Raw genomic sequence first — 116,743 nt, forward strand, 5'->3', positions numbered from 1 at the left:
ACTGTTAGTGTGGGTTCTCCTCAGGACTGAGTCACTGAGATTAAAAAACCAGGTGCTCAAAACCTTCTGCAACTCAATGAGGACACTGGGTTGAATCTGAGAATAACCTTGGCATTATGACAACATTATGGCTGTGGATTCCTTACAATGGGAATCATACCCGTTTTGCCCCACTGGCAACAATTGTTGCCGAAGTGTATCACTGTCATTTTCTACTCACAATTAAAAATCTCAAAGGTACTAAGGCAACTTTTTCCACTTATATGCTAGTAGACAACTTAGACACAGGTTTTGATTTATAAAAAAATTTATTTAAAAAAAGTGCTTCCTATCACATGACATCCTCTGCTTTCTGCTCCTTCTGGCGGAAGACATGACGGATGCAAATCCTCCTGGAAAGAGGTCATTTTCATAAATTTCTCATGATTTTCCCCCCAAACATATTAATTATTATTTAATCACTCAAGTCTTTCTGTGAGTGGCAACAATAGTTGCCCAGTGGGCACAAAGCTTGTCCCGAACTAAAGGAAAACACTGTCTGCAGGATTGCTCATAATTTACTTATTTCAAATTGTAGAATGATGTACAATGGCTCATTTTAGTCCAGGGTGTATTCACACCTGCAGTGTTAGTGCGCACTAAATCTGGTGCGCACTAAATTTGGTCCAGTTTGGGTTGGTGTGAAAGCACGCACTCTAATGCGCACCAAAACTAGTGCGGCCTGAGGAGGTGGTCTCGGTTCGGCTCCAGCCGAACTCTGGTGCGCACTAGTTTAGGTGTGAAAGCAACCGCACTCTGGTGCGACCCAACTGCCAGGCGAACTCAACACGTTTGAGCTAAAAGGGCTCCCGTAGTCGCTGACAACGGGTTAACGCAGCGGGGAGACCGCCCGGTGCTCCGGTGCTGCGGAGCTCTGTCCCCACAAACGAAGCAGCAGCAGCGGGGCAGCCGGTCGCTGCGTGTCCGCTGAGTCCGCTGCTCAGACACCGACAGGTCGGCGGCTCCGTCCCTTGTGTCCGCGGAGCAGCTGGTTACCGTGGTTACCGAGCAGCAGAGGTCCGCCCGTGTTTAACGTTTAACCGGGAACTAACGGGACCGAGCTGGGTGAACGCAACCGGAAACCAGCCAGAAGTACCAAACAGAGTTATACATGCAAACAATATAGAAATAAATGACAGAGCTACTAACAACTGGCCCTACTGGAGTCTCCATCATGAAAGTTTTATCAATCAGGCTTCCAGATTCCAACCGGTAGTCATGGAGACGTGACGTTCTACAAGTTTGGTCCCGAGTGACAAAAAGCAGGTGTGAAAGCAACCGCACTAACTGAAAAATGAAACAATGTATCATTTTAACATTTGGTGCGCACCAGGGTGCGCACTCTCCCTAGCTAAATAAATTCACAGACCTGTATTCAAAGCCTGTGTCTATAGGATTTTGATACCTAATTTTCTTGCTAGCTGCTAAGTGATCTTCTCTGTTAGCTAACATTAGCTTGTGTTTCACAGGCTCCATGCCTATGTTCCCACATTTGAGATTTATCACACGGCTCATGCTCTGCTGCGACGATACCTCCGTGTGAATACGTGGAAAGATGCCTAGTACGGAGGTGGAAACAGTTATCCTTGTAAAGGATGATAAAATCTAAAATCTAATCTAATAATAATAATATATTATCCACGGTGTTACTTATATAAGTATCCAGTGTCACCAAGTAGCTAATAAGTGTGGTGTGCGAAATAAATGAAATATGAAGTCTTTTATTGTTATGTAGGCTAGGCCTAAACGTATTTAGGAATTTGAGTTGGTGGGACAGTAGAGTGTAGTTTAGACAACAGGTGCAAAACAAGAAAAGACAGTGGATAAGGCATTGCGGTGAAGCATATCTGTCAATTTTTGGATTTGAAAATAAGGGAAATTATCCGGCACCCGCCACTAGTCATCCCACCGGGGTCATTCTTATGTTCCCACAGCCCTATGTTCCCACAGCCTTATGTTCCCACATTTCTAACTTTTGTTGTCACTGAAAATTAGGCCCTATGTTCCCACAGCCCTTTGGTCCCACCATTGGCTGGGTTTAGGCAATGAAGAAAAGAGTTGGTTAAGTTTAGTAAAAAGACCCGGTAGAGGCTAGACAGGCCAGATAGATAGAGTCCAGATAGGTAGAGAGAGTCCAGTGGGAACATAGGGCCTAATTTTGAGAAAAATCTTAGAACTGTGGGAACATAGGGCTGTGGGAACATAAGGCTGTGTGAACATAGGCATGGACCATCCCAACCACCCCCCCTACCAAGCTCCAGTATCCCTTACATTTCAAGACAGGTGTACAAGAAAGCTAAAATCACTAGGCCTACTTGTCAACCACTTACAAACTACAATTGGCTTTATGTTGATGTGATGCCCCCCCCCCCCCCCAAAAAAAAAAAAATAAAAAAAATAACATAGGTACAAAGGTTATTTATGAAGAAACCAGTTTAAATTGTTTGTTGTTTTTAATTTTATACAGGCGGAACCAAGGTTTGAGCCATGATCATTAGCTACCTTCCTGGGATGATAATATCCATTGGTATTCATGTACTGTTTTACTTTTTTTAATTTTCTTAGAGCTTTTTATACTGAGAGCAGTTCACTGTTGCTAACCCTAAAGTGATGCTAGTTGAATAACATCAAAATCCTCTGTTGATCCGAGGGGAATTACAGGTTTGGGTAATAATTCTCTGTGGGAGTAATTTTTGATTACACCGTGGCCAAGTGTTCATCTGGATTTCCCCAAACCTCGTCCATTCCTGTCTGCCCTTGAGAAAGATATTCAATCATTGATGCTCCTTTGGACTTTACTTTCATTTTCTGCAGTCGTCTCTAAATGCAGCTGCAATCTTTTAAATGGATCTAAAAGAAAAGGAAATATCATCCCATGTCTTGGAATCCCTCCAATTGCCTACCCTCAGAAAATGTTTAAAGAATTAATTCACTGTCTGGGAATACCTTGATTAACCCCAACTTACACTGCACATACTAACTCAGTAAAAAAAAAAAATTTGAGTAGATCCTGTACTCCGTCTGTCTCCGCTCTTCATCAAAATGTTTGTCTCATCTAACCGGCAGGATCAATAATATGGAGTACAGACCTGTTCTCTTTGCTGATAACCTTGTATTTTCTCACTTATTAGATATGAAGCTAAAGAAATAACTCGCCCTTTAGTTTAAATCACTTCATCCACTCAGATGAGCTTTGTGGGCTTTTATTCAGAGGAAAAGTTTCCCTCATCTCAAGGGGTTGCAGAGGTTTTACAATCAAAGGAGAATAGTATACTCGAGGTCGCAAAAGTTCAATATTTTCCTTAAAACGGATTCTATATCGGAAGAACCTTCAAATCCTGCACATAACGCAGGCTTTTCCCCAAACTGTGCTTTGTACAAAAGATGTTTCCAGTGAAAAGATAACAACCCCAGGCAAAAAATCAAGAGGAAAAAGTCAAGGACATATCACAGTCTTCATGACAAGAATTTTATTTTCTTTTTTTTTTTTTAATTACATTTTGCATTAAATTAAAGAGTTTTTTTTCCTTTACAACATACATTAAGCTGTGAATCAGATGTTAAGGAAGTGGAGAGAGTAGGGCAAAAAACTTTGTGACGTCACAATATCTTACAAGCTTACAAAGTTCAAAAGGTTGAGAAGAGAGTCGATTTGCATCTAATAGCAGTGTATTATAACAAGGGTGAAAGACAAAAAGGCACACACCAAAGAACCTCACTGTCCACAGCAGCCTTCACAGTCAAACCCAATCCAGTCTTAAAAACTTTACTCCCGCACCAAAATGCTAGATATTGCAGAATCTGAAATTCAGCCACAGCAAAATGTCCTCGTCTACTGTACGCAGGATGTGGACACTTAACCTTCCTGAACCCGGACAGATTTTCTTGTTCACATTCTGCGTAGACACGACTTTTCTCCGAGGTGAGAAGCTGACGCAACCAAACATTTAGAAACATTTAACTGGAGATCAGCGTTATTTTAGGCCTGGGAAAAGTTGCTGGCTCATGAACACCTGAATCCACTGGAGGGTGTAAACAGGGGGCCTCCTAGAGCCCATTACCAATCTACACTGCAGTGGTAATCTGGAAGTCTGAAGTAAACACACCCCTTCATCCTAATCTCGGGTCATTTTTGACTTTGAAGATCATCGCTTTAACTGATCACTGTCTCATCTGACCCCAAGACCATATTTCTGAAGGGGCAACTTCCCCTTGGCTCCCACTTTGACCTAATGTGTTGCCCATGACCCCGTCATTTGCAACCGAACCCTGCAAGCATCTACTGTTTGTATGTACACGTATGTTAGTCAGGTCACACATCCTACACGTCCTTCTCACGTTAGCTGTGGATTGAGACATAGTTGGCTTTCCTCCGTTGAGAAACAGAAAATTGCTTGATATCAAGAAAACTTTTACCTATCTACACATACAACACTAAGGGAGTGCTCTGTTGATTTAAGTGGTTGGGGGGGCGGGGGGGGTGTGATCAATAAAAAATCCTTCGGTAAAGGAAGTGAAAGAAGAAAAAAGGGGGTCAGATTAGTCAAACTCTCAGCCATTCTTAAGGCTTTGATCATGAGAGTTAGTGAAGCAAAAATAAAAAAAAATGTCCTTAAACTGTTTTCTCTTTTATTTATTTTTTCTTAAAAAAGGGGGGTTAAATAAGGTACTTTTTTAATATCACTGTTTTAAAATGTGAACTTTCTTCACAGGAACCAGCCTGTTTATGCAACTGCCTAACAAATAAGTGTGACGATGCACAGAAGAAGCCAACAACTGTGTTAGTACACCGGGGGCTCGTGTGTAATCCCATCCTGTACGTTTGCTATGGTGTTGTCGCATTATTATTGCAGTGCACCGGAAAGATACACGTACATTGGCCTTCTCAAGTAACAAATGCTAATTATTCAGTTAATCAGTCAATGAACCATCACTCCAAACAAAGAGACAGCAGAAAAAAAGTAAAAACAAATACCAGGACTTTTAAATTGTATAAAATACAAAATCAAAAACACTCACAACGTCTTCATCAACACTGCCAGCACAACATAAAGGGTTGCTTTAAGCGCATTAATGGCACAATCAGAAATGAACCACAAAGATGAGTGTGTGTGCGTGTGTGTGTGCGTATATCCGTGTGTGTGTGTGTTTGTGTATTTGCATGTGCATGTATTAATGTGTGTGAGAGAAAGAGTGAAAGAGGAAATAAGACTCCAGTTTCCTCTCTGCCCTCTGGACGGTAAGTGTGTTATGTCTAGGGACCAGAATTACAACAATAACACCTACATTCTTTAATTGCATTTTTATCAAACCAGGGAAATATCATGATGTAAGAAAAAAAATAAAAAATACTACAAGGAGACAAAGTTAACAGCTATGAAAGAAAACATTGTCACTACTTTAGGGTGTAAGGCACAAATTTACATGTGGAAAAAAGAAGCAGGCAATACAGATGTTTTTGTAGTTTTTTTTCGTTGTTGTTGTTGTTTTGTTTTTTTTCGCCTGCTCATCTGTGTGACGCCGGTAGAAAAGACGATAATCTTTCCGAGACGGAGGCGACGCTCCGCTCCGCTCTCCCTTTTTGCAGCGTCACTTACAGCTTCTTTTTGTACGTGCGTATGCAGTTTCCCGTACTGTTGCTGCAGCTGGTTTTTCTTATATTTGCAACATGCAACAGTGAGCTTCGATGGCACCGGTAAGCCAGCAACCAATCAGGACAAATGTTACCGACTCACACAAAAAACCACAGTGCTGATTGGAAGGGATGAAGGGGGAGGCGGGAGGGGGGGGCTGGGGGAGAAGGAGAGGGAGGGATGCTCATTGGAGGAGTGAAAGGATGAGATTCAGGAAGTCTTTTTTTTTTCTTATGATTGGTCTAAAACAATGGAAAGTCTGTTCCATGAAGGTAAAAGTCCCTGTCTGGCACAGTTTAAATAAATATCTCCTCCTCTTCACATATATCTCAAGCTGCAGGCCCCACTGAGCGCTCAGTAAGACCGAGTGGACCTTCAGTCATCAAGAAAGTTCTACTGGCTCCAGTTTAATGACTTTAAATAAGTTTTTTTTTCTCACACTTGATTAATTAATATTAAAAGATCTCTTCTCTGTCCCCTCTCTCTCTCCGAGCCTAGAAAGTCAGTCTGTTTTTTTTTTTCCAAAAGCACTTAATAAAAATAAATACAACAAGCTATTAGTATTAACAGTCATGTGTTATTCAATAACCAGTACAGTAGAGGATTCTTCTGGCCCAGGCTTTCAGTCTAACCCAGGCAGGACTTGATTGCTGTAACACTGAGAGGCTTTTCACAGTTTGCGACAGAACTCAGGCAGCCATCTGTCCGTTCAGTCTGAGCTCAGTCTCTCTGAGTGCCTGCTCACTCAGATTTCCCCGGTCCTCAAGGTACTGTACAACGATTACTCTCCACACTCCCCGGGCTGTCTTCTTATGTGCTTTTACCAGCATGATAAAGTATCGAGTCAAGTCCCGGTGGCCAAAGACACCACAAACAAGAGAGCCACCGTCTTGGATGCTACAGAATGCCGTTGGATGAAATATTCAGGACAAGCATCATCATCTTCTTCTGTTTCAGTAGCACATGTTCCCATGTGTGTTTACAAAGGAACTGGGAGCCAGACAGAGCCTGAGCTCTATGACGGCAACAAATGACGACAACCATTTGTATAATATTTACATATTTATATAAAAAGAAAGTGTTTGTTTTCTTTAAAAAAATGTGTTGCATTTTCCACTGTACACCAAAAACAAAACAAAAAAAAAACACTAAAAGGAGATGCAAGTTGTACAGTATTCCCTGTTTTTTTCTCTCTTTCAGAAAACACCTTTCACTACTGTCTGTTCACATTGGACTGACTGGCTAACAAGATGACTATGTGCAGGAGTCACTGGACTTGACTTTTGTTGAGAGTGAGACTACGGAGGGTTTGGGAGGGACATCAGGCTTGAGATGTTTGATGCCCGTTCGAGGCAGTGAACCATAGGAGCTCATTCCAGGCTGTCGTGACAGAGATATGCCCTGTGCTGTCATTTGTATGGAGTCCACCCTCTGTGGTGCAGGCGGTGGAGTCTCCACACGGTTGAAGCTGTGATGTCTTGCCAAATGGGAGGAGTTAGATGAGTTGGTGTTGTGCTTTTTGAGGCCGGAGGATCCACATGCGGCAGATGCCGATCCTTTCCGGAGCCCGTAGACCGACGAGTGGACCTCCAGGCGTTTGCCCATCTGTGGGACAGCAGGAGGGACGGTGAGCGAGGCCTCTCGCTGGGGCACACGAGGCGGCAGCATCCCATCTGGATCCACCATGGTGAGGTTGTGACACGGGCTTTTCACGGTCTTGTACTCCAGGGTGGCTCCCTGGTCGTCCATGACCCCGTGGCCCATGCTCAGGTCGCTGTGGTGCGGCTGCTCCACGTACTCGTGCTGGTAGGACTGGTGTTGCTGCAGATGCGGCTGGAGCTGGTGCTGATGCTGAGGCAGGGGCAGGACGACCACGCTGGGGATGTGCCCCGGCGACGCCCTCAGGGGGAGATCTGTAGAGATAACAGGGGAGCCCATGGGCGGCATGTCCTTGGTGCAGGCGTTGATGAGGTTCTGGTTCCTCTCCCACTCGCGGCTTCCCCGGCTGGGCTTGCGACGCGGCTGCATGGGGGTGGACTCGGGCGTCGGCAGAGCAGTGAGGTCCAGGTGGTGCTGGTCTGCTTTTATCAACATCTTCCCGTTCGGTGTCATTCTCCCGTTGTGCATCAAAGGGGTGAGAATCGCTTCGGGGCGACCGTCTTTGGCCTGTGTCTCAAATAGGCCCGTCAGCTTGGTCACGCTGTTCATGGATCCCCGGCGGGAGTGGAGGTGGTGGCTGTCCTTTTCCTTGCGGCCTGTCAGGTCCATGTCTCGCCGTCGGTGGTCACAGACGCAGTAGACGATGATGCCAGAGAAGATGGCGCCCATGGCAAACGCCAGGATGACAGCGATGGCCAACAAGGTCACGGGAACCAGCTGGTCACGACCCTTCTGGTAGCTCTCTCGGATCACACCTGCAGAGAAACGTTGAGATGACATTCAGACTGGCAGACTAAATAAAGGGGAAGATGACACTGCTGCTGGTGTGTTGTTGTTTCTAAGAAAAGCAGAGCTGGTGGGAAAGATGCTTATTATTAGACAAGCTAAATAAAAAAACAGGAAATTATATTGAATTACCATAATTAAAAATATTTTCTGGGTAAAAAGATTAGAGGTTTAAATAATTTCATGAAAAACATGCAAATGAAGATGGGTTTATCCCATCATGAGGAACACCTATTCAGAACGGGTACAAACGGGAGCTTGAAGTAGCAACATTCAGTATTTCCCGAAAATCCAATCTTAGACTGAAAATGTGTTTTGGAGGGGTGATTATGATTCACATTTTAAATCCCAGATAAAACCCTCTGCTGAAATGAAAAAAGATATGAGAGCAGATAAAGGAGCCTGAAATACCCAAACCCTTTCTTCTCATCGATGCAAATGGGAGACTTTTCATAAAGCTTGGATCCAATCTCATGAATCACAGAGAATACATTAAAAAGCCTCTGATTAGGCGCTAAATCCAATGAGCTGTGTCATCAGTGTCTTATGAAAGCGCCACTTTCAAAGACTGGCAAAGACGCTCTGCAATACGGCCAAATAAAAGATAATTCAATAAAAGCAGCTATGAAGTATTCTAGCGGTGGGGGGAGAGTGGGAGCAGCAGGTTGTGAGTGTAATAAAATGGGGTTGAAGTGATATGCACGCACGTACGCATGACTGTGGACACATGTACCTTCCTCCCACACACACACACACACACACACACACACACACACACACACACACACACACATGAGCACTGATGATAGCCTCCAGCCTGTTGATGAATGTAGACATCTAATGCAACACTTTGTTCCTCGGGTTAAACACACCAGTCCACAGCAGAGAGATTTATAATGCGTTCACACATGACCTGTGGCCAGCACAGATCAGTTACCACAGACAGAGGATTAGACAGGTGGGCTCTATCAAGTAAAAAGCTCCCACAGTGCACCGCTGGTCCTGATAACGTGACTCAGTTACACGTGCGTGCCGCGATCCAGGGCAATATATTATTCACTGTACAGTTTTTCCATGTGAAAGACTTTGCTGAAGTTCCTGCGGAGGTCAAAAAAGAAAAAAAGAAGAAGTGATAAATGTAAAATGCAAAAAAAAAAAGATGAAAGCTTTCAGACAGTCTGGATGATACCACTAAGGATAACAATAACCTGATATTCATATGTATGAATGGATTTCAACTTCTCATAATCCATTATGCCAGTGTGCATCTACTACAAAGGAGGTGTGTTTTACAGTGAGTCGATGTTCTAAAATAAGCACTGTGTGGGTGATAGGATTTCTATAGTCGATTTCAGAAATCAAAGACATTTTGTTACTCGGATCTTACGTAAAAAGTGCCAAGACTGGCTTAAAAAAAAGCGTATGATGCTATTGTCTTCTTTTAACTCGTTTCTATTGACTTTCTATTTTAAAACTTATTTTTTCACCACCCTCTTATCACTCTGCTTTGTCTGTATATCTTGTTGTTTTGTAGATTTTCACAAAAGAGTGGAAAATGTATTATTTTTAAAAGTGAAACACGGCACTGCATTAAATATTTGAGATGGGGAAACAGGAAATGAGCTGCGAACATCAAAAGTTTAACACAACACAGTAATCAAAACAATTTTCAGCAAGCGGATCGATGCAATTTCCTCTTTCCACAGTTTGCCGTTTCAACAAATCACTTCACACTTCTCTTGCAAATGATCATTAAAGTCTTTCGATTTGCTCTGTAATTTTCCAAAAGCGGGCGCGCCACAAAACGAAGCGTTAGTTGCAATAATTCCGTAAAATCCTGAAGGGGCCGCGTAATCGTGTTTAGGCTTTTCAGCTCGACTGTGTCACCGAGGACGCACTCGGAGGATATTTTCTTTCTCTGTCTCCTAAGCGAGACATAACACAGACAAAGAAACGGCATGGTAATCTGTTCTCATGGAACCGAAACCCAGACTCTCTCAACTAACATCCATAATCCTTGCTAGCTGCAGTCATACTTCATTAGCCCAAAAACACAACCTAAAAACTCGTTTTTTCCCCAGCTGAAATAAAGCATAAAGCAATATCTCAGTCGAGGCATCAACTTTAAAGCAGAGCGAGGATAAAACAAAAAAGAAAGGAGTTACTTTCCCTCTGATCGTTTCTCATTCATAGTAAAAACAAAACTTCACTCCCCTCTTTAACAGCTGACGACATGCAGCTCAGCTATACCTCATTTAGTGTTAAACAAAAGGTTTAAGAACTTATTTTCTGGCCAAAATCGCTTCTTATCAGGGATGTGTCCGTGCTGCGTAGATAGTGTGAGACGTGATGAGTGTTATCTGTAGATGGGCATTAGGGTTTGACAAGTGTTATGCTGCTCGTGTGACCAAATGGCTCGCCTGTCTGATGAAACCATCTGCTTTCCATCTCAAACAGTAACATCAGAGAACCGGAGAGATACTTTTCCTGCTTGCTGCTATCTTTCACTTTGTTGACTTTCTTCTGTCCTCACTTGGATCTTTTTTTCCCCTCTCCTCCCATCACTTTCTGCTACTTCTCCCCTTTGCATAGACAATGAATCACTTTTCTGACTTTCGTCCTGTTTGGGGGTGTTTTCTTTCACGCTGCTCGTCTTCCGTATGGTAAGTGCTCTATTCAGTGGAAGCTAGGAAGGCTGTAATTATAAACCTCATGCGCTTTGCGAGTTATCGTCCTTTGGCAGAAATGACAATGGCAATGGTTGAGCTGCTGGGTTCAACGTCTCTGCCTACAGTTGAGGAAAAGGAGAGGAATTCAGCGTCTGTTAAGGTGAGGGGACACTTAATATCACTACAAAAAAATAATTTGCTCAAAAAAAAAAAAAAAAAGGAAAGTGCAAGCATAAACATATACTTTGGCAAATCTCTCTTTTATCCATAATCCACGTTAAATGTAAATACAGCCATCCATCTCTGTCTGTGGTGCTTATATCTGGTGAAAAGTGTTATGAATTTTCATGACAGTCCATTTATTGCTGCTAAAGGTTAACTTCTTTTAACCAGGGCTTTGGGGTTCCCATTGAATAACAAAGCAGGAGGGCAGCGGAGACCGACTGGCTGTGTGAACTCCGGAGCTGTGTCTTTGTCATCTGTTCCAGGTGTGGGAATCGGGGTTAAAGCCATATTTGACCTGTGCTGCCTCTGTGTGTGTGTGTTTTTAAAGATCCTCTCATTCTTTTCTACTTTTTCTCTCCTTCCATCCATCTCTCATGTCTCTTGCAGTCACATACACTACCAGAGGGCACTTAGCCTACGGCTATGGGTAAAATACAAAAGAAAGAAAAAGAAGAAACTTTGAAGACTTCCATCTTTTCATGTGAGGAATTGTTTCTCATCCTAACATCAAAGAGAATGAAAGCGGCCACGGAGGACACCTGAGCTGTCTCTGTCGAATCACAGGGCTTCAGGGTTTTGAATCAAGGTGGCTGTGTGGCTCATTTCTTAGAGAGCCGTTTCAGATCTTGGCAAAACTTTTCAAAACTTTTCCAGCGTCACCTTGAAAAGTATCAAAGTGTTGCTAAAACTCACAGATTTTCTGCTCTGGTCTCATCTCGTTGGCTGTTCTGACTGTACAGTGACTTATAATCTTCTGGTATAAACTCTGGCCTCGCCCCCACAATGCATCGCAAGACGTCCTGCAGTTCAACACTTCTCTCAGTGGTTGAGTTGATTAGAATTTCACACCGCCCCGGGTCTCAACATTCAGATATTAAACACGTATCTCAGATACTCAGATATTTCTGACTGTCAAAACAGCCTGGGTCGGCAACACTTGTAAATCAGAAACGTTGTAATCTTCTGTGACTGGAACTTGTGAATGCTCTCTCTCTGTCTGTCTGACACACATAGACACTCTCGCACTCACTTCTTCACAGGCACTAGCTGAGTTAAGCCCACAGAGCTCGTCTTTGTGTTGGTGTTGGGAAAACTTCAAAGGCAGTTAAACATCACAGAGGGGTTACGGAGAGGGCCCTAACCTCTGACAACACGATGTAACACAAAGGCGTTGTCTGCAAAATGATAAAAATCTTAATCAGACTTCACTGCACTCACAGACTCGCCACTTGTTGAAAGAAAGAAAAGTGGACCTTGACAGCTGAAGAACTATCGGCACAGAGGAAAAGATGAAGAGGAGGAGCAGAAAATGTTTACTCTGCCTTCGCTGAGAGCTTTAGAAACTTCTTATTTGCTTTCAGGGACTTGTTTGATGTCATCTTTTACAAAGGACATAGCTTTTTAGACTATGACAGCAATTCATTACCTTCTATTGAATCCAGCCGTTAGGATATTATCCCATTAAGTCTTGTGTATGTTTGTGTTCGAGAGGCTCCTAATGGTGTTATTCAATATTAAAGCATCAGACAATCCTGCGCCAGTGCGCTGCATGCTAATGAGCCAGTTAAGGTATAATTAAACCTCTAATTATATCATTCGGCACCTCAGGTATTAACACCAATGTACTAGCTTATCCACCTCCCTGCATATAAACTGTAGCACCTAATACTCACAGGAAATCAGGCTAAATTAAATGTCCCAGGGAATGTTTTTCATCAGCTGTTTGATGCCTTAAATTGACACTATTGCTGTTTGTATTAATGAGCGATAGACTTGTAAGAAGACACTGCCCAGCACAAACAGCTCAGTTATAAATAATCCAATTATTCCTGTATTTTACTGCTTTCACATGTTGGCATAATGACGACAGCAGACTCCTGGAACAGCAGGCTAACCACATGTACTAGAATCGTTAATTTCAGTTTATTAAAATGTAGATTTTTCTATGGCTTTTTTCCCCTACAGTATTGACTCCAGTTCTGATGAGTCACTGTTATATAGAAGTAGATCCACTCATGTGTATTTCATCTCACTTTGACTGCTGAAAATATGTGGCAAACTTCTGACCTCCATGTACGACTGAAGTGCTGTGTGTGTATCGCTGATGACTCATCCACTTAAAAGCGCAGGCCTTGATAATCATTTAGGAATGTATTCATATGGACCAGGCCACTAAAGAACAAAGACTCGGCTCGTATCCACACGACGAGTGGCTCAGTCATGGACGTTGTGAACGTGACGCTTTAACTTCCGTTCAAAATGGGTTAAAAACAGTGACAGCTGCATGTGTGTTAGACAGGTTTCAGCACAAAAGGATGAGCTGCTGTGATGTGAAATTCAGCCTCACATGGCCCAAAAAACAAAGCAGAGCTATTTTACAAACCGGTGATGGTGAGACGCCTCGCTGAAAAGCAAAACCAAAACATAAAAATGGAAAAGTAAGCAGCAAATGTGTGCGGAAGACAAAAGCGGTCCGTGAGAACAATACGCTAATCAGTGGAGGAAATTATGGCTTATGGCTTGACGTCAGTCAGGGAAGTACGCAATGCCGGGAAACAGTCCACTGTTTCTATTATGATTTACAATGAGCTGCAAATAATTCATCCACCTCACAAATGCCTAACTTAGTCTTTGGCCAGTGAGAAGCTGTAAATCCTTGTTTAAAAAAAACAGTGAAGGTGTCTGAATGGCAACGATACGAGTTGTGGGGTCATTTGATTACAAAAACTTCTCAGGGTTGTTTTTTGTGCAGTCTTTCAGCATTTTAGATCAACCTAGATCCCATCATCCTTTTTTTTATAGGATTAATCTAAATCCCGTCATTCTGCTTCAAGGACATATGCAACTACTAACATTGAATGTGCTTGACCTCACAGGCTGCTGAAAAACCACCAGCAGCCAAATACAGCATCATCTGACAGTGTTAAACTAAAGCCTCTATTACCTCAGATCTTGTCAGCTCACCTCCAGGGGAGGGCAATTTGAGAGTCTCTCCATTATAATCAGACAACCAAGAAATTCCTCGTCTATCTTTTTTTGGCTCACTACTTGTGGTAGAGGAGCCGTAGCTGATAGGAAATATGTGACAATTAGACTGACCACATTCAAGAATAATGGACACTAAATGGCCTCTTGTTCCTAAGCAGTAGATGCTTAAAAGTATTAGCAGAGCTAATGTGGGATGAAAAACAAGCGGATAAGCCCATCCTTTCCTGCTGTATTAGTTGAGGTTTTTGTTTTTGTGGTTTTTAACGATACAAGCATAACTGTGTTATGAAAAGCCAAGATCAAAGCCACAATTCTGCTCTACTGAGGGCATCTAGCTGGACTCACTCAACGCAGTGGAGGTTGAATTCATTAAAATTTAAAATCAGAATTTGACTGTAAACAAAAATGTTTTTTTTTCTGCTAGTACTGCACATACTTCACTTAACTACATGCAGCATTCAAGATTGACATGTCATGCCCAGTAACAGCAGTGAAGTGTTCCCTCCACAGCCTTCTAGAAAGTGAAATGCTCAGGCTATCAAGACTTTTTGGCATGGAAAAATGAAAAATAAAAAATAAAAAACCAGTGCTGCACTTCAGTGTGAGCAGGGTCATACCCTTCCTCTATCATACCCGCCTCACCTTGGCACACAGGTGTCAGAGTGATGCCTGCAGCTCAAAATAACTCTTGCAGAGCAGCTGTCAGACAAGTTGGTATTACAGTGAAATCCTGACATGTAGGAAGGGGGGGGATCATATCCCTCAATAAATTACAGTAGCTCTCGTTCAGTGGTGAAAAATATCATCAAAGTGTCACAATGTTGTTCTGAAAACACAATGTTGAAAAAAACAAAACATTGTGGCACTTCAGATGAAAACTGCAAATCAAGTTTGTAGTTATCAAGCTGAAAATCGACAATACTGATTTGTAAATCATAATGAGCATGGCAAGAGAAAGCATCTCACCATGTCTCCTAGAAATGATGTTTATATTGCGCTAATTTGATTTCCCAATTACATTGCAGTAAGAAGTGTAATTGTTGCCTAGACTGTGTCTGTACATTTCTACAGTTACATTTGCAAGTTTATTGGGCACATCTAGCTAACGCTAATGCAGTTCAACTCAGCAGTCCTGCAATAAACCCTCCATCATAAAGATTATAATGCTCAGTTTGTGTTAAACTGATTTAGAGAGGTATTGATTCAACTCTATGATCATTTGCGGGGCTGTTACCGATATAAATGGGATAGACAAATGAATAGAGACACCTGTCAGCCGCGGCGCTGTCTGGTTACTGTTATGAAAGAAAAAAGAACCTGTCTCCTGCAAAAGATTTTGTGCTTTGAGTGTCTTAATATAACCTTTGAAAAGCAATGTTAATCATGCTCTTGCAACTGTGAGCAGATTCTGCAAGAAAAACAAATGAAACACCTTGTCAGGGAAAGTTTTGCTGATAACGTCAGTTACCAAAATGTAGCAACTTGCTTGTGACATTAATTTACAGTCTCATTATATTGATAAAACCTTCATCTGGGCTGCATCATATTTCCCTCAAAATTAATTTGCTATTAGTGATATATTAAAGTCATTTCTAGGAGACAGGGTTTCACCAGATGCACTGGTAGGTTTCTGATACTCAGCACATCACTCTGTCAGACAGGATTAGTTGAGTTAGCTGGGTAGACACAAAATACAGCATATAGACCGTTCAGGAGTAAAAACTACAGCCCAGTATGAAAACGGATAACTGCGAGGGATAGAGAGAAACGCTGTTGTTGACTCAGCTCAGCTACAATAGCTCACTATATCTTATATCCTCTCTTATTCCCCTTTCTTCCATCACGTTTGTTCAGTCCGTTTGTCTGCGTTCTACCTTTTAACTCTCTTCCTTATAACCTTCACTGCTATATTATGGTTTTGTTCTGTTTAATAAATCTTTATCGTGCCTGCTTCTCTTCTCTCTCGTGCTTTCTTCATTTCCCATGTCGCTTCCCTTGTTGTCTCTCTCCATCCCTCTTTCCTTCCACCTCTCCCCTTGCCCTCCCTCTCTCCCCCCTCGATAGCTGTTGTAATGAACCCATAAATTGGAGCAACACAGCGGTGGCTACAGGTCGGAGGTTGGGGAGGGGGATGGATGTAAGGTGGGACGGGGGGAGGGGAGAGTTGAGCTTGACAGAGAGAGGGAGACAGAGGAGAGAGAGAGAGCGGAAAAAAAGGGAGGGAGCAGGGCAAGGATTCATTCCTGCAGACAAGGGAAGAGATATGACTCCAGTTGGAGAAGAGACAGACTACAGGGGGAGAGACAGAGGGGATGGAGGAGGAAAAGAGACGGAGAGAGGCAAGGGGGAGGGGCGTTGGGGGAGGAGGAGGCTCCATAAATTGGTTCAGGAATTAATTTGCGCTAGCCAGGTTTAGGTATAGCCTTGGAACATGCCATCCCAGTCAGATGAGAGGTCCTGTGGAAGGGAGACTGATCACAATGGCAGCAGATGGTGGAAAGTGGCGGGGTTGCTGGTTTTTTCGGGGGGCAGGTCGAGCAATGGGAGGCGAAGGGTGAGGCTTATGGTGGAGCGACAGGAGTGGGAGAAAATAAAACAGAGACAGATGAGGTCCAGACAGACAGACAGACAGACAGACAGACAGATAGGCAGACAAACACCAGGCTCAAATGTACTGTGAAACACAAGCGGCCACCTGGCAACTGCGACGGCCCCACTGGAATGCCGGATAATGATGCTGTTGGGTGCTAAATATCATCAGTGTGTGAAACACTCGTCACTTTGCAGCATTTCTAATTACTCTGGTGGTGTTGGGCTAATACATATTGGCAGCACTGTAATATTCATTAGCAGATAAGATTCCGCAATGTCTTAACTGCAAATGGAAAAGTTGGGGAGTAATTGTAATTTTTAAAAAAATCACGAACAGGCATACAAATGACTTTGGATATGAGCTAATACATTGTCACTCAAGCATAAACTTTCTTCACTTAATTTGAGAGATTGATGGTGATGGTACAGTCGAATATTTATCCCTTATGTCTTCAGCAAAGTGGGTTGCATGAATCTATCTCTGTGGCATTAAAATGCAGATAAAACGACTCATTTACATAACTCCATAATCATCTCTCCTAGCCCGTACTGATTCCATTTTCACTTTCAACTTAACGCAGTTTGCAAAAGTTTTCACAGTACAGTTGACACCTGAAGCCAGTAATACTGTGGGCGACAGGAAGGAAGAGGAGGCAGGATGGGTGGAGCAGGAAATGAATACTGTTGACTGTGGTGCTCAATTTGCCATGCTGAAAAGCATTAAGCCGCATGGAGGCAAAACTGTGCTTAATACCATCAAAGCAATCAAGGCAAGAAAAAGGCAAATATATAAATAGCAAAAAAAAGAAAAAAAAAAGACATAATCTCACACCAAGCCATGCAAAATATCAAGAACTGCTCACAGGAAACCAACACAAGAAAATCAAAGAAATCTCATCAGAGCTGACTTTCAGAGAAAAGGAAAAACAAAAGACTGTAGAGCTGAAATTGAAATAGAACTGATAAATACCGAAACAAGCTGCAAAGGTGTCTTATAAAAATGATAATAATAACAATAACAACAATAATGATAATACAGAAAAAACAGCAGGAAGCATTGTTTTGAAATGTGAAACCCTGTTGCCGTTACCTGAGCGTGGAGCACCTATGTTCCCCCCCACCAAGAAAGAAATAATAAAAAAGTAGCTTTTTTATGATTTGCAAGACGGCTTTTAGCTTTTGTTGTGTGTGATTCTCAAAGTATAGCACCCTTCACCATTTCTTGTGAGGTTTGAGTAACGTAACGTTAAAGCTGCTCAGGTAAAGGCAACAAGGGGAGCGACAGCATGTTGTGATGCTGGCTGTAGGCATGCTGTCTGAAGTCTCTGCCACCATTGTGCTTGGATCTACCCAATCTGCCTTACTGCTTCCAGCTGACACGTCGCACTCGCTGCTGTGCCTCGGTTTATTCCATCGACAGGAGATGGTGATGCGTGTGTGCAGCGGTAGAGGCGAACTAACACAATTATCTTTTGTAATTATGACAGAAAGTATGTTTTTAGTATGTCACCGTTTGTGTCTTTCATGTGTGATCATAAAATCTGGGTGTAATATTGAAATATATACAGGTGGTGTTGATCTTACCTGTCAACACATCACTGTTCTGTAGGAGTTTCCAAAACCTTCAAAGACTCTCAACCAAGTGGATGGAAAAAAATCTGTCTCTTGCACAATATAACCCATTTATGAGGTTGCTGCTGTGCTTCCTATCCAAGTAGCCAAGTAGCAGAAAATGAGCGAAGTGATGTGTTGACATTTCCAGCGGCCATCTTGGTTTGAATTTTTTTTTAAACAAGGGGAAAAAAAGAAAAAGAAAGCAAGTGACAGAACTTTTTTTCTTCCAAGTGGTGGTTTTGAAGAGTCTTTGGGGATTTAAGTAATAACCTCAGAACAGCGGTAAGTGATGTCAAATAACCTTCAGGCTTTGTCAAAAGTTTTTTTGTGTATTTGCAATGTTGGATTCTTGGCCGTGAAACTTGAATGTAATGTTACTACATCTCAGGTGCACACTGAAGACATGTTTTTATAAGAGACTTGACAATATGTCTTCTTTATTGGTTAATTAGATGCTCTATATTTACCTGCTTTAAATAGAAAGTATGTATGACGATGAATCACGGTTATTAATAATCCATATCTCCTTTGATGCTGTCTCTAATAGCACACGCCACTGTATGTACAGTAATGCTGCTTGGATGTGTAGCATGTTGTGTTAATGGGATCTGTAATAGGTCTAGCTGCATTATTAAGGGATGAAACGTGGATCATCAGCACTGCAGTGACCTTTATTTCTTCCCACCCTTCCGATGTGTGTGTCGTCCCTCTCGTCTCTTTCCCTTCCCTCTGTCTCTCTCTCTCGCTCTCTCTCATTTATCCAGCGAGGCGTCCTTGAGCCGCTGCGGCATTAGGCAGGTTGTTAACACGGGAGAAAAGGGCGTTCAATGTCATGTCACTGTGTCGCAAAGCATGACAGAGCCAGGGGCCCGGGCCATCTTCTCCAGGAAATAAATACATTGCCATCTTCCTTTTCAGAGTGTAATGGTCTGGATATTACATCTCCTGCGGGACATTACAGTCCACGGATAATAAATCCATCCTACTGTGTGTGCGTGTGAGTTTGTGTGTGTGCGCGTGGACAGAGCGTGCGCGCAAACTGTTTGCATATGTATCTTGTGGGTGTGTTTGCGTACATTTCGGTGGGGGGTGTACCTGCGCAGTTTGAGGCAATTTGTCCCCCGGAGAGAAAGTGATCCAGTATCTCTACACCTTGTCAGCTGGAAGCAGCCAGGCAGCCGTAAATCTCAATTACGTGAAACCCCTCCCCCTCCCCCACCCCGTCCTCCCTCCCTCCCCACCCCTCCCTTGCCACAGGTGACAATGGACCAAATTGACTGCTCACTGTTGTGTTCCAAGGCTTACCATTGGCTTCGGGCTGAGTCTGAGAGGGAACGGCCACGTAGGGGTCCTCCCCTTTGTCTGAGCTCATGGGGGGGTCCTTCCGCTCCACCATGCGGCCCCGCCCCAGGGGGCCCTCGGCGGCCTCGGGTAGGGCCGAGGTGGGGAGTGAGAGGGTGTGGTGATGGTGGTGATGATGGTGGCCTGCCAGACACAACACAGGTTAACGGACGCCCAGGGCAGACAGGGACAGACTTTCACTAGTGCATGCGAGCACAGGCCAGCAAGGGGCTGCGCACACACACATACACATACACACACACACACACACACACACATACACATCTTTTCCTCCTTTGAAGCACAGACACAAATGCACTCACACTCCTACACACAAGGACAGCTGCTGGGCTGTGTGAAGCAACAAAGTGTCTCTCCCCCCACTGACCCAGGGCAACTCATTAGCAAATGTATGCGTGTGTGTGCGCGCGTGTGTTTGTGTGTGTGTGAGTTTTTCTCAGGATGGACATGTCCTTTCTTTTTTTCTGTCATTCTCTGCCTCTCTCCATCTTTCTCACTCTCTCCCCTCCTGTTCTGACTGACATGTCAAAGCTCTGCTGGGTCTGTCAGAGCGCAGCAGAGCACAATCGTATTTCTCCACGATCACCATGGGGTTTCTACCTTTGATACGAAGGACAAGAGACAAACTTTTCTTTCCATCGCTGCCTGTAACTTTTCTTCAACCATAAAAAGCACCTCCAAGTCTGCTCCCCGTTCTTCCCCTCTAGATTTCTCAAGATTTCTGTCACTTTCAACTTCACAGTTCAATCTTCTTTTTTTTGTAAGAATGCTCAATTCATGCCACATGTTCTCAGGTCCGCCATTTTTTTCCTTTGTGACATTTAACTGAAGATCTTTGTGGTTTGGACCGTTTGTCGCACAAAAGAAGCAACTCAGAGACGACACCTTTGTCTCTTCAGCTCCTCCTGCTCTTGTTGTCGTCTGCTCTTCTCTTCATCTCTTTCCAACTCTGTCCTCTATCCTCTCTGATTTCCCATATCTCCCCACTTTCCCCTCCTTTCTTAGTTTTAAACCCAAGATCTCCCAAATGTTTTGCATCTGCTCAGCTGGTGATCTTTATTTAGCAAGGCCCTCAGCAATGTGTCTAGATCAATCATCAGAAATTTGTCATTAAGAGTTAATGAATTTTCTCTAATCTGTAATTAAATTCCTAATGGCTAAATCAACTACTGGCCAACAGTTGAAGAGGGTGTCATAACAGAGGCAGGGAGCTGCGCTGATGATGATGATGAGAATATGACAGGAAAAACCCACGCTATCTGTCTGAAAATGTAAATAAACACACACCTGAATGTCTGACATTATCAAGCAAATGCAACATGCTCTCTCTATCACCTGTGGATGACATACAGTATCACACCTGCACCTCATCTCTGTCGATCGCTGCACGTCTCGCAGAAACAACCTCTGTACTTTTCCGCATCCGCCTGTCTCAGTTCTCTCATTTTTCTTTTATAACCAGAATTCGTGCCTAAGCTTTGTCTGAGTGTTTATTTTTGTACCGTGCTAATCACATTACCATCCCACATGCTTACAGTTAAGCCACCCTACACAAGATATATATTGTATTTAATATAATGTATTTAAGCCACACATTTAAGAAAAAAAAAATCTTCCCTTGATGAAGAGTGACAACACTTTTATCAACATCCTCTGTGGAGCTCAGCCCCCTATTCCCTATTTAACACGCTTTCTCTACAGAGGAGGTGACAGCAATGTATGTGTGTGTGTGTGTTTGTGCCTGTCTGTGTGTGCGTATTTGTGTGTTTGCAGATGTGCGCGTGCCTTTTCAATATGTGTTTATGGTTGGGTTTGAAGACGGGGAGACATTTTAGGAGGCTAACATTGACGCTGCTGGTAGACTATACGCACATCAGACACCCGCACACAACACCACCCAGAGCCGCCTCCTCCTCCTCTTCCTCCGTGTGGCGTGGCAATCATTAAAATGATTTATTTAACTATTGGCCCAAGGCTGAGAGATTAGTGTGACAGGCCTATTTTATAATTCATTCCCCCACCGCCAGGGGAAGTGCAATTCAGGCAGATGACACACATAGAGAGAGAACTCGGGGCCTCAGAGCTCCTCCACGGATTGAGGGGGGGGGGGGGGAGAAAAGCCCTAAACTGCCGACGGATGCACATCCCCTCTCTTTCTGCAGATTAAAAGAGAGGCAACAGTGTCTAGTCTGGAGTAGAGGAGAGCAGAATGGAGAAGGGGCATTTATTTATCTTCAAATCCATATCAACCACTGACAGATAGATGGAGAGGCTCTGGGGCAATGGCTGAGACTTTGTTTGGGGGGTTGTAAACTGGGTGTTATCTATGTGTGTGTGTGTGTGTGTGTGTGTGTGTGTGTATGTGTGTGTTTGTGCATCTAGAGACACACAGCCAAGCCTGTGGAAGCATATTCAGCACTACAGGGGTACACACCAACACAGATGCTTTTTCTGTGACCCTGGATCTCCAAAAGGAGGGAGAATCACAGTGGGGGTACAGCCACAGGGGGGTGGGAGAGAGAGAGAGAGAGCGCGAGCGCTGGGCTTTCTGGAACGACTTCAAAATGTCTATTCTTGTCTTTCTGTATGTATCTGACTGTTTTGATCTGGCAGCTGCAAGGTATGTGTCTATGTGTGTGCATGTGTGAGAGAAAGAGAGAGAGGGAGAGAGAGAGAGAGTGAGGGAGAGTCGGTGAAAACCAAACTAGCGCACCCTACGATTAGATAAAAATAAGGTGGATGTGCGCGTAGGTGTGGGTGCGATGGATAGGAGTGACTTTGCTGCAGGGTAATCACATCTGTTTATCGGTCCTGAGTAAAGAAATTGGTATCAATCATTCAGCAGCCAATTGCGATTGTGATATTGTGTGGTGTTTTTATTAAGAGAGGGAACATTATCTGCACAAAATAAACCAGGACTAAAAATGTCTGCGCATGTTTACATCAGCCTTTCTGAGTCAAGCATCTTTAACTGGGCGCGGAGTCTCTGCCAACTGCACATGCTCAGCCGCAGTTGGCAGAAACGTATCTGATCTATGCCGACTCCGAACAGGCCAATTTAATCTCTCTGTCTCTCTGTTGACACATGTCCCGTTTAATGTGCATGTTGAGGCAGTTCTTCACCGTCAAGGCCTTAAACCACCAACAACCAGATCCATCCAATTAGTCAAGCAAAGGTCAGGGCTAATCAATGTTACTGCACAGGGGATACAGGGGAAAGGGGCAAGGAGGGGGGTATCACGGGAGGGAAGGTGTAACAGAACTATTATAATAAGGATCCACATTAAAAGCTTTTAATTCTACCTTTCTGATTTCTAACTCTACATCCTTTATTCTAAACACCAAAGGGGCTGGATGAGGAAACACTACGAGAAGTGAAATTTACCGACCGTGCCTTAATGTTTCATTACCTTCGTAACTGGAAGGAACGTCTATCAAAAAGAAGGAATGAAATGAATTCAGTTAAAGCCTTGAGTCATTAATAAACCCTCTTTACACGTGTGGGAGGAGTTTTCATTTCCTTGAGAGGGAATGATTGATTGACTAGACGAAGAGGTGTGGCTGAATTTAAAGAGTCTGGGGAGATGAAATGCAGCTCCTGTCTTTTTTTTTTTTACTTTATTTATTTTATTTTTTTGATTGCCTATGCAGTTTATGTGGAATACTTACCGTTCAGCGCCACGAAGGTATCTGGAAGGAGAAGAGAGGGAAACGTGTTATTGCATGCAGCACAGAGATCTCACGCTTTAACATGAACAAAAGCCATGACTTTTAAAGTAATTCAGAATCGACTGGCTGTCCGATAGTCTCCTAACTTTTAATCACAGGTGATCTATATGGCCTCTACAGCTAATAAAGGTCCTACACTATGGTTTCCCTTGACTAAACATCCTGATGAAATTGAAGTGAAAATGCATAGCCTTCATTTACTCTGGGTAAACAGTCAACTTTGAGATGAAATGGACTATGATGAGTGATTTAATGTCAAATTGTTTTGAAGTTTCTTTTGCAAACTGAGCAGCTCAGTTGAATATCAACAGGGCATCACATTTTCAAACAGTAACTCTGGACATGAAAAGATCAAATATACATATGTGCCATTCCCTGTGTAGTAGATTAAACGAGACCGTTCAAAGCTCTGACTGGGTTGAGAGCCCCGTCTTGTTTAATGTTTCAAAACGAGCCCTGTGACTGCGCACAAGTTAAGATCCCTTCTCTGTGTGTCGCTGAATGTTTGGGTTGTGTTTTTGTAGTCATTTGCAAGAAGGAACCAGGTCTTGGCGCAATGGGACACAGCACTCTATTGACCGGGGGACCAGAGAAACGGCGGGAGAAGGACAGGGGAGGATGAGAGCCGAAAGGGACAGATGGATGGAAGAGGCTGAAAGAGAGGATTGTGAGGGCGGAACAGACGGGGGAGAAAGAGGTGACAGCAGCGAAGAAAGAAACGGAGGGCCGGAGAGAAGAGGGAGACCAAGTTAACAGAGAAGAGAGGAATGGTGGGGGTGTGGGGGTGTGGGGGGAGCGTGGGGGGTGGGGGGGGCGGGGGTATGGAGGAGAGGAGGAAAGATAAGAGTGAAGAGGGCCTGCTTACTTTGGCAGTCTCCCAGGCCATCTGTGTTACCATGCTCCACGTCCTGCTCAAAGGCTGATCTGCGGGGAACAGAGACATCATGGTCAGCAGTGGAAAACAGGCCAGGCCGAGCGCGGGCTCACCACACCTAACGAAAGTAACAAAGCTATAGGAAGGCTACTTCAAAAACAGCTCCAAACACAGCATACCCTATGCTTGCACAGTGTGTACTCTGCAGAGAGGCCTATACTGGAACAAAATCAAAGAACACCTATCGGGTACCCTGGAGGCCTAAAATCAGTGGTTATGAGGAAAACTGGCAGGCTAGTAAATCCATAGCTGGCACAGGCCTCGCTGCCAATAGTGTTGATACAAATAGATTTATGTTTTATTTGGCTCTAATAAAAACAGTTATTTTATGTTGTCTCTCTTTTTAAAAAATGACTTTTTGTTGCTTGTTTGCTCTCTTGCCAGGAGTTAGATGAGATTAACACAACTCTCATATCAATAAATGAAGCTACTGTACAGACAGCAGCTGGTTAGCTTAGCGTAGCACAGAGACTGAGAAGAGTGGGGAGTAACAGCTAGCTTGATAACTGATGAGCTAATAAAAACTAATGATTCATTTGTTGGATCGCCGATGTTGTTTGCATAGACAGAGCCAAGCTAGCTACTTCTCTGAGTTTCCAGTCTTGATGCTAAGATAGGCGAACAGAGATTTTCTCATCTTACTGTCTTGGCAAGACAGAAAATATTTCCCAGAATGTTGAACCACGAGGAAAAACTTTACAAAAGGAGATACTGTTTTTTTTTTTTTTTATCAGCACTTCACTTTGATTAATCCTCTCTCCCATTTCTCTGCAGCTGACATCATCTAGGTTCCAGTGGAGATATGAGGCAATAGCCCCATCACATGGGCCAAGACCAGGGAAGTGAGGGGTAACCATGCTTGAGGGCCATCATATGACACAGAGGGAGAGCGTTTCAGAGATGTTATTTTCTAATGCAATCTGCACAGAGACCTGTTTTCTTCCTGAAAGACCACCAAGCAGGCAGTAAGGAGATCTGTGAAACAGAGCGGACCAACTGTCAACCAGGATCACAGTCACGCATGACAGCTTTTCACAGTCCTCCTCAGCTACCCCCCTCGTTCCCTCCTCGCTGTTTCTCCTCCTCCTCCTCCTGCCTTTTCACCCGCCTCTCATCTTCCTCACCCTTCACTGGTCACAATTATAGCATGAAGACGAATGATTTTTCCAAAACAGCATCACCCATCCCTTATCCTCCCCGATCTGAGCTTAAAGCGTGAACCTGACAATGAGGAAAGGTGCGGGAGATTTTAAATATACAATTGGATTTTTGCTGTTACGCTCTCGAATCAGAAACAAAGTCAAAGTCTATACTTCATGTATATTTATTTTCATGGGGGTGATTGGAAAATTTCATCCATTTATTTTGTAGTCATCTTTTCCTCCAGTTTGACAGAACCTTAATTGGGATGGAGATGGTGAATTTTACCCTGTTGATAACCAATTTCCCTTCAAAAGCAGCCACACAAACAACTCAAGTGGCATCCGCTTTTCATTTCTGTGGGTACATTTAATCTGCTTATCTGATTTGCTTATCATACACAATCATAATCACAAAGCAGACGCAGAGTTGCACAATTAAACCTGTCTAAGCACAAATACCGTTCAGGCTCTCCCACTATCTGCTGGATTTTCCTCTCAGAGATGCCATGAAAATGTTTAGATGAATTAACAATGAGTAGTCACACTACAGATATGGCGTCTGGCCCTTACTTGGCACATGGGAAAGCGAATGAACTACAGTGTGAACCCTCGGTTACAGGGTTCATGTCCCATAGCAGCCGCGTAAGAAGTGCAGTGTGTTTTCAATTGTGACACTACAGACGGTTCAGCTCAGAGTTAAGATCCCACTGCAACCATATAATGCATATTTAAATCGTATTCAAACTGTACATAACTGGAGGCAGCCAAGAGCCACATTTTATATTAGATGTGATTATTATGTGAGATGTGTGGTTGCACAGAGGGGACTTGGTTGCTGAAATGCAGGTCAGCCATAATAACATTAATTATTCATATAAGAGATTGGCTACCAGGGATTTAATATACTGTACGTATAGCGTAAAGCAAGTCTGTATAATGTTTCCTCAAAGGCGCCCATTCATTTTGATTCATGGCTTTGATTTACCAAGGAATACCTGCAGTAAACTCCTACACTTTAATAATCAGAGGCCTGCAGATTTGATAAAACCCCACCTCTAATCCAGGAAGAAGTGAGGGTCAGTGACTTTGACAGTGGCATTAATAATTAACAAATGATTATGAATATGCTGATCTGTTGTCAGTGAAACACAGTCATGTGCCTGGTTTACATATTAACAACCATACAGATTCATATGCAATCATTTGCATGAACAGGGGGTGACTGGGGACCATATTGCAGGAGACCAGAGTGCAAGCTGTTTATAGGCAGTAGGTATAAGAGGCATAACTCCACAAGGGAAAGCTGGCACGCTAACACCGGGGCCAGATGGAAGAAGAAAGGAGGGGACGCATGCAAGAGAGAAATAATGTGTCAGAGGAAAGACAGAGATGGATAAAAATAGAAACACAGAAGGGATGGGGATAAGATGATAGGTAGCTGGTTAAGTTGGTGACAAGGAAACACAAGAAGAGGTATAGAGTTGGAAAAGGGTTTTTAAATTAATGAGTAAAAGAAAGACTGGTGATGAGAAAGAGAAGTCTCTTCTCTGCAGGGACCTGTTTGTCTGAGCAAACCTTTTTATTTAACACCAAAATGCCTCTGACTCTCCCCTCCCTCGTTTCATCCCTCCTTCTGTCCAGCCTGGCAAATGCTTTGAATAGCTCGCCACACACCAACAGATCCTACCGGGCCTAATCCTCCACCCCCACCCCTCTCACTTAAAAATATTGTACAGTAACAGAGCGAGGTCATCTGCCCCCTTTAATGCCACTGTGTCAGCTCCGGCTCCAAAGTGGAAACTCAATCAGAACAGTTCACTGCTTCAGCTTCTCAGAATAATAACAGGGCGGTGTTTTTGTTCTGCGTGTTTTGAGTATGTACGTGCGCCTTTTGGTTGATTGCCCTGTCGGACCGATCGTTTTGCAGCAGGGGGATCAAATTCAATCAAAGTCAAATAGCCATCAGAGCACTGGTCCTTTTGTTATGACTTCATCGGTAAAATGTTTTTTCCCACCACAAAACTCCATATGCTGTTTGTTCAGAAAGCATAATCTGGTGCTGTGTCATAACTACAGCCACAAATTATAGTTACCGTGACCATTGAGATTTCCCCAGCTCTGCGTACCCAACCCCAAGCCTGGGGCTAGCAACACTTTCCTTCCATTCATCCTTCCAATAGCCCTTTCAGCTGGAGGAAATTGCATTTACTCACCATAAAATTAGAAAGATCATAGACACGACAAATCGAGAGGGGAATGCCACCAGGCATGACCAAAAAAAGGTGGGATAATGTTTTATAAAACTTGCTTATAAACCACATGTTTCTCTGGCTTTTTCTGATCGTTCAGCATTATAATGGCTTCTCAGAGCTAAAAACATGAACCTGGACAATGGTTAATACATTTGCTGTATTGTACAGTAGCTGTGACGAAAGAGCATTCATTAATAATGCAGATTCCATGCAGGATGTTGCTAGGTGAGTACAATCAATTTCAAAATGTCTAAAGAGAGTTTAAGTTACCCCATGGGTTAAGGGTGTGGTCGACAGTTTGGAGCAATACCAATGGGATTGTGTTTTATTCAGTTTTGTACACAGGGTGGATTGACATACTACGATACCTACGATACGGTATGGTAGTCCGGACAGTCACTCACGCAGTAAACTCCAACACATTATAAAAAAAAGCAAAATCTAAAATTATAGGCACCCCCCTCCAATCACTTGACTCAATTTACCATAAACGCACAATAACAAGACCACATGAGATAATTTCTGATCCATCACGCCCAGCTAACCACCTGTTCCAACTGTTGCCCTCTGGCAGGCGCTACACTGAAGGTCCTTATCAACAAAGACAACCCAGTTTTTCCCACTGCCATCAGGTCACTAAATTCCACTCACCTCTAACCTTTGTCTATGTGTATAATGTATAATGTGTTTGTGTAATGTTTGATGTAACGTCTGTCTCTGCAAACACAGAACTATGTGCTGCTATGCTGTAACAAAAGCAAATTCTGCAGTCTTTAATAAATGAATCCTGAATCCTATGGGCCTCAGGAGATCTTGCCAAACAGCACTGTAACACGCTCACGTTCTGTCCTAGTGTAACTACGCATCTCAGGTGATTTGATCACAAAGGGACAACAATAGGTGCAGGTGTGTAATGTATGCATCCAGTGCATACTGAGGATTAATTTATTTGTTTGACCACAATGTATTTATTTTATATCTATCTATTTATTTTTTGTCCTATTTTTTCGTCTTATACTGTATTTCAAATGTGTAAAATCTTATTTCAATGTAGAGCTGAGTGCAGTGCATTGATCCACTGAGCTCCTCTGTGCTCTGCTCAATCCATCTGCCTCTTTCTCTCTCTCTTTCACTGGCTAAACTAACAACACATTTGATCTTTAATAGATGTGATGTACATGTTTATTTGCATATAGAGCAGGGAGGTGAGATCCAATCACAAGTAGTCACTGGAGACGCATGTGGAGATGCATTTTAATGCCAGGTGTCAGGGGGGTGTGCTTAAAGCTGCTCACTTGTGAGTGAATCACCTGAGATGCATATTGATGCCAGGTCTGGGCAGAGCCTTTGCAGCATTTGGGAACTTGAATGGTTGCTGAATTATTCTTAAATTCATGCAGAGTTCAAAAGTGAACAAATATTAACTTTTTTAAAAATCAATTTGCTGCAAAGTATAATATTTAGCTTACCAGCATATTGAGCAGTATTTTAAGATATGTAATTGACATGCTGGTACACAACAAAACACAAAATTTCGTTTCCATGCTGCACACCCATGGTTTGGAACTGTGCAAACTGCTACTCGCCAAACTTTGTCTATGCATAAAATGAGTTTTTACTTCCACAGCACTGGATGCCAAAATGTCTCCTCCCACTTTGCAACTCGTAGGTGTTTGTGTTTGCTCACTTTATGTTGCCAACCACTTGTCTACAGGCTCCTTCTGACACCCAACCACAATACGGGTCCCTGGAGGCTATACAGGACCTGGAAGACAAAAACATACACCATTAGCTCCTCGTTATATTGCACACTGAAATATTGTTTCACTCCCTGAAGGGGGGATTTGAGCATGTGAACATCGAACTCACTTCTTGCATCTTCCATGTTTCTCACAGCGAGACAGAGGCACTTTAACCACACAGGAGGTGAAAGCGACCCACAGAGCATGACTCTTGCTGTCGATCTGCATGCCGATGATGCGCTTGTCCTCCACACCGTCTATACTGCACCTATGGGAGGAAAAGAAAAAAAAGACGGAGAAGAGGGTGAACAAATCGATTGATTCTGTCTTTCCTTCAACTATTTTGGCACAAGGTCCAATAAAAAAAGTTGGCAAGGAGAGTTGGAAGAAGTTAGAAAATGAGATTTAACAGTTCACTTAAAGAGATAAAAAGAGAGAGAGATTAAGATGTGGCAGAAAGAGACTGCGAGGTCAGACAGGGAAGAGATACAGTAATGCCGGACTTGAGAACATGAGGTCAGGAACAGAGTGGGAGATAAAGAGAGATAAAAAGGGGTGATACAGATACAACAGATAAACAGACAGATGGGCACTGTGAGCAGTCAGCAATAACACCGCACTTAACTGTAAAACCCACTAACACCAACTCGCCCCCGCCCCTCCTCTCGCTCCACCATTCTTCCATTCCTCCATCCCCGCTAGTCTTCTTTGTCTCGTCAGCCCCATAGGAGCACACCCTAATCCCTCGGGGCGTGTCAAGCATCTTTCTATCCCTTCTCTCCATCCATTCCTCTCTACATCCCACCATCCTGCTCCTGGGATTTAATCTCCCCTTCGCAGAGCTCTGGTCCCGCATTAACGCTCTCAATTAGGGCTTAGAGTCCATCTACACTGGGTAATGCACGGCAGTCGGGCCTGCGCTGATCCTGCCAGCCAGCGAGAGAAGCAGGCAAAGTCACTTACTGTACACGACCGGAGCCAGATGGCCAGCAGCCGGCGAATGCTCGGCCTCAGCCACAGAGACAGAGAAGAAAACAAAGAGAGGAAAAACAGAGAGGAGGAAAGAAAGAGACACAACGAGGGGAGGGAAAACAGGGCAGAGCCTGCCCTTCATCCCCGCTCCATAAGGCTCGTCACATGGCCGCAGCATGTTGGATAACAAACAGCGGTAACCTTGAAAGCCCTCCTGTCAAGTCCTCACTCGCCTTCCCTTCTTCTTCTTGGTTGTCCAATACAATAAAGTATTTCACCCCTCTGCTTCTTTCCATCTCCCCTCTCCGAGTTTCACCTCAGTTCTCTTTCCCTCCTCTGTTTGTACTGCCATTCGTTCCCCCTCATCCATTACCCCTCAACTAAATATTTGCTTTGGCAGGGTCCTACTGTGGTTGATTTTTCCTTATTCGCTCCTATTCCAACTACACAACAATGCTCAACTCGCTTCACCTCACCGTACCCAGCTCACACACACACACACACACACACACACACACACACACACACACACACACACGAGCACACACTCACATCCATACATGTACCAACAGCCGTGTAATGTATTAGTGGGAGATCACAGGCTGCCTCTGAAGACAAACACAGACCTCGGTGTGTGAGCGTGTGTGAGCGTGTGTGTATGTGTGTGTTTCCTTTAATCAGCCAATGATTTTGGAGGAGCTGGACTACGGCTGTGGTCGGGAACCACAGCGCTACGCTATCCAGAGCCTTAGGGTCCATGTCTTTAATTTAGTAGCTGTGGTTGGACAGAGTGTAACCTGATAAAACTCTTTTAAATGATAGAGTAGCCATCTGGTTGGCTGGCTTCACTGTGTAGCTTGGGTCGGGGGAACTGACTGGTACTGATGGAGCTGGTGGGTCGGCGGGTTGGCTGAGTTGGGAGATGGTTGGAAACATGCAAAATGACATACACACACACATACTCTCTCTCTCTCTATAATACACACATATGCAAAAATTGACCTCCTTTCGTTTGTAGCAACTGTATCCATGTGTTTCTCTATTTCTATCCATCTCTTGTGCGCACACACACATATAATCCGACCAGAGCTACATACTTGTCCGGGTTGTAGACGTTGAGCTCCTCCAGGAACAGGCTGTCATTGAGGAAGCCACTGTTCATATTGGCCAGGAACTTGAGGATGATGCCTTTCTCAGACCCCAGATAGACCACTGTGTGGTTCTTATGAGGACCCGCCTCATTGTCCACCACGATACGTGTCAGACGATACCTGTAACAAGTAAAAAATAAATCAGTTAATCATTTGGTTAATGTTCATTTTGCCGGCCAACAGAGGAGCCAGTTTGCCACCTAACGGAGCAACAGATGGTTATGAAGGACACAGGCAAGGATTCAGTGTAAATCTTCCTGTCCACTACAGTACTCTTTCTCTCTTCTCTGGACTACATTCGTATGAGATTCAAACTGCATTGATAAAAAAAATACTAATTACAAGAAAAAGAAAGACATAAGAATAACGAAAACTGGGCGAATATAATTTCCCAAACATTATATAATCAATAAATCTGTTTGCCACCCATCAGTCATGTCAGATCTAAAAGCAAAGACGGAACAGCAGGGGCGATTACACTGTTTTATTTATCTCATTAACTGATTGTTATTTCATTAAACTCAATCAGATTGCCACAGGGCATGTCAGATGGCTGCTCAAAGAAAAACACGACAAAAGAAGTTGTTCATGCAACAGACAACAGTTGTGAAAGCTACACACACTTTTTCTAATTCACAGCTGCTGGTCACACAACTTGGCTCAGCACCAGGCGGAGGGGCATAAAACTCAATTTTCATTCCATTACTTGACGAGAAAAAAACATGCAGATAACAAGTAGATTCAAGTTGGCAAATGAGACACCTGCCTGTCAGTGTGTTTTGGACTGGTGCCCTTTTAAGCTTACTGGGGTTAGAAATAAAATTCAGATGGATCAAATAATAAGAACAGGTTTTAAGAAACAGCCTCTTCACTTGAGGCTATATACTTTTACCGTATGATTTCATCACATCACAGATGCCGTAATCTATCTCTCAATTAGTTCCAGGGCCAAGAAACTCCTCAAGTTTTCAAAAAGGTACATATTGACTCATCAGCCTGTATTATGCAAATGCTTGTTTTCATGACTTTTTATTGAAGCAGACTGAATTCAAAGATTAAAGACGAAGGCTTATCTTAAAATCTAGAAAGTCCACCTTCACCCTCATTAATGGTTTTCTTGTGTTTGCCAAACGATACACAGTGGTAAAATATTCATAATTCTGAAGGAGAACTTATTTTGGATGTGATTCATGTAAATTTAACCTCAATAACGGTTTACACGAAGAGCCCATTTAAAAAAGCACGCAAGGTCACATCCTTTTATCCCATCTCCCAAATATCTCTATGCTTTGTGTCAATGGCTTTATCCAATCAACAGCAACAGCAGTCTGAAGGTCTAATGTAGTTTGGATCTCTTCAAGCATAACAGCCGCTCTAAGGACCGTGTCAATGTGATTTGATCTCAGAGAAATAATACAATCTCAAGGACTGAGACATTCACTGTGTCTGCTATTCAGGCTAATACAAATCTCAAGAGGGGGATTCTTCAGTGTGTCTCCCTCCTCCATGTGGATCACCGTGTCCAGCCAGCTGAGGTCCCTGCCACAGCACGGCCAGGCTCAGGACAGGAAAAGCTTGTTCAAATTTGCAACAAAAGCTCTTGCTATATATTGGTGTGTCTATTGCTGATGTTTGTTTCCAGCTGATTTCATCTGAAGAATAATATATCACATCTATCAAGACTGTGATAATTATCACAGACCTCACTCTCACTTCCACCTCATATGCCTTCATGATGCTATTTGAGCTTACATAATGCTTTTAACTACTGCCTCTGACTTGCATGCAATGCGCTGCTCACTGTGGTGTCATTTCAAACCAAATAAAATTGTCTGATTGCTGATTATGTAAAGACAGAAACACTGTGTTATTCATTACATGGCTGCATGATATGGAGCACTAATGAACAGAGAGAGTTGTAGGGATTACCTTGATAAAAGCTCTTCATATTCAGACTAAGCCTGCACAGTATGTAGGTCAAACCTCAGCAAAGTAGCTGCAAGATGTGATACGACGCAAATAATTTGTAAAACCCAGGAAGAATTCTCTATGTATCTCATCTTTAAAATGATCTTACCACCACTGAGGCTTGTCAAGGGTCTGGCAAGCACTCCTGACCTTAAATCTCCAACAGCTGCAAATGGGAACCAGGTCCATATGAAAAACTAGATTTTTTTTTTTTTTTTAACTTTTCACCAAATGCTCTGTCAGCTAGTTTTGCACTGCCGATGGGGTGGCGGTATGCTGTCGTATTCCCCCCAGAGGCTGCCTGAAATGTCTGTGTGAAGTGTAGCTTAAAGTCAGGCAGACCTTTATGATCAAACAGTATCAGCACACAGTGCACTGGCTTTTGGGAAATGGGCTCAACTCTAAAAGAGTCGGGAGAGAAACCAACCACAGAAAAAAAAAAAAAAAAAACTTTTTACTCCAGTGTCCTCTCTTTGAAATATCGTCAGAGGATTTAAACAAGCAATTTGCAACAAAGACTAAACACTGCCAAAACCTCATGAAGGACACAAATCCAGACATCAAAGAGAATTAAAACTGTTTACTTGCACTGCTTCACAGTCAGGGAGGATGATAGTATAGTACAGTATAGTATAGGTCTGCAGTCTGGTATATGGTCTATATCAGTTTCCAGTGGAAATAGGTCAGTGGCTAGTTTGCGGTGGAGTACTACTGTGTTTTAATGAGACCGTCCGACTCTCAGCGCAGCACTACACATAATTATTGTCCTGAGTTGAAGAGGCTCATAAACCTCTGATGACAACGGCCTTTGGAGTGTGTAATACGTACCGGACCATGGTCTTGAGGAACCAGGGCCTGTTAGCGATGGAGGGCACGGCCTCGTCCATCAGAGGATGCATCTTGATGAAGTTGAGTGTGTCGTCGGGAAACTCATTGGATACTTTGTACCTCTCCATGGATGGAGTGCCGGCGCAGTTGCCAGGCCTGCAAATGGAGAACAGGAAAGAGGATGATGGTGATGAGGAGGAGGAGAACGGATGATGGGAGAGGAGAAGGAGGGAGAAGAACAGAAAGAAAAAAAAACACTAAATTGACCATGAAGTGGATGGGTGGGGGTGGGCGATTCTTCAAGGCAAGACAGCCAATACGAGTAAGTTCTACCTCCCTTAAATCAATGAGAGTGTAGCTCTAAATTACTAAACTCTCATTCCAAGAGGCTTTGGTCAGAGCAAAGGACATAGGATGTCTTCTTTTCTCTGAACCTGAGGTAAAGCACTGAGACATTCTATCTATCTGATCCTTTTACAGGGAGTTGGTGAGCTGCTTGTAAAAGAGAAGCTGCTTTTGATAGCATATCCCCTTTGCAGGCATCTCACCTCTGAGAGCTTGTAAAAAACCCTTTACTGCGTGGTCTTTGATACCCTGCCACACCACATAATCCACACCAGGCCATAGAAATATTAGCCCGCCGGCCACTGAATGTCAGACGCTGTCAAAATGTCAGAACCAAACCCCAAAATATACAGTATGTATATGTGTGTGTGTGTGTGTGTGTGTGTGTATTTGTGTGTAAATAAGAGAGTGGTATCTTCATGTTTCTGTGACATCTCTCCCTCTTATACGTACATCATCACTTTAAAAAAAAAAAAAGTAAGTATAGTATAGTATAGTATAATGGAAAACCCTGCATAAATGAAAATCTATACAAAGAACAAATTCAAGGGCAAATATAGTTTGCTCTGCCTTTCATACAGCATGTGCACAGAAAGGGTTATGGTAGAACCATGCAAAAGAAATTTTTAGCCATTCAAGCTCATCTGAAATAAAATGCCATGAAAAAACTCACAGATGATGTCAAGTCAGCTGCTGCTCATGTTAAATCAATCCACAAACTGATGATTAAACTGCAACATTTGCAGAACCATTTGTCACCAAAAAAAAAAAAAAAAAGTAACAGCCAGTGCTATAACATTTTCTTTGCCGTAGCAACATTTATGTCTGCAGACATATGGAGAGCAGAGCGGAAACAGACATCTCTTAAATACGAAAATCTGTAAATGATTCAGTATGAGAGTGTAACACATGGAGGAACAGTCTGCTGCAGGGCCGGACCTGGGTGGCATTGTTACAGCTCTCCGTCTGTTTGCTTGAAGATGAAAGGTCTGAACGCAGCAGAGGATGGAAATGAAATCAATCACATCAGAAACAACGGTGGCTATATCTGATCTTTGCAACGTCTGAACTTGTTGAACATAAGCAAGTAATTACACGCTAATTGACGGGAGCAGGCAAACTCGCACATATTCACACAATGAATGGAGATGAACGCACAATGAGTAAAAGTACAGGCTCTCTGCTGGGGAGGTGCCGCCTCCGCAGCCATATGGGAACACACACGCACACACCCGCACAGGGTACCAACAATTATCATGGCCCAGATCTTTGTAGTAAATCTGTTTTTTTTTTCCAGAGGATAAGAGAGCAGCTCTTGGCGCGCTAATTAGCAAGCAATAGATGGGAGATTGATCGGGCTGGTGCATTTGTGGAATTAGCCAGCCATCTGTAAAATGATCTCATGCTTCATTTGTTGATAGTGAGCCCTTCTTTAATGTAACTGCGTGAGGGGGGAGAGAGGTGAGGTAATGGGCCTGTGAAAAAAATGTGGCATCTGTGGGAGTGTGTCTGTGCAACCAGTGTGTGGATGTGACGCAATGTGACATAGGATGTGTAATCTCCCACGAAAAAAGGGAGGGATGTATAAAATAAATGACGCAACACGAGTTAAACTTGTGGTGCTATTAACACATTATAATTCAACAAGTCTTGTGCATTGACATTCGAGGCTGTATATGTTGTATGTGTGTGTGTGAGAGAGAAAGAGGATGTGACAGAATGTACTGTGTTAAATCTGTGTGCTAGTGTGTGAGAGCGTGTGAACATGTCTATGCCTGTGTGTGTGTGTGTGTGTGTGTGTGTGTGTGTGGTTAATTAACTGCTGCTGTACCTTGGCTTAGGAACCTTCTCTTCAGGAAACGGCGTCCAGGTGGAGTCTGGGGATTTCTGCTCTTTGAAACGCCCTGTGAATGTGTTGGCCACCTCCGCCATGTCATAGGCACACACAGCCGAGCCTGGGATACTGCCACAAGAAAAAAAAAAGAACACATAAACAATCCCCTTGACAGAGCACATCAAAGAAACACCTTTCCAAGTCTGGACTATCACCAGGAGACAGAGAAAAGGTTTTAGAGTCCCCCTTTTCAGAAGGGTTAAATCCCTTCAGGATGTCTCATTTTAGCTTTTCCATATTTACACCGGGTGACACAGCCAGGTTTGTAGCGCTGTCAAGCTTTTGCTAGAGGAGAAAAATAAGAGGTGTCGAGATCTTTATCCTTGCTACGCTCACCCGTACCAAAAAGACTTTATGTGGCTGAAAAAAGTGCAATTTCCACCACCTAATAGAATTATTTGAGCCTCATTTCTGAATCTATTGTAGTTTCAGTGCCATTATATCAGCTTAGACTGTGTGTGCTGAATACACTGTCATAGTCTATGAGTTATAGTGTCTGGCTGCTAAGCCTCGTGAGGACACACATTCTCTATCCATCCCCTTTAAGACTGGGTTTCCCCAAAACCCCTCGAGGCAACAGAGTTCATCACAAGTCCACTGTTAGGCGAGAAATATGGACAACAGATTATCTTATTGCGATTCACTTTAAGGGGGGGAAAAAACCCTCTTGTGATTGCTGTGGAGCCACTGGCCTCTGTCCGTCTGAGTGGAATCAATGCATAGCAGCGTGCTGACACACTTTTCTATTTTCCCTGCATCTGCTCTCTGAAACAAAAACTAAGAAGAGGTTATTCTTTATCAGACTTTCTGTACAAGAGGAATATCTTTGTCTCTCTCAGCTGGCTGGATTTTCTGGCTGTTGCATCATGGGACTCATCAACTGGACGTTGGCGAGACAGCATACACAAGGGCAGTATTATAAAGAGCAAGGTCAGAGAGCTGTTAATTCTCGGCTAAGCTTCTAAATTATGATAATTACCCGCTGTGTCGGTATGTACAGAAAGTTAGACAGTCGCACGTCTTTTCATACTGAGCTGCTAACAAGGCAGATAGATGGTGATGGGGAGCGAGTTGGCCGGTTAGCAGGGGAATGGGCCAGGCAGCAAACCAGACAGACAATTAAACGACACCCAACCCTGAGAGCTGCCTACAGTCTGGATGTGCTCCCTCTAATTTCACCCCCTGACTATGAAATGGAAAATTAATGCCAGGATCAAAACTGGCGCTTATAGAAATTTTCAGAGGCCCTGCTTCATTGGGTTTTAATGTCCATTAACCATGCTCAATTGCACTGTCACAAGCAATTGTCTTATCTGCTAAAAAGCAGCCATAAAATGGAAAATTACAATATGTGCAAGCTATCAGCCAAGCTTTATGGCTTTGTGGTAATTTTCAATTTAGATAAAAACTCCCTCTGCCTATGAATATGAAAGCAGCTCTGAATACGATTTGTAAAAGGGGAAAATAAAATTAAACACCTGCAAGTCGAAAGGGCAACATAACTGTTTTGACAGATGATGTAAATGTTGACCCAGTGGTCTCTGGAAGTGCACGAGGCACAGCAGAGGCGTTCGGCACCAACATTAACAAAGGTCAGTCTGTCATAACGTTGATGAATCGAGGGCGTTTTAAAAGTATTTCAAACTGAGAAGGATAATTGGTTTAATATGCGGAAAGTGCAGAAGTTGTTGGCACGCATGAACCCATCTGTGACAAGAGAAGGTAAACGGCTGAAGAAAAGTGACCTCAAGAGATTACTTCCATCAGCTGCTGACCTCAAACCTCATACGGTGTGATAGACCGGTTATTCTTTTCATCATCTTTGTTCAGTTTTTTTCTGCTGTGTACAGTACCTGTTGTAAGGTGTGGAGAACGTTGCCATCACCACGTCCCTCCCGTTGATGTGGATGACGTCTGTCACCGCCTGCAGGATGTTGAAGTAGAAGTGGGAGTCGCCAGGGATGGAGCAGTTCAGCCGAGACTTGAGGAAGGAGGTCCACTGCTTCTCCAGGACGCGGGGTGAGCCGCCTCGGTCGTTCTTACAAACCCTGGCCACCCGGGGAAACACCACCTGACACACAAGAGATGCACAGTGAAAGGTCAAATTTCAATCGCAGAGTTTTATATGTCATATCTGCAGTCTCAGTGTCTTGTACTGAATATTTAGCAGTCCATCAAAAAAAAAGAGCGTTTAGGGAAAGTCCAGATGGAGACGGAAAAATATCTTCAGTCTTTTCTATCTAATGCCTTGGTCTTTCATCTATCATCCAAAAACACTTAAATATGTGATAGAGGAGCAGTTAAAGTTGTAGTGAGATTATTTCCTCAAGAAATGACTTTGAACCTCACCAGTAACTTTTAAATGATATTCCCTGTTTGGGTCTCTGAATGACGGAAATCTCTGGGAGACACCACAGCGTCTTTATCCGCTGTTTCATCGCCTCATACGAGATTAAAGACACCAAAGAGTAAATTGGTGTGTTTGATACGCTATGTTAAACAGTCAGCAACTTGGCAACAGAGAATTTAGAGCATACAGCCTTAAAAAGGAGCCAGCGCCGTAATTACAACTGTGCCATAAGATCATGTAGCCAGTGTTGTAATTAGTTGTTGTCACACTATACTTAACAGCAATAAATCTAACCCTGACCTGAAATTGCAGCCTAGAGTAAACAGTGTGAATGGGAGCGAACATGCATATCAACCTGCTCCCTACACACACACACGCACACACAGAGAGACACACAGAGACACATACACAGATCCTCGCCTATGCATACACCACAACCCTCCACCTTCATATTAAACACATACACACACAAATGTGCATGAAGAAAAAACACGCAGCTCCTACTGAGAGATCTCTCACACACACACACGCGCGCCTGTTCGCTGTGAGATTACAGGGCGCTGAGATTACAGAAAAGGTAGTACACAGACCAGGTGAGACTGTCAAACTCAATGTGGAATTATGTCAGCTTTACATACAACAGTTCGGCGTGTCACATTTCTACTGCCTGCAGATAAACACCGGTTTATCTGTGTGTTACTCACACACACACACTCATACAGTATATAACATCAATGACTTAACAGTGAACAAATATCTTACTTGTTAATTCACTTGTGTAATGAAATATTTATCATTTTGCATTTTTCCACACAACAATGCAACAACTGTTAACGGCTCCACATTAAAACAAAAGCGAATACAAAGTTGCCACAGAGGATTTGTCAGCTCGCCATTAAGCAGAGCTGACTATTTACATTGTCAGGGAAGGCCATTCTACTGTATAACAATGAAGAGATATCATTCCCTAAATGTTAAATTACTCTCTGCACCATCAGCTCTACTGCCACATGAATAATTAGACTGACACTGCTTTCAAAACACCCAGCCGATTGAGAGGTCTGATCTGTATTCATGCCCTGTATAACACATGCCTGTCACTTCTGTCAGCGAATCCATTATTTCTGTGATTCTCGTTACATCTGCTCTGTTCCCATCTCGTGCTTTCTCTTCTCTTCTGACTCTCTCTTCAGTGTCGCCTTTCATTTATACAGGAAAATACATTTTGAGCGATTCATTTCCATAACACATTTTCTTCTACCTGGTGTCCAATTAAACTGTCTAAGGTCAGGGTCCAAAAATGAATTGTGAAGATTAATGGAAAAATGTCTGTTAATGTCCCCCTGGTGTAAAAACCTGAGGAAAGCCTGTTTCTACTTCAACCTCTCCTCTGCCACCCTTGTCTCGTTTCACAAAGCCACTTGGGTGGAATTCCTCTTGGGAAACATTGAGACGATAGGTCAACATGGACGTGCAATTCAAGCGATATATTTAGACTTCAAAATAGGATCTCCAGACATCCACAGATTTTGCTTTTTTGAATCTATTTTAGGCCCTGCATCCTGCCCAGTGTTTATCTGCTCCTGAAAAATGTCTTGGCCACATTACAACTCCTCAAAGCCTCCTTCCAGTTGTGTGATACACCCATATCCTGTTAGTTTCCTCTGGCACTTCCCTATTCTGTCTGTAAATAGGAAGTCACCTCTCATTAGGGTTCAAACAATAGCCGAAAAATAGGAGCCTCCGCTTACCTTTCCCATTGTGTTGTACTCCATAGCAATTTCCCGAAAGAAGAAGTAGATGAAGTCCCCATAGTCGACTGCCTGGACAAAGTAAGGCTCTGCAGGAGAAAAAAAAAAAAAATATATATATATATATATATTAGTTTTGTTTTTTTTAAGAAAAGGGGCGCTTTGCCGTGACAAAGCAGTTCTGACACCATATTTCACAGTAAACAGGCACAACGTCAGTCATATTATGCAGAAAGCAGCGACTGTGAGCCTTGAGTGCTTCAATCTATCATCCATCATATCAGTGAAATAATTTGCATGCAAGGAAAGAAGGATCTCTCTATTGAGTTTTGACAGGCTGGACTTGAGTTTGTTTCTCCCCAGGGCTCAGCAATTTCCTGGCTACATCAACTCTACCAGGACCGGTTGGCAAAATGACTGTGTCAAACAGAGCGTGTAGCATTAGCATAAGTGCTCCCACTCCTCATACCTAGATTCATATACAGAGGTGTAAAGACACATAAGGCATCTAATTTAGAAAAACACAAAATATGCATGTTCACGCCCTGGCCTTGTTTTCTAAACATTTCAGTCACATGGGTGCTTTTAAACTGCAGCGACTTTGTTTGCGTGTCCCATACTCACCTTTCAGCCATTTGGAGTCGTGTTTGACAGTGCGCAGAGTCGGGCTGTCGCCTAGGCTACGATAGATGACCGCATCGATCGCTAGAAAGTCTGTTACGGTGGCCGAGTACAGCTTGCCATCTGGAGAGGGAACACAGCGACAAAGGGAGCAATAAGGAGGAAAGATGGAGATGGAGGGGGGGGGGCCACAAAGAGGAGAAAAAAAAGTGAAGGGGAGAGAAGTTAAGTGAAGACGGAGAAACACATGAAGCCACTCAGAGATTCCTGCTGTCTGAGGCTAGATATACAAACATGTTTTTAGACAACTCAGACCTGGAAAAATGAATGAATCACACAAACCAAAGAGACTCTCTGATGGACAACAAACAGGACTGTACACACACTTGAACATGCTGCACATTTGTAATTGCTCACTCTCGCAAAACACTCTTCAAAAGCTCAAACAAACACCGAAGGCCTGCACGCACAGCGCCTCTCTAGGAGCACCACAGAAACCCACAGTCACACACTCGTATGCTCGTACGTACACACGCATGCTTCACGAATTCACAATCCACCGCCGGCATGACCTCAGCCCGCCTCGGCTTCAACCACAGTGGAAAGTCAAACTACATAATTGAAAGGATAGCAGTCAGAGGAACCCTCTTGATTACTCAGTGCTTCCAGCTCCTTCCAAGCAGCTCTGCTACGCATTAACTGGTCAAGCTACGTGTTTGCTCTCCTTCTCCGCTTTAAACAGGCAGGGACAGCTCATCAATAGTGCCATAAATCAGTTCACAGCAAATACGAATGGGGACTGGATGTCTTTAGCAGCCTGCGGGTCCCTCGCATGAGAAGAATCGCACCCCGCCAACGGAAAGCTGACTCATTCTGGTCCCGTCCGTTTGCGACTTGTCTTCAATGTTGTGCATTTTGAAATAACAGCGAGCAAGAGACAAAAGGGGATGACAGAAATCTACTATAAAAGCGAGAGACAGATGATTCTGCTTCTTCTGTTCCCACTTTACTACTGATGTGTTTCCACAGTGCTCTAATAAGCAGCGAGTTCCTGACACAGAGCAAATGTGGCCCAGAGTTCGATGATTTGCTCTAGTGCTTGTAACACAGATTGGCTCTCCTTCTTTGACATGTTGTCGGAGCACTGCCATTAGGATAAACCGCAGGGTATTAAGAACAATATTAAATACAACCGCAACTAATCCCCTCGCTCAAACAGATGCAACTTTCCCATCTAGCTCAAACATGTTCCAGTGTTTAATAAGTGCCCATAGGAGAGAATTAAGATTAATGTTTTTGCCTCCTGGCAGTCAATGAGTAGTGGTGGCACTATCACACACACAATCTATTTTCACCTCATGGCAACTTGTGAAGACTGTCACCAATGTTAAGCCACAGCACACAGACTGAAGTTTGGAAAGCACATGACAATAGTTGTCAGTTCAACATACACAGGTTTGATACCTACCAGCAAACAGGGCGACGTTGGCATGTTTGGCATCATACGGGCAGCGCGCCATCCCACTGATCTCCTCTCCCAGAGCCTCCAAGGTGTCCATCTAGGGTCACAGAGGAGGTGAAAGGTCAATACAGGGTCAAGACACCATAGTAGTGTTGTCAAAAAAAACAAACAATGCACTTGAAATACTGCTTAGACAGGAAATACTGGTTCCCAGTTGGAGGAAAAGATCTAGAGAAGGAAGTGGAGAAATGTGCTCAAATGTCAAAACAATGTAAATCTGATCTGAAAAAAAGACTACTGTTTTATAATGGAAAAATATTGGTGTGAGTCAAAACAGTCCTAAAAAGTTGTGGCACCCTGCCCAGGAGTGTGTCCATCTAGCTCCGACCTAAACGAACACCCTGTGGATGGAACTGCAGTGTCCTACCGAGAGCTGTCAAAGCAGCCCATCTGGGAGTATCTGGGAAACTGTCATGGAGAGAGATACTAAAAAAAAAAACCAGATAATTTTCCACAGAAACATGTTTCACAGTATGGGCGGATGCGGTTTACTTTCCCCCTGCCATCCTTTATCCTTCAACTGGTGCTGGTGTTAAAGAAGAGTTTTAACAACCCTCGAGACAGATCTTTAACCCATTTACTGTGGTGCTTTCCCCTGCCCTGATTTCTCAAGTCTGTGCTTTTGCCGTGAAGAGGAAATAAATGGGCAGAGGGAAAATGGGTGAGCACATGGCCCTGAGCAGGGAACACGAGGACTTTTTTACTAAAGCTCGGTAGTTTTTAAGTAGTAGATCATACAGTAGTCATTATTTTATATTTTGCATCCTTCACTTTGTCTTAAATGCTCGGAGCCTTTCCTTGGGCGAGACTCTCTGACTTTTAATTCTTCACCTCAACAATGTAGGAGTTGTCTTTTCTTTACAGTGGGAGTGCATTTTAACCCAAACTTTTTTCTTTTTTTTGTCATTCCATCACTCAGTAGTCCCATTTCCATGAGCTATTTTAAGGCTTCCTCCATTGTTTAAGAAGCGCTGCTGGTCTAGTTTAGGGCTTAGTGGGATGAGCTCTGTGAATTGGAACTTTAGTTTTTCTCGTTTTGTGCCCAGTTTGGTCGGAGAGCGATTGGCTGGGCATGGGCAGAGGATTAAATGTGGGTGAAAGGTCAGTATCATCCCACCATGGGTAGGCTTGTCTTCCCCAGCACGCCGTAGGATGCTCTCTTACCCTGGCTAATGACCAGGGCTCCACACAAACACAAGAGAGAAGAACAAGTCATAATGCACTGGCCAGAGGCTGAGGTCAGGGAAAATTACTGAACACACTGTTTTGCCTGCGGAGTTCACAATACATAGTCATTTTTCTTCGCTATCTCAGTTTTTATCTCTCGCATGCTTCCTCACTTTCTCGCTTTCTCTTCACAAAGAAGAGCGAAGCTCGCCAAGGCTGCAAACTGCTTACGCCGCCCTTTCTGGTCTCTAAACAGGTCATTTTGTTTTCTATTCCTGTCTCGGCGGAAACGGTTATCATCTGCCCACTAAAAAGGTCACACACACTCCGGCGCAATGCTGGAAAAGCCTGCCAGAGAAATTGTTGAGGCTGATTTGGCAGAGAAAATTACAAGTGACCTTTTACAACAAACACAGAACCACCAGCAGCAGCGGTGCATTTCTCGATTTCTCATTCTTTCTGTTTCTTCAAAAAAAAATTATAGGAGGATAATATATGGAGGGAGACTGGTTTGAAGATATATATTGTTATTAGACAGGGGAGACTGTAATTATAGATTAGGTTGAGTTAATCATAAGGGACGCGAGTCGCTGAAGGTCAGGTGCGTCCAGTGAATCACAGCGTCTGTGTGTACAGAGCGACGGAGCAACTCGGTTAAGCTTGAAACGTCAGCAGCTTCTGTGTCAGCTACCTTAACACAAACACTCCCGCCTCTGACACATCACAAACACACACTCGCATATCTCTCACGCCACAGCAGCTACCCCCGCCCTCGCCATCTCCTCAGTTGATTTCACCGCGGAAATGACCTCTGTCTACTGGGCCTGGCTGACTGTCACTGATCTATTCCTGCCGTTTGAACGGAGGAAGGCACTCCCAGCCCGGCCGCTGATATTAAGTACAGCTCCAGTCTCCTGTCAAGCAGACATGTGCGGAGAAACAACAGCCGAGTGCTCGCTTGCATGCTGTTAGCCTTGTCTGAACCAATATGCGGGATTTCTGAAAGGGGCAATAGCAATCCATAAAACTGCCACGATGAAACATAACATTTTGAAACATTACCATAAAGAAATGTGATGTTTAAACTCAGCTAGATGGATTTGTTTACCTTGTTTACCGGGCAAACCTTATTATGCTGTCACCTCCACTAGCTAGGAGAAGAGAAAGACGTGCCTCAGCTTTGTAGAAACACAATTCAAAGTAATGGGATAGGAACAGTTGTGCTGTCACACTTTGTCAGCATTGCATTAACAACCCACTGTTCAGTAGGGATCTATTGTAGCTTAGCAAGACGAATGTACAGTAACCTTGGCTCAGGGTGCAGTGCATCTAGATGAATTAATTACTTCAATAGCTCATTGGTGTTTTCCATAGGCTATATGCTAATTAATTAGACAAACACAATGTAGATCCAAAACATGCCCATCAGGAGTGTTTTAATTGGTTCAGCATCAGCTTCGCTACTCAGGGAGAGGGACACATTCTTCTTCTTTGTCTCTGTTGTCTTTATCAAGGGCCCTGATATGGGTTTTACTCGCCACTGCTGAGGGATTTGTGAAATCTTACTAAGGACAAATTTAGGGTAAACCGAGCGAGCAATCCCACTTATTATCCCTTTGCTTTAAACGGTTTCCTTGAAATATTATGGACATGTTCATGCCGTATTATAAGCACAGTAAAGGGCATCTTTGCTGGTGCATAACCTCCACTGGGTCCAAAACAATCTTGGAAATTATGACAGGAGGGGTAGCCACTAACAGACCAGAAAGGTCCCAGAGGGGGGAAAGAGAAAAAAAAATCTTCTACCAATTGCAGCTGAGTTGAGTCCCCTCACACTTCTTGATAGGCAGTCCATATTTCCACACTTGCACAACTTTTCTCCCTCTACAAAGGTCAAATGCACAAGTTCACACCTGGGCCAAAAAGCGGTTGTGTAAACCAAACAAGGACACATCGCCCTGGGAGATTAATAGTCGTGGCCCATTTCTCTGCAACCTGTTTCTGAGCCCTGGGAGGATGAACTCTTTTCCCCGACCACCTTTTACACCAGAGCAGGAAACTGGAGTCTCTGCAGCTGTTGAAAGAAATGGACAAAGGAGGAAGGAGCCCATTTATCTGAGGCCTCTGCTTTGTAAATGATTGATCTTTTGGAGCGAAATTGGTGAACAAACACCACACAAATATGACAAGAATCTGTGGTTGTGCAATGTCCAATCATTAATTACCCCTTACAATGTAAGCCTTTGTCTTTCTTTGTGATATCCAGTACTTTCAGCCTGTTTTTGAAGCAGCAGCAGAAAGATGTGGATCTGTTTTCACCTTGTTGATTGTGGTAAATCCCTGTGTGTGCATCCATCGTGTTTCAAATGCAAAGACTTGACACAGATGAAATTTCCCCAGTGCACCTCAGTCCACCGGTATCAAGTCGGGGACCCGTCACCCGGGACCCGCTGCCTCCAGGACTCCCCGCTGATTCCCCCCACTTCGCCCGGCAACAGGCGATGAAACTGACTCCAGTCATATATCAGCCCAGCTGGATGGGGTGTTTATTATTACAGCGCAGCAAGGGAGTGACAGAGGGAGAAAGCAACAGAGGGAAAGATGGCAGAGTGGTGGGAGCAACGGAGGGGGAGAGGAATTAAGGCTGGCAGGAGAGGAGGAGAGAGCGAGGAGGCCAGGAGGGAGGGAGGGGGAAGGGAGGATGAAGAGAAGAGAGAGGGAGCTAGAGCCTGCGCAGTGCCACTGCCAAGCGAGGAAAACTCTGACATGGCTGTCACAGGTGTCTGTCTGTGTTTTTTTTGTCTGCATGCAAGCATGTGTGTGTGTATTGTGTGTGTGTGTGTAACCAAGTGCTGACAACTCACAGGTGAAGGGAGGATAACGAGAAGAAGCTAATGAAGAGAGAGCATTGGTAGGTTTTGGGGGAAGGAAAGAGGTAAAAATAAATAGGTAGCCAGGCAGGGAAGGTGTTAGAGCAGACAACAACATGGGGTGTTGCTGGTTTGGGCAGGTGCCCTCCCTGCCCCCTCTATCTCCCCCTTTCCGTCTCCCTGCACCTCTGCTCCCCCCCTGTCCCTTCCCACTCGCCCTCGCAGCGTTGTTGATTAATGTGGGATGAGGCTGGCCCCGAAACAGAAGCTCTTTTCAGCGCTGTCACACTGGGGAGATGGAGAGGCAAACTGTGGCCAAGGTGGATTTAACCACAAGCATACACACACTCACACACAAACACACAAACACACACACACACACACGTTTGACCAAGCAAGAGTGGATGAGCCCAGCACGCCATCAAAGGCCTGGTATCTGCCCAGAGAGCCTGCCAGCCTGCCAGCAGTACAGTGTGTGTGCGTGTGTGTGTGTGTGTGTGTGTGTGTGTGTGTGTGTGTGTGTGTGTGTGTGTGTGTGTGTGTGATGATTTTGTAAAATGTGTGTGTTGTGTGTTTGTATGTTTGCACAGTTGTCAGTATTTGTATGGGGGGGGAGGTCTTCACACCCACACACAGTTGCCTGGGTATTTGTATGTACATTCGCATGTTTGTGTGCATGTGATTAGCGGGACTTTATACAACATTTTAAATGCGCTCAATATCTTACTTTTAATCAGATTCATGTTGATTAAATCATTTCCAGATTAAAATGGCAATTTCATTCAAGTAAAGTAATTACGATTAAATTATTATTATCAAAGGAGAAGATCAGTTGCGAGCATATTAAACTGACTCATATGTGTCATATGATATTCAAGTGTTAATTGGAGAGAAACATGGAAAAATACTGATTCTATGTGATCATATATTTGAGATTAGGTTTGCACTGCCTGTCGTGTGAAGCAATTTAGGTGCAGTATGATTGATTTTCATGTTTACATAGGCCAGCCTGTGTGTGTGTGTTTTGTATGGCCAATTTACCAAGTGTCTCTGTGTTTTACGCTTTGCCTCAGTTGCCCTTAACTCCACCAGACTAGCAGCAATATCAGTGCAAATAGCAGCTAGAACACAAACCTTGAAACCATAACTGGAGTAGCTATAAAAGCTAACCACGCCTGATAAATGCGGCGACATAAATTCCTCTCTCCCTGCAGGAAGAGTCGGTGATTTGAAAGACGTCCACTCTGTGTGCTTAGCATGCTGAACCACAAAGCCAACGGAGCGGAGATGTCTTGTTTTTCTGGTAAACAGATCTAGTGAACCAAAGCAAGGAGAGTTTTCCCCGCAGGCCCCCTAGATAACATCTCCGTGTGCTGTGACCATCACATCACATCCTAACAAACCAAACAATAACATCCTTCAGGACAGAAACCTCTGCTGAGTCGCTCTGTCTGCCCCCCTGTCATTCTCACTGTCTGCCTGTCTGTCTGATTGTTCCTCTGTCTTTGTGAGCTGCCTGTCCGATGTTGTTCACATCTGAAGTTCAGTATAGTTTCCCCGCTTGACACTTACACGGAATGATATTGATGTTAAATCCCCTTTTACTGCACTTTTCGTTTCAAACACAATGTGCCTCGGAGTTTTATAAAATATTCTTTCAGTAGTGAGTTTAGCTGTCCTAACAGTGGGTCAGCCAAGACGTTGCAGGAACATCAATATTGTTTTGTGAATGAGCAAAGATTTTGTCATTGTAATGGCAATCCAACTCATTTTTCACAGCATGAGGGATCAGAAAACATCACATTTATATCAGTGGGGAAGGAAGAAATTGGGACATTTTGAGCAGTTGGACGCCTGTCTGCTCCTCTTGTTTGCATTTCTGCGTGCTTGTATGCTTTAAAAATCTGTGGGGTTTTTGTGCACATTTATTCTTCAGAGTTGTCAATCTGCTTGTTTTCCTGACATCACAATTATAGCCCATGAAAAAGTCAGTCTAGTCTGCTCTCTTTCTTGACTTTCACTGAAATGCAGTTTCTAAAGGTGGTTTTGCTTTTCCCTACAGGAATCTTGAAACTATCCCAGACATGCCTGCATGCACACAGGCAGGCAGGCGTCTGTTTACAGGGGACGGCTGAATCGGATTTCAGGACTGTGCCTTCACTTGCGCTTTAGTGTGTGTGAATGTGTATGCAAGACGGGAGGTAGTTAGGTTTCTCTGCTTCTAAATCGAGCGTGTCAAAGTACACCTGGAGATAAAGACACAGGAGGGGGGTCTGCTGAGCTGTGAAAGCCATCCATCTATGTCCGTCATTCCATAGCTTGCACCCTCACTCTCCTACATGCTTAGGGTTGACAAATACCCCAGTGTGTGTGTGTGTGTGTGTGTGTGAGACAGAGAGAGTGACTGAGTGAGAGAAAGAATGTGTGTGTGTGACAAAGCAAAAGTGGAAAGGAGCTTTAACAAAACATGTGTGATGCATGACGGTCACTGAGGTCAAAATGCGCACCAAACAGTAGTGTTTATATGTGTGTACTGTATGTGTGTGCACATGAGTGTGTATTTGTGAGTGCAATCCAACCTTGTAGGTTCGACAGGAGGGGTTGAAAGCATTTGTTCCGCAAACAAACAAGGTGTCATCATTTTGCTGCAGGAGGACTTTGATGAAATTGTGACACTCATCCTTCAGGGAGCAGCAGCCGGGAGAGAGAAAAGGAGAGAAAAGAAGAAAGGAGGTCCATGGTGACATTTGTTTCTTTTATAATACACACTTTTACACTGAAAGCCACATGTGGTTTTTTCAACAGACTCTTTCTTTTCTTTCTTTTGAAGAGAAGCATGAAGCGCTCCACAGAGAAGTGAAGTGAGAAGCATGCATATCCAACATCAGAACACAATCATAGCATTTCCTCTCCTCGCACATTAAGACATGTTAACAGCAGATTTAATTTGCTGTTCAGTGACACATTAATAAAAAAAAAAATCAATATTCATTTTTCACAGTTTTGTTAGAACTGTGCAGAGAAAACACAATTACACTGAGAATGATACTGTAGCAGAAGGTATATGAGACGCAGGGCGTTTGTTATTGCATCTGCAGAGTCTCCTGTGTAAATGTGTGCATGTGAAGGAGAGAGACTGTGTTTAATTACATCTGTTACATCTTGTCTGTAATGTGTGATTCGCTAAAAAATGTTTTGTGAAAAATGCTGACATTTGTTCTATAATTGAACTGCAGGTGTAAGCAGAGAAGATGCAAGGTTAGTTTTCCTTTACCTTGTGTTTCCCTTTCATTCTGCAAGTGTCCACATCGGCCTGTTTGGACTTCCATGTCATTTTCTGGTGGATGGAAGCAGAGAAGAGGGTGAGAGACAGAGAGGGACGGGATCAGAAAGCAAACAAGATAAACATTGAGGTAGGGGGAAAGAGCTCAATAACCAATCAATACTGTGATCAATAATCATCATCTGAGATTCTCTCTCATTGATTCTCCTCATGAGGCACACGCTCTGAGGTGAACTTTATTCCAAGTGCTGATCGGGGATCAGTTTACCTCCTTGAACCTCTAAATCTCTGCCAGAGAGGTTGAAATACGATTCTGACCCTGGATCAGAACAGAGTCCGCCCAAGGACGGATCGCCTCAGTGCAGCGAGCTCGTTTGTGTGGATTGATGGGTTGGCCGGCCCTCACTACGTGCACGTGCACGCACATTGACACACACACACACACACACACACACACACACACTGACACAGACATGCGCACACACCCTTGGCCTGTGGGTCAGTGCTACCCAATACCTGTCAGTCAACTACAAAAACCCTCTTTCATTGTCACATACACTTATCAGTCAATGCTAAGTTATATCTAGTATCCAGCCATACACACACACACACACACACACACAGCCCTCTCTGTCTCTGCCCTGTGTGGCCTGAGGGTCATCCCTGAGCCGCTGGTTGAGACCACCGCGTACCCACACCGCTGTAGTACAACATGTTTGGAGCTTGGCCACTGATTAAAGACCTTCAGTCATCAATCAATCTGCGCGTCTCCCACCAGCCTTTCATCTGCAGCCTGCTCTCATTAAGACCCACTTGTCGGGCGATGACATTGAAGTGGATGAGGTGGAGGCACGGCGGGTTGTTGTATACACGAGAACGGCCTTGTTTGAATTCTGTTTGCATGCATTACGTTAAGGGGCAAGTGATGCCAGGGAGGAGTGGTTGGGATGGTGGTTGGAACGAAATGGAGAGTGGGTTATTACAGCTGAGGGTCTATGTAAATATGAGGCGCTGTTTGAATAATCTGAAAATATACAATGAGCTTTTCTTCCCTTCTGGATCCTATTTGTCTCTTTCTCTTTCTGCAGTTCATCTCATCTTACAATTCTCTCTTTTTTGTCACCGACTCCCTCTCTTTTTCCTCCTTATCTCCATCTCCTCCTACATCCCTCACTCACTTCCTCTACTGTCCTCTCAGTGACACCCATCAGATCCTCCACTGTCCCACTGATGAGCGTGGATGACGCAGGCGTTTTGCTAGCTATTGATTGGATAATCTTCTTAACAGGGTCATCATGGTGAACACGCCAAGCTCACACCGCTGAGCTTGTGAGTAAGACTGCTGGCAGGCACACATATATGCAGGCACGCATACACCCACGTGTACACGTAAACACACAGTGGCACTCGGAGCCGGGTTATTAGGGTTACGTTGTCAATCGCAGCACGCTGAGAACCACACGTCCTCAAGGAGACAGACGTCTCACTCACCTTACTGAAAAAGATCTCGTCACTGTTGGCAGTGTCTGTGTCCACCGTGTATATGTGATCCCTGCGAGCAATCCAGGGAGGGTGAGAGAGAGAGAGAGAGAAGGAGGGATAAAGGGGGGTAGAGAGAGATTGAGGGAAAGAGGAGAGAGAGAGATGAGAAGATAAGAGGTCAGACAGCAGCAGACAGTCAAAAATTCAACAAACAATAAACCCATTTCTTTTCCTCACTCTGCTTTACCCCTGAAGGCAACAAACAACGTCAGAAAATGGGGCTTTGTATAAACTTTGTTCAAACTTCAAGAAATGACAATAAACAAAAGGAGGCCAGAGCTATTTGCTCTGTCAGACAGAAACAGTCAACAAAGGTTTAGAGCGCGGTGGCGCAGGCCTGGGGACAAAAGCCTCTTTGTCCCAGAGAAAGGTCTTGAGGGGAGGGGGGTAAGGGAGGAGGGGAAGGTTGAGACGGGAGGTGCCAAGTCACTCAGAGCTGTTCAGGTCAATTAAGCCTAGTGTTTGAGCTACAGGAAATCTATACTAACACTCATTATAGCTCAGACAAGAAGACTTATGTGTGCTGGCCTGGAAATATATAGGCTTCTCTTTTATTACAAAATCTAGCCATATAGATCCAAGCAGGGCATATGGAAGACATAAAAACCCACAAGGGTTAACTACATCCCAGACAGGCTGGTTGACCAGGCATGTAGCTACACCTACTTACCGTGGAGAATTAGGGTGCAGACAGGCAGAGGGAGGGTGCAGTGATGAGGGGGGGGCAGAAGGTGTTGAGGTGGGGTGAGCGGAAGAGACAGAGAGAAAGAGGGATTTACCTCGTTCGAGGAGGGAACCAAAGGTGACCGTGCCAAACGATGTAACTGCTTTAATTTGTTGGAGATTAGCCGTTGAACGTGTTTTTAATCAAAGTGTGTAACAGTGGCATCGTCAGACTCATGGCTTAATTACGTTCCAGCTCCCTAACCTGCGCTCAGCCAGCCAGCCTGCCTTGCTCTCTCATTAACTAAATCTAATAAAGTCTTTGGAGGAACAGGCATCTTGAAATGAATCCACTTATATCGCTTTCCTGGGGGCCACCGCCATCTCCTCCAGGATAAAACCCAGTCTACTGTACATTATCAGCCACCATGCTTAAATTGAATAATTAATCTTTGAGAGCAGCTGAAATTAAGAAAACAGTGCTGCTCACAGCCCCGGTGAGCTCAAGAACAAAATCTGCCAGTGACATTTTTTTGATTTGTTTTTTCTGTCACTTCTCCCTTATTTCCGTATCGACACCGAGAGTCAAAAACTTAATTTAATTTACTAAATTAAATGTCAAAATTGTAACACATCACGTAACTCTACAGTGCACCATGTTTTAATTACCTCAACAAAAATTTCCGGCTGTCTCACCTTCATCAGGGCGGAGGGTGTTTGCAGTTTATTGCTACACATACTTACACACCATTTAAGACATATTTTCAAATGATTTACACAATATCACTTTCCCTTTGAGATGATAGAGATAAAGGTCACCATAAATACTGAATTCATAATATAAGAGTAATCCTCATGCTGTAAAAATAGTGTGAATACAAGGAAACGAGGAGCCACAATTCGAAAAACATCCAAGGTTGCAAAAGCATATGATTTAAATATCAGTACAACATAAATATATTCCATTATGACAGATACACTTAAATGTGATTAAACTCAATGTTACTCTATTCTCACCCACTTCAAATAACTCTGCCTTAAAACCACTTGTGTAAAAATTCATCAAACGTTATTATCCACCGGTTGGTGTATGAAATTCTGAATTATGTCAACATCATTTTCAAACTAAATTCAAATCTCTTTATCTTTATGGACATCATTTAATTTAATTGCAAAGTCAATCTGCAGTTGACCTTAACATGTTCAGTTCATTCCTCAGTGATGTTGTTGAAAAGAAAAAAAAGAAAAGAAAAAGGAAAATCCTTTTATATGAAACTGACTGAAATTAAAATTTTAATCAAAAATTCAGCCATGGACAGAGAAAAAGAAGTAACAAAGTCAACCTCAGGTCACTGAGATGCCTCCCTTGTCCTTTGTATTTTCAAGTTCACTTGCATTAGCGAATGCCAGATGCTGACTGTCACTGTGCAGTCTGCCATGACGAAAAAAATCAAGTCTTTTTTTCAGGCCAAACCCGCAAACTCCACTGTAAAACGTTTTTCATCAAGGCTCCCTAATCTCAGTACCACTGCACCGCTCCAGCTAACTGATCTGGATTCAATTGCCAGGGTTCCTGAACAGCCCCTCTGTCTACCAGTGCTTCTTTCACCTTGCTTCCAGTGTAACAGGATATGTATAGGTCAAGGAGCTACAGTAAACTTGATTATTAAAAATGGCAATTGTAATTTGTCACACATAAAAAAACCCATCCCATCCCATTAAAGATATAACAAAGAAAGAAAAGAAGAGCCATTTTAAAGGAAAAGGAAAATGACAGGCGATAATAGTGATGGATGATCTCACTATCGTGTTCAGCTCTGTTACCTAAAGTTCAGCAACTTGTTCACTGAACTTCATTTATATCTTTATATTAAACTTCTAACTTTATATTAAAAAGACAAAACTGAATCAAAAGCTATTAAATCAGAGGATTACTTGGTGGATTTAGTGTGATCCCGTGGGTTCTTTTTTTTTTTACTGCCTGCAATTTTAAAACAGCTCATGAGTAATGTGTAATTGACTTCTCCATAATTTTCGACAGTAACCTTCCCAGCTATATCCTCCCTGCCTTGTGCCTCTCCTGTCCTGGTGCTAACAGCGTCCTCAAGGGCCGAGGCTTTCCAGCCGCGGGGTTTTCGGTTCCAGCAGAGATTAGAGGGAGCCAAGCGATGAGGCGTCCCTCAAACATCCTGACTGGAGATGGAGGAGGACAATGGGGCGGCTGTGTCTGTGTCAACACCAGCTCTACAAACACACACATGTGCAACACACCACAGCCACCTCACCCCCTCCTTCACCCCGACATACTCACACAAACACACTCACACACACACACAGATGCGACCCCTTTCCACTCTTCACCACTGCACCTGAACTCATATTACAAAATATTCACTTCCCCCCGGTGCGTGAGTCACGTCTATGGAAGTTCATGGTGAAAGGGAGAGAATGAAAAGCAGCGGCAGGGTCTTCAAGGACAACACTGGTGGCATTGTGTGTTGTAGGCCATTAACTACAAATCGAACGCAGTTAACATTATTGCGCACCATTTTCCAAAGCAAACCTGAAGTTTTTAAATTGATGTCGCCGCTTCGAGGCAGCCAGTGGTTTCCTTTTATTTAATAACCTTTGAAAATCAACTTGCAGAGAGTTTAAACCTACTTGAAATACATGATCCATCACAGCCCAGATTTTATTGCTTTTATTTCCTGGCAATGTAACCTTATTGTCACAAGGTACAATTTGACTTTCAACATCCTTTCCCAACATACTGGATTGACTGGATAATGAAACTAGGACTGCAACTAACAATTGTTTTAATGATAGATTAATCTGCTTCTTCTTCTATCTTCCTGTTATGAAAAAGACAGATGCCCTGGTGTAGTCTACTGATCCACGAGCCTAGAGAAAGAATCTCACTGTACTAGCTGTATATGTGACAAATAAAGTACCTAACCTTAAAACTGAGGTCTGATTTCAGAGTTCTGGCCCAATGAGCAAATTTCAGACTAAACAACTGACCTGGGTAAAAGCTGCTGTGTGGCAGCAGTAGACAGGCGGCAAAGAGTAATTTCACAACCAAATTTTAATATGCAAAAGCCTATTCCCATTTGTACTGAACAGTTCACTGTGAATACAAAATACTATTGTTCCCTAGTATAGAATCCATTTACACTACATGTGTACACATTAACATTTTACTTGTAAAATTACTTATACAAATGAAAAATGATGCAGCAGTGTTCCTCCACTGGATTTGCATACTATATGGACTAAAGTTCCTTCAAATACAGTTTTGCAATGATATACAAAAATATTATCTATTCATAGTTATTTTGGATGGGGTTGGGTGGAGCTACACTTCAACTACAATCCACATATAGGCCCTATGCTACTACGACTTGAGCTCAGTTTATTCTATTTATCTATGAATTTGTTTTTGCCTATTTGTTTAAAGTACACCATAGCTGTTAGCAGGCCCTGTTTGAAATACATCCATGGATGAACAGACAACGATAGCATGGCTTGATACTGAAGAAATCAATCATCGGGCAAGTTTTTAGGGAGCTATAACAAATGTCTTTCTTAATTTCAGGGATGAATTTATGGGTGGTAATTTGCAATAAACATGGAGAAGCAATGGAGGCCACAGTGAAACTAAAAATACATGCTTCATTTCTGTGTGTTTAGAATTGGTTGAGTTATGACTCCAAGGAGCATCGTTTCTGATTTTAGCATTTGGGGTGCAAAGGGCTCCAAACTCAAACGTACAGTCCAGTCAGAATTGGTCCAGTGTCACTTGGCCTTTATTTTGATTCAAGTGTCTTAATTTACTGAAGTCTATCTGAGATGTTCTGATCTATGTCGGTCTCTGTCAAACATGCTCTAAAGATGACACAGTGCTAAGCAAAACATAAGGGTCCATAGGGGTCGCAGTGTTTACGATGAAATTCGAAACACCGCCAAGATTCTGAAGGAAACGAAATAACAGAAGCCTTTGATAACTGATGGATGCAGTCAATGTGAATCACTTGGCGTGGGCTTCGCATTTCCCGAAATTCGGCTGCAAAAATGTGTGAGTAGGACGGAAGGTATGCAAATATCCTCTTAGACACAAATATGGAGGCACTGTTAAAGGATGGGTACAGACAGACAGAAAGAAAGAGCTGAAAGATCAAGGCTAGACAGTCGACCAAGTGAGCGCAGGCGAGAGTGTGAGATTGAGTGCAGCAGAGTGACATAGAGGGTCTCCATCGGACATGTAGCCATGCGTGGCCATGAGAACACAGGGGCTTTGTGCGGAAGAATGTCGTTTTCATAACAGCGCATTTCTTTTGGGGTGACCACAAGCCAGCTTGGTCCATCTGCTGGGGCTTTGTCAAATTATCTCGCACTCCAGTAGCAGAAAAGAGGGGAATGTGATTAGCATGCACCCAGCACCTTGTGCCACCACCCCTCTTTCCGCAAACTAAATGCCGACACGTCCGCCCTCCTCTCCACCTCCCACCTCTTTTCTCTCTCATCGCCCCCTTCACCCATATTCCTCTCTCTTCATAACTGGATCATGGGTGGTAGAGGAGGGCCCATTGTACATTGTTTTGGCTTTCACTGGTTCAAATCCTCTTCACAAAGTGGGAGGGAGGGAACTGGGTAAGCCAGCAGGCACCTTTGGGCCGTGAAGGGAGTTGTCGAAGCTCTGAATGGGCTGAGGGCATCAAGAGGGCCTCAGTGATGTGGTGGCATGAAATACAACAAGCCAGAGTTCACTCACCCCGAAGCCGAGGCAGGTTGTTCTTTTCGAAGGTTGAGGTTCTCATTACGGTTCTCTACATTCTCTCCACATTTCCCTTTTGTGTGATTGTATACGAGTGTATGTGTGTTTTTTGTGCGCTGCTGGGTCAGTAGGGTGAGGGGTATGGTTTGAGTACACGCACAATTAGGCAGGCATGCATAATAATAACTGCATAAAAGTTGTTATTTTGTTATATTTACTGAATCAAATTCATCCAATCGTCCGTTTTTTATTGCCTGTGAGCTCAGTAAGTAGGAGAAATAGCAATTTGTGCCTCGTATTAATAATTCTTGCTTTCAAGTTGTTGTTTGAATTGCTTAATCTGTGTTCATGAATTAATTATTAGTGCACAACGACCAATAAAATATGACTATAATACGACTAACATTTCAACATAGCCACATAGATTGCCATGTATAATGGTTTACGTGTATCTGATGGTCAAAGCTGTCTAGTGCTGAAACACCATAATACGTAGCATATGAGGAAATTAAAGAAGTCTCCTCTCTGACCAATTAGAATAGCCACAACAACCAATAACTTAAGTTCAAGCTAATATGACACTAATGTAAGAGCATTAGTTAACTCGGCCAGGCTTTGTGATGTTGGATGAAAAGTTGGATTGAACTGCTAAAAATCTTCAGAGTAAGAAAGTATCTGACGTACTTGTGCGATTACATGTTAACTAGAAACTTGTTCCAACTTTTAATTCAGGTGATTATGATTACTGGAGCTGCAAGCTTTGTTTCAGAGTGTGGACGTGGCTGGATGTCGCTGGTGCTGCGAGGAGAGGGAGAGGAGGCAACCGTGTAATCCCCATCATTAGTGGGTTTTAACAGGATTTGGTGCAGCTACAATAATGGAGACTCTAGTGGCCTCCACTGCGAGACCCAAAGAGACCCGACAGGGAAGAACAGCAGCCACAGAGGCACAACAGTTCCAGAGGACTCAACCGAGAGAAGGTAATCGGGATTTTGACTCTAACTCTCTCTCTTTCCCTCTGTGTGTGTGTGTGTGTTTCTTTGTGGGAGCTAACGGTAACTACAAATTTTGGTCCCTCCACTCTCACACCGATGTCTCTCTATCTCCCTCCCTCTCTCCCTCCTTCCCACACACACACACATACACATACACATACACATACACACACACACATTCTCTCTCTGGTTCCCATGCTTCCCAGCCTCATAGAGGGGTGTAAACAGAGTGCGGTTGGTGTTACCATGGCAAACGCCGACAGAGGACCGGGAATGGCGACTATGCCCTGCATGTGGAGAGACCTGGGGCATGCTTGCAAGGCAGGGTATACAGTAACACATTCTCTCTCTCTCACTCAAACACACACACACACACACACACACACACACACACATATGCATGCACAATTATGTATGGACTGTCAGTCTCATTCTCTGCATGTGTCTTCTCCTCATGTTTTTAAACCTCACCCTAACCTCAAAGGGAAATCCCAGCCTGGGTGCATTTGCATATTTTTAGCCATCATTCCAGATCAGGCACAAAAAAAAAAAAAAACAGTAAGAAGATCATACAAATCCTGACCTTAAGCTAAACTTATTAGGAAAAGAAAAAAAGGACTGTTCCCAAACTGTCTGTTTCACACATCCACATTCAGACTTCCTGGTTCAACTTGGCACTCGCACTGAGCAACGACAGACTACCACTCACATTTTGGGCGGGTTATCTCATTTACAGTCTGTCTCATTGTCCTGTCAAATTTTCCCCAGATCTCAGCAATTACATCAGTACAGTTATGGAAATGACGCCAAACTCTGCTGCAGTTACAGCTGTACACACACATAAATATATTTTTTCATGCACACACCCTGGCACAGTGGCACACACACACACACACACACTCTGAAACCCATGCCACACATCAGATAATTTCTTCGCAGAGATCAAAATGATAAATTTCCCATTGCACTGTGATGAATTCCCTCTGAATGCTCTACATAGTGTACCCTGACCATGAAATATGGGCCTCTGGGACAGGAATCCTCCTCTGTCCATCTCTCACTGCATCAAGAACACTTTATTGCTTTTACGGAACGTGACTCTGGTGCTAAACGCCCTAAAAAACACACACGACAACAGACATACATAAACCACTGAGCTTGTACATGAAGAAGTTTTTATGCTCAGCACTTAAAAATACAGGGGCTCGTGTCTCAGTTGTCATGGTGAATGTATAGCTAATCTCTACGATAAAATGTGCAGAACTTTCTGCAGCTGGATAGATACAAGGTTGAATCTCATGTTCATCTCTCTGCTCCAACACACAATCGCCTCTCTGTGCTATGATTCACGAATAAAAACAACTTTCTCTGCATCTGTATTGGTCTGAACAGGCCCTTGTGTGCCGGACATCTGCTTTGTATCTCTCTTGTTAACAGCAGATATTCAAGGAAGAGTGAGAGAAATCAACACTATACTCTGTCTTGTTGAAACTGAACAAACAAGAGGCTTTTTGACAGCAGTCTGATATCTTATCAGGCTGCACTGTCATCTCAGATAAAGCATCTGATGGAAAGTGAGTGATGGAATATGATTCAGAATACGATGAAACTGAAACACTCATGTGGCGAATTCATAATCAACATAAAACATGTGAATCTGAGAGGCTTAATTATATTTTACATGTAAAAGCATCACAGCTTCGTCAACAGAGTCCGTTTTGTTAATGGATGGAGCAAAACTGCAGAAGGAGCATCTGATTCCAGCAAATCAATACATTTCATTCATTCAAGGCTCAAAACTGGGGATGAATTATCAATCACTGCATCTGTTGCTCTGAGTTCCTACGTTGCCAAAAGATTTGACTTCTCCCTCTATGGATTAGGCCACTTTTGTCTATTTACAATTTCATCAGTTGCTATGTTTGCATGCATCTCACAGTTTAAAAAATCTTGTGATGTCATTGCCAGTGCCAAAGCAGGAGCCAAAGGAGATTTAATACACTGAGCAGCCATTCAAAAAACAGCCTGAAACAGTGTTGGGCTTTGGACTACATTCATAGTGGCCATCTGCAAGCTGCTGCACACCAAGAACTGAGGCTCATTGGTGTAGAGGCATGATGGCAAAGCTGTGTGATGCTGGCCCCAGAATAAACAAGTCATTTGACTGGACAACCGTCATAAAAGCAACTATTGATGTTGCCTCGTTTTTTTTTCTTCTCCCCCCTTTTTCTTTTTTTTCTCTGCACCATTGTTCGTTGTTTTGCAGCTTATGTCTTGCTGGGCTGGCCTGCTTTCACATTGATTTCTGAAGTGGTGATTGTCTTCACTGTTTGCCTTAAACTGTATGTCATTCAACTTTTACATGTCTTTATCGATATCCTGTTAGTGGTAATGTATCTTTGTGCATGGGCCGTCATTTTGCATCCATGTTATTGACTCCAACAGTCTTCTCTGTGTCAGGAGGATCAATGGCGGTCATCCGGCTTGGTCTAATCTGAGGCAGCCATTCCAGTCATTCAGGGGTCACATACCCCGGCCATGTGTCAGGATTCCTGTCTGCTTTAAGCAAGAATGCAAGTTTGTGGGCCGACGCACCAGGTGACCTCGCACACGCAAACACATGCTGTAACCAACGCCTGCGCCCACAGGCCCACCAACACATGTTCACCATCCCCAACATATATATCTATACACACACATACATCACACTCAAGAAATCACTTTTAAATCCCTTTTGACAACTGGCCTGCATGCTAATCTGGGCAACACACACCGTCTCTGCAGCTCACATGCGCACACACTTACGTACACACCCCTCCAATAAAGCCTTTGTGTCTCCTGTCCCTCCCCTATCCCTCAGGCCGCTGCCACCCCATGTGGAGCAGGTGGGCGACAGGCAGACCAAAGCCTCTGGTGATCCACACACACATGCACACACACATATGCTCTCTCTTTCGCTCTGTTTCCTTTCTAACTCTCCCCACACCTCGCCTTAATGACCCAGTTATGTTAAAAAGCTCTGCCACTTAAAACAGCAGCCTCCCTCGGCCACTTAATTTGACATGCTTGGGAGGAAAGCAAAGAAAGACCCCTATTGTGGTTTTTTAACAGTATCCAATCAAGCCTGCCACTCAATTAGCCATGGATGGAAAAGAACAAACAGATAAGGATCTGTTCTATTACGTCCTTTTCACTGCTGATTTCGTTTTATACTGCACGTTCAAGCCCTCGTATGCAGGTAAGCCTGTCTGTTGATGCTCTGGTCACAGATCTGACTGATGTTACAGTGCCGCAAATGCCACATAGGGCAATGAGAACATATCCTGAAATACACATGAGCAAGAACAAATAATCAGTAGTGGTTTCCGCGTGGCTCCTGATGGTGTAATTGAGCCATCCTATCTCCGAAAGTTGAGTCACTCAAAACCAAACACACAGGTGAGAAACACATTGGCGGAAAGACAGAAAGCAATAAAGGAAGGTGACAGACAAGGGGGGGAAAAGCCAGACAAAGAAACAACGAGCTAGAAGAAAATCGATTTGTAAGGGGTATTGAGCTGCCAACAAATAAAAAATCTAAACTTCTGTGATGTTTTCCAATTGTTGCTTTATTATAATACACAAGGTTTGTATGTGGAGCATGTGCATTACAGCTGTTTGGAGTCTGCCTTTAGACCCGAAATGTGGTTTATTTCATGTAGATTTTACCAGAGAATTGGGAGCACTGATATGACTGAGATTAATGTTTAATTAATCTGTATTTTTAATCTTTCTGGGGGGGTGTTTGTGTGCATCCATACAGTATTGTATGTGTGCTTGAATGTTGTACAACAAAAAAACAACAACAACAACAGGGTAAGTCTTCAGGGACATGGTTCGAGGTTGAAGGGGTTTGGCAGATGGCAAAGCCAAAAATAGAAAACAACAAAGAGGTAATGAAAGAATAAGTCCAGACTGCTTTAAAGTCTCGGGATTTTCCTCTGAATTAGTCCCTGCGGATTCCCCAAACTTTAGAAGAAAACATCACAGCAGGGCTCCAGAGTTCAGTTCGATAGCTCTGACTGCCTCGGATCCCGCAGCCCCTCAGCCATTATCAAGTTAAAACAGGATCACATGTTGACATTCCCCAACCGGCAACAACTGATGAGACTCGTGCATGAGCTGAAAGTCAACTTCAGTCAGCTAATGTAATATGAGAAATATGATGATAAAAGAATTAACAATCCTAGTGGAACGACACATGCTCAGTTTGACTAATCTCACTCTGCTGTGGCCTGCACTCCGATTCCACAAAGCCATAAAACTTAGAGCAATTTGAAGTGTCTTCTTAAATTTATGTCCCTCTCTCTGAAATAGCAACTGTATTTGAGGATTTCCTGCATGTGGAGAAAACATGTTAAACAATAACAGTCTTTATCACTCACCTAGCAGCGATGTATAACGTCCTGTTCATGATCATGATGAGCTGGATGTCCAGTTTGTGCCGCTGCGTGTTGTTCCTGCCAGGTTTGTGGCCTACAAACGCTGGATACTGCTTTGTGTCTGCAAGGACAGGACAGAAAATGAATACCTGCATGTGTCAAACTTACATATACTGTATTAATAGCCTTGAGATTTTTTGAAATGTATGAATTTGACAGCATATATCAAATTTCTATTTGGTTTTAGGTCAAATATCAACCCATGTGTCTTTACTGGATGAGAAGAAGAAGCCAACGCCACAGCTGTTGGCTGGGCTCCTCCCGCGACCATAAATTGCAGGCTAAAAACGTGCTGTGCTGTACCATGCAATCGTTGTATTGTTGGTGGCTTTGGATGAAAGTGCTTGGTTTGAATAAACACTCTGATGGAGGAGTCTATGTGAAGCCTGGCTGGCTTATGTTTCAGCTCTCCTGGCCAGGACATACAGCGTCACGCCCAGAGAGAGCAGAACGGGACAGGACAGAGGGAGAAACAATGACCGTATCTTTATAGCCTGCCACAGTGCTAACACTATCACACACAGCATTAGGAGTCCAACAGAAAAATAGCGGATTATCCTTTGATGTGGGGTGGGCTCCGTTTCAAATGCTGCTGCTTTAAGTCCTTCGTTTTAGTGTGTGTAGAGGGCCTATCCTTGGGCGCCAAATTACGCTCCGTGCTTTCAGAATGCACTCAGTGTAGGAGGAGGTGGGGGTTGCAGAGGAAGCGAGGGGTTGAGAGGGATGTGGAGGAGCAAAAGGATAGAACAAGTGAGGGAGATACAGAGTGGGGGACTTGAGAAGTGGAAGATAAAGAGGAGAGGGCAGCCAGAGAGCGAGGAAGGACTTGTGATGAGAAGAGGAGAGTGCCCCCCCCCAAAAAAAAAAAGAAGAAACAAAAGAAAGCAAGAGGGATATACTTACAGTTGCCGTGTGAGATGCTAATAGGCTCACTGTCTTCGGGGAAGCCCGCCCCGGCTATTTGCAGTAGCGTGAAGTAGAGTAACAAGGCCTCTGACCTCATGGTCGCACCAACACTGCTGCTGCTGCTGCTGCTGCTGCTGCTGCTGCTGGTCCTCTGCTACAGTTTTCCTTCAGCCTGCACAAAGAAAGACAGAAGAGGTAGACAAGGAGGGGTGGGAGGCGATAGAGAGGGATGAAGGGAAGAAAATGGGAAAGGCAGGAGAGAAAAAAAAAGTTTGTCAAACAAATCTGTTTTCACCTGACTGCCTCCTCAATTATTTTCCCTCCTCGCTTTCTGCATTCTTTGTGTGAAACAAAGAAACGCAAAGTTGGGGAGGGAAGGGGGGAGATGCAAAAGAGGGGAGTTTGCCAAACTAATTCAAGTCCACCTGAATTAGCTGTTTGTGCATTTTGCACGGCCCGTTGCAATCTGTCAGAGATATATTTATATATGCATTTTCGATGACTCAAGTGAGCCGCGTTGCAAGCGAAACAGAATTAATTGGATTATGGTGGTAATATGCGTCATAGATCGATGTCAGGCAGAGAAGATCTCTGAGTTTCCCTCTCTCTCTCTCAATCTCTCTGGCACTCTCTCTCTCTCTCTCTGCCTGTGTGTGTGACAGGGTCTTAGTGAAGTGGGAGGGCTCTTGTTGAGATTAGCCTGCTGTAAAGTAAAAACGGTACCTGGAGATGGAGCAGGATGGCATGGCAAGTGCCTAATTTCCCACTTGTCAGTCAAATGTAAGGGGAGCAATCCCACATCGTAAATCCCTCAGGCCGCGGACTACAGCGGGTCGTATCTGTGCATCAACGCGGCGACTTAACCACAACAGACAGAGAACCACCTTTTTTCCCCTCTTCATCTCTTTTCTCGTCGCTCCACCTTAAATACCAACTGTTGACTCCCTCAGCTGGTGTACTGACCGTCAATGTGAACGCCGAAACCTTTGTGCTTTTCATCTTGATTATTTACTCATAAATCCAGCAAAAAAAAGTCCTCAAAAAGGTAATTTCCTTATATAATGTACGTATATGTGCCCACTGAGGTGGATTTTACAGCAGATGCCCTAAATTCTGTTGATCTAACGTTTTCATTGCACAAACGACGGCAACTGAGCTTTTCCTACTGCAGTTTGTGGCAACAAATTACACCCATAAATCATCCGAGACAATTATTGCGTCTGTAATCTAATCAAGAATAAAGCATTTAATTTGCATAAAGCACCTTCCTGTTTTTTTGTTTTTTTGTTTTGGTTCTGATTTGTCTGTGGCTGAAGCTGCAGGGGTGAGATGTTGCCGGGTAGATAAAGTAGGGGGATCCTTCAGGGATGAAGAATTGAATAAAAGTGGCGATTTCATTTGCTCCTGTCTGATAAAAGTTGTTTATCCCACGCTGTATTTTCATTCGCTATTGTATGTCCAAGGGGGAACGAACATGGGGGGGAGGGAAGGAGGGAGGATGAGAGAGAGAAGGGGAATTACTTTCTCTTCTCTTTGTCATGTCTCCCTCTCTCTCTCCCTCTCTCCCTCTCTCCATGCTCCCGTGAATCTCATTCAGGAGAGGAATGAAAACACTATTCACTTGGAGAATCACTTTAACACTGAGGAGAATACCAATACTAAAGCCTGGATACGACCTTGATCTCCCAGGCCGCTCTGCTCCTCTCCCTCGTTCCTCCCTCTTTGGCCTACTCCTCTTATCCTTACACTGCTTGGTTTTTTTCCTTCATACAGCACTCCACATGTTTTGAAAAGAAAAATACTGAAATGATTTTCCCTCACCCTCACCTTTCTCCTATACTGAAGGTTGACTGAGCTGCACTCAAACTGTGCCCAAATAGTAAATATAAACTGGCTTTGTCCATCTCTCCATACAGTACAGTATTCCTCTGTGGAGGGCTGAAATGTGTGTTTCTACTGAACCTTGACCCCGGAAGTCCTCTAGTAATTGACTGATTGATGAGCAGGAAGTGGCATGAGGCAAGGAGGTTAGCCCTGAGGGAGCTAACACGGTGAATGACAGATGGAGGTTGTACTGAGCAAGAAAGCAAGATGCGATCTGGCTCATGTACTAAGAATCTAATAAATGGGAGTAATTCCATAATGATATTTTTAGACAGGGCCTGATTATGTCAGACTCGAATGAAAAACTGCTTCTTCCTTATGAATGTCGATGCAGTAGTGTTATTGTTTGGTGAAGTTAATCTTAGGGGATTAATCATACTCCAGATATTTCACTTGTTTGTGCTGAGAAACAGTAGCTGCTGAGGGCGAGGTAAGGCACATCCTCCATCTACATCAATGGGGTGTAACAAGATGCTAAAAACTGTTAGTCAAACCATCTCACACTGCCTCCTGCGATACACAAAATAAATTGAGCACAAAATGACTTAAGTGAAACCCCTAAGCCTTCCAGTGGCCCTTTCATTACGAACTGCCACACATGAGTAACAGGAGGGAACGAGACACAGTGTGTCTTTACTGAATTACACTTGTTTTGTGGAGGAGCAAATTGCTTCCGTGTGTGCCTGTGTGCCTGTGTGTATGTGCGTGTGCGCGTGCGTTTGTGTGAGCTGAGAACATCAGAATCCAGGAATCGAGCCTTAAACACGCGCTCAAACTCCAGCAATAAATTACCTACAACCGAAAACCACACTTACGCAGGTGGAAGTGTGTGGATTTCCTCTCTTACAAAAAAGCTCTTCTTGAAAAACAACCAAAGAGAAGACATAAAGTGTAACCGCAGAGCCCGGTGCCTCCTCCTCAGGCTTTTAATAGATAATAACATTTTGAGAACCTTAGCTGCTATTCCCTTAAATCCCCCGCACGCTTTCAGTGATAAAGTAGCTGGTAGCTAGTGAGTGTGCATAAGGTTGGTGTTAGTGTTGGTGTGTGTGTATAGTGTGTGTGTGTGTGTGTGTGTGTGGCAGAGAGGGTAGTAAGGGGAGAGTTAATCAAGCTGGATGCTGGCAGGAGGCCACCAGCAGGTAATAAAAACACAAGGACCCCCCAGAATCCCTCTGCATATACCCCACCATCTTATGAATAACTATACTGACATAATTGTGCATCCATACACACACACACAAATACACTCACGCAGCCGCCCTCTATACTCGGCTATAAGCTGAAAACTACATGAACTTAATTTGTACAATGCAAAAACAATCAGCAACACACATCCACTCTCTCTACCAAGACCGAGGAGCCCCGAGGGGTCAGCCAACCCCAACTGCATTAGCTTTAACAATAAACATATTATTAGGCCTAATGATGTTATTTCTTAGCTATGGGTCCTTGCAGCTAAAACATACATGCATTAACACTCATTTATTAGCGTGACAAGGTCAGCCACAGCGGGATTCAGGTGAGGGAAAGTGCAGAAATGTTACCTGACATTTAGCTACACGTAGTTTAGTTAATGGGCACAAACAAACAGAGAACACAGGTCAAGACACACACGATGAAGCTGGGCTGGGCAGATTTTTTCCGAATACACACACACACATGCACAAACGCACAACTAGTTAATCTTGAGAAGGTCCCAGCTATTCATCCCCCGCAGGCCCCCACTGTGCCAGCCATCAAACTGTGCAATGAAGTGCGAGACTGCCCTTTAATTACATCAGAGCAGACCTGTGTGGATGATGGAAAAATGGCATCGGTCGTGTCAGAAAAATGCCCAAAACAACATATGTTTACACCCCGACCTGAACGTGACGCAAATTTTAACCAGCGAAGTGATGATGTTTCCCCCACCCTAACTTTTCTCTCTCTCCCTTTTTCTGAACCCAAAGATAACCAAGCCTTAGACATAGCAGTGTGAGATCACATCGTGTTCCCGTGTGTCATTCTGTAGGGCAGTTTAAAACAACTTAAAGGTCTCTGCAGCTTGTTTCATGGCCTTCACTCTGTACTGTGTTTTGAATGGCTGCTTCGTATATAAGTGGCTTTAGATAGCACGAGAGTTTGAAGAGTTGCCCTTAAGGACATAAATAAGATTGTATTGTGTGGTTTCCAGAGATTGCTGTTCCGCATGATCAAATTTTGTGATAATGACTATGATGTTTTAAAGCATGTCATTGTCAAACACTTGTCTGTTAAGAAGTGTGTTTTTTTTTTATCCTAGACTAGTCAGGAGGAGGTGGAGGTGGAGGAGGAAGCGCTCTATGTGAAGGTTATAAACTGGCAGCCTCTTGTAAATGCCGTCTGACAGCTTTGGTTCGAGTGCAGCCTGCTCGTGTTTATATTTGGCAGTCTGGGTAATGTCCACAGATTGGTGCTGAAGGTTTTGCAGATGACAGGGATGCCAAAGAGAAGGGGTAGCTTACTGGCAATGTGCTCTTACATGTCTGCACGTCAACGTCACCACCAGCCACATTTGGATGAGGTGCTGCTAATTGTGTAACAGAGGATGCAAGCTGGATATACTGTACCACACAGAATACATGTTTGGCTTTTTGCATCTGTGTTGTAATTCATGTATTGGTTTATCAAAAGTATGAGGAAACCTATCTGATCCTGTTATTCTTGATAATCTGGTATTCAGAGGGACTATTTTGTAAAAAGAAATAGCTCCACAGAAACCTGTTCCCAAGCTCTGTGGACTATCCAATCATTTCTTCTATAAAACAATTAAACACTGAATTAATCAAGTCATGAGTCACCTGCACTGCCTTTGGCTGAGCGAGGAAAAGTTTCCAACCTGGACAAATAAAATCAAAACTATGCCTTAACACGCCTGCACGCTTCCAGAGACACATCACCCCTTTTAACATGAATAAAAGTGGTTGAAAGAGCGTCTGAGAGAAGAGCAGTTTGTTTGTGTGTTCCTTTTCCAGGTGCTTTTCATGACTGTTGGAGCTGAATAAAAGCCGGAGTGATTTAACAGCCGCATGAACGACAGCGAGGTAATTCCAACAACTTCAGAAGTTGCGGCTGTGTGACGGTCTCGAGGCGTTACTGAGCAGAAACAGATCTTACGCACGGGTGTGAACACCGTTCCCCCGACACCAGACCACACTAAAACTATACACTTTTACAACTCAGCCAAATAAATACCGGATTGTTAACAGAGCTTCAGACCACACCTGCTCATAGGCATGCTGGAGGAAATGGTGTTCGGGGTGAGGTGTGAAAGTAAAAGAGAGAAGGACCAAGCAGAGAAGGTTCAACAGACAGCCAGGTGAGAGTAACGCACTGATCCACCATAAGGGGATTAAAAAAAAAAGAAAAATGGATCACATCCAACCACGTAGCGCCCCCAAATGGGGAGGATACCTTGGCAGGTGTTTACACTTGTCAGGCCTGGGCTGATAAATCAGAGAGAAAAGACAGGAGGAGCTGTCTGCCTGAACCCAGGAGGCCACGATAAGAGGAGGGAATCGTGAGGGAGCGAGAGGGAGGAACCTGCCTGTCTTTTAGAGTGCAGGAGCCAAACTACCATCCAATAAAAGCACACAAACACACACACACACACACGCACTACCACAAACAGTCCTCAAGCCATCAAAAGAAATACAGACGTTTTCCTTCTCCTCCCCTATTTTTCATCCCCATAGATGTCGCTTTCAAATGAATATCTGTATGGCGGTAATCCATCATGGTTTGATTATTAAAAGACAATGAAGTGGACATGAATGAGGCACCCTGTCGCTGTAGGCCCCCTTCTGGAAACAGAAGCCCAAATGCAAGAACGTCTCCCTTTAAAGAGGTGACGGATTGATTCTGGAAGTGGGCCAAAGACGACTCAAAAACGACAAGAGGGGGCGAAGAGAAACAGAAGAACAGCGAGGGGAACAGAAGCAAAGCGCCAACTTGGAACGACAGCAACCTAACAAAGACATTCAGTGAGTGGAGATAAGCTGCTATCTTTATAATTCTGCCTCTCTGATCTAGAAGCTATTAGGCCTGGACATGCCTCTATGCTTCTTGATCATTAAAAACAATTATCTGTCGCAAAGCAATGGATACCCTTTTTCAGAATGTACGGAGGACACACTTTGTTGCAAATTACCATAGATTTAGAAATGAGTAGAATAAAAAAGTAAAATGTATAACAAGGAGATGAAAAGAAAGGAAAGGAAACTGAGAGATAGCAAAGCAGGCAGAGGGAAGTAAAGGGGAGGTTAATGGGTGTTCACTGTCAGAGAATGATCCAAAGTAAACTGACATCACACCAACGCTGCCACCAGCAGAAATCGACGGAGGGGAAAGATGAGAGAGGATAACTACCTACAGCTCACTACAGTGTTTTTTAAAAGTAGGTCAAGAACTTGTTAGGCTGCTGGGGCTGAGATAAGGTCTCAAAATTAATTTGGAAAAACCTCTAATAGCTAAAGGTTTATAACGAGACAAAAAAAAATGTTACGTAGAGTTTGCCTTGTCTGTAAATAGTAGAGGAAGTATGTCAGAATCTGAATAAAAAACAGACAGGGACCAAAAAAAATCTCAATGTTATGTGTATCTCACCCTCATCCTTGCTCTTTCTTTTGATGACAAGACAGCTACTGGATGGATTCCAATGAAATTTAGTACGGGTATCTGGGGCGCCGAGAGGATGAATCCTAAAGACTTTGATGATCCTTTGACTTTTCCTTCAGTGTGACCGTGAAGTTGGCATTTGTGGTTTTTAAGTAAAAGGTCTCAGCAACTGGTGAATGTATCACCATAAAATATGGAACAGACATTTATGCTTCCCTGAGGATGAACTGTAACTTTGGCAAACGTTCCTCTTGTAGCATCATCAGGTAGAAATTTCACTTTGGTTTATAACTAAATCTAATGGCAGTCCCATCAACCTCAGATGTACCTCACTGTCAAACAAACTAGACTAAGACGCTGAACGTGGAAAGTCTTACAACATCAACATGTTAGCATTGTCATTGCAAGCATGATGTTAGCATGTAGCTCAAATCCTGTCTCCACCATGGCTGTGAACTCTCAGTCCTGTTTACTCTGCCTATCAGGCCCACATAGCCTCGGTCTCTACCTCCCTGGGACTTCATGAAAACATTTATTATGGTATTACCAGCATTCCTCCATTTCTCTGCTCTCTTCATACCCTTAACTCACTTTTCTTCTCTCTTCATCTCCTTGTGAAAGGAAGCAAAAGAAAAAAGAAAAAGCGCTGTGCCGACTGCTCCTTTGCTTTGTCTGGAAAAAGCATTTATGAGTCAAAACAAGCCCCCACTTGGTGACATACATTCAAACACACACACACATACACACACACACACACACAGAGAGACACAACTGCTGCTTAAGAGATTGACCCCCAAAAAAGAACAAGGTTACAAATTTAAATATCAGAACCTTTTGCAGGCCAGTCAATCATCGCTCGCAATGATACAAACAGAGCGACTTAATCAATCTGGAAAGAGCTGATACAGAGCTGTGTGGAGGAAGCAGCGGAAATTTGCTGCTGATAAGGACATGCTTGGTACAGTAGCACGTGGCATTCAGTCTCTCTTTTGATCGAATTATCGCTTTGGTCTGATGGCACTCCGCCTTGCCTTTCTGATTGTTTAACATCATCCTGTTTACCCATTCTACTCTTTATATGGCTTTTAACATAAGGCTGAACTTTTGTTCATCCATAAAATAGTTTATCAGTCTGACCCAAGATCACACGTTTGTTTGACCCCGGTCAAAACAGCAAAGGCGGCAGCGAGATACAAGCTAGGACTCGGTTTCTCCTGAGGTGCAGCAGGGAGGAACAAGCAGTTTAAAAAAAAATAAAAAACTTAAGAATGTCAGTGAGCTAAATGCCACATTAACTCTGCAGAGGGAGAGATGCTGGAATGACTGAAGCACTGCACCCTGTGGAGCAGCGATGGGGGTGTTGAAACTGTCACACGGCATAATGCACATTTTACTTGGAAACTCACTTTATGAAAGCCGACTGCGGGGTGCCTTCAGGCGGTGCTGCGCCATGCCATGCTATGCTTAGTCATGATACAGACCTGGGACTTCCAGCCTGTAAGGTTGGTGAGTCATGTAATGCTTTAAATTTGGCTGCCTGGGGTTGAAAACATACGACAATATGTTTAGAAAAGTGTGTCCGATACAGGAGGGAGCGAATGCGGGAGAAGATGCAACTTCAAGGAAAGGGTTAAGCTCATCCTCCTCAGGCTCTCGTCCTCAGTAAACATCAGCTAAGCCATCAGCAGGGGAAAGCATAACAGAGAAATCCATTTCTCTGGGTCTCTGGTAAAGTATTTCCAAATCCAAAATGCATGAGGCCTAAAATGATTTTTTATGTAATTTTGAGAGGAGAAAAAAAAAAAGGTTCACAAACAGGACGAGAGGAGAGCTTGATAGACTTGAAGCAATTCATGCATACGTTCTGTGAGTCATAGCAGAAATTAGTTTGGGTATTTAACAGTGTATGGAAGAAGTAGCTGAGGGAGGCTGTGTTCCTGGGGTAGTTTTCCCACAAATAAAAGAGGATGAGCAATCAATAAAACAACAGCTGTAACTCCGGCCCAAGAGCTGGATAGCTACAGACCCTTTTCCTCAACAGGCCCAGGCTGTAAATGAGAAAAGTCTCAAAGTCAATATTCAACAGTGGCTCACTAAGTGGTTTTACTGTGGATATAACAGGCTCGGGGGGATTCGGAAGACAGAAATGGATATTTTTATCCTTGCTGCATGGACCTCGACTAAATAGACATTAAGTTATAATCAATACGGCATGAATGTATGAAGTCATGAAAATCATATGCATTAGTATCTGCAACCAACATGATTTCTGTTCTTGGGCAGAGGCAGGGAGACCTTGATGATAACACATAGTGCATGTGCTTAACCTTGTACTGTGGTGCAAGTCTATGGCAGAAATGCCAAAAAGAAATGTTTTCACATATATTTTTTTGCATGTGCTTTACCACTCAGTGTCTACAGCTGTTTTAGTGTTGTGCTCTTTTTCCTCTCTTTGCATCCAAACTGGAAAAGCAGACACAGGATGCAAGCGGGTGGCCTGCAGGGACTGAATAAGAGGTGTGATGGTTTTCTGTTGTTGTATCCATCTGGTGCAGTTTTCACATCTCACAGTCTCTTGCTTCATCATAATAGGTGTGCTTGAGAGTTTTACAAGGTGTGATACCGTCTCTATCTGTGCCTCATTGTGTACCTAATGCACTCCTCTCTGCTGCTGCTGCTATTCAGCATGTTGAACTGTGCCACTTTTCGAAAATCTACCTATTATGCATTTTTAGTAGTGGCATGATTAGCAATGCAGTGTGAACATTGAGAAGCACACTGAAGACATCAGCATGTACATATCATTAGTTATTCATCCTTGTGACCAAAAGAAGACATATATGCCTATATATTTATATATATGACACTCTCTTATAAATAATACGACTCAATAAGACAAAATACCCATGTGTATCTGTTTCAGTAACAAATACTAATGTAGCAAGATTTCATTTCCTGTTTTGTCATCACTGAAAATCATTTCAGCTCCGTTAATGGCATTTTCTTGTTGAGCTCCCAGTTCATTTGATGCAGGTTCCATTATGCTAAGTGATTGAGTCGGTGTCCTCGCTGATAACTGGCTAGCTGGCCTTCAGTTCTACAGCAACGAGCCTATCAGATCTGACTGAGCATGATGCTAATCTCTATTAAGGTAATGTGCCGGCCACGGGTTGGGGGAGAGCAGAGCACATCGCTGGCACACACTTTGTTACTCTCCATCTCATTATCTGTCTCCATTTCTTTTTCACTTAGTTCAGTCAGCCTCTGTACATTACATTTTTTTCATTCCCTTTCTCTTCCTTTCTTTCCTTACCTTCCTTCCCTCAGCTTCTCTGCTCTCCCTGCAACTAAACACTACATACATCTTTAAATATAATAAAGCCTCATACCACAGAACTCAATTTTCCTCCATGACAGGAAACATATATTTATAATGGCGGATGGAATAAAGTAAACGCAATTACATTCTGTGTTAGCCCGTGATATTGCGATACTGATAACAGAGTATCTTGTTTTCTCTTAGTGCATCATATCCAATAGCATTATGAATCATGTCTGATAAACCAGGACATTCAATCCAGCTGCTGCGCGAGGCCACAGTCTCTGACTGACAACATGTTATACCACAGTAGCTCTTGTATTGCCAGTGTACAGAATGAATCTGTCTGAATGTTGTTATCTCCACAGACCATATTGTAGGAGTGATGCCACTCGCATCCAGCTCTAAACTAATGAATGAGATGACAACGTTCAGGCAGGCATATCATTGAGACGCCCCGACACTGTGCAAAATAAAAATGTATGAAAAGAAAATGTATTACACAATGTGGTACAGCCAAGAGCAAATAAATGTTGTCAGCCTGCAGCAGAGTGGTGATTGTCATTACCATTACTATTATGTCACAGGATGAGGTAACGCAATACAAAAAGTACACTGATCACCTCCGACATGGGAGAGACTTCTGAAAGCTATTTATTGCTTGCGTTTCGCTTCAGCTGCCAGTAAATTCCACTGAGGAAACAGGAGCAAATGAGAAAAGTTAGGAAACATGAGATATGAATGAGAAGAGATTTTCAAAAATAAAGGAGAAGGAGAAGAAGATGCATCAGGAGATACACAAGAGAAGTGATATAAGCATGTAATCCTTCAGGAAACCGACGTCGCTGTCTCTAAACCTGATTAGAGCCAAGCCAATCACTGCAATTAGACCACTTAGTGTGTCACTATGTCCACAGTGCTGGAGACTAGCATGTCTGTGCTAGCAAGCTGTAAGACACTTATCATGACAACAAGGATATGAGAATTGCTGCTGCCAGGCAAGACACCAAAAAAAACCTCTTTCTGTAAAAGGCAATAAGCATTTTAATGATTCAAAAAAAAATTCGAATCCCAAATGTTCTCCATCCAATCAGAGTTTACGAATTTAGCGTGGCTCTGACCTGTGTTAGGATCAAGCCCTGCGTAAACAATTGTCATGAATAAACAAAATAAAATGTCTATGCCAAATGCTGAACCCATTAACTACAAAGGCTACTTAGTAGTGTAGTCTAATTATCCATTAACAATTAGCTATGAGCCTACAAACAAAATCCTTTTAGGTTTGTTCGTACATGGAGCTGGATTATTAGTTAACCTCAGTTAGCTCAAGATGTGTTTATGGCTACTGTTCATGGAGCGACAATGCAAAGTTACAAAGTTGGAAATAAACGCGCTGCCTTATTTTAATGTTTAAGTTATAAAACTGAGAGCATTTGCATGACAGGCACTGGAGTATAAGTTAATAAACTCTGGATTCTAGTTTCATGTAATGAGCTGTATGAATACTGGTGCCACAAGAGAGGTGCATTCTTTATAATGAGACCACAGAATCAATACGGTGAAGCAGCTCTGCAGCTCCGCGAGTTCATTTATGCAGCAGTGTAAAAAGACGGCCCCAGGATAAAAGTACAAGTTAGAAATGTTATGAGATCACCACAGGGAAAAGAAATACAAGTCCCCTGATGTTCATCCTGTTGTAGTCTACCATAAGTGATGTAATGGTAATGCAAGTGCCCATAGCACTTTTAACGCGCGTGGCTGGATGGGGAGTATGAGCAAAACGTACACATGCTAATTGTAAATGTAACAACGTGTGACAACAACAAATATATATATATATATATATAAAAATGTGGTTTTCTTGAGGGAGGCCATTTTAAAACAGACACATACACACGCAGCCGCCAACGTTTGTTTTTTCAAGCCTGAAACGAGAGATTTGTCATAAGAGAGGATTAAATTTAGCCAGAATGAGATAAGATGTACAGCTGAATATGGTGTGAAAGCAAAGAGAATCTGACCTTATGTTTGATTTACAAATGTTTGAACCAAAACTCACATCATCGTTTCTCTTGTGCACAGTAATTATGCTGTAATTACAGTGTACGGTTACAATGAGCACTGGCTGTACTTCAGAGACTTTAAAATCACATACAGACTGTATAAAATTACAGCTGGATTGCCACCACTTTCTAAGTGTTAGAAGATGCAGAATCTAATTGACATTTGTGTTCAAATTTATTTCACTTTCACAAGATTCCTCTCGGCGTCTCACTCCATCAGCTCTGGACGTATATATTGCTGTCTCTGTTGCTACCTCCCATCACAAATTTCAGCAAAGCGCAGATGACGGTTCTCCGATAAGTAATTTTCCATGCTGTGTCACAGCGTCTTTGTGATCACTAACTTCTTATATCAGCTGTGTCATGCAATTTTTCTAATGGAAATGTTGCATTAATTCAGTGGCCAGGGCTATACATCATGGCTGCAAATTTCCCCTGTGGGGTCTCAGAGCTGAGCTGAACTGAGCTGAACTGAGCCAGGCCAGACCAGGTTAGCTGGGCTTTATAGCTTTCAAGGAACAGGCAGAAAATTAGATAATTTTTAAGTGTTTCGTGCATGCTTCTTTTCTTCTCCATATTCCAAAGAGACAAAAAATGGCACAATGTAAAGTAAAAACTTGCCACGGTTTCTAGGTGCTGGAAAACAAAGGGCACACACAGCTCATCGATTTGAAATATTATAACATTATGCAGCTGAACAGACCATATAGTACAATTCAACTCATCATGATTAAACCATTCATTTTGTTTGTTGTTGTTGTTGTTTTTTCATTCAAGTTTTAGGATTCCACGAAACAACAGTGTAACTATGTGTGGTCAAAGTAGTCAAACAGAAAAAAATTGAGGCGGTATAATTTCCTGCATACAAATGAGCAGTGCACTGGGAGAAATACCTGTTTACAGTTTAAGATAACACTGCGTAATTGCTGAAAACCTGCAGTCTGAAAGGTGGGAGATATAATTATTCTTTCTTATCTATTCTTTTCTTTCACACCATAACTCACCAAGTGTTGTTCCTCTCAAGTGATAAAAGCTTTAACAGCCACCCATTTCACGCTTGCAATTCCTGATTTTTTTTTTTTTCCCTAAACTTATTTTCTCTGCAGCCACTTACCATCAGACAAGGGGTTTATAAGAATAAACCACATGTAAGGCTTCTGCAAAAAAGAAAAAACCTCAACCACTTCCTCTGGCTTTCATCTTTAACCTTGTCACCTTCTAACCTCTTTGGGCAACATCTAAAGATCTGCGTTTACGACTTCCCGTCAGCATTAAGGATAAAGGTGGGGAAAATAAAAGCGAAGGGAGGCGGGCTGAAGGTGGTGAGAACCTCACTCCTGACCTGTTGTTCGCAGTCTGAGTGATAATGAAGGATAGAGTGTGAAGAGACTTAGAAGAGAGACTGTTGTGCGTGTTGGTAGTATGCACCATGTGGTTATGTGCTTACCCTTGCAGGTGTTGTGTTACAGTCAGATGGTGGGTGTGTGTCTACTGTACCTGCAGCTCCCAGGTTTTACACCGTGGGGAAACCAGAGACTGTGAAGCCCACTTGCCATGACGTTAAGCTATAATGCCAAGATTACTGCTTCCTTTCAATCACAACCTTGTAAAAGAAAAACGCAAACTACTTCCTTGTCTGCCTGTCTCTTTGTCTGTCTCCTGCTCTGTCTGCCTGACTGACTGCCAGACAAACCTCCAGTACATCAGGTATAAAAGGGTTTAAACCAGCTCCTCTTAATTATATGCTCTCACAGTTCATGGAAAGATCTGAGGAGAGAGTTTAAAGACAAGTTGGAGAATGGTTGCTCAAGTGTGCTTGAAAAGGGGTGGATATAAAGTGAGAGAAAGAGAGCAAAACAAAAAAATATCTCCTTTTTTGGTTAAGCAGACACATCTATCATAGCTGTTTATTCAGTAGATGAAGAGTTATCATGTCAGCCCACTTTCCAGAGGAGTTCGATGAATCAGGAGGAGAGAGGCCCCTTTATTTGGTCTCAAACAGCAACAGTTTATAAAACCTAATGGCACTGATTCATGATAGTAGCAGCATCTTCACACCTTTATTTTGCCCATAAAATGTACAAAACGGATGATTTTTGCTAATTTTATTAAACAAGATTAAGAGTCTACATCCATGACAGCAGCTCTATGGCTATGGGTGTCCTGAACATGCTTATGTTCACAGAGAGTTTAACATGGTGAAGTTCAACAGGTAAGATCATTGATTTTCCTATGTGCTAATAAGCAAAAACTACAGCCGAGGCTGATGGGTATGACACAAGTTTTGTGGGTAGCTTGTCATAAACTGAAGTATTGACAACAATACATTTTGACCTGACAATGGCGCCAGATGAAAAATGAGGAACTCACCAAAGTGGCAAAATATTGATTTGCTGTTGAGACATTTTACTAAAAGCCATGGTGGTGGTCGAAGTCAAAGTCAGGGGATCAACAAAGTCAACTGGGCTTTTCCTCTGGTATCTATTCATATCTGTACATTTCATGGCAATTCGTCGAGTGGCTGTTGGGGAATTTTAGTCTCGACAGACTGACATAGGTATCCGTAAACATACCTGCTCAAAAAAAAAAAAAGAATAGGGCAACCGTCAGCATTTATCAGGTGTGAAGATGCAGCGTAAGCAGGCAAGGCAAAACTTGTAGCTGTCATTTTTTAAACTGGGCACAATCGCCATCATTGCACAACACACAAAAGATGTTGGTGTGCAAAAATAAAAATCTTATATTGTACATTGTGACAGTGCCAATTGTGTAGGCAAAACCACCAGCTTGTGCAACACTCGTGTGAATGAATAATATACTTTTGCTCCAGAAACTCCAGGCATGCAGACACCTACTTGTGGAGGTAAAGGTTAAGGTAAGAGGTAAAAAAGAAAACCCAGTGGCATTTCATACACTTCATCCTTCATGACTGTGCGGTACAGTACGTTTATACACATGAGCAAACCATTTGTAAAGAGAACTTCTATTTCCTCAGTGATTTTGTTGCATCACTGTATATCTGGGCAGGCGTGTGCATGTCGAAGGCGTCTTGCCTCTGTGTGAGCGGAGCGTGTTTGTGTGCTCTAACTAACCATCTCATTTCCCCATAGGAGGACTTAGTCTGGCTGTGACTGCATCTTCTGGCACACTCGCATTAACATTTCATCCTGATTGTCTCTGTCAAAGTAATTTATCATCATCCACTGAAAGACTGTGGCTGGAGCCTCCCCCAACCCCATCTCTCTCTCTCTCTCTCTCTCTCTCTCTCTCTGTTAGTTTCTAGTTTCGCTCTCTACTCCCATTTCTGCCCCCGTCCCCAGCTCTCCCTCTCTCTTTTACCTCTCGCTCCCTCTCTCAGTGTTTCTCTATCTCTCTCGTGTCCATCTGGCTCTTGAGATAAACACAAGTCTGGCTCTCCTCACGCAGACAAAATATCTATAAAGATGAGCATAATCACAGTGAACTGCGCCTGTTTGGCTGTTTAGGCCGAGCGACCCTCCAGCAGAACATAATCCATCTGTCTACCTAATTTTTCTTCACCTCAGTCGTTCGCTTTCTTCTCCTCGCTTCACTCCCCCCCCCTCACCTTCGCCAGGGTTCAGATTGACAAGCAGATTATATCCAGGGGAAAATGTGATTAATGAGTTTGTCTGAATAATGTAAATCTGCTTAATGGCATTGACGAAACAAAATGAAGCGAAGAGGAGCAGGAGGGAGGCAGAGATAGGGGAGGCAGAGGGTTGCTTAGGGTTCACATTTCCACTGAGCTAAAAGGCAACAAAAGTAAGCAGGCCTCAGCTGCTGTCACACTGGCCTTGGACGGAAAAAAGGCGGACAGGCAATGTCCTCCTTTTTCTCTTTCTTGTTTCCCCTCATTCTGTCTTCTTTTGATGAGTCCTTGGGGTAACCCGCTCCTCCCTTCTATCCATCCCTCAATACAATCCTCCCTGTATCCATCCAGATATGAGCCCATCAAAACCATTACCAGCACCACCAGCGCCATCTCTAATCCAAGGACAGAGCCTGTAGCGAAGCAAAACCCGCGCACGCACCTTCACATGCACGCAATCGCAGAGAAAGCTTGCAGACAGCACTTCAGTCTGCTCGCTGCAACAATGAAATCTGCGCTTTACTGACAGAGTTAGGGCCCCTAAAGACATAAGAGGATCAAGTTGCTCATCCGGTATCTTAAACCATTTAACTGTTTGTGCATTTAATTCCACAGACATGCAATTTTTAAACAGAAAACAATGCAAAGGAGCTATCTTGTCAGACAATGCTCGGAGTTAATACCCTGATCAAGCTGGCTTAACAGGCAAACTCCTGCAGAATTTAGAAGGCTACTTATATGAAAGGGATTGTAACAAACTTGGCAACCATAAACTTGCATTTTTTTGTGTGTTTCTTCACTGTCAAGTTTTTTTTATTTTTGAGGACTTCAAAAGTTGCGTCTTTTCGCTGACACCAACACTCGGGGAAGCCTGCTACTGCAAATGCAAACTTTGGCAGTGTAATTGACCTGCATGCTGACGCGCAGCCGTACGGATCCTCCACAGCGTCTAGTTTCGTTGTTAAAGGAGGATATGCGGATTACGATCTTTACCTTAATACTCTGTGGTAACTAAATCTGTAAAAAGGATAATACAACAATAGGATAATTAGCAGGACAGCTGTTAGGTGTTTTCGCCATAATCTTAGAAAGCAGAGTACAGTACCTGCCTGGGGGTGATCCCCAGCTTGTGTTTCTGTACACATGTGTTAACTCTCCATTTAAAAAACAGTTATCTCACTGCATGTCCAACCTGTGCAGTCATGCAAAATATAGGTGGTGACATCTGAGCTGATTTTGTGGTGTAGCCTATATTTGTTTTCCATTCCAAAATAAGAGATGAATATCATCAGTAACCTGATAATTGCCAGCCACACTCTTAATGGCATCTTCTTGCTTACTGTAAGTCACTCGCTCTTGCACCAAGATTTTATAATCCAAATCTGAATCCACAATCAACATAAAGCCCACCAAAACCCACACATGTGTATCTGACTGTAGAACATAAGGTTTTCAGAATTGCTCAAATTCAATACACTGACAAGCCCCTTAAACACGTTCTCCCATAATTCGGCTTAAACCTGTATGTGGCCACGAAACACAGCTGCAGTGAACAGATGAGAACTTCGGCTATAATAAACAGATTTCATTGACATGTGTAAAACACAGTTATATACTGTGCGCCTAATCACCCGCTATCTTTGCTTCTTTCCCAAAGCAGCTTGTTAATTGCCAGTTGCTTGAATCCGACAGTTTGCGAAGGAACCGATTCAGCGCAGCATTTCAGAGGACTTCATTTTTCACTTTCATTTTTTCTTTTGAAAAATTAAGCCATCTGTGAAATGATGCTGCGGAGATTCATTCTCTTGTGGCATATTAATATGATGAATTAAAATCACACACTGACAGGTTAAGAGAAAATTACTTCAGATGCCTGTGAGGTGATTTAGTGAAGCTATTTAGATTTGGCACGGAGATCTGGTCCCATACCTGCAGGTCTAAATATTTTCTAATCGGCAGGGTATATTACTGCACTTTATGAGTAAATAGGTGAGCTCCTTCTGTGTCAAATGTTATCTGTAAAAGAGACAAGAGAAGCTGCTCTGAGACCTGTGTCTGCCTTGAATTAGTATTTAAAGCTTGTTCAAAGGAGCTCCTCTCGAGGGGGTAAAGCGACAAGCCTGTAAAAAGACACTGCATTTTTATGTCATCTCGAGTCTGAGCCATTTCTGTAAGAATCAGTCCAGGCCACATAGGTATGCCTGCATCTGACATGTATCTAGAGGCGCACAGACATCTGCTTTGGCCTTTGACACGCACCATTTCTACATCTGTCAACAGACCGGAGCTGACAGCTGATGAGCTGTCAAAAATCCCTGCGTTCAGAGAACTATACGACAGTCCACTGCTGCCTTCTCGGTGTTTGTTAACTGGCTGATGAGATTTGGTTTGGTGGACAAGACAACACCAACAGACAGAAGCGCATAATCCCCTCGTGCTGTAGCATGCCACGAGAATACACAGCTGACTCACTGGAGGAGGGGTCAGACGAGGAGAGAGGTCAAAGGTGACAGGTTTCAAAGACAGAGGGTATCATGCAGACAGACCATCACATTGAATTAACACGGAAAGCATGTTGAAATACTTTCTTTGCCACTGCAAATAAATCCTAAAACTAATCCTAAAAAATTAAACTTTATATTCACATAGAACCACATTCTGGTGTGATGAGTGAACCCCATGAAAAACACAATGCCTCTAAGACGATCTTTTCAACAAAACCTTGTTCATTTACAATTCACCCGGTCACAAAATGTTGATGCTGAAAGTATATGTGAACTGTAAACTTACTTCATTTGTTTTTTTTTTCCTGTGCAACTCTCTTCCCTTAGCAACTAACTTCAACCACCTCCCTGTGACTTGTGTGCTGTAGATAAAGGTAGCTCTTCCTAGAAAGAGCATTGGCAGGGAACATAATCCTGGCACCAATTACACTGCCGCACAAAGCATAATTGGAAAAACAAATTAGTAGTATACTGTAAATGTAATTTCTAGGAGACGTGGTTTGAAAAAGGCCGCTTGAGGACAGTATTTGAACGGCCCCTATAGAGTATTTACATGTAAGTGTATGTCCATATCATTAAAACGCAGACGGTGCATTATATTAATACAAATGGACAGGATAATCTCAAGAGAGAGATACAGTAATCTCTTTCAAAAAAAAAAAAAAAAAGCTGATGTTATCTTCAATGGCAATGTACAGTACAATAGACAGTACATCACACAGTGGAACTACTGTATGATATAAATCAGAATTCAACCAACCACATCTGTCTTGCATTCAAATGGGTCAAGGTATAAATTACCTTCCCCTTCCATAGCCTGAATATAGTCCAAGGGAAATGACATAGAAATTGTGGCCAGAGAACATCACTGTGCAAGGACTCAATAACTTTTATTTGCGACACTCACCGCTATTTTTAACAAGGCCTCACTAGCTGTGTCCACAAAACACACATGTATTAAACTTGCAGTTGCAGGAGTTAGATGTCCAAGGATTACAACAGAGCTGTGATTTCAACAGTATAACAAAGAGAGCAAGAGTAAGTCTAAAAGACTGTACTTGTATAAAAGCAGGAAAGCAGAAATACATGTTTTACCAGTCACCAACGGGTTTATCAGCAACAGATTTATGTTTTCTTTTTATTCTGTTCATCAACACCCAATACACCCAGAGATTACAAAATTACCATCCAGCCCCCCCACCTATCCACGGATAAGCATCTTACCCTCATATGCACAGCTTTTCCAGTATATACTGTGTAACTGCTGTATTTGCATCTAGAGCTGGTGCTATAGAGCTGAAGAGATGCAACAACAACACAAGCTAATCCGAGCAATGTGCCTCAGAGGGGTTTAGCTGATGGGAGGGACTTAGAAGAGCGAGAGCGAGCGAGGAGAGGGACTTAAAGCATTCATTGTCCCTCCAGGAGCAGATTAACTATTTTAAAAGCAAAGGTGACATCCATTGCTGGCTCGTCGTCCAGGCCAGCAAACGCTCGCAAACTCTGTGTGAGACGCCATTTCTCTTTCCAGTTGTTTGCCTCTCTTTCTCTACAGCGCTTTTTTTCCCAGAGCAAATCTATCTTTTGCACAGTTTCTGTCTTCTATCTTTCTCCCCTTCACTCTGTCCCTTGTGCGCTCATTCTTTCTTTTCTCCTAATCAAGTAGGAGACCGGCATAAGCTCACAGAGAGCTGCTCCAGCAAGAATCAGAATCGCCTGAGCAGGGAGCGGAGCCAAGGCCATAATGAAACACTGGGAGCACAGGGAGGACTGTCGATTAAAAGTTATTATGCTGCCGCGATGGCACCAATGAGTGAATGGGAGATGTGGGGGCCTTGGGGGCTCTGTCCATGGGGAGCAGCACAAATGTGCGATGAGAAAGAGAGGAGTATACACACTGAGTCCAGAGGAGCAAGGGGAGATTACACTACTTGAGAGAAGAGGGGAGGTGAAAGAGGAGCATGAGGAAGCGGCGAGTGGGGTGTAAATATGAGGGTTTTCTTGTGAAAATGTGAGAGGGGGGAGGGGGGAGAAGAGGGGTGAGGAGAGGAGGCACCACAAATAATCTACACAAGGGAGTAATGAGATAAGTGGTAGACTAGAGAGGGATGGGGGGAGGAGGAGGAGGGGGATAGTGACGGTAGGGGTGAGGAAAGAGAGGGCGCTACACACGGGAAACACTACTCATGTTTGCTTAAAGGAAAACAAAGACTGGCACGGAGAAGCATGGCATGGAAATGCAAATAAATCCCCACTTGCCACCAAAGTGTTTTTATTAACTCTAAAGAAGCAGTATGAAAGACGGAGGGAGGCATGGGAGAAGTAAAAGAAAAAAACACACCACTCCAATCATCCCATTTCTCTTGCCTTTTCCTTTCTGAATTTATAAGAATGTGTAAACAACATTGTGGCGTGTGTGCTATAATAACTCACCATGGAGTCATATTTTCCTCCCTACCCTCACACAGCGAACAAGCCCTCTTGTGTGATCTGCATAATGCATGAATTCTCTGTATAGACTGTCAAGGGAAAATTTGGGCACGGCACTAACAATAGAAAGCAAGCGAACTTTATGTATATGTGCATAATATGAAGTCCTAATGGATTATTGCGTAAGCCCTCCAGTTCTTTCCTCGAAACTGTCGGGGTCTTCTTCCTTCGCAGGATGAAGACATCCTACCTTTAGTGTTCACTGAGAAGAAACATGCTGCCGATACACTCCAGCACTCCGGCACATAGGCATACCCTGGGAGCGTGGCCACACACACACACACACACACACTGATTGAACATGCTGCACATGAACACACATGAAGGTCTTTATGTCGCTGTGTCGATAAGTCTCTCTGTCGCTCACACATATACATCCACATCAACACCATCCAGCTCCGTGATAATGAGGCCATCATAATGGAGGCCATACAGAGTTAACAACCATTTATACCACAGAACGGTGGAGTCTCCTCAAGTCTCTATCTGGCATTAGCCCCAGTGTGTGTGTGTGTGTGTGAGGCTGCCAGGCAGGGTGGGCCCCAGTGGAGAGGCCTACATGGCATGACCTCAGCGAGAGACTTCCCTCCTCCAGGCCCTGGCACACACACACACTCAGAGAAACACGCGCACACACACACATTGTTCCCAGTGTTCCTGGCAGCACCAGTCAAACCAGGCTGCTCCTCCACATCTTTCGCTTACAGTTTCTACTTAGATCTGCCTTTATTGCCTCTATTGCCCCATCTTACGTCCATATTAATTTTCCTAGTGAGTCACAAGAGACACATAAACACTAAAGATAAACCGTCCACCCTGACATGATGACATGATGGGTCTCTGCTCCCAAAAAAGAAATGTTTTAGATTTCTACTTTTACTCAATACAAGGAGGCTGAAGGAGGTAAAACCATTCAACAGCACAAAAACAAGTCATGCCAGTTTTACTCCTTGTTCTTATCATTCATGTCCTGCTACTGTAGCACCACAGCAGCAAGAGCACTGGGCTTTTAAGGATGTCAGTGTTGGTCAGTAAAGCAGTCAACTCAAAACTACTTTTGTCCAACAAGTCAAAAAAATCTGTTTTCAGTTTGTCATGAATACATTAATTCTGTGATTTACTCCTGCAACATATTTTTTTCCTTCTATATACTATCTGTCATTTCCTCTGAGCCTGTGCTGAAGGGAGAATCACAGATTTGCATAACAGGAAACATTCACTAGTTGTGTACATTGCTGCTCCACAGTTTTATCCAAGGAAACTAAACATTGAAATTTGAAAAACAAACTTACAGATTTAATAATTTAGGGAAAGTGATTTAAAAAGCTGTGGCAAAGAAACACTTCAGTGCCAGTGCAAACTTTTCGGAGGGAAAATGCAGATCTTTGTTTAAGGACAAACAAACTTCCTTGTGTATATTTCATGAAAGAGCTACTTTGTCGTGAGGACAGATTGAAATTCCTGTTCCAGAAAAGAGAAGAAAAAAAAAACATGTGCCAGGCATGAGGTTTCAAACTCGATGCACAATCAACACAATCAGCACAAAAATAGACCTGAATCGAGGCTGAATGAAGAGCTTTTGCATGAAATTTCTGCTCAGATGAGATGTTGAGTTGTCACGCTAACGAACGGAATGAATTATAGATAGCCTGCATCACCCCACCCAACCTCTACGTTCTCCCCCTCTCTCTCCCTCTCATTGTCAAAATGTGATGAGCTAAGAAACTCAAGAAGCAGCTTTGGGTGTGAAACTCTATCCCTCTCTAGGGGTTTCAGCCATTTTGTTGAATTTGCATCTTAACAACCTTTCTGAGTAATTGAAAAAGTGGTGTCAGAGCCCAGAGTCTTGATCTCTGATATGGTAATTACCTTGCATTTATGCCAGAGACTTTCAGGGAGTCTTGAGATCCAGAGGCAGCAGCTGTCTTTGAGGAAAAAGCGTAATGACCTGCATATGTCTCCCACTTCTTGGGAGCTATCAAAATGCATTTGGCCGGGCATTTTCATCTGCGGTTGACATCTCTGATTATAAGATCTAGTAAAGTTGTCTAATCTTCTAACAGCAGCAGAGGGAAGGGAGCATGGGGATTTAGGGAAAAAAAGGAGGGATGGGGGTATAGGCGGAAGCATAGGGGCAGACCTTTCATGTGGTTTTTACCCCACTCTAAATGGGTTCCAGAAGCGCACAGAGCGCTTAATTCTAAGCTTTTGATGACATGCTACTGGTTTAACATGGTGTGTGTGTGTGTGTGTGTGTGTGTGTTTGCTGGAAGATGCACGTGAGGTGGTTCATCAACGAAAACCCTCACACACACACACTGACTCAGAAGCATGTAATCCTTTGTTTGAAAAAGAAAAAGTCAAGTTGGGAGGTAAAGCTGAGAAAAAGTAGTAGGATATGAGCCAGGAATAAAAAATAAGAATTTTAATGAAACTACTGTACATAAAAGTGTTGTGACTGAGGCACACAAAAAGCATGTAAATGAATACTTAGCCATACATTCTTTAATGCTGCAAGCAATTAACTGCAACAAAGCCTTTGATACACAACTCTTTCAGAAGATGCCATCTAACACTTCCAACCAAGTCTTTACTGTCCGACATGAACGGGGTTTTTGATCTTTGCAGATGCACCTGAAAACATGACAGCTGACATGCATCAGCTGCCTGGGGGACTGCTGATGAAATCCAGCGGCTTTTATCAGTGGATTCAGCACCATCTTTCATCTGTATCTATGGATGCCAATGCTGCAGAATGTCAAAACAAATAGCTCAGAGAAACTACTTCAAGAAAGAGAGATCTGACACATGGATCTGTTTGTCTTGAGTAATATAAACATCTTATTCAGGCAGTATATGTGAGTAAGTGTGCCAGTGATGAGAAGTGTGCATGTATATGTAAGAGGACACTGCACATACATATACGGCTCTTAGCCTTTTTTTAAAATCAGGTTTAAAACGGCAACATGTGCCACTGACAACACGCGCTTTTTAATTGTGTGAGCGCTTGACCTGCTGGGCCACACATCAGGCGACACTCTCTCCCCGTTATCATCACCACAATCACTTGATTAGGTAAAGTCGTTTGTCAATTATATTGCTGTCTGTGAGAGCCAGGCCAGCCGCTAATCATGGTCAAATGGAGAGGGAGAAACGGTGGAGGGCGACGTGAGAATGGGGAACGAGTTAAATGATCCATGACACTGTCACGGCTCTCATTCTTTATGCCTTAAAGATAAAGTATTAGTGTTAGCTCCATCAGCTGCTTTTAACTGAATAAAATGCCTGAATCTAGATGGAATATCAGTGAGGGCGAAGAGGCTAAAAGGCCCATAAAGAACAGTAGGGAGAGAAATTACGAAATGAAGCTTTCACTTCAAAGATATCTTGTTGTAAGTGATGGTTTTTCTCTTCCTGCAGCCCCCTGCGTTCTGTGCAATGTCACAGACCTGCTATCGGAGCAATGGTGCTAATTACATACAGGACATTATCCCTTGGTATACATGTAAGTCTTCCTCTAAGTCGTAATCAATACAGAGTTTGTTAAAGAGCCACTAATGTCCATGGCTCCATGCTTCGCAGACACTAACGACCCCGCTCTGGATCCAGCTACGACAGCTGAAGACACCCAGCACACATCGCAATCAATACTGGCCTGAGTCCTTTACTCGCTGGCCTGTCTCGCCATCTGTCTTACTGCCTCCCTCTTTCTATCTCTCATTCCTATCTTTCACCCTTCCCTCACCTGTGTCATCTAAGTTCCTTATCGCTTCCCCTTTCTGTAGCCAAAGATGCAATCTCTCTTTGTCTGTTTTACCCCACACACACACTTTCTATCTCCCCATCAATATGTACCTCTCACCCATTCCCTTCCTTTCTCTTCATTCACTCTGTCCATCTCAATCTATTTCTCTCTGTCTGCCTCTCTTTCTCGCCTCCGCCCGTCTTTCCCCTCCCGTCTCTCTCTCTCGGTCCAGCCAACAGCTTCATTGTCCTTGGGTCGGGGTGAACAATGTCGGCCCACATGGGGCCCCAGTGCGGTCCCAGCCGAGAAGGCAGGGTGCACCAGAGAACACCCATAACTCAGTGTTTCAACTGGGCTGCGGGATAAAGGGAAGCCTCACACATGGCTGACTATGTGGGTCAGCCTTGGATCATTTGTAGAAGAGGAGGCCAGCAACTGGCACCAGAATCCCCCACTGAGAGAGTGTATATGTGTGTGCTTGCATGTGTGTGTGTATGTGTGTGTGTGAATGAGTGAGTGGGTGAGTGAATGAGTGTGTCGTGTCCCCTTGCAACCCAGTGGCGAGGCCCCCCTCCTGTGCATCCCAGCCAAGTATTCTATGGGAAACCTGCTCCTCTCTCCATCCGCACTGCTAACTCCCTCCACCCCCATCCTCTACGCGACCGCACCCCGATGCCTTTGTGAGGAGCGGGGACAAAACAGGGGGCTCTTTGGGGCCACCAATTAGTCCTCCCCCATGGGGTGACATGGGCGATGAATAGAGGGACCCCCAAACCGTCCACGCATATAATCCCAAGGCTACACTGTCATAGCCGCACAGATTCAACCTTGTTTTCAGAAAGGTCTCCTGCTTGATTTAAAGGCACGGCCCGCTGGTCCAAAAAAAGCGAGCATCCGGATGCCAGTTAGTCACTTTGTCAGGAGAATAGGATGGAACTCGTTCTTCTCGCTGTGTGTTCATCTCGGAAGGCATGCAAGGTTGGCTTCGGGGAGGGGAGGAGGGGTTGCGGGGGAAATGGGGAGAAGGTGAATTTTTCCCATCAATCATCGAGTGACATAAGCAACAATAGCAACTTGGAATCCATTACCAAAACAAACAAAGACATAGCAGGAGAGTCTACAGCAGGAACCTCAGACGGTGGGATAGGCTATGTAAACTAAAGTGGTGATTGAGTAGGCGCAGGGAGGGGGGGGGGGGCGTTTGAATGAGCAACTCCGGTGCCTGCTGAACCAACACACATGTCACAGTGACAGGATGTCTCAATAGTTGTATTATCACTTCAGCGAGCCCCTCCCCCGCTGCTTATTGGTGCCGGATTAGCTTTTAAGGCAAAAAAGAGGCGTTTTTTTGAAAAGGGGGCTTTTGAAAGCCATTCGATGATATTCATTTATAGAATTTCCAGAAAATGCAAATGTCTCTCTGCCAGCAGTTTTGGGTAAATGCTTTCATGAGTCATTACATCTCGACTCAGACTCAAGAGGATTTCATCTGTGAGCCTACGCCTTTCAACTATTCCAACATTCAAACATCCCCTAAGTCTCCTTGTCTCTTAGAAAAACAGTTATATTCTATTGACTTTTTATATCAGAGATTAGCCGTGCAAGCTGCGCGCAAACACCCTGGCACTAACCCTCACTAAACACACACACAAACTCCTGGATTAAACGTGCTGCTCTCGCCTCTCACCTCCTTAAGACTGACCATGAGCGGAGAGCTCACAGGATATAACGCAGGTGGGAAGTAACAGAAAAGCAGAGAAACTGAGTTCGGACACACCGACAGGAAGATAAATGTGGGATATTTGCGGACACGAGTTTTCTCCAGCAAACCTTTTTCTTGCTACACTCTCCTCCTGTCCAGTGTCACTGAGCTGAGTCCTGACAAGCCAGAGCAGGTGAGGTTTTGCACAATGGCCTCTTTCCTGGTAAAATAATTATTCAAAACCGCATCATCAAATAACCCCCCTGTTAAGTAATACCGTGGGATTTCTTAACCATCATTGGGCCACATCTTCCTAGAATTGATGAAGTAATACATGATTCAACAGTGTATTTTCCACTGGAATAGTTTCAAATCCCCAGCAGTGTAGAGGTTTATCCAAAACAAGGAAGATGCGCAGTCACTCTTCAGTTAAATGATCCACTTCAAAAAGTCATTACATTAAAAAACAGGCAAAAGCTTCCCTCAACACAGAACCAAAAAAAAAAAACAGAGAAAAATATCTACTCTCATACAGAGAGGCACACAGGCATTTTTGTTCATCGCCATCGCCAGCACCAGCGTTCAGCCAGACTATTTAATGCTTTGCTGGAGAGTTGGGCAGCATTTTACCTTTGTTTCAGTTCACATACCCAAGGAACACTTTCTTTATTCCCTAACACTGCACATAGCAAGGATCTCGGGGTTTATAATTTATGAAATACAATTCATAGCCTCCGTGTACCAAAAAAATCCAAGCAGGAACTACTTTCAAGAGACTGTGGGTGTTGTGATGAGATGGCTGATGGTGTCACTTAGAGCATTTTCAGAGCTGGTCCTCTCTCTCGCATTGATATTTCATTTCCTCGCAGTATCGCTGGTATGCCATCTGAAGGTGAAAGATGCAGGGTAGATATGCTTTGTGGGTTCTAACTGAGAGGAAGGGGGTGGGGGTGGGGGGTGGGGGGTGGGGGGGGGGGTGCAGGAGGGCTGCTAGGCAATAGATCAATGACTCTGTGTTCCCACTGAGAGATATAGGAAGTACAGGGCAAGCAGCAGCCGGCGCCTTAAAATAGCTTCACTGATTGCAGCTCAGCTTTAACCCAAATAATGGGGAGGCTGACCAAGGTCTGCAGAGGTCTCTACATTTTTGATTAGCTCATGGCCTCAGGGTAGAGCAGAGACAGAAGAGAGATTTCGTACTGAGGAGATGGGAAAAAATGGGACAGGGTTGACTATCTGACTCGCTCTGTCTCCGTCTGTGGCCTTGCCCGTCTCCTTTTTTTTTTTTTTTTTTTTGAACCACTGTTTACGTGAACGTTTGAGTAAAAGATCAAGGTGTAAGGTGGCAATGCAGCACACTCACAATAAGTCTGTGTCTGTGTTTGTGTGTGTGTGTGTGTATGAGTGTGTGTGCACTGCGTCTGTGTGTCATCATCCATCACATCTGTCAGCTTAGACCTACCTAGTAATGGCTTCGGGGGAATGTCAGACAGTCAAACACCCACCCACTTGCTCACTCCTGTGCACGCACACACACACACACACACACAGAGAAACGCACACACAGAAAATGTCCACTTAACACATTGTGTTGTTTAAAAAAGGAAACAGCATGACATTGAATACGAAAGCTAAGACAAATAAAGTATTATCAAAGCCTCCACTTCTGGGGGGGACAAATCCTGCCGCCACTGAGTCTGAGTCTGAGTACACATTCAGATAAGGTCAAACTTTAATAATCTCACTAGGTACACTATTAACAGATAAAAAAAAACTCCAACGACTGAATAATCACAAAAGCTGTGTTCAACTGAGCTCAGTTAACGGAATGATAAGTCTTTTTTTTCTTCTCTACTGAAGTAAATATTTAAGCCAGGTTCCTAAAACATGAGCAGTGCTGAAGTCAAGTCTCCAGCATCCTCAGTGCAGGAAGGACAGAGGCTCTGCCTTTGTAGACAGAGGCGCACCACTAGGAGGGGCAGGCAAGGCAAATACTTGGGGCCCTCAAGGGGGGAAAGCAGCCCTTCATACATACATTCTGCAATGATAACTATAAAGAGCTTTAAACATCCCATAAAAGCACCACCCCCCGCATGTGTTGCATTAAAGAACATCTGTCCATTGTCGCATCAACCAGAGCACATTTGATAACTGTCACATCTGCCATTCGGGCGTGGATGGGCTTCATTCTAGGATCACCACTGTCTGCAGGGATGGCTCAAACAGGTGTATGAGGTAATTTATTCAATCAGCTGCTGACTACCCTGTGATGACACCCCTGTGTCAGGGTATCATCAGGAGGCAGCTAGACATGCATCTTTTTTTGCAGGACAAATACCGACACATTGTTAATTTGTTCCCAGTCCCTCGCATGACAAGGTTTTGACCACAAATGGTTTCCCTCCTGTGAGGGAGATAATTTGTGGAGATGATTTGTGGTCACAGTGTGCAGGTATTTTCTCTTTCTATTGTTTTGTGTGTCACAATGTTCCCCGGCTTCTGGCTTCTTCCTCTGGCTGCTTTCTCTAAATGGTTTTTTTGGTGACAGTTACAGGAGTGTTGTGTGCTTGTATATACTTTTGCATTATGCAGCGCTGTACTTTCTGTATTTCATTGGACGCCGTTTGTGAGCCCATGGGATGTATTAAACCTACTACTACACTCCACTGTACACAAATACATGTGAAGGTGAAGAAAACCTTATTTTGCAGAAACCTTCCCAATATGTTTCCCCGCAGACCTACAACATCTTTCTGACTGTTAGTCCTAATGTAGCTTAATGAGAAAAGACAAGACTCAGCTTTTCCCTGACCCAGAAAATAAAACAGCAGATCAGCATGCAATAAATAGAGAAAACCATAAATGGTACTGTAAATAAAAATGAAGCAAATAATTAGAAAGATGATGATTCTGGACAAGTTGGCTCATTAGCAGAAGAGACTTCAGAGGAATCCATCTCACAGTGCATTGCATTCACCAATAAGACTTTTCCTGTCGACTAAACAGATAAGCAGCTTCCAGTGGAGAGCTGCTTCTGCCATAATGAAGCGTCCTCTCTTTTCTTTCCTTCCCTCTGTCTCTATAAATTTCTCCTTTCTGTTCTTTTTCTGTTCTTTCCCCCCACCCACCCACACTGCTCTGTCTGTTTCTCTTGCCCTCCCTCCTCTTCCTTTTCCTCGACTTCTCTCTGCACTCACCCCCTTCCTCCACCTCCACCTCCTCCTCCTCCTCCTCGTCCTCCTCCTCCTGCCCCCCGCCTTTGCTCGCTTTTCTCAGGGTCAATTAAGCTACAGTAACTAAACAGCAGTGCACCCTGTCACATTCCATCCAGTCCCCCTTCAATGAGTGACTACAACTTTCACTAAAACAAACGGGCTTTGAAGGAACCCGCTCCAGCAGCTATTACCATATGAACAACTCACTTCCTACCGCACAATGAACTACCTTGACAGACCTTCTCTAGCCTCGGGCTGTCCTTCGCGGAACTGTGTTATTAATGAGGTATAAAGAAGGGTCTGTGTGCAGGTTGTCTGCCCTTTTTTTTTTTTTTTTTTTACCTCTGCTGCTCCGGCCTGGCCTGACTGGCTCCGCTTTCCCAGCGCTGCAATATTTACATCATAGGGGGTCGACAGAGCAGCAAAGACGCTCGTTTGCGCACACCTAAGTACACACGAGCTCACAGCAGGAAGGGCATAAGCACGGAGAAAAACACATGAAAAAAAACAACTTTGATGTACACATACACACACACTCGCACACATGTTCACAGAAAAACACGCACACACACTTTCAACTACAAGAGCACCATACTGTGCACTTGAGAGGCCAACCTCCACCAAAGGAAGATTCATTTCTTTTCTCTCCTCCTCATCCACCCCCTCTTCACACAGAAACTCCAAATCTTACAGTATGTCAACAGCTGACATCGTTAAGAAGGAAGTGAACAGGTACTTCTCCCTTTTTTCTTGTTAAATTGGTTTTAGACATTTCATGGAAATAAATGTTTTGCCACTACAGCAGTTCCGTCTGATTTATCTGCGCATGAGAGCTTCTCCAATTGCTTTTCTGAGGAGCAGTGGACATTGGACCTTTTTCTTGGAAACATCCTATTACGCGCAGGAACTGATGTGCTTCTTGACAACAAGTTTGTACAGAGTAAATAGAAACATAACTCAGTAATTAGCACGAGCCACCACACCGTAGCGGGAGGGATGAGAACAGAAATAGGGTTGATCAGAACAGCAGAAATCGGAGGAAACTATCGTGTCATTTAATTTCCCACTCAAATACATCCCAGAAATGATTCTTCGCTAGCAGAGATGTTAATGAACTTCGCTGTCTTGTCGTGGTTGATATCTGTATGTGCACAGGGGGCAAACTGTAAATGTGTGTGGTGATAAATCTGGAAATTCACACCCAGCAGGCAGGTAAATTAACTTTTAACGCAACCTGAGACTTTTTCTCAGCATCTCTATACCTTCGAGGCTGAGAGAACAGACCTGCTATACATTCAGCCGGAGAGCCGTATCAACTAAAAACAGAGAACAAGGGGGAAATATCATATGATTTGCTGAGGCACCCAACATGAGTTTGTTTGTCTTATCTATACATTTGATCTGTTTTGAGGAGGAAGTCTAGTTGAATGGCTCTTTGTGATCGACCACTATGGTTTACATCCTCTGGCCTGCAGGGTGGGTGGCCCGAAACACAATCAGATAGGTTCAATTGAACACTCGACAACACTCAACGGAATCATGTTCTTCTGTGTTTGAACATAAAAAAATCAGATCTATGGTGCGTTTGAATACAGGAAACACTGCGTACGGCCCCGCAATTAGAGCTGCTACCTACACCGACGGTGACATGTCTTTTCATCACGTCACAATGAAGAGAAATGTTATATTCTCCACGCTGCCAGAGCCTGTAGCAGTCATGCTGTTAGTAAAACATGACTCCGTGTTCTTGGTGTGGCCACGTTTTTGATGTTCAAACTCAGGAACATATTGTAACTGAAAGAACTTGGAAACAACAGATGGTGCAGCAGCGCTTTATATTATGCAGCAATATTGTAACATACCTTGTTGTAGTGCTCCCAGTTAAGTTGTAGGGGATGCTGGTGCCAAAAACCATCAAGCCAGCAAAATGTGCTGTTTATGCTCAACGTGTGAGGTTTATTAGCCTCCCTGTGACCAAACCATTACATTGCTTCATTTAAAATCAAGCCTATATATATCAAGATGTGGATATATAACGTGACCTGAGACATTTTCATAACAGTATATTTACATAAAACATCAGAGTGAAAAAGGCCCACTATTATTTTCTAGGGCCCTGGATGATCATTGTCATATTTGGCAAAGTGCAGCATCCAACCCTCCTGACTAGGAAGGTGGAACCAGTAAATGTTTGTTTGCTTACATTTTTCTGGAGTAAATGACCGAGATGAGTCATGGATTCCAAAAATAGCTGCAGATTAATTTCCCGTTGATCTCCTCCTAATTGACTAATCCATTAGTTGTTTCAGCTGTAGTCCATACAAACCCAACCGACCTCTCTCTCATCATTTAATTGCAAGTATCTGACGCCGGCAAAACAAAGAAAACCTGAGTCACAGAATCAGGCTTCTCAGGGATCAGATCTTCATCTGACCACAAAGTCATCTGACTCCCTGCACATGTCCAACCTACGGACACTTGATACACCGAACCCAGCCCAAAACCCTGATAGTAGATACCAGGGAGGGATACCTACGAAACCCAGCCCATAGCATAGCATGTCTTCACCCTCAGGCGATATGTGTTTCTGGGTGGCTGTGGATGCATGGATGACACGTAAGGGCTATATCTATGATATATGTTTGCTTGTGTGAGCATACTTGCATGCCAGGGTGTGTGCAGTGTATGCATGAATGTGTGTGCCCCTTTGTACACGCATCATCTAGAATTTCCAGCTATAATAATCGTCAGAGTGCCATAAAAGCCTGTCCAAAGCTTGTTATCTCCTGCACATATTTGTTCATCAAACTCCGTCATAAAACCCCTGAGAGGTGGATAAAGTTCCATCATCCACCAGGTAATGAAATACACTATTTGTCCTCTTTTACAAATGGCTGCAATACAGGTGCGCTCTACTCTCTGTCCATTTGAGAGATAACTATCAGTTAAAAGGGTAACCAAAGCCTCTTCACTTGTTGTGTCCTCCCCCTTCTCTCCTCATTACATCCCACTGTGAATAATATCTCCTTTTAGCTCTGTTTCCTTGAGACATATGGCAGGCCTACTGTAATCAGCAAGCTGCTCCTATGACTAACCTTCCCACTATGGTTTTGTTGCACTCTTATGACCACATCATATGATGACGATATTTGAGCACATTTGAACCATGAGGTTAACTCATGACAGGGTGAGGTTTTGTCTAAAAGGGGAAGGCGATGGTCATTCACGAGCAGAGGGAAGACACGCGGAGCTGGAAGTTCTTAAAGCCTCCATTGATTACAATCTCACCATCCGTTCCTAAACCCTCCTTAGACGTAATACAATGCATCCCAGGGAATGAATAACCATCGCTAATGGCTATAAAAAGCTCTTGAGAATCAGCTAACGTTCTAGCCACTAAAATCGATATCTCCCCCAACCACAGCCCTTATTTAATCTCAATATAGTGGCACAAGGAATTAAGGATGTGAAGTGGATGAGAAATCACTCAGGACACTCAGAGCAGAATGGGAGACTTTATCCTAAATTGACTGAAGCACTGTCACTACATCCTCGTACCTACCAAAGGTTTGCAAACTCTAACAGCATGTTAACTTGCTCCAGACTGAATCACCCATACGAAAAAAAAAAAATCATCCACTCAGTTGCTATCTGGTCAGGTGCTCCGGATAAAAATAGCGCCGCTCTCCCTCTGTTATGTCAGACCGACTCCTATCATTCGCAAAGGATTCCAAATAATAATCAATTAATTAAATACTTCTCCCCTGTGCACAGCCGTTCCATTCAGTTGATGCTGTAGTCACAGCCCAGGCTGTATTTACTATAGTAATTAGTCCAGTGTTACAAGCATGGAAATCACCGTGATGAAGGAATAGCTATCTGACTGCCTCCAGGGTGGGACAGGCAATGAGCGCAGTCAAACAGACAGTCACGCCTTATTATGCAAGTGGTGGAGGTAAGGGGGAAAAAAACAGCCTCCCCAGGTAATTGGGGCCTTGCAGACTGCTTCTCACATACTATCACTCTAAACAAGACTGAGACACTGGTGTAATGTGGAAACGAAAACTGCTGAAAACCGCCCTAAGTGTGTGGTTATGTGTGTGTGTGTGGGGTGGGGGGTCCCAAATAAAATAAAGTATTCCATTTTTTTTTTAAGTGGGGAATTATGAGTTGCCTCTGTGAAATTCAAATGCCATGCTTGTGCCTGGTGATAAAATGACTTCCCCTCTATTCTTACAAAAAAGTGTTTCTCATTCTCTCTTGAGCATACAAAGCACAGCTGCAGCTACGCCACATGTGTTGCACAAAGTTATGGTCAACACGTACAAAGTAACAGCTGTTACGCACCAAGTCCTCTAGCAGTTTTACAACAGGAAGTATTTTGAACCTGATGTATTTCAAACCTAAGCTTCTCAGCTGTCATAGGTTTCTTTATTGAGTTAACGTGTTTATGTTTGTTTGTGCATGCTTCAGTGCATGTGAGGGCATGCAGGTGCATGTGAGAAGTGCGTGGACCCGTGTGATCCAATTATTGCTGACCACATTCTCATTCTCTCAAGTGTTGTAATGACATCAAATATCTTTGTCCGAGTCGTCTGTGATGTGTGTGTCTGTTCATTTACCGAAGTCTAGGTCACACAGAGTCAAACAGCTTGCCTAACAAAGGCGCACACAGACAGACACGCTAAGTCCTTCACCTGTTAATGTGTGATACAAATGACTGCTGCTGCGGCGCCAGTGTGAACACACCACCATGTCGCATCTTATCGGCCGGCTACATGAAAACCTGTTTGTTCTAGATAGAGTCTGCAACAATCAACCAGTCAGCTAGAGGGAATTCAGCTGGCCCTGGATGACTGCACCTCACAGGACTGAACAGGGACACAAATCCACCACAACACAAGGGGAGGATGAAGATCAAAGTCAGGTACAGACTGAATGACAACAATAGTCCTACACCGCAGGATCAGCTCAACACTCCAAAACCCCCCCAATCTTATCTAGGTCAGAGCAGAAACTCCAAAGACTCATCCCACCTCCTTTTCTTGCTGTCTGATTTCTTTGTTGTCATGTGTGGTGATGTAACGTACTGTAACTTTGCAGTGTAAACCCAAGATGGAGACCAGGTAGTGGTGCCATGTGTAGAAAACACTCACACAATAATAGTAACACTCCTCTCTCTAATAACCAAGTCACAGAGGACGTAATAATAATTTGCAAAAAAAAAGTTAGAAAGCATTTTGTTTTCTAATTCCCATGTTAACCCTGAAATATGGTTTTAAAAACACCTGGTTCAGTGAGCTGTGGTCTCCTGATAGAGATATGAATTAAAAACAGAAAGACAAAATATCGCTTCCGCAAAATTAGTTTTTCAGAGTTGTAAAAGGAGCCAGCTTTACTATGTAAATGATTAACAGATAGTGGACCGACAGTCTCACCTGCCATCCTGTGTTCCTATCTAGTTACCAGGCTAGCATTACTAGACTAGCTAGCATTACTACTTAGGTACATCCAGTGTAGCTCATATGTACTCTGACTCAAACTCACAGACAGAAAGGAAAGAAGAGAGAAACTACAGAGGGGGATGACTAATGAATTGGCTGTCGTCTGTTTTTCCTACCTGTCAACCAGCTGAGAGCAGCAGCTTGAAAGCCTTAAGGCAAACAGGATTTAATATTGAGAAAACACAAAGCAATTCTAATAACCTCCTCCAAAATCAGGAATGATTCTGTGTGATGGTGTCTGACCAGTTTTGACTCATCAAACCCTCCTCTGAGGAGCTGGGCACATAGCCATTCCTCTTTAGTCAGACTCCAAACCCAATTAAATAATCAAGGGTTCAACTGCTGTATAATACCACAATCAATAAACAGAGGATTTGTTGGCTATTTGGATGAAATTAAACAGATCCCACAAGAAACAAATACAAAGAACTTATCAGTGAAGCAGATGAGACAGTCCCAGATTAGTTGAGGATACGGGAAGATCAAAAACACCCAGCGTTTCAGTATGCAGCTTCTGCACTGGCCGACAAACCGTAACTACTCTGAGACTAAAATAGGCCTCACTGCACATTTCTCATTCTCTACACACACAATTTATGCAAGAGTGCGCACATACACAAACAAGACTCTGGCTCAAATATATGCACATAACCTCACACACCTCCACAAAGCGAAGCAGAGGCAATCGCCTCCTGGATAATCAAGTCAACGCACAAATCAAAACCTTAACAGGTTTAAAAACGTAAAGAGGCTTTTTAACAAATAACGTAAAAAAGGCCCCCAGTGGACTGTGATGAATGAATCAAGCCAAGCTTGCTGTGAACATTATCAGAGTAGGCAATGAATGAATGCATTACTATGCAAGGCAGAACTTCTCTTTTCCTGCCTCACAGCTTGTCTGTCTTCCAGCCTATCAACCTGCTTGCCTGATTACCTGCCCACATACAGAGCATCTTTTGTCCAGATTAAAGGGGCATGAATGGGGGGGCGAGGTGAAATATTATTTCTTCTCACAAGAATTCACTTGGAAACGGAGACTGCCTGTCATTTTCCGACCTGTCTCTTTCCCTAAACGTTTGCTCCCATCCCCTAAAAATTAAATTCATTTACAGCCAATTTGCATTAATGAATATGTCCTGTAAGAAACTAAATGATATTTGCAAACTGTCTGATGCCCATGCAAAATGCTCATACTGACAGCACACTCTCTGTTGTATTGGCATTTGGCTGCACAATTAAAGGACTAGTTAGTAGGTCAGTAAACCAAACCAATTCTTCCATCATTTTAAATCAAGTGTTAGTGGCCTGACCCTAACAACAGGTATGATACAGAACATGGTTCCTCAGGTTGAAGTCGCAAACTTTTCACCTTGACCTCCTTCTTGTGACCTCTGAGCAGAAAAAGGATGTTATCTTTCCTGGTTTGTAAAAAACACTGTCAGTCAATGTAACTGGGGCAGCAGTTACAGTCAACCATGAGGTATATGGCAAAGCGAATTAAAAGTATTTAAATATATCTCATAGGAGATATGGTTGCCTTTCTACCTGTCTAGCTGCCAGTCTCCATTTGCCTATCAGACTTTCATCCTCCCAGTGTCAGCTCAGGCTGCTGTCACACCATACATTTAATCAGCTCAGCAGCCCTGGCTATACTGAGCAGCCTCCCAGTGCTGACTGAGTTGTGTGCATGTGTGTGTCTGTGTCTGTGTGTGTGTGTGTGTGTGACGTGAGTGGGCCTTTGTGAGGCCTCCACTCAGCAGAGTGATGATAAGTACTCCCAGCCCAGTGCTCTGCATGAGCTGATGGGCAGACAGGCCAAGAACACTGGGGGCCTTGTGGTTGGGCGTGTGTGTGTGTGTGTGTACATGTGTGTGTCTCGTGGTGAAAAGGGGAAGACGGTGGCTGGGGACTGGAGAGCGTGTGTGTGTGTGAGAGAGAGAGCCTGTGCGCGTGCGTCCTTCTTTTTTTCACCAGCCACGCCACCAGACCATGCCACATGGCTGCAATTTGTTCATTAACTATGTAATAAATGTACACACACACACAGAGGTAATATTGTTCGGAGTTCTGCCTGATTGGATTCTGAAATAGAGGACCCTCAGGGGAATCACTTGTAGTCTGCCAGCAACTGTGACCAGGAGAGGCCTGATTTCTTAACAAGGTTTGAGGCAAACTCTGAGGAGATGCATGTAGCCTGTATTTTTCTATTTGCAGTGTGAAGGACTGTTAATATATCCTGAAATAATATTTGCTTATGTGCAGTTTCATACATTAGTGACTATTATCCACAACCAGTCTAAATTGTTTAGATTGCTTTCATATGGATGAATGTAAAATACTTCCCTAATCATATTACATGTTTATGTGTGAGAATAACCACAGGTCATTGTAAAGATTTACCAGCCACCTGGAAATAATTAATATTCGCTCAGGGCCAATTGCAGCAATCTGTCATCATCATCAGTTGATGAGCTCAGGATGGATGTTACAAGTTTCCTGCTGTCTAGGATATCAGTCGATGCCTTTTTGAGCCGAGGACGTCCTGCCAGGTTTAGGGTCAGCTGATAAATGTTTGTATCACGGGATTAGAAAGCGATATTTGGTTATGTGAAACGACATAGCCGCTGACAGATCATTTAAACAGAAATGTTGCTGCGGAGGAAATCCAGAAACGTGGATAATAAACAAAATCTGTCTGGCCTCGTTTGGCACACGCATGGAAACCAGCAGTGGGGGCTTTGGAAGAAGAAGCCGCTTGTTCCACATTCAGCGAGGCTTATAGCCTCTGGGAGAGTACGACTGCTGCTCTGCAATGAGCATACAGATCACCTTACACACTGGCTTTCCTCTGCTTTGATGACTGATGCACACATACCCACACGCATGTCCACACACACACAGCCATGGGGCCCTGCTTCCACAAGAGCATTAAAACAATACATTTGCACACACACACAGAGAGAGACACACAACGATACCCCTTCCCCCACCTGGATTAATTCACCTGCTGCACCTGAGAATGCCACCGCTATGATGTCACCTGCAATCCCATCACTTCAAAGGGACAAAAGCACTTCGGTGCAATCAGCACAAAGAGCAAACGCACCCTCTCACTTCCTCCTTTGTCCCTCTGTCCGTTAATGGTTATCCCCATGTAGACAGTCCATACATGGTGGAGGGAGAATTACACAGTTTGTTCTTCACTCCACTCAGGTATTCTTAGGTTTATGCCCAATACCACTCTCTGTGTGCACCACTCTAACAATGATACATTTCCTTTATTCATATTCCCTCTTACTTACATTAAAAATGAGCTCTGTTTCTAAGTAAATGGTGGCAGTGTGCGCTGAGAATCCCATGATAACAGCACTGCCAGTTGCCTACTCCACAAAAAAACTCCCATTGGAAATGCTCACAAGTGGGGTATGATATGATGAGACAAGGCGATAATACAACCACCACATCAGTGCATGGTTAGCCATTAAAAGACCCAAATGAGATTATGAGGTCATATGGGAGGTACAAAGCCTACAGCCAAAACACGAAGTGCTTTGCTCAAAGTAAAAGCGCATGTTCTGTATTCCCTCTTCACAGGGGAGAAGAACATTTTAAAAGGTAGAGAGAAAGAAAGAAAACAGGGTGGGAAAAAGAAGGGAAAGGGACAGGCGGATAAATACAGTATAAAGAGACAGAGACAGAGAGACAAGGCTTGATAGCAAGAGGTACACCCTGCCTTGGAAATTTCCATAGCGGTCAATTTCCGTTGTAATCCATCATTGAATAACACATGAATTCAGCATGATTTACCATCAAAACATCCAACTGAGCATGAAACAGGAGGCCCGGGCCCATCTTCCATCTCAGCGCAGTGGAAGGCTTTTCCATTGTAAGGCAAGGTGAAATAACAGCCGCTCAATGTACTGTAACACACTGGAGACGCACCAGCCCCACGAGCACGCTATTCACAAGATGATGCCTACTGTGAAAATATTCTTTTGCTCTCTTTAGGATGGAGAGAGCACAGTTTATATATATGTGTGTATACGTGCATGTGTGTGTGTGTGCGTGAGAGAGAGAGAGACTGGAAAGATTCGTGCACAGAAGGAGATACAGGGTTCACTGCTGAGATAAAAATGGAATCCATTTTGGTTCTTGAAGCACACTCATCCATGGTGTGAGGACCTGCTCGGTGGTGTAGCCTGCCTTTGCTCTTTCAATCACTTCCCCTCTTTCCTCCTCTGCTCGGTTTCAATTGTTCCGCCTTCCCCCTCGCTGCACTGTTTATATCATTTCCTCCTTTCCTCCTCAGTCACACCTCTGTCCTTTCCTTTCCTTTCCTTTCCTTTCCTTCCCTTCCCTCCTCACCTCCTCCTCCTCTTCCTCTCACTTCTCCTCTCTCTCGGCAGCCAGGCGCCCCAACACTGTCTCAGGTCCTGAAACTATGGCAACGGAATGAGAGAGAAAGCGCTCTCTATGATTAATAGATGAGAGATGCAGTGCCAATCGCTGGGGCCTGGGGAGGAGGGACAGATGCACTCCAACAACACCACGCACACATGCACGCACTGTCACAAGAGTACACACACTGAGCACACACACACACACACACACACCCCACTGTCGCCGCCGCCAACCTTCCCCAACCAACCAACCAACGCACACACATTAACCACCCTCAGCGCTTTGTGGTACTACACGCACAGAAAACGGGGAAAGGGTCTGACTTACACAGCTCAAAGAGACACATCGCCACAGTGAGTTATAGGCAGAGTCTAAAGGGCTAAAGGAGCAAACGAAGAGGCGGCACAGTTCTCCTGATGCTTAACATCCACATGACACACACCTCCAGCGAGCGATCCAACCACAGAAATAACCACAAGCCACAGCAGCGGATGCGGATGCGGCCCTAATGAGTCTTTACAGATTGTGGCTCTCTCGGTGACTCACAGCTGGTTGGCTCTCACCTGTAAAAGCGCAACAACAGGACAGGAACTAGGACATGGTATTTTTTTTCATGCCTTGAAGCACAATTTACATCATCTGATCTGTAGAACAAGACTTGGCTCTTTTCAAGGCCAGTCATCCATCCATCCATCCATCCATCCATCCATCCATCCATCCATCCATCCATCCATCCATCTCTCTGGCAATCACACAAAGCCCCGCTGCTTTTGGATTATCCCTGCAAATGCATTTCCTTTCCATTTGAGTAATGACAGGCAACCAAAGTCAGCTGTGACAAAGGTATTACCACATGTTAATGTCGCATGTACTAAGTATTTAAAATACAACATTTCCACGAAGAGAGAGAGAGAGAGTTGACATTTGAAGCGGATGTTAAATGTTTCCATCGATGTGTTTCCATTTGGTGTGTAGGCTATACGAGAAAGTTTGGCTCCACAACTATCTTCTCTTAGTTGGGCCGGCTATCACTTTCTAATTCACTTAATTTCCAACAACAAAGCTTTGCCAAGGACCAAGAGCCAACACGGCAACAGCCACTCAGCCAGTTCTGCCAATTGCACCCAGCCCCAAAATAAGCCTTTTGCTCGCTCCCTTCATGCCTCTGGCTTTCTTGGCACATAAAACACGCTCAATCAATTATGCTAATGTAACGAGTATGAAAAATGTTTAACACATGGACGGTTAACTCGGTGGCTGCACCGTAGAGGCGTTTATAAAAAGGAGCTGGAAGGGTTAAGGCTAAGTGAGAGAAAAGCAGCCAGTTAGAACAACACAGTTAAACTTGGAAAGAGGAGCACCGCGTGTCCGTGCGTGTGCAAGAGAGAGAGAACATGGACCAACACGCTGAAGCAAGTGATTAGCGAAGTGATTACATTTTCAATGAGCCATGCTGTGACTAGAGCACACTGAACCATACTGCACAGTGAGATACATTAGATCCCCAAAGTACACTGAATATCATTTATCATCGGCAACAAACAGTGGGTGACACGTTCCAACTTAACTAGAAAGGATGAGGGGCAGTGAGCAAATAAGGTGCTGGTTCTTTGGAAAATCAAACAAACATGAGGTACATGGAAATTTAGACACTTGCCCTGCTCATTCTGTATAATATCATCCAGTGGGTTTTCTCAGATAAAATGAAAAGAATTTATCAAATAATGAGTTCAACTTCAGAGGGTCAAGGAAATCATGACCAAAAGAAATTGAGAGCAATGAAGCAGCAGAAGGCGCCATAGAAAACTGTTTACACAGAGGAGGAGTTGTGTAATTTGTTCGAGCAGGTTACAATATCTCCCCGTTTCTTTTTATTCGCCTCCTGTATCACAGCAGATTCCCAAAACACCCGAACAGCCGAATGCGAGTGCTTAAAAAACTTAAAAAATCAGCAAATGTGTCATGTAACATCTGTGATGGACGGCTCCATTGAAAAACAAGCACCTTTGATTATGCTGACCTGTATTTCGAAAAAAACCAAATGAGCTAAAAAAACACATACGCAAGCTCATGATTATGCTTTTTAAGCAACCCACCGCTGGAGCTAGATTTAGCGTTAAGGCAGTGTAATTGAAGCAGCAGCGATTTAGAAAGATGTGAAATCTGGAAAATGGGTTAAGCATCAATAAATCTGACTGCAGATGAGTGAGAGGGGTTTGATGCTTTCTCACACTCTAATTGAAAAATAGAAAAAGAAAAAAACAGCACAAGCCCACACACCAAGGATGCCCATCAATAAAGCATGGCTTTTATAAAATATGCATAAATACACACACACTATTGAATGCTGGGTATTGACACTGACTGAGTGAGGACCAGTGGTTAACAGCAGCTGACCGGTCTCATTGTTTATAATGGAAGGCCAATTCATTTGAACAGGAGCAAAGCCATTTATCAATTATTCAGACCTACTACACTCAGGCTGCATCTACATTTGTCCTAACTGGCACAGGTTAATACAAACTCTCTCCATCTCTCTTTCTTTCTCTGCTCCCCTCTTCCACTCTCTCCCCCTCACACACACACACACACACATACAGTGTGACAAATCCACATCAGTCACACACAATGCCATCCCCATTGCTATTGTGAGGGGATCGGCGGATCAAACTCTCCACGGAGAATTGCTCCAAATACAAGCAACAACTAAGGTCGCTCTGCTCTATTCTGCCTCTCCAGGAAGAGAACAGGCAGGCTTCTGTCACAAAGGTAAATCATGCTGTAATTCATGTATCAGCCCCACAGCATGTCCACATGTATAAAGTGTTAATGACGGGATTAGCACTGTGGTTTGTGTTGTTGTAGTCTTCATGAGACAGTATGGTGGGATTTACAGCCCATACAACCAACATCTCAACAAAAAAATGCCTCCAGGACATTTGAATGCCTTGAGGCTAATGTTGTAGGAGGAGCAGCGGTAAAATGTTAAAACACTCTGCGATTGCACATTCAAGATCTATGTTTAATCCCCAGCACAGTCTGTATACTGGCTGCTAAAAAAAAAAGAGAGACAAAAAACACAAGGTAACAGATGAAAAACCAAACAGGCAACACACAGGAGTACAGATATTTCCAGCGATTTCAGGAAAAACAATGAAATACAACAGCCTTTCCACCCAGAGCAGCCATGAAACATTTCTATCTCTTTCCTTTCTATTTTTTTAAAGGTTGATAGCAAAACCATATTTCCAAAACACCATGTGCTTCTGCTGAAAGTCAGCTGGCAGGCGGCACTTTTTTTTTTTTTTTTTTTTGCTGTGGCCATTCACCACTTTTCATATTCACCCATTTTTCTCATCAGCGTTGCACACTTCCTAATCTATAACCTACATTTAGAGTTGCCCAAATCCTTTTTCCAGCTTTTCCCAGTGCCTCTGAGAGGGGGAGCAGTGTGGAGGGGTGGGTGGGGGGTGGTCTTCCATACTGGGAGAGGAGAGGAGAAGAGAGGAGAGGAGAGGAGAGGGGGAAAACACATGGGAGTGACTGGGTGTTGGCAGTCAGGCTGCTGGATGTGGTCTGTGAGGCCTCTATCTCCTCTCCCAGCTTGTTAAAGCAGCAGCACTTCATTTAATCGCAAATCCACTTCTGAGGACCAGTGCAATTTTGTCTCCTATGGTCAGAATTACAAACATGCAATTGATCTTTTGGACCAGAGTGACACACTCCACCTCCCGGTAGCCTGAAACTCCCGATCACACCCTATAGCTAGTGTTTGTGTTTCTGCCAGAGAGAGCAGAGGAAAGGTCTCACTTAAGAACAATAAATATATATATTATAATATATGCATGTAAAATGACTGGTAATGAATTCCCATCAAATCTCTCTAATTCGCATCAGCTTTATAGTAATAATTAAAATGGAGAGAGATTGTAAACATAGGCTGCATCATTAGTCTACATGTAAATTTCTGCTCTCATTCTGCATCTTCAATCGTTGCAATAAATGGCAAATGAAAATCCCATCGTGCTCCGCAATAATGGAGCAAGCACTTCCCTGCTTATGCGTTTTCATAACAAATCAGGCATGAATATGTTATTAGGCTTCTATAACTCCTGCAATTTTTCATTTTTATTTCAGATCTGCTTGTGGCATAGCTTTGTGGCTGAGGCTGTGAAACATCTTCAGAGAGTCAGCGAGGTTGGGGGGGAAACAAGAGAAAAGAAAGAGAAGCACCGTTAGCCGGAGGACAACAGTCGGTCCGAGTCCTGCAAGTTCCCACAGGCACGCTTCCTATCTGCCGCGTAGCCTCCGTGTACCTGCTCCACGGAATGATACTGGCATTGTCTTGCTTTGCTCTCGGTTCGTTGTGGTTTGCCATAGGTCCACTGAGAATGACACTTCTTTAATCTATATGGGTAAACAGCATCAGAGGGATTACGCACGAAAGTCTGTTTATATCGGCAGAAAGCGTCTGCCCTGAGGAGGAAAGCGTCACAGTTCTTATTTTAATCGAAAAGCAGACACTTTCTGTTTTAATAACTTTTTTTTAAATCGCCCTATAAATACGCGAAATCGCCCCAAGTTGATAAAGTAACCCGGTGAGGCTTGTGCACTTGTCGCCCGTCAGCCTCGCTGGATCAGAAAACAAGCCTCCGGGGCTGGAGGAGGTCTGGTGTACAGGCAGCGAGCGCACCTAAAGTTTGAAATAAACAAAGAAATCTTACCTTCAGCTCATGAATGGATATGCCTTGGAGTGGTTACACGGCTCTGTCCTTTAGTAATCCATGAGATATGGCTCTAAAAGCAGTTCGGATGATGCTCGTTTCAGAATAACAATAACGAGCGCTACTTTTCTCATGCGCTTCTTTTTTGTTACATGCCGCGCACAAATCACACCTCTTCAAATCGGAATATCCATCGGAAATCCACACTAGAGAGATTGGGGTGGGCAAAAAAAAGCGACGTTTAGGCTTTTAAACTCCTTTCAGGTGAGTGAAACGGGCGGAACCAACCGGGTGTCCCAGCGCTAGCTACGGAGCCTGAACGCAGTCCCTTCCACAAAAGCCGACGGTCATCCTATTTGGAGATGAAGCTTCTTACCAGACTGGAGCGGAGCGCAGCGAGCCCAGCTGTCACCCACCCGCTACACACACACATACACACACATACACACACTCCCTCTCACACATACATACTGTAGGGAGGAGCTACGGCTCTGGAACGGGGAGCTATTGTGTCAATGGGTGCCAGTTATGGACAACTGTATATCTATTTTTACGCAGCGACATTTCATGAGAATGCGCGTCGGAGAGGGAGAAAGCCTGAGAGCTATTAATAGTTTGTACACAAGAAGGGGGAAAAAATAATAGAAAAAGAGAAATAATGAAGGGGTTAGTTAGAAATTCAAATGAGATTAAGTGGCGTTTTGTGGCCGTGCAGGCTGCTGCGCTGGCTCTGGGTCATGCAAACTGTCAGTGGTAATTTTGAAGACACAATAAAGACGCAGGTTCTCCTTCATGCCGCCCGCACCAGCCCACTTTCTGCACTGTTTTTGCGCACAGCCCATGCGAATTTGATGAGATAAGGCTTCTAAGACCTGTTTTGTCTTGTCTCTGGTCCCAGGGCTGCCCTTACTCCCCTGGTGGTCCCCCCCTCCTGGTCACAGCCTGTCACGCGCATACGCACACATTCAACAAATGCTTTTTTCTTTCTTTTTTTCTTTCTTTCTTTCTTTCTTACAGTCACTGGGTTTTTCACAAATGGGCCGTCTCTTTACTTGGCCCTTGATCTAATCAGAAGGGTCATCGGGTAAAATCTGAAAACAATGGTGGAGTTCAAAAAGTTGTTGCTTAAATTTATGGTACACTGAGGCTACAATCTGATGTTAGGAGCATGCTCCACATACCCCTAAAAAAAAACATACACACACACACACACACACACACACACCAAGCCAAACTAATTTGTCAGATTAAAAACTGCAAGCCTGCCACAAAATACAAACCTAACTGCTTGCACATGCTCTCAAATACAAACACACATTATATTGTAGTGCGCAAACACCTGTGTAGACATCTAGATCGTACATAGATACACTGTACGAACTCCAGAGGGACGTAGTTAATGCGTGTGAGGCTTTGGGCCTGTCATTATATAATAACAGGCCACCTGTGAAAGCAGTAGTGTGTGTGTGTGCGCGTGTAGGTGTATGTGTGTGTAATTGTGCTCCTGAGTAGTAGCCTGTCAGGCACTATTGCTGTCTTGTAACTGTAACAGTTCAGTGCAGTGCTGCCTCCACAGGCTCGATGCCAAACACTATACCACTGCTCTTCAATGTAAAGTAAAGCGCCCGTGCCTGCCTGCCAGCCCCTCTCCTCATCTGTTATCATTTAATTTTCTGCAAGAACAAAACTCATTTACCAACACGCAACTCAACCATCACAAAGGGCCATGCAACAGAGGGAGAAAACATAATAGCTCTAGTGTTGTTCTATCATTCCTGGAAGCAGATATAGAGCCTATTTATTTAAACATGTCTAATCATAAACAGACTGGTGTTCAATCTGGTTAAAACATATGCAAAAATATACATTTCCATGCAATTAACTGCTTAGAGTGCATTCGCATATCATACATCACATCAATACGGTATAATGTACACAAGTCCTCTAAGAGTTCATTAAAATTCTGCGTGAGATGTGTGCTGGAGTCTTAGTTTACTGTGCACATGCAGGTGAATCATTATGGATAGTAGACACCAAATCAGATGAGGAAAAACATCTAACATCAATAGTCATGCAAATGCTGTAAGCCTCCAACCAAAACAAACTACATGCAGCCCCTTATTTCACACACTCTAACTCTATCTTTACATTCTTTAATCTCTCTCTCTCTTGCTCTCTGTCTCACTGGCTCCTCTCTAACTCTCACACACACTTTGTAGTGCAAGTGTTGCAAAGTGTGGGAGGCGGGCAGGGTATAAATCGAGCTCAATAATGTCAAGATACACACCAGTTAGTTTGAACTGTGGAAATATGCTCGTGTCAGAGCTTATCTCGCTTTATCTGCCTAAAGTTGTGCCAGGCACAGTAGGTCTCTGTGTGTGGAGGAGAGGCAGAGCAACCATCACATCCTGGACATGGACAGGCAGCAGGCGCACCAGCAGTTCTTCTGGGCTTTTTTTCATCTCCTGACTGAACCACAGCAGGTCTTATACCTGCCTGTCTCCTCTGCTATCCCTGGAACATGATCTAAAAGCATCAAATGTCTACTGCTGATTTCACTGGTTTCCACTTTAGGGCTAGTTCACAATTTAGTGCTGGCCTGGATAAACAACAAAGACACAGTGCCAGCATTCCTCAAGACCCTTAAAATCTTCCTAACAACCCGCAGTTCCACAATTTCCTGTGATTCTGACACCTCACCACTCTTTCCTCTCCTTCTCCACTATCACACCTCAGCAGTGGTGGAGCAAATATTCACATCCTTAAACGAAAGCACCCTGCCAATAAATGAACGTGGAAATACTTAATTACAAGCAAAGGTCTTGCATTCAAAAGGCAAAAAGTAGAGGAGAAAAATGTACCTTAAAAATCAAAAGTAAAGAAAGTGTCACAAATATGGAGAAGATATTATCATGTGTGACATCAGTACATTGTCAATACTGATTGTGTGGTGTATTTAGCATCTAATCTATCTACTTTATATGTTGATTTCTTTCTAATGTTTCTCTTTTTTCTTCTTCTTGGTAAATATTTGTAACTATAGAAGTCCAGAGCTTAAGGAGATGTATCTAGAATCATGTGATCCTACAAAAGTCTTTGACACGTGTAAAAATACAAAAAAAATTGTAAAAATGTAAAAATTACATGTGTCAAAGAAAAACTTACCATTGGACTTGTCAAAATTTGAGGTCTCAGTCTGCTTGTGCCTTGATTCTTGTATTTGAAGCCCACTCAGCAGTGTGATTTGTGCTGGACAACTGGAGAAACATCATTTGTTCAAACTGCCACTGCTGCAGGAGTCCTAATGGCCGCTGCTCACCTGTGAATCATACACACAGCAGAGAAGCAGAATGTTGCCCATTTACAGTAGTTGCTGCCATTGTACCTTTGCTGGCCAATCACTGGATCTGTCTGTTTTCTCCCCTCTTAGTGCTTTAATGGGCACTGCAGCCTGTTTATTATCCCCAGTGGGTGTAAAGTGACAAAGAGTAAACATAGGCCTACTGTATAGTTGCATGCAAAATGTGTGGCTAACACACTGCTGCTTTCTAAACCTTTCCCAAATGTGACTTCCCCAAGCACAACAGCTGGATCTGCATTCATGGCATAGGCTGCATTCTGCTGTTTGTGTCATCTCATAATTGATGTCCGCTTACGGATCATTCTGAAAACAGACAGGAAAGCAGGGATTACAAGGATCTAGTCTAACACTGGTAAACAGCTACAGGCTTGACAGCGATACTGTGGGTATTTGAAATAATTGTTCAGGTGCAGCATTTCCAGCAGCAGAAGAGGGGCCAAAGCACCCTGTTCAAGTAAAAGCAATGTTCCTCTGCAAAATGTTTAATTCACATCAAATGTTAATGAAAAAGCCAGCTAAATCACTGTTCACTGAGTGGCAATAGATTAGTTTATCACTTTGGTAATTACATACGTGTTCCTTTGTAGATGAAAATGAACTATTAACGTGTCTCTTCCGAAATGTACTTAAAAATACTTATTAATTGATATTCTATGCTTCTATTGACCGGAGAAAGTGTATGAATACAGAAATCATACCAGTTTTCTCAGAATCCCATTGTAGTTTGTATAAAAGTGTGATTGTTACAGGTATTGTAAGAAATTTCCATTCAAAAGGTACTGTCTCTATCCAAAGCTTTCTAGTATATGGTTATGCACTCACTGCAGAGCAGGTAGGATCAGGATGATTAAAATTAAAGTATACTGTGTAATTTATGAGCACCGATAAATGTTTACTCACATGAGTCTCACAATCTGCTTTTCGTCGGCAGAAACATTTGTTTGAGGATGTGGAGCCCATAAATTTAAGATAGGCAACGGCATAAACTACACCGAGGATAGAAAAATAAAATGTACTTTGTTCAAAATTCCACATGGGTGTCCCAGCTGTATTCTAGGCACTTAGGTTTGATGGAGAGAAATCATTTAGCTGCCATCACTCAAAAACCCTTGAGCCCGTTTCAATCACAGGTTCATCAAACAATATTAAAATGGAGCTGGAATATCAACTCAGCTCTAGAAATAAACCATGAATTCATAGGTGTTAGATACAGCAGGTGACTAGTGATACGCACATCTACCACAACTGTCTCCACTGTGCTTACTGGTGTCACAGGTACAAGAATAATAGAAAAACTGAATAAAACTATGGATTTGTTGGTAGGTATCCTGTATACTCCTCTGTGTATGAGTGTGCTTGTGTTAACTGCACATCCGATATGTCGTCTCCCCATTGTGACTTTACTGTCAAACACTTCAATGTAAAGAGCAATGTTCAACAGATACTGGATGACAGAGTGTCAGTTTCTGCATAAAGGCAAGGAGTGGGAAAAAACAGAATAAACTAAGAGTGTGTTGGCCCTGAGCAGATGAATAATGATTGTTACACACCTGCCAGTTATGTCAAGCAGGGAGTTGTCACTCAAATTTGCACTAATATGAATGTGTGCAGTGCACAAATGCACATTGACACAGATTAACACACATCTCCATGTGTACAGTGGTACGAGAACCCGCAGTTCGAACATACACACACACACTTTTAATTGTTATGTATTATGCTGATTAGTAGTCAACAGTAACTATTACAGGAAATAAGAATCAGTTGTTGTCACAGGAAGAGCGTTCACATTTCTGCCACCATCCAGCTGGCAAGAAACACTTAAACACCATTTTAATTGGTCTCTGGGACAATTCAACTTGACAGAACCTTTTCTTTTTTTTTAAAACCACACCAGCACTACCTGTTAAAGGAGTGCTGCTGTTTGCCAAAGGTAAATCATTTGTATTCAGAGATGATTGATTGCTATTAAACATTCATAAAGCTACATAAACATCAGCCACTTATCACATTTGTCACCTCTAAACATAGTAAGCAACCCTTGGTGTGAATGTGTATTCAACATTTTTAATGATGTGTGATGATCATCATCATTAATTATTATTAACCAGCTGACACTGATTTTTTTTCTGCTGCTACATTGTCCCTTACTGCACTTTACACAAACAGTGCCCTGTTTTGTTTGATTTCATTCATTTTGTCAAATAAATTAATAGTATTTCTAAACAAACAGAGGTGCAATTATCTGTAAGTAACACTCTCAGCTACTATCAGCAAATATGCTGTAATAAGAATTTATGATGATATAATACAGGCATAAATTGTACTCCCACTGACTCACTGCAAAAACTCTATTTCTATCCTGTCATCAATATATAGTCAACAGCTGCCAAAAATATTAAAAGCCCTATTAGAAATTGGCTCAGAGTGTAAGCCAGAGATATCAACGTCAGCACATACTCCATATCCTGAATGCATGTGTATGTTTGTGTGTGTACTTGCATTTCTATCTTTGTGAGGACCAATTAAGGTTTAACGTTTGGTTTTAAGACTGAGGTCAGAATAAGGATCATGGTAAAGTAAGTGTTAGGTATTTGTGATGGTTCAGGTTTAGGTGAGGAGCTAGGGAGCGCATTATGTCGATGAGTGTCCTGACGAAGATAGCAAAGATAGAGGTGTGTGTGTCTAATGGCAAAATGATGTCAAGCACGGCTGAGTAAGGTACAGTAAGCAAAGTACTGTAAGGCAGACCATATACACACACACACACACACACACTAGCCCACTGGGCCTCGCCCCAGCCAGCTTCAGTTTCCTCTGTGCATCCAGGTTTGCATGAAAGCCATGAATAAGTCAGCATTTCTGCATGATAGGTCTGTAACTAGGAGTGACAGTTAGAGAGCATAGTCTTTAGAATTTCAGAATGGGCTTGTTGTGCATGTGTCTGTAAGTGTGTGGATGTGTGTGTGTGTCTGTGTGTGTTGGGGGGCGAGGGGGTCGCTCGTGCATGTGAGCAGCATGTGTCCTCCCCCCTCCCTCATCTACCCCACAAATGGACGTCATGCTGAAGATGAGGTTTGAAAGAGAGACAGAGAAAGGTTGTTGACGTCAGTTGCAAATGGAGCTGTAAACTGGAGAGGGAATATACCACTGAGGGCTGCAGGTAAACAAATGGGTCATCTCGAAGCCGACCTGCAATCTTACTGCATTTATTTTCTGTCATCTACGATACAATATTCTACTGTAGGTTCTTTTTTTTTAAATATTGACCAGATCCCACTGCCTTTTCTAGCAAATTGTACTTGTTGAGGTGTCATCACATCACCTAAGTGAGGAATTACAGTTGAGTGATCACAAGTGGTTTTATAGTGCATGTGGGTGGGAATCATACTCCCTTTAGTTTAGGCTATTTTAACAGTGATGAATGAATCTCCCTGCTCAAATATGATTATTAAGAGCTCTTATATTGTCTATTAAGTGTCGTACTGAATTGGGGATTTATGGATCAAATTTGATTGAGACTGTATCCATCCTCATCCATGTCTAAACTATCTGTTAGTTGCCTTGGTTAGATGTTGACAACACAATAACCTATAAGCAGATGATCAAATACTTTGATTCTGACTCAACTTCAAGAGTGTGGGCTTCTCTGTATTTTGACTATTTGTTGCAATGCTGTGTAGGTGAACCGAGCTTTGACAATGCACAAAGTGTTTTGCAAATACTCACAGTATCCCAGCCTTCTTTGAAGACAATAACATTGGCAACTTCAAACATATACACAGTATAGTATATACTGTATATATATCCATTATATATGGTTTAAACTTGCGTGCTAAGAGGATGTGTGCTATTGCTTTGTATGCTGATAATTCATGTGTAAAATTGCTTTTTTAACAGGCTGGCACTAATTTCTCCTCGCTCCTCCAAGCTCTGCTCCCACAACCAACCACAGCCCAGCTACTGCCCCAGGCCAGACAAACTGTGCAAAGTACAGACTAGACAATGCCTCACTGCAACCAACTCCTGAGTTCAGTTTCATTTCAGGCCACTCTGCCCGCATGCATCTGTTCCCTGTGCACATACAAGTTTTGATCTGAGCCAGGAAATACTGGTTCTGCTTGTCCGGGTTTTACTTGTGAGAAAAATGACCAAAAAAAGGACAAGCTGAATTATCATCCATTTTATCACAGTGACATTGCAGCAATGTGATTCATTGATGTGAGAAATCAATTTTGTAAGGGGAATAGTTGGAAAGTTTTTATCGTCCATTATACATCTTTGCGGGAAGCACAACTGACCTTTGTCTCCTTGCTCTGCCGACATGAGCAAGCAAGATATTTGTGTACACACCGTGGAAGTACAGTGTAGCTTGTTGCACCTACGAATGCATATCAGGTGTTGAGTGGAATTGATTTTATGAGGAAATGATGCTGCTGAGTGGTGTCGCTCAGAGGAACTCCAATGGCATACAAAGTGGAAGCAGATGTTCCCCTGACATTGCAGATTATTATTCCCATCTTCATCCCAGCTCAGTTGATCCAGATCCAATTCCAGATCCACATCTGACCCCAGTGTTTCAATTCTCTTGCTGAGCTCCAGCCTTAACTCCACCTGGGTGGCTGAACGTGAGTATAGCACCTGATTTAATGACACACACGCGCAGTCCCTACTGAATAAGTTATCCGGCCTCTGCTTACACACCCATAATGCTCATCTATTTTTCAGCAAGGGGCATTTCTCTTGTCTTTACCTCTCACTCCTACTATATTTGCCTGACTATGTGCCTCTGTCTTTGTGTCTCGATGACTGTCTGTGTGTAAATAATGTTATTTTAAGGCCGATTATTCTTATTCTGGTATCACTGTCTTTGGAGTCTTTTATATTTTCTCTGGGGTTTTCAAGGGTTGTTTCTTTTGAATTGTGGTTGTTTTTTTTTTGTAGCTGGTTGGGGGTGAATAGCAAGGGTACACCTAACAGCAGCAGGGGAAAGAATGGGTTGAAATCGGACTTTGACCTTGAAAGAAATATGATATTTGGATTTACAGCAGACTTTGATAGCAGCTGGATAACTCCGCTCTGTGAGAATGAGTGGCAAAACAATCTGCTCCCCGTTTATCATCGCTTGATGTATTGTAGTTTGTACCACAGGGGAACAGCTAGAACACATTTAGATGCATAATATCTGTCGCTTTTTTAACACTGTCATTGGAGAATAAATGTCATTATGATCAAACCCTCTACGTTCCACCACAGACAAACCTTGGCTTTGAACTGCTAAATGATTGATGGGTGAGATGAAAGTGAATGTAGGTCACTGTGGGTGAGGGTCGACAGAGGCAGCATAAATCAGACATGGATAATAACCAGATATCATGGAGGATAATGACCCAACCAGAGCCATTACAGGTATATTCAACAGCCATAGCTCACCAATCTGCCATATCCTCTAAATGCTAGATTGCACATATTACTACTAAAGGAAAATTTGATAGCTAATGTCAAACTAGCTGCAACTTTAAACCTTTTTCATGTAGCCTAATGACTTTGAACATCAATACTGTATACACGTGTGTGTGTGTGTGTGTGTGTGTGTGTGTGTGTGTGTGCACTGTTGTTCCTATCTAAGAGGGGACATCGGCGTCGTTACACATTCACCAACAGGGGACCAAGCAGCCAACAGGGGACTTTTTTTAGGTCCCCTGTTGGACATGCTTTAAATCAACTTAAAATCATGTGAAAAACCTTCTGGTTAATTTTTTCAACTTTAGCCAAGAGGGGACCTGAGTGTGTGTGTGTGTAAAATACCATATTCAGCAGTGCCCCGGCAGGCTGGAGCAGGGATTTTAACGACTCATTCACACACGTCGTTTCTTACACTCCTCCATAGTGTGAACGACTTGCAGCCCCGGCAGCCTTTCAGACTGTAGAGAGGCTATCAAACAGGCTCCTTAGTGAACAAACCAGTACCTTGAAACATAATTTGTTATTCTCCGCAACAAAATATGAAGGTCCCAGTTTCATGGATGTCTTAAGTTTAAACTCAACACTGTATTAGGTATAATAGAAATTTTAAAATATTGAAAAAATTGATCACCCATGACAACATTTGAGATAAAATGGTCATTTAGATA

General features: G+C 43.3%; 1 protein-coding gene across 4 annotated transcripts; it reads right to left on the reverse strand.

Moving 5' to 3' along the window:
- Nucleotides 1-3,494: 3,494 nt before the first annotated feature.
- Nucleotides 3,495-110,433, reverse strand: sema6a (sema domain, transmembrane domain (TM), and cytoplasmic domain, (semaphorin) 6A). 4 transcript variants are annotated; one of them, XM_085786402.1, is made up of 20 exons: nucleotides 107,249-107,762; nucleotides 63,447-63,621; nucleotides 62,487-62,604; nucleotides 51,580-51,640; nucleotides 50,080-50,142; nucleotides 49,385-49,486; nucleotides 42,715-42,805; nucleotides 41,250-41,369; nucleotides 40,626-40,714; nucleotides 38,378-38,595; nucleotides 36,462-36,593; nucleotides 34,286-34,441; nucleotides 31,436-31,609; nucleotides 29,494-29,634; nucleotides 29,312-29,389; nucleotides 24,162-24,220; nucleotides 23,237-23,257; nucleotides 22,978-22,998; nucleotides 19,511-19,690; nucleotides 3,495-8,086 (listed from the first exon to the last, which is right to left on the reverse strand). In XM_085786402.1, the coding sequence occupies exons 2-20, from the start codon at nucleotides 63,544-63,546 to the stop codon at nucleotides 6,927-6,929; spliced, it is 3,084 nt and encodes a 1,027-aa protein (XP_085642528.1). In that variant the 5' UTR covers nucleotides 63,547-63,621; nucleotides 107,249-107,762; the 3' UTR covers nucleotides 3,495-6,926. The 4 variants fall into 4 exon arrangements, with proteins under 4 accessions (XP_085642528.1, XP_085642530.1, XP_085642531.1 ...); XM_085786403.1 differs by lacking the exon at nucleotides 107,249-107,762 and adding an exon at nucleotides 110,414-110,433 and having other exon boundaries at nucleotides 5,526-8,086; XM_085786404.1 differs by lacking the exon at nucleotides 22,978-22,998 and having other exon boundaries at nucleotides 107,249-107,699.
- Between the last annotated feature and the right edge of the window lie 6,310 nt (nucleotides 110,434-116,743).

Source organism: Trachurus japonicus, chromosome 9 (assembly GCF_045865225.1).
Source record: "Trachurus japonicus isolate A0001 chromosome 9, Traja_1.0".
Taxonomy (NCBI): Eukaryota; Metazoa; Chordata; class Actinopteri; order Carangiformes; family Carangidae; genus Trachurus; species Trachurus japonicus.

What these genes read in the sequence shown, in the direction of transcription:
- sema6a (XM_085786402.1), bottom strand. Translation starts at nt 63,546, where the DNA reads ATGAGGTCAGAGGCCTTGTTACTCTACTTCACGCTACTGCAAATAGCC. An exon ending in TTCCTCAAGACCATGGTCCG is followed by an intron (nt 31,610 to 34,285) that starts GTACGTATTACA and finishes TACTTGTTACAG; the next exon opens with GTATCGTCTGACACGTATCG. An exon ending in AAACATGGAAGATGCAAGAA is followed by an intron (nt 29,390 to 29,493) that starts GTGAGTTCGATG and finishes TTTGTCTTCCAG; the next exon opens with GTCCTGTATAGCCTCCAGGG.